Raw genomic sequence first — 144,179 nt, forward strand, 5'->3', positions numbered from 1 at the left:
CAGCAAAGCTGTTTCATCCTACAATTCATTACTAATGGATGAGTTTAACAGCACCATGTAGCAACGTCTGGGTTGTATTTCAGAAGTTCCTAGAGTACAGGAGTTGCCTTTGCCTCAGCAAGGTAGAAATACAGCCAGATAATGAAAGCAAGAACGTGTGTTTCATCACCTTGTTTTCTTCCATTCTTGCCAGTCCAATACAACTGCATTGGGAAGTTTCGCTGCCGATCATCCTTCAAGTGTATCCAGAAATCAGCCAGGTGCAATGGTGTATTCAACTGTAAAGAAGGGGAAGATGAGTATGGATGTGGTAATTCAGATGCGATTATAAATCCCTGCTATCTTCTCCTGCAGCGTCTGGCACATTGTTAAGAGAGATGTGTTGTAAAGAATTTCAGTGAGACAGAGGAATATAGACTAATCTCTGCTCTGTGTGACAGCGACAAGCCTGAGAGAATGGCATGGAGCTGTGTCAGGGGAGGGCAGCTGGGGGTCAGGGAAAGGGGCTGCACCACAAGGCGGTGGGCATGGAATGGGCTGCACGGGGCTGTGGGCACAGCTACCAGTGCCAGAGTTCAAGGAGTGTCTGGACAGTGCTCTCAGACACATGGTCTGATTTTTGGGTGGTCCTATGTACAGCCCAGAGCTGGACTCAGTGATCCTTGTGAGTCCCTTCCAACTTGGGATATTTTATGATTTGTGATTAGCACAGACTTTTTTGTCCTGACTGCTATCGTAAGTGTGCCTCAATACATTACCAAGAGGGACACTTGCATGGAAAAACTCCTCTACTAATTCCTTCCTTAAAGTTAAGAAACAAAAATGCACAGAAAAGTTCTGCTAAAGAATCAAAGCGATCAAAAAGACAAGTAGTAAAAACTTCAAGAGCCAGGAAATGTGGATGCCACAGTGGTGCATTACACAGCTGTGCTCATGTTATTGTCCCAATGGTTCTTTGCATCTCACTCAGGCTTTTCTTCCTCTGAATCTCAAAGTCAGGCTGAGTGGCAAGAGAGCTGTGCTGCAGGTGTACACCTCTGGATCGTGGCGAACAGTCTGTTCTGATGACTGGAGGGCAGAGTATGGAAATACTACCTGTAAACACCTGGGTTTCTCAAGGTATGAATGTAAAACAGAAGGAATTTATTTGACATTCTTAACAAATTCTGACATTTCCAATTTTCTTAATGAAACCCTGCATGAGGCCGTGCTTTAAAATAAAAAAGGACTTAATCCTTACTTGTGAATAATATAATTGAGGATAATGTGGGAAACTGTCATGAATATTTGCACACTGAAAATACAGCTATTGCTCCTGTAAATCCTGGATGATGGCAGGATTTGCAGCAATGCAGCAGCAGTGGTTTTGTTAAGTCTTCCCTATGGGCTGCGGGTATCTGAATCCTGCCTGTCTCCCTAGTAACTGCAACCTGTTTGAGAAGCACTGTGCAACATATGACCATTTTCCATTTATTTTCCACATCAGCAGAAAAATTATATGTGAGGTCTGCTCAGAAAGTAATGCCTCTCCTATTTTATGATGTTGGCCCACAACATCAGAGATGGATGTTGGTGGTATGGCGGCAGAGGTTGAACCTTCCCACCAATATCCCATTACATGCTGTTGCCATGTGACAAATGGCAGAAGAGGGACAGTCTGAATAGCGTCTGACACATGGAAGTGTGTATGAAGCAAAGGTGTGTCACTGAATTCCTCCATGTGGAAAACATGGCACCCACTGACATCCGTTGACACTTGCTGAAGATACTTGCCATCCAGTCACAATGAAGTTCTAGCACAACATTAGAATTAAAATTGACTTTCTCTGCCAGTTAAATACCTCTTGGTGTGTGTGACTTCTGACATGGTACCGGAAGAAGAATGCATGCATTATAAAAAGCACTTCTTGGAGGGAGTGGGATGAGTTCACCAAGTGCCATAATCTGATAATTGTGGCTGCTGCACTTGGTTTCCACTAATAGAGGCACTAAATTATTCAGTCGGTTTACTGGAAGTCTGTCTGATGAAGCTGTATTTATGCTTTATTTGCAGTTATGTGAGTTCAGGTTACCTGCCCGTGGCTGCTGTTGAAAAACAGTTTCAAAGACATTTTGTATCCCTCAGCCATTGGTTACCCATGGATCAAGTGACATCCCTGCACAATGCAACAAACTTGAGGTACAATTTAACTTGTTGGTTGAATGACAGAAAGCCAGGTTGTTCATATTGACGGAAAGAGAGAATTTAATGAGCTATTTGACAAAGTTGTCTGTCCCACAGTCCCTTTACAGAAAATGGATAGACACCAGGCACTTATCTTTCTCTAACATAAAGCAGTTCCTTTGAGTTTAGAGACCGATAGCTGTTTCCCAGTGGGAATATAACCCCTCCATTATGTGCTTCTTTATCTTGACAACAGCTTGCTTTTCTTAGTTGCTTTTCACTGAGAAGCAAGCTATGGATCCAAGGAGACACAGATCATGTGCTAAAAGTAACCTCCCATCACAGAAGAGTGAAACACTCTTCAGCAGGACAGCAGTGGTCTGCAGAATCCTGATGGTGTCTAAGCTCCTTCCTTACATGCTTCAGTTAAATGCCTTAAGTAGATTGGATGAGTGCTTGTCTTCTTGTCTCTCTTAATATATGAATTCTATATTTATGTAAACATACGTACTAGGGAAAAAATAGTATTCCTAAATTGTATCTAATACTTTACTGTCTCTTTATCTTAGGGAAGAATGCACTTCTGGCAATGTAGTCATCTTAAAGTGTTTGGGTAAGCATTAGCAAAAATGAGAATAAGATGAAAACCTGTCCTTCATCCACTTCAGAGCAAGAGCAGGGAGGAATTGGATACTCAGGGGAATACTGTCAGTTTTTCACACACAATGAAAAATTGTACTTCTTATACAAAATTTCAGAGAACTTCAGGAGTCCAGAGTAGACTTGGAGGGCAGATTTGGAGTATCACATAGCAAGAATGATTCAGTGAAAATCATAGCAGGAAGTAGACATGTAAGGATTGTGCATTGAATCAATGATCTGGTGCTACAATTCATAGTCTTTGCCATCTTGGCATGGAAAGGGAAATTCTGTCTTAATTCCTGAACTTCAATGCATACCTGTCCATGCCAGCTTGTTTTCCAATTGGGATATGAAAAGTCAGTGGGCGTTGGAGATGGGCTTGCAGATGATCCTGCCGCAGAGACCACCTGGCCTTGGCAGGATTAGGAGTAGAATTCCTAAGGTCACAGAAACTGTTCCCATGTTTCCCCCATGGACTGTAAACTTTGCTTTCTGACAGCATGCGGGATGCGGGCCAGCTACAGGCCGCGGATTGTGGGAGGCAATGCATCCTTGCCCCAGCAGTGGCCTTGGCAGGTCAGCCTGCAGTTCCATGGGCACCACCTCTGCGGAGGGTCTGTCATCACCCCACGCTGGATCATCACAGCTGCACACTGTGTCTACGAGTAAGTCTCTAACATCTTGGGAGACACTGCAGAAGAAGGCTCAAGCACTGCGCTTTGTCCTTCAAAAACCTGCAGAAGAGATTGACTTCTGGTCCTGATTTCACAGACTTTATCCATAGCATTTAAACTGTCTCTCCTTCTTTCTGTACCGGTGCAAATCCTTATGAAAAAGGATCCTCCACAGAAGTGTTCAAATCACACAGCCCAATTTTCAGAAATTCTGGAAACTCTCAGCTGCCTGGGAAATCAACTTAAACAACTGATAAATGTTAAATCATTTATTTAGAATTCAGATCACTGATTTCTCTACTTTGCATATGATTTAATGGATCAGGAGGAATTTTTTACTTGGCTGCTGAGTACTAAAGTACTCAGAAGCTCCTAAGTAAATGACAAGATGCTTTTCAATTTAATAGGATCAATCAGTTTGTAAGCTTTGGAGACAAATGACAACCTAAGAGTTTTCTTAAAGGTTTCTCACTTTCCCCTACCTCTTCATTTCAGCTTGTACTTACCAAGCTCATGGAGTGTGCAAGTTGGCTTTGTGACTCAGCAAGATACCCAGGTTCACACATATTCAGTGGAAAAGATTATATACCATCGAAATTATAAACCCAAGACCATGGGAAATGATATAGCACTGATGAAACTGGCAGCACCGCTTGCTTTCAATGGTAATTCATTGTGTGAGCTGTCACTTGATTTTCTCACTTCTCTAGCTAAGAGCACGGGCTGGGAAGTTCTTTTGGTCTGACACAGGCCATCTGGGTGCATTCTCACTGCCTCTAAAAACATTGAGAGAAGAGCAGCATAAATGTAGTGAGCCTGCTGCTGTGATGGCAAGGGGTCCCTACCCAAATGGCACTGGCTTATTTCCCCTTCATCACCAGCAGTCATAGCATGAGCCTTAGCTACTGTTCCAAGTGCTGTCTCCACATGGCAGCAGAAAGCCTTCCCAGCCCCAACACCAGGAACACTTGTACTCAGTATTCAGGTACAGAGGTACAGTGTGATCACAGGCACTGCAGGTTTCCAATTCATTCTGGTGTTGGCTTGCTGAAGGCATTTAATAATAGGCAAATATTAACTTCATTCTTTCTAAATAATTTTTCCTTTCTAAAATATACATCCCACCTGATTTTTCTTGGACATCACAGAGATTTTTACTATATCCTTACTTCTGTGAGTATAGAGAGGTCCAGCAGTGCCCAAAGCTGAAAATCAATTTTGAATTTCAAAGAGAAGCCAACACAATACAAATATAACAGTGCTTTTGAATTGAAACCAGTCTTATTTTCTTAGTAGGATGCTGTCTGTGGCTGACACTAATCAGTGAGTTAAAATAATTTGCAATAATACTGTATGAATATAAATTATCACCTACCAGTATTTCCTATTCAGCGTGAGCTCTTTCTGCTATGATGGACTGGCTCCCCGGTGCATCTAGATTGTCCATTCCTAAATCAATACTCTTGAAATTGCCCACAGCAGGAAGAGTGTAACTAGATGACCTTTAAGATTCCTTCCAACTGAAGCCATACAGTGATTCTATGATTCTATTCTATAAAATCTTTCCAACTTCCAGTTTAGACAAAAATTCACCTTGAATTTGTTCTGTTTGAAATTTCTGCCACTGCTGTTTTCTTTTGCTCAGGATCAAGATTGTGAGCCTGCCAAGAACAGGAAAAGCTCTGCATCTGAACTGAGGACAAGGGGCAGCCTGGGGAGCCTTGTAGGCTCGATGCTTTTAGCTGGAATCATTGCATAGTGGAGAAGGGTAGTGCTAGGAATTACCCACTATAACATCATATGTTCCTTCCCTTTGTGCAGTGCTAGGCCACCTTGATAGCTTGTAGTTCATCCCGATGAACATCGAACACTAACTGTATTGCACAGCATTCAGTACCCCAGAGCACAGAGGTACTCTAGGTCTATGAGTACATGGATAGGAAGGAAAGAGTACCCCAGACATCGTGCTGCCCTTTCAGAAGACTGCAGTAATGCATGCTTACAGCTCTTTTCACATGCCACTGCACAGAACACATCACAAGGTCCTATACCAGTCATGTTACAGCTAACCATGGCCCTTTTCTCTGGCAGAGCAGCATGCCATGGGGTCTCAATTCTCTGTATCCATCAGCTGAGTACAAGATGTATTTCTTATTTACTCATTCTTCACTTTATTGACAATCCAACACCTCTTTTATTACTTCCTTCTTGATGAAAACTAAGCCAGCTGTAGGTATTTGGCCATAAGACAAAACTTATAGAAGACAGGATATTAGGAAAAAATTATTCTCTGAAAGAGTGGTGAGGCAGTGGCGAGGGCTGCCCAGGGAGAAGACAGAGTCACTGTCCCCAGAAGTGTTCAAGAACCATGTGAATGTGGCACTAAGGGCCATGGTTAGTGGACATGGTGGAGATGGGCTGGTGGTTGGATTAGGTGGTCTCAGAGGTCTTTTCCAACCATAATGGTTCTAAGATTCTGTGATTTTATGATTCTATGAACTACTGAGTTTCTTTATTTGGTGAGTGGATAGTTTTCTTAGAAATTTCATTGCAAGCCATATCCTGAAAGATTTACTCAAGCTTTGACTTTGTGTCAAATTTTGAAAATGATTCTCCCTTCTCTCTCTTGTTCTCTCTCTCTCTACTTTTTTTTTTTTTGTCTTTTTTAACTAGGTCACATAGAGCCAATTTGCCTGCCTAATTTTGGTGAACAGTTCCCAGAAGGAAAAATGTGTTGGGTATCAGGATGGGGAGCAACTGTTGAAGGAGGTATTTTAAATGTCTGCTGTCAGTTACAGTACATGAAAGTATCTCACACAGAGTATAGGATTTGGCTGGAGCAATTGATCAACATTAAATTGTCTGGGATATCTGAGGGGAAGAAGATGACATATCTCTACATTTTATGGTCACCCTGGAAAGGGAATTCAGTCTTTTGCAATATGGGGGGAATGTGAGACAAAAGTGCTGAACTAACTCTTAACATGAGGAATGAATGGGTACACTCTATGAAAAGGATGAAAACCACATGTAGGTGCAGTACCATCTAGGCAGAGCACCCTCCAACCTCTCATGTTTTTTATAACTTCAAGCACACAAAGCAGAGCAGAAATGCAAGAATCAAGCATTCATTTTTTCAAGAGAGAGCATGTCTATTTTCAGGCGAGTTGGATGATAAAGAAATTAGATTCGTGAATTATGTTACAAACAAAAGGGAATATTTTATTTTTAGCATGACTCGTGGGTTACGTTAGTCAATAATATGTACTGACTCACTTCAGAGTGCTTGAATGTTCATGTCATTGTTCTTTATTCATTCTTCATTTGTCTCATTTAAAATGTTCCCGTTATTCAGGGAACAAAATAATAGATAATAGCAAAAGGCGGGAAAAAAGAAAAAGCAATGTTTACCACATAAAAAGATGAGATCTAAATTGGAAGGATAGTGTGCAAGTGTTCCTGTTTGTGGATATGATTCACTGAGACTCTGATGAATACTTGTAAAATAAAACAGATGTTTGCAGGTGATTTGTTGATGAATAGAACAGAGACTAAATTCAAAACAAATCTGTGCACTAGAATTAGAAGACAGCGCCCAAATAGCTTTTAAGTTCACAATTGAAGTAGAAACATACAGCTCACCAATTTTTATTACACACTATGATAGAGCCCAGCTCTATGCAGTCACTAGTTACCAGATTATGTACGTGATGAGACTTACATTACATTTTCATTATAACTACATTTCTCTCACTCTTGCTTGCCAGTTCATATTGTAAAGCATCTTCTGTGTTTCAGTAGAGATTACTTTCAACGATAGAGATAACTTTCAACGTTTGTTAGTTTTTGGTTTTGTTCTGTTTTTGAACAGGTGATACATCTGAAACCATGAATTACGCAGGTGTTCCCTTGATTTCTAATAGAATTTGCAATCACAGAGATGTCTATGGTGGGATCATAACCTCTTCAATGCTTTGTGCAGGTTTCCTAAAGGGAGGGGTGGACACCTGCCAGGTATGGAAGTTTCCAAACTGCAAGTGTGCTCATTAACAGCAGTGATGGAAAAACATGAGTGATAAGCTATCAGAAGGCACTCCCAGGCTTTTCTTGGACAAATATTTGTTTTCTTGTACCATTTACTCTGTTCACCATGAATACAAGCCAGTGACTGTGCACACATTCATGCACTACAATTCTCTCTTTACCTTTCTTCTGCGGGCCATATCTGCTACTTCTGAAGCCAAATTTACTTAAGACATTTTTAAATTTCTTGTATGTGCTACAGTGTGGTACCATCCTTTCCTTGCCCTGACTATGGCCTCTGCACTGCACTGAATTGCACTGTGAGCAGTTCTGGAGACCTGCAAGGTGCAGAAACCCCATAGTGAAAAGCAGCCAAAGCATACATGAGAAGATAAGAAGTGTGGAACTTTGGAAAATGTAGAGGCAGAGGGATGGAAAAAAGGATTTGAGTATCAGTGGATTGCCAATAATTCAGCCCCACACACAGTAATGCAGGCTCACCTAGCTAGTCATGAATGAGGGGCAAAGTTACCAGAGTTACCCAGATACAATCACACAAGGGACAAGACGAAACCAAAGCATGAAGTGCACAAGTTTTCATTTAAGTGTCTGAGGCAGTGACGTTTGTCTTAATTCTTTGTTCTTCAGGGAGACAGTGGGGGCCCTTTAGCATGTGAAGATATGAGTATCTGGAAGTTGGTGGGAACCACCAGCTTTGGAGTGGGCTGCGCAGAAGCAAACAAGCCTGGTGTCTACAGCCGAACTACCTCCTTCCTGGGCTGGATACATGAGCAGATGGAGGTGTGGTTTTGCCCTGTCTCCATCTCCAGCTGTAGCTTTGCTTCACCTGTTCCACATAGGATTCATCCTATATTTGTCACAGATGACTTTTGCTGTATGGCAGTGTGTGACACAAGAGTGAGTTTGTCCTGTAGAAGCTGAGTGGGGAGAGAAGGTGTTGGGAGTGGGGAGAGAAGGTGTTGGCTGAGAGGAAAGCAGAGGCAAAGAAGTGTGGGGATGCTGCAGCCACCTTCACCTACCTGGGTGAGTCACAGCTCACAGGTAAGCTGGCTCTTACGTGTCATTCTCCTACCAAATAAAACTAGTCCAAGCACCAAAGCAGCACAGAGAGGACAGAGGCACCAGTGCTGCTATTCCAGCACCCAATTTACTGAAATGAATGAATGAGCAAATGAATGAATGAATGAGTGAATAGCAGTGGTGATGTGCCAGCAGCAGCAGCGTGACTTCCAGTCCTAACACCTGCCTGTACTGACACAGTGCAGTGTGATGGAATCACTCCTGCCTCATCTTGCTTATGAAATAGGCTAGACTTGCTCTATAATCTGAAGTACTAATGTCAAGCACTCTCAGATGAGAAAATTCAACAAGATTATGTGTGCAAAAAACGAGATTATGTGTGCAGTCTTCGATCAGCTCAGTCTGTATACTGCATGACATGCTGTTTTCACAGTCTGTATTACATGCAAAAGTTAACACTATCACACTGCCCATCTGCCACTTGACAAAGCTAGAGAAGATAGCATAACATGCCCAAAGCTTTCAGACCTCTGGTATTCTTCCCCTCCTTTCCCTTCAGTATCTTTGGCATTGAGTTTCCTCTACATCTAACCATAGGTTCCAGAAATGGCTGGCATTTTGCATATTCAAGATAAGTGAAGACATTTCAGATGAATGTCATATATGGTGAAGTAATCAAGAGGGAAAAAAGTACAGTTTAATATTTGTTTGGCTAGATGCTAACAAGTCATAATTTTTCACAGGGACATTCTTCAGGTTAGACATTTATTCATCCTCCTCAAAAAGATTGTCAGTTGCAGCACAGAAACACAGACACTTTGTAATGTAATCTGAAAGAAACCAAAAGAAAGTAAAGATAATGTAATGTGAACTTCGAAAACAAGACCACAGTTCTGATCTGCTCTTAGCTGCTATTGCACACCATGGATTGGGGTTCATTTGGTATTTCCAGAAGTTCCTTTATGTTCTTCACACTAACTTAACTATTGTAGTTAAGGCTTACCAAAGAGGCTGGGAGAGGGATCCATTTTGATCTAAGATATGTAAAATAGCAAGATAAGGAGCTTGGTCATCAGCTTGCCCTTTAAATGCTTTCTTTCTGGAAATTGACACTGTGACAGTTCAACTCTCAGGACTGTTCATTTAATGCCAGGCATAATCAAAGAGAAGGTATTTGCATTTTCTGATCTTCCATTTCCCAGTCTAAACCCCGAGGTAAGCGCTTCTGCCTCGCAGATTTTTGGGAGCATGCAAATATTTTGTTGATGACTCTCTCTTGTGAGGGAAATGGAAAGTTTTCTACTGCTTTCCTCTAGGAGTGAAAGTTAGATGATGTTGCTTATCAAAGTGTTCATCCAACATTGTGAGCGTAGTTTCTCTTGCTTCCATTTTGAAGTGCTAGGGGAGGAAGCAAAGTTTGTAGTGCAGAATGGGAGTACCATTGGTCTACATACATTACCATCTGAGATCTACTATGCTTTAGCTAGTGCATCTGAATAGGCATGAAAGATTCCCACCCCAGGAGAAAGAAAAATGAAAAAAAAAAAGAGAAAGAAAGCAGCAATGGAACAACTAAGAAGAAACAAAACAAACCCCTTCAAATCTTACTTAGCTCCTTGTATGCACTATCCCACGCACAGTGTCTGCTGCTGTTGCTAATATATTCCACCATCCCCCATAACCATAATTCTTTTCGAATCTTCTGTTCCTGTCTCAGCCTACACAAAGTTAGCAATCAGTGAACTCAAGTGGTGAGAGAAGCCGATGGCATTTCCTCAGATTCACAGTACGTGTGATGGGAGTTGCACCCCATCAGGAGGAGACGGTGTATTTTTGTGAAGAACAAGCACAACCATTCAGATGGCAGAATTGGCTCCAGCAGACTCGTGGTGCCATTGGTTCAAACGGAAGCAAGCAGAATACATACATTATTGGTTTTGCTTTCTAGAGAGAAGAGTTGCAGACCTGAAGGGCATGTTGACTTGCTGGGCTTTTGGACATCCATGCTCCCCCACAGAAGGAACTACCACACTCTTCTGGACACCTGCTCTGAGCTCTGTATCTTCATGGGCTACTTTTAATAATTTTTTTTTTTTTTTGTACTGGTAACTGTACTTAAGGAAAACTGATGCACATTTAGCCTCTTTTGGATGGATGAGGCAGTTTCATTCCGGGTGATAGGCGTGTGCATTCACTGTCAGCTAGTAATTTCACACATCAAAAAAGTGCTAAAACCGATAATCCAGAAAGCTGCAATAACATTTTGCAGGCACCATGTGTACAAGTCTACAGGAACTTCAGATCAGGTTGCTTCCTACTATTTTGATACTTCTCTTCCAAGGATCAAGCAACAAAAATACTTTTTTTCCTGAAAATATCCACATGTAAAGCTCAAGCTGCTTTGCAGGTACCAGCAGCTTTCATTATAGCCGTAAAGCAAGTAGGAAGCAAGCAGCCGGCAGTTTTGGCACACATTTGGCAAGTATGTTCAACTCTTGTTAGAAAAAAAATCATAGGATTCAAGTCTTACCTCATGTGGATGTGAGCAAAGTCCCTAAAGTGGAATTCTTAAGTATTTTGTTGCTGTAAATGGCTTGGAAATGAGCGATGTACAGACTGTAACTACTGAAAAACTCTGACATCGCTGAACAGTCTTAAAGAAAAGAGGAGCTGAAGTGCTGCTGTGGTTTCCTGTTTTACAAGCCATGTTAATACAACAACGTCTTGTTATGTTGAAAAATGCCTCATCATTTTGTACTTGTTCTTTGTTAAAATCCTGGGATGCAAGTTATTAGAATTGAGTTCTAGGGGCTAGGTAGGCTGAATAACACATAATGTCAGAAATTTTCAGTACCAGCCAAAACTGATCTTATCAGGTGATCACATGCTGCTGATCTGCTTGATATGTGGTTTTGGAGGCAGTTTTGTTTGCCTGTAAATCAGTATCTGTATCACAAATGCCACTCCTCACAGCTGCAAGAAAGCACTGGTGAAATGAGATCTGCTTTCTCACTGCAACACATTGGCTGTAAATTGAGAGCGAACAGTAAACCAGCATGAACTGGCAACCTCCCCACTGCTCTGAGAACACTGAGTTTATACCCAGAGGTCACTGCACCAGTACCCTTCTGTGTGGCTAAAAGACCTGCAGTGCTGTAGGAATAACAGTTCCAGGGACATCACGTTGGAAGCAAGAGGGAAGTGCCATTGCAAATCTGACACAAAACTTGGAATAAAATGGGAAATTTCAACTTGAAAGAACTTTGACAGACTTAAAATGAAATATGCTGAATCCTTGTGTAACTAATAGGTTTTCAGAAGTGTTTTATTGCTCAGTGCTTGTTTTCATAACACTTTCACTGCCACAGTATGGCGCATATATGATATTGTCAGCAGTCTGGAGATGAGGGGATTGCTCTCAGTTCATAGATTAGTTATTTCATTATTTCTGAAAATACCCCTGAAAAATCCTTTTGAATTATTCTATTTCCATAAAAAGACTACATCCACTGTGCTCTGCTTTATATTTTAGAGAAGTCCAATGTAAACCATGGAGAAGTCTTCCAGACAAGAAGGCACATTATCCCCTAAATCAATGATCATCAGTGATGGATGCCCAAGATCTCAGAGCTGCAGATCTTTCTTTGTCATGGCCCTTCCCATGGTGTCTCAGGTAGAGGAAGAATGTAATCACAAAAGAGTCACTCCAAAAAGCTGGATTTTCCTATCCCAACCTACGCCATTAATAAGAATGCCAGAGGTTTAAAAATAACTTTAATCACAGTACTAACATATTTCTTTGTGTTAAGCCAGGTGGAGATACATGGAGGTTTAGAACATTTACTGTGGGAAGAGTTTTGTTACAGAGATGGCCATTTCCATCTCTCTTTTATTTAAAGAGAGGTAGGATCAATGAGGTGGTCTCTAGGGAATGAACTAGCAGACAATAAAGTACCTTTTCAAAGAGATGATACAACCACGTGCCTGTTCTTTTCCTTGAATTTTCTTCTTCCTGACCAATGAAAATAATTAGTTACATCACATGTTTATGTACAGAGGTCTGCCAAAGCAGTTGGAGATGAAGGCAGCTCTCATTAACTACTTTTGATTAGGAGTTTCACGGCAAACACCTTGGAAATATTTAAGATCTTTATTCTAGAGGAGTGTATATCTACTGCATTATTAAAGAGGCTGATGAAACAGCTTCTATCTTGTGAACTCACATCACCAGTCAAAACAGCTGCTAAGGAAGGATTACATTACAGTCATAGTATCCCTTAGAAATACAACCTATTTTGCACCACCCATTTAGCAAACTTGCACCAACAGCAAGCATCTCAGAAAATTCTGTAAAACTTCCAATAAATATCTAGCATATGAAAAACAATATTTTACCATCTATCACCTGTTCTTGTCATCGTGATATTTGTCCTAAAACTCAGACAAAGTTAATAAGTTTGGATGAACTTTTCTTCAATGTGCGCTTTTCCCAGATGCTCCAATAACATCACTTTTCACTTATGATGCATAAATAGAAAGACAGTTTCTGCCATGATACAGAGATTAGCATAAGAACAATTGTGTGAGCAAGCTTGTGTTTCTTATGTTCAAGAAAGCAGAAGTATTTCCTGAGGCTTTACGTGCTTTCATATGGTAACACATCCTGCACCAAGAAGCAATCACTGCACAAGGAGGGGAGTATGAAACAGAGCTGGGCTCATAAAGCCTTTCTCACTGTCGAGATTCATGTAAGGCTCTAAATACAAATATAATAACAGCACATTAAACTTAAAAAAAGAACAGATTTGGCTCATCTAACTTTTGATAGTTTTCAACACCCAGCTTCTATCCTAACTGCTGCACTGTAAATCCAGCTATTGTGATGACAAACCTGGGTCGATCATTGGAAGGGGTATGTTCTCCAGTATCTTTGTGAGTGTACTACTGTTTCAAGGTATGTGGATCAAGTTTCTTTTCTTCAGCAAAAAGCCCTGTGAAAAGCAGTATCACACCTGTGAGCTGCAGAAACCTGCGATTACATAGAGCACAGTAAAAAATGAGCTTACTTCAGGTGTTTAACTTTAGGGAAGGTATAAGGAAGTGTTTCTTATCTAAACTGAAAGAGCACACTTGATCATTGCCTTTCATCTCTGTTTTTATGTGTTTTACAAGATGAAGGTTTCCAAGTTTGTTTTCTTGCCTTTGCCACATGATTTTCTCACTGGTGGAGCTCCACAGCAATGTTGCATCCCCAGCATTGGCACTGGTTAGCCAGGCAGGATTTTGAACTCCTGGCTCCGAAATTTGGCATGCAAGAAATAAAAAAGTTGTTATGGGGATGGCAGAAAACAGAGTAATTTTTGCTAAAGAATACTGAGTCTGTACCTGATTCATTTTTCAAAGAGTTCTTTGATAGCTGCCAGCCTGAGCAGTATGAATATGGAAAGCAATATGAATGTTCCAACAGACAAGAGGAAAAAAATTAATAATCTCCCAACTATTACTGCTGAAGTGTATTTACACAAGGGTACTGCAGGTTCAGGACTTGAAGCTGAGCTGTGAGCCTGGAATCACTACGGGCACCTACGCTGTGTCCATATTGCCAGGGCTGGACACAGCTGTACAGCTGAAAACAAGGTTCACAGAATGAAGCAAAAAATATATATTTTAATCTATTAGCAGAGACTTACATAAATGTAAATTAGCTGCAGCAAGAAGGATCCTATCCTCTGCACCCATCTTTTAAGGTCCCCTGCCAAGCCTGGTGCAGGGCTAGCTGGTGGGACTATGGGAGTTTGGGGCTCTCCTGAGAAAGGATGTCCTTGCATGGGTTTTGCTTGATTAAACTCAAATGACTGCAGAGGGCAATAATGGGGACAAGGCCTTCTTTTCTGAGACATAGTTTTAAAATAGATGTGGTCACCCCAAAGTTTTCGAGTGAGAAAGGAAAAGTAGTCAGAGAGTGAAAAATGAGGAGAGAGGTGTAACTTAAGGCTGTCTTGAAGCTCAGCAGCATAAATTACTTGGGAAGGGAAATCATCTGCACTTAAAATCACCAGTAAACTGTAATTCCTTCCTAGGGGTTTCTCCTGCAGATCTCTCATTTGTTTGAGCATCCCTATCCTCTGCAGCATTGCCTCCATCAGCACCGAATGTGAAAGGCTCTGGATAATATTCATCCCACAGCAGATGGCAGCATACATCACAATTTCGCCTACATCCTCCGCTCAGCAGAATAAATAAACGAACAAACGTTTATTTAAACTTTCAGCGACCTTCCCTTTTACTGACATCAGACTAGGAGAGTATCACAACCTGCAGGCCTCAGGTGAAAAACGTCTGCTACAGAATATATTTTGGTACGGAGGCCCAGTGCTAAGCACTTACAGCTGTGTGTAGACATCCATCAGACAAGTTAATTTTAATAAACCCTTAAAGTTAGTGGGAAAATGGAAATGTAGGCTGGGTGCAGGGAAAGCAGGTGGTCTGTTTACAATTTTTTTTCCTTTATCTCAGCCTCCTTGCTCTCCCAGTGGAAGGCTGAAGACAGGATCTCCATCCCTGCCTTTTGTAGTGCTGTGTCCCCATGTCCACCACACACATACATCCATCTCTGTTTTTTATAGTTCCTCCCTGCAGTGCCCCTGGATCCTGTCTACCTCTCAAGACCTCTTTCTCATCTCACAAGCCCTCTGCATTCTCCACCCACCCATGGTATCCCTGTATAAAACACCTTCCCTCCCCTAAATGCCTCTGATTGTTCTTCATGTCCCCTTCCTATGGCAACCTCATGATTTCCCTGCTCCTTTCTTCACACGTGGTAGATCCCAGTCCCCTGCTCCAGGGCGTGGGGCCATGTGCAGAACCTGCAGAGACCATGACATCCAGAAACCAAGCACCTCTCTTTCTTACAGCCCCCACAACCCCTCTGGCCAATCAGATAAAAAGATTTGGACCAACAGGTTGAAGAACTTTATATTGTTATTCATTTCCAACCCCCCTTCAGGACACTGCTGCTTCCCCCTGTTTCACCACCAGTCTCCAATTGTCTATATTGTTGATAGAGATGTTAAAGAGCACCAGACCTACAGCTGACCCCTCAGGGACCCCTCAGGGACACTGGCCTCCACTTGGACATAGATCTGTTGACCACAGCCCTCTGGGTACCACCATCCAACCAATTCTTTATCCACCTGACAGTCCAGCCTTCAAACCCATATCTCTCCAATAAGGATATGGTGTGGGACCACATCAAAGGCCTTTTACAAGTCTAAGTAGATGACATCAGTTGCTCTTCCTTTGTGCACCTATGCTGTCACTCCATCACAGAATGTCACCAGATTGGTGAGGCATGATCTGCCCTTGGTGAAGCTGCACTGATGATCTCAGATTGCTTTCTCATCTCACATGTGCCTTAAAATATCTTCCAGAAGGATCTGCTCCATGATCTTCCCAGGTACAGAAGTGAAGCTCACTGGCCTGCAATCTTCCTTTCTCCCTTTTCTAAAACTGAGCATACAGACACACACTCTGCCCAAAGACTAAAGGCGGAGAAGAGCAATGCAGGCTGTGATCAGATTCATCTGAAGTCTGGGTGGTCTCTGGTGGATGTGTGGGATGGCACTGCGCATGGTATGGTGCTGGGACAAAGCTGGACAGAAGGGTATTGATGACATTTCTCTGAGGCTGGTGTGACGCAGTGCAGAGACAGCTTCTTACATAGCAGTGAATGACAGTGAACAAGTGTGTTTTGGTAAGGTCAACCTGCACACTTCCCAGTGGGTGAATTGATTACAGAAATGAGTAACCAAAAACTTATTTTTTTCCGAATCTGATTGGGAATTACTGCACATTTTTGTCTTTCTTGGGTTGGTAGCAAGCAGATTTCATTTAACTACTCAGCAGCTCAAAAGGAGCAGCATTACTCTGCAGGCAGAGTGTGAAACAATGAAGCTATTTAGCTGCTTTGAATTGTGTATGTGTTCTTCTCTGCCAGGTACATGGCTTCAGGAAAAGTAGTGTTGGGAACATCTCTAGGGTACTGCATTACAAAAGACCTAATAAATTGTCATTCTCCAAGTTAAATGAACTCAAAAAATAAGCCAATATTCAGAAGGAGATTCTCTAAGAGTGTCATTAATCTACTACTGTGTTTGATTTATTTCAATAAGTTTCTATGGTATCATCCTATATTATCCTTGTTATAGATTGTTGAGAAATGTTCTTAATCCAAGTGCTTGCAGCTTATCCGGCAGAGGAAAGGGGTCACTCAGAGAGTCTTTCACATACCACAGTGCAGTGTGCATGGGCAGTATGATGTGCACAGGCAGTATGACGCAAAGTAAGAAAGAAAGGATTTCCACTGTGTTTTGGCAACCAGGCAGGGTGCAACAATGGATTATGCACAGGAAAGTGAACATTTTTGCCTGGCGAGACTGAAGGAAGATTCCTCACTCAGCAAGCCCACCTTCATAGAGGAGCTGGGATTTTTTGCATGATCCCCATTCCCCTTTCACACAGAACTACTCTGTCACATTCTTCTCAGTTTCAGTGGCCCTGTCTTATGTTTTATTTAACAGTCAAGCCCTGCTTCATGCTTACACCTAGGCAACTTTCAGTACCTGTTGCTCTCAGCTTGCCGCAACTCTCAGCAGTGTGTTTGCATGGCAGTGCAGAAATAGCCCCTCACAGGCTAATCCAGGTGACACTGTAAGGCAATGGTATGGCTGTAAGTACGGATAGGCACTAGGGATAATGCAAAGAGAGTCAGTTTAAACTGTAAGGATTAGCATATTGCACTTCTGAAGGTCCGCCAAGACCACAGCCTTCTTCACTAAGTAGCTCTTTGCTTAAGGCATTGACCTGCACTATTCCTATTTATAGTGCAAAGTGAATGTAAGTCTGAGTTCATGGCTATGTCTGATATGTGACCAGCAGCTTTGTGACCCTGGAGCACCTGCACTGATTAGTTAGTTAAAAAAATATATATATACTTATATATATATACATATATGTATGCGTATATTTGTGACATACATAAATGTATATTGTTTACATTATTTTTGGCTTTGCTTTGTTCTGCTTCTGGAAGGCAGCTAAAGCACGAAGGGGCTGCGGAGAAACCCATGTAGCCACTGCGCAGCATTAAACACACAGCAACATTATGAACATTTCTCAACAGTGTATAACTAGAACATGACTTCACTGTATGATGCAGCACCATGAGAAAAACGTACCTGAAATGTCAGATCACACAACAGCAGCAGAACTATGTGAAGGATGGGCTGTGAGGCTACCAGTGCCACCAGCCATCTTGTAAGAGCAGGTTTTGCTGCCTGGTGCTGCACAGCAATGCAGTTTTCCATACAAGCTATGACCTGCCTGGTGGGCTGGGTTGAGCTGCTGTGTCTCCTGTCCATAGCTTGGCGGATCACAGAACAATAAAATATGCCATGTTGGAAAGGACTTTCAAGGATTGTGAAGTCCAGCTCTGGGCTGCACACAGGACCACCCAAAAATCAGACCATGTGTTTGAGAGCGCTGTCCAGACACTCCTTGAACTCCAGCACTGGTGGCCGTGCCCACAGCCCTGTGCATCCCGTTCCATGCCCACCACCCTGTGGTGCAGCCCCTTTCCCTGACCCCCAGCTGCCATCCCCTGACACAGCTCCATGCCATTCCCTCAGGTTCTATCACTGGCTATCAGAGAGAGCACACCAGCACCTGCCCCTCACTGGCTTGGCTCTGTGCAGGCAACAAAGTGTACTCCAAGGAAGATCTTTGTTCAACTTGAGCAATTTTGGCAGCAACAGGATTGTTCAAATTTTAAAATGTTCTCTCAGACAGGAAAAAATATAATAAACAATGAGTAGAGTGTTTAAGAGCCCACCTTCTTTTAATGACCGAACAAGCAGAAATGACCAGCAAGACTCCTGAATTCCCAGAGTAAATCATTATCAGAGTAAAGGAAGCAAGGAAGGGCTCAGTTACAAGTATTTATTCAACCAGTTCTGCTTTTCTGCTTCAAACAGAATAAATTTTATGTCAAAATGACTCTTGAAATAGTTTGGTGTTTTTTGTTTGTTTGTTTGTTTGTCTGTATTTCTTAATGTCACGCTTCTGTTTGGTATAGTATACACCTTCTGATTCAAAAACTACTTTTGCAGTTTTTCAGTTGGTGTAAGACCTGAAGGGCTTGCAGGGAACATGTGCCCTGGAGCAGCAGCTGAAAGTGGCTTCAGTCATGCACAATGGCACTGGAGAGGCAAGCATAGGCAACTGCATCATATCTCAAACCTCACTGTACATAATAAACATTTGGACTCTCAGCACATGTGGACATCTGTAAGTAGGGGCCTTAGCTGTAAATATGGATACCTTATAGCTGCCTAACATGTGCACTATATACATATTTGTATCATGTACTTCTGGATGAAAGTGCCAGTACAATTGATTTGGGCTGAATCTTACCAGAGCTGCCACATACATCTGAGAACAGTGTCTAGAACTGCCTGTCCAGCAGGACAGTGGTCTTCTGTAGGTCCTACCAGCTCTGTGTAGGTATTTGGGATCTTCCAGGTGAGTGTGGGCAGCACCAGCACCATTTGGCAGGAAGACAAATCTGGTCCCATGTGCCAACAGTGGAGAACTTCTCCATGCTCTCATGAGTAAAGCTGGGGAGCTGAAGGGCCCAAATGTGAAAGCAAGTACCATCAGGGTCATTTCCCCAGCACAAGGTTTTTGCTTTAGTAGACCCTCCCATGGGGGTCTGCACCTCCCAGAGTTCAAACAGGAGGCTCCTGGCACAGACAGATCAAGCAGTTTCTCTTTCAAAAAGGAACCAGAGTCCTTTTGGGTGGGCAGGGATGACTGGAGACAGCTGGGCTGGAAGCAGCAGATCATAGAAGGGCTGAGGGCAGGTAGGGCCCAGCTGCCAGCACCTTTTGGCAGGGTACCATCACCACTGTTCTTCACCCTCCACAGCACCCAGCCCACATGCCAGAAGAGGGAGTGCGAAGTCTACTCACAAAGCTGAGCACAAATCGCTGGAAGATCTCAGTGCTCCCTGGGTTCCAACACGCTTAATTTACAGAGAAAAAAAAAGAAGACCTCCAATAATTATTCCCTTCATATTTCTTGTCTCAACACTGGTAAAGAAGAAAAAGCAGAAGGCAAACACCTGGTTTGCACTTACCAGCCCTGCTCATGCAGCGTGAGGACTGGTGGGTAAGGGTGGCTCTGGGCCAACAGGATGCTCATTCATTGTGCACCAGATTAAAAGCCAAGGAGGAAAGAGCATACAGTATTGGCATAATCCCTTTTGTTGGGCTTTTTTTTCCCAGTGGAAAGGTGTTGGCACATTAAGCCCTCCAAAGCTTGATATGCAGGTCCCACAAGGAGCTTGGGTGACACCCCATCAGAGGGGTAGCTTGCAGTGCAGCTGGAAACTTGAAAACAAGTACCACCGTGGCATGTAGACTTTACATTTTAAAACATCTAAAAAAGAAAAATGATACTAAGAGAAAATTATCTTTAAAACCTTCTCCTTCTTCCAGTTACCAGCTGTGTCAAGGGAGAATATAAAGAGTTCAAAACAGTGTTAGTTGAGCAAAGCGTGGGATCTAAAGTGCTTCTGCTTCATGGAAGTCCATGTATGTTCATGGAAGTTCATGTATGTCCAGAACCTCCTAGATTTAACTAGCTAGGAAAAGAAGGAAAGAAAACAAAGGGAAGATGAAGAAATATACAGTATTTAAGAGTTTATTTTCTTCCTGTCAGGCCTACAGATAAATGGTTCACATTTTTATACCACAAAAAAACATAAGAGATGATGGATGGAGCATATGAATCTTTTTGTCCTCTTCCATCCATTTTGCTCTGACCAGAGCAGAGGAATTTGTCCCTTCAAGAACATGTGTAAACCTGTTTTATTTCTTTCTGTTAAAAAAGGAAGTGATTGAGATCAAACCAACAGCATGAAGTCCTGTCGGGGTAGTGTGACCCACCTAACACAAATGGGAACCAAATGTTCATGCAGAGCTGAGGCTTTGGCCATTGGGGCACTACAGTACTTACTGTCATAAAAGGATTAGCAGAAGCACAGCAACATATACGGGACGTGGGTGTGCTGTGACCCTGTGAACCATAGCTGCCATGTCCGTAGAAGAAAATATTTCATTCTTCTGGCTGATGAAGGCAGAAAATTCACTTAAATTGGCTAAAATGACTTTCCAAGGATAAACTATCAAACATTTTTCAACCTATTAATTTTACTACTTCCTTCTCAAGTTTCCAGACACCATTTCAACTGATGAAAAAATTCTGTCTACATTTTTTTTCCCAGTGACACTCTTCATGATGGAAACGAAGCAAGAATTTTATTATAGAAAACAGAATGCACATGTACTAACAAATACAGGTAAAAGCGTACTACAAAGATCAACTGAAGTACTTGTTATTGTCAGTCATTTGATAGAGGTGCCTCATCACTGCACCAGACAGCACAGTATGCTTTCAGACAGGCAGGTAAGCATCATCTTTACAGGGAAAGATTATGGATGATATATATCTATACGGTCCAGTAAAATATGGGCAAAAGCAAACTAAGCAGCTGAAAGGAGAACCCATAAAATACAGCCGAAAAAGTGTAAGACATCAGAAGGATTGTAATGTGGCCAAGTACCTTGTTTAGCCAACATTATTCAGGCAGCTGCCTTACTTGCTTCTATCAGAGAGGAGAGCGCTGTGGCACTCTGGGCACTGAGAACAGAAACGCCCACAGTTCCCACATTCCGATTTGGTGATGCTGGGACATCGCCTCACAGCAGCCATGACAAGGTGAAGTTCTACCTCTTGGAGGCTGGCCACAAAGCTCATTTAAAGCTGGAGAGGCTCACCTTCACAGAATCACAGCATCACAGAATAGTTTGGATAGGAAGGGAGCTCAAAGCCCACCCACTCCAACCCCAGCCATGAGCAGGGCTGCCCCCCACCAGCTCAGGCTGCCCAGAGCCCCATCCAACCTGACCTTGAGCACCTCCAGGGATGGGGCACCACAGCTTCTCTGGGCAGCTGTGCCAGTGCCTCACCGCCCTCTGGGGAAAGAATTTCCACCTAACAGCCCACCTAAATCACCCCTCATATCTCCTGATGGCACTTCCCATTCAAGTTCTCATTGGAGGTTGTCTTTTAGGGAGCTTTTTTGTTGAGAAAACCATTTCTTCGCACCATTTCCAGGCCTGTTTTTCCCAAGAGCCAACAGTGGAAGGTCTCTGATACTAACACATACCTGAGAATTTACCAATCTTGTCTTTAAAGGTAGCGATCATTTTGTTACAGTTAAAATGGCCACATACAGTTGCAGAACTAAAGAAAACCTCTGAAAATTTCAGACCAGCATGTTGGCTCCTCTAACATGGGCAGGGAACTATCTAATCTACAATTGTATAAAGGAACACTTAGGAATGGCAAACAAAGCATTTACTAAATAACAGTTATTCAGAAAAGATCTCAACGCAATCATCAAAGATTACAGAGACAAGAAATAATTTGAGTTAAACTATTGGCAGAACTTTTTCTGAATACTAATGTAATCTCACTGAAGATAAGTGTTTCAGAAGGGTAAAGGGGCTGAGCCAGGAATTAGAGTACAATCCAGGCTGGACTTTGCAGAGAACAAGGGGAAACCCCAAGGCAGAAATGCTCGTGTTGGGGCACCTGGCCAGTACTCCCAGTTTCTGAGGCCTCCCTCAGACTCACGTAGTTCCTCTCTGTTTCCCCTTTTGCAGGTGGCCTCCCTAGTGCAAATAAATCTGTGTTACGTGAATGTGGCCAGTTTTGCTGCTTAATGAGTACCTTTGGCAGAAAGGTAGGGGCAGCTGGTTTGTTGTTCCGAAACCATTACAGAGGCCTCAGGTTTCCCACATTTCTAAAGTTCTCTTTTGTTATTAAGGAGATGAATAAAGTGGTTATAAGCCTCTCCAAACAAAATCCAGCCAGCCCAAGACTATGATGTAGGAACAGCCTTTGTGGAATGAGGCAATGATGGGTTCTAGCAACACTGAACTTGTCATTCATACATAATTAAATCTTGCTATCCCTCCCATCAGCAGTGAATGCTGCCATCACAATGCCCTTGGCTGCAAAGTGCTGGGGCTGTGGGGCTGGGAGCACAACCAAGCCAGGGTGCAACACAGCAGGGCTCTAGGGATGTGCAAGATATCACATAGCAAAGCTCCAAGAAAGCAATAGACCCTGATCTCCCCAAAAGCCTCCCGTGGTTCTGTAGCTGATCTGGCTTGCTGTGTGTGCTGTGCAGAAATGGCTGCCTGTTGGGTTACTGCTGAAGTGGCCGAATATCACCAGAGACAGCAGAGTGTCCTGGATGGTCTGATGCTATTTCCCTTCATTCTTCTGGAGGGATCCACTGGGGATGTGCTGCCTGGTGCTTTGGGTGTGGGTTTTGGAGGTTTGCATAGGGTAGACAGCCGCCTCTTCTACCAGGTGTACATGCACAAGTCTTTTCTCACCTGGGTGAAAAGCCTCTCTGACCTCTCAGCACTGGCTGACAATCCCAGCGCACTCATTAGTGGCTATTTTTTACTGTTTTGCAGCCAGTATCCATGTAAAACTGCATGTAAGAGTCTATTTTGCTAGCACAGATGCATCCCCTTCCTTGAGAAGGGTAAAAGCCCTCAGGACATCTTTGATTCTCTCACTGAAGCTATCCCAGAGCAGCATTCATTAGCACTGACACCAGCCCTTTCCGTTCCCTGCCCTTCCCACACACCAGCACCCAGCTGGCTGAAACCGAGCCCAGCAAACTGCGTGTTTCCTTTTTATATCTATTCTTAATTGTAGCCCCTTCATCATCAGTTCCCACAGGACCATCAATAGCATATTTGTCTGACACAGGCAGCTTCACTGCTATAAATTCTCCACAGCCCATTGAATAGAGACTTTTTAATTAGGTTTCAGAAATTTTCCATTAGCAGAAAGACACTGAGAATTCAGGTCTTACTTCTGAAAAGCAAAGTATGTTAGAGATGGCAGTGGCTTGATTTATAGAAATATTAATATTTTCAACACTCTATTTATGGGCAAGAATTAAGAGATGTTTTGCTAGTGGATGTCAGTTGTGTTACAAATGAGAGCATATGAAGTATTCTTTCAAGAATTCACTGCATTCTAGCAGGATGCTGAAGCCCAGTTCTAGGGAAATTACCACTAACAAAAGACCCTTCCTCTCCACCAGCTTCTGTCATCATCTGCCTTATACATAGTGAAAAGCTGTTTGCAGCATAACGCTTATGTCAGAGCCTCATTTGCAGGGCTCCTAGAAGGCATCACCCTCAGCAGCCCCACATGCTGACTGTACTGGCCCAACACCAGACAGGCTTTCTGATTTCCCAGCTCAGCTTTGGACCAAACTTTGGCTTGGTCCCCAAAGAGAAGTCTGCATGAGATGATGGAGAGCTATAGGCTGGTCTTTCCCTACAAAGGATTTTCCTTTGCCAAGACACTGGTTTACAGTGCTCTCTGGATCAGTTCATATAATTTTTTGCCACTTAATTAATTAATTAATCATATGATTATCATATTTGATCATATTTGTAAACAGAGCCTGGAACCTAAATATCTCCCGAACTTTAATTTTTTGCCATGATGCCTTTTGATTGCCCCTCTGTATGGAAAGATACCCATTCCTGAGCTAGTTTATGCTACAAATATGTCCTGAAATGAGTAAATTACATTATAATATGTTTCTGATTTTGCCCGTGTGGAAAGAATAAAAACATCTTGGAGAGGGAACAAGAATTGAAAGGGAAATGTTTTACTTCCCCTGCTAAAATGTTAGGAGATTTTGGCTTTGAAGGGAGGAAATTATTCTTTCCCTTTCTGTCTCTTTGCAAATCTTTACAGTTCACTTCACATGCTCAATCTCTTTAAAATCCTTAGAAGGAAAATTTCAAAGAAATTTTATAGCTAGCCTTCTTCTTTCTTTTAAAATTAAAACAAAAAAGTCTACTTATTTCCATCATTATTTTGCTAAAACCTTTGAAGAATTTTACCACATGGTTTTTCCCTGAAAGTTCTTCCACCTATTTTTTGTATTCTCTATATAGCATTAGAGTTTAGCATTTCTCCTATTTTTTGTCTATGTTTAATTGATACCATCGCAGGAGAACCATCCCCTCCTTCATCAGTGGAGTCTTCTTCCAGTGATCACAACTGATATGCAGGACTGGGTTTGCTTTGAGATCAGATGAGTCTGAGAAGCATCTCCATTCATCATGGCATTTTCCATTCTGCAAAGTGGGACATTTTTAACAGATTTAGAATTTAAACCAAGCTGTATTATCTTGATTCTGAGCTTTGCACTTTCAGCATGTGATTAAATGCCAAAATTTAGGAGAGTTTCAAAAGATTTTCCTAAAAATGTAACAAAAAACAAAAGAAGTAATCATAAAATCATAGGATTGGCCAGACTAAGCCAGGCTAGATCCATCTTTATTCCTGATCTGATGTCAGGCATGGCCAGTTACAGATGCTTACAGGAAAGCTTTATGGAGTACAGAGTAATCTTTCCAGTAGGTCATCCCAGACAAACAAGAAGTTTAAAGCCTTCTGAAGACAGAACTTATACCTTAAAACATCATAAATAGCACTACCAGTGGCCCTCTGTGCTGGGTAGTACCATCTGTCTTACAGTCCTTGCACATCCCTGGCCTTCTTTTTCTGGAGAAATGAATTCCAGACCAGTCATACATTATATTCTTCCCACGTGCAGCTGCAGCCTCACTGTTTCAGTGACTGACTTTCTCATTTTTGTATTCTGAGGAGCAGTGAGCAACACGAGCTGAAGGCCAGCCAGCATGCTGTCTTTAATAGCAGGCGTTGATGCCAAGGAAAGAGTTAAAGAGCAAGTCAGATGGGCAGTGACACTTCCCGAATTCTTCCAACATCCAATGATTTTCAGCTTAAGCTTTTCTTGAGATAGACTTACAGCCCAGAACAAATTTTCTTCTACAGATTTTGATCACTCCCCAGTGTGAAGCTTTAGCAAATGCAGGATCCTGCAGGAGGGAATTCCACAGCTTACCTACTTCCTGCCCACATGCCCATCTTCCTTTCTCCACTTAGAATGTGCTTCTTAGATGGTCAGACTTTTATATTAGGTGAGACAATGAGCTAGTGGTATATTCCTCAGCCTTTTGTGACTTTGTAGACGTTGCAGCCTGAATAGACCCAAACTACATGGCAATTCCTGGTGTGGATGCTGTTCTACCCTACCAGCTTTCCTTCATCCTCATGACTGGACTTGTTAGAAGTTGGAGGCTGAAAAAAGGGCATGAGAAAAGCAGATGTACCGTGAGTTTATAAGATGGCACAACAGAGTTTTCCATTCAATGTGCTGTCTCTTTCCGAACCACTGCTGCCATTTGATTTCCTCAGTAGCAAAGCACTGAGCTCTGTTTTCACAAAGCTCTCTCTTCTACTCCATATGCCAACATCACACACTGCACTCATTCACAACCAGGTGATAAGAACCAGCTCAGGGCCATCATTTTGTCTGAAGAGTTAGGGTTGCTCCTTTCCCAAATGAGCAGTGCTTCATGTTTATGGGCAGTATCAACTGCAGTCTTACCCTGCAGTCATTCAGTTCTGCATCTGTCTCATATCTTCACCACCATGGTGTTGCCAACAAATTTTACCCTCTCCCACCGTTTTGAGACAGTTTACAAGTTTGTTATGATGCAAAGGTCCCAGCATGTCTCCTTCTGGCCTTTCCCTTCAACGAAAATCATTCACTTACTCTCACATTTCTACCTTCTTTCTTATCTAGGCAAACACTTCTCCTTCTGGCCTGTGACAACTTAGTTTCTAAGTTTCTATACTCTTCTAAATCTGGGTCCATAGCTGATTGCTTTCCAAGCCTGGAACTTCTCTCGGCATCTCTTCAAATTGCGTTTTCTCCTTTCAATGTGGGGCATCCTCACAAAGGGATCCAGGCACGGGCTCAGTGGGAACTGCAGTGGTGTCAGAATTACTTTTGCCACTTTGCGCTCAGTCCCTTTTCTAATAACAACTAAAACTCAGTTTGCCTTCTTGACACTTTGAATATTCAATTGGTGTAACCAAAGCAAAGCAGAGCTCTGTCTGAGTGACAAGAGCTAATTTACAACCCATCTTTGTGTTTACATATAATTAAGTTATTTTTCCTCCATGCACTTTGCTTTGCAATTACTTACTCTGCCTTTCACTTGACATTTATCACTCTTGTAAGATATTTCTACAACTCTTCAGTTACCTGCACTTTTGGAAAAATATGACAAATAATTCTGAATCATCTGCATATTCATCACTTCATTATTCACCAACATTTTCTTATCATTTCTGAGTTTGTTGAACAACAAAAATCCTCTTTTACTCTTTGTGATAACTAACCTTTGTCTCCTATCTCAAAAGAAGTTATTTGTTTATTTCTTTCTGATTTTACCTCCATGCACTCATTCTTTTTTTCTGTTTTGTTTATTTGGCTTTGAAAGAAAAGGCTCTTTTTTCTTATAGTAGCTTCCTTTATTTTTTGTTTAACTCTTCTGGATCAATGTGCATGCATGAGGACATCTTTTTCTTTTTTCTTTTTTTTTTTTTTTGTGGTAAATATTTATTCTCAGTCCCTCATATTGTGCCTGTAAATACCACTGTGCTGTTTGCAAGCATTTCACCCATTTTACTGACCCTTTAAGTTCCATTTAGTTATAGGATCATAAAATATCCTGAGTTGGAAGGGATCCACAAGGATCATCGAGTCCAATTTTGGGATCCACAGAGGACCATCCAAAATTCAAACCCTATGTCTGAGTGTTTTGGATGTTGAAATTCAGGCCTGACGTTACATATCTGATTAACTTCATTGCTTTTTCCATTTTACCATTTAGGCATGAATGCTGACCACAAAAATGTGTAGAAAGTTCATATTCTTTTTAAAACGTCCTCTGACAGAGTTTGTGCACACCAAGTTAAACTCACGCTAATATATATCTGGTATAGGTATATTTATCTAAGAGATAGGGCTGAATGGCTCTCAACGCTTACTTTGAACCATTCGTTCCCAGAGTTAAGATGTAAGGTTTCCTCTGTTTAGTTTTTGAACCCACAGTGTTATTTGGTAGATAGGCAAATAACAACCTGAACTGAGAGCTTTTGTATGCTCATTCAGCTTGTGGGAGGCTGACGGTCCCATTGGCACCAGTAATGCAAGGGTTTTCTCACAGTGTATGCCTCAAAACAACTCAGAGAACTGTCAGAGACCCTGTTGTATCTCTTATCTTTACTGCATGCTTTTTTGTGTTTCCTATTCTACAGGGGAAGGTTTCTACCTCTTTCTGTAGTTCTTCCCCATACCTACGCAGCTCTGGCTCTGGTCCCATGAGGATGATGCCTTGGCAATGTGGGGAAATGTGAGGTGTGGTGGGACTCAGCCTTCAGAAGGAACATTCATCCAGACTGAGATGAACACAAGGGTTACAGAATTCCTCTGTTTCCAATTGCTCCTGACTCAGTGTCTTAGCTTTTCTTAGTGACAAGTATCTACCTCTGCAACAGAGGCAGATTTCTCTGTGGTGTGTCTTGCAAAGTAAGCTGTGTAAATGGAGAGCTGCAAAGCCTTTGGATGTACTCCAGGAGTTTACATTTATAAACATGTATTTAAATTTTTCCTAAGTCTCACCTGTTCTATTTTTCAGTCTGTATTTAACAGCATGCACACTTCCAAGTGTTATGGTCTCATGTGCTGTCATACTCCACAGTTTGGTTTAGATGTTTTTTTCCAGAAGTATTTCTTAGTTTGTCTATGAGGCCTAGTTTTGCTGTTTGGTTCCAAAAGCAGGGCCCTCTCTAAAAGGGAAAGGGAAAACCCAGCTCCAGCTCATGCCCTGCAAGGATGACCCAAGCGCAGGAATCTCTGATCTGCAGCACCCTTGTAGAATAAGGAAAACAGTCTGACAATAAAGGAGGAGAGTGTTGCTCATTCCTGCAGTTCTCATAAACATTCTCTTAAAACTCAGCATGGCAGTGAACGGCATGAGATGAGCTTTGCCTAGATGGTGCAGATGTACTGTTTCCTCTCACGGGTCCTCCTCCTTACTGGGCATCCCTTGCAGAGCTTAAAGGAGCAGAATTGATGAAGACTCCCGCAAAATCCAGAAATACAAACTGGAGACGTTCACTGTTTCTCTGTGCCTGAGCCCTTAGCTCCATTGCAACCCCCAGGATACCAGAGAGTGGTGGTGAGAGAGGCCAGGAGACTGGAAGGAGGCGAAGAGCCCTTCCAGTCCCTTTGGTGCTCAATGCAGAGTGACACAAAGGTCTGGGTGGATACTGGACTCTGGGAAAGAAACACATTTATGGAGAAACCCCTGATAGTGTCCAAGGCTTTGCTATATAAACATATCAGAGATCTTAAAGTGATCCGCTGGCAGAAAGCGAGGGGCTCATTTCTTTCGAAGTGTTTGCTTTAAGATGCCAATCATGTGCTCTTTCCGTAGCAAGAACTCAGCTGTATATTTGTCATTGTGCATGAGGTAGGATTGGGCCCAAGAGCTGACAGCTGGCAGATAAGGGCTTAACTAATGTTCTGTAAGAGGCAGGAGGGACAGATGTTATCATGGTTGCCTGATTCATGGGCAGGGCCAATAATCAGCTGCAAGCTGCTGCTGTAGCATGAAGGCTGCACAGCTCCTGTGTGAGGCACAACGTTTCAGCCAGGCTTCTGAAGGAAGCTGGTGGAAAACTGATCTGGGCTTCCCCAGGACAAGCATCACCTCTGACCTCTGGAGTGCTGTCAGCATTCCATATAAGGAGAAAAATGGATTTTTGAATTTTAGGTCTGGTGTTTTCCCTCACTGGTGAAAGTAAAAGGTTAGGGCTGGCATGCAGTCCTCCTCCTCCTCTAGCTTGGTATCTTGTGCAGTGAGGGTGCACACAGTATCTGATATCTGAATCATGGCTTTCAATGAGAGAACATAAAAAAAGTCTTTAAGAAGTTCTACAGCAGGATTTGAGACTCTCACTATAAGAAAGAAATTGAGCCTGGAGAATGTCCAGAGAAGGGCAAAGAAGCTGTGAGGGATCTGAAGCACAAGTCATATGGGGAGCAGCTGAGGGAACTAGGATTGTTCAGTCTGGAGAAGAGGAGGCTCAAGGGTGACCTTATCACCCTCCACAACCACCTGAAAGGATGTTGTGATGAGGTGGGGTCGACCTGTTCTCCCAGGCAACAGCAATGGGATGAGAGGAAATGGCCTCAAGTTGCACCAGAGGAGGTTCAGGTTGGATATTAGTGAATATTTCTTAGAAAGGGTGGTGAGGCAGTGACACAGGCTGCCCAGGGAGGTGGTGGAGTCACTGTCCCTGGAGGTGTTCAAGAACCGTGTGGATGAGGGACATGGTTTGGAGTGGTCACAGGCATGGGTTGATGACTGGACTGTATGACCATGGTGGTCTTTCCAACGTTAACGATACTATGATTTTATGAAAATTAATTCTTGTGTTTTGTTTTTTCTTCTTTGTAGACCAAGATCTTTCCTATAGGGTTCAAAATACATCTAAACAATAAATTACCTTCAAAACTGTCTTAGAAGTTCAAAGTTTATCAAGGAAAGAGGAAGAAAATAAACTCATCTATAATAATTAAAGACATAAAGACATAATTTTGTCAAGGAAAAAATAAAACAACTTTGAATTTCACTTCTGATTATGAGCAAGAGGAGTTCCCTGGTGGCTGGGAAGTCATAAGCCCTTGAAATTGATAGCATGCGTATATTCTATCTAGGTTCACTTAGCTAGAACTAGTAAAGAAAAATACAATTAAAATATTCATACATTAAATTCAGTTATTTAAAGAAGCCAGATTTCCATGGGGCAGACACCCTTGCATAGGATGACTACTCCGCAGTATCAGCTGGGAGGTGGGGGACCAGCCCCTGGACAAGCACCATCCCCAATGGGTCAGGCTGACATCACACAAAAACTCTCCTTTTCTTACCCAAATGTCCCATAGCTTGAAGGTGTCACAGCTCCAGCTGCCTTGCCACATAAACTGAAGAGTAAATGTAACTCAGACTGAACTTAAGGACAAGGAATATTTGTTTTTGGCAGAAAGAACGCACTTGGAAAGGAAATATATGTATATGTTTTTCAGTAGAAGCAACCATTTGAAGCTGCTTAGTGCTCTGAAACATTCACGTGGCTATGATGTCAGCTAGGAATGCCAGAGGCATGCAGTAATGTCCAATTAATAGATTACGGGATCACGTAATAGATATGTGATCTAGGGGTATATAATAAATACGCAATGAAAAGTTCACACAAGCTTAGAAATTTATCTCAGAGATATCAAACTATACACGGTAACATTTCCTAATTAAACAACAACAAAAAAAGCAGCCTCTGGGTGAAGCTTTGCAGAGAACAATGTTATCAGATCTCTCCAGGTAAACACGAGGACCATATAAAACAGGCTGCTTGAAGCAAAGCAGCACCTCTTCTCTACCTCCCTTTCCAGCCATTGGCCTGAGGGCTCCCAGAGCAATGGATGTAAAGGGGATCTGCTTGCTCTTTGTCATCCTCGCTGTAGCCCTCATCAGCTCAACAGAAGGAAAACCACCATGTAAGTACATTTACTTCCTGTTGCTTTTGCAGGTATTGTACATCAGCCTGATTACAGTGGTTCTAATAACAGCAAGAGCATGCCTCCAGATCACATACCAGACTGTGACTGTATTGCTCTGGCGCTATTCCCAAATCTGGAGTCTAATTTTTGTTTTCAGAGAAAGCTACAGCAAAACAACAACAAAAAACTGCAGGTCAACTACTGGTGAAATAACCAGAAACCTGCCCCAAAGATGGAAGAACAAAATGCCCAGGAGTTCACTAGAACAGGATTGGGACTGGAGTAGTAGTTAGGTTTGTCTAAAGAGTCTCCTGACATCCATTTCACATTACTTTTCTGCAGGAATGTGTTTTCAGATAAGTCTGTCTGCCTCATCAGTAGAAGACAAGTCATTCAAGTAACTCAGGAACTGGAAAGCAAGTAGCTCAATGGCACATGAAAAGGGACATCTCCAGAATTTTTTGGTTGTAGTTGACTATGTAATAGATATTAGTAACAAAATATTAAAAGTCACCACTCAGAGGGAGGTGACACACTGGAACAGGTTGCCCAAGGAGGTTGTGGATGCCCCATCTCTGGAGGCATTCAAGGCCAGGGCTGGATGTGGCTCTGGGCAGCCTGGTCTAGTGGTTGACAACCCTGCCCATGGTGGGGGGGGGGAGGGGTGAAACTAGGTGATTGTTAGGGTCCTTTTCAACCCAGGCCATTTTATCTATGGTTCTATGAAAAGTGCAGCTACAATTATTTGTATGCAACTATGTTCTTATAGTGACCTAAAAGATAACACTAAGGTTTTTTATCTTTATACTTACTGAAGATCCACAGGACCCTTAACTCATTATTTCCTCAAATGAGATGAGCAAATTAACAAATATTTGCCAATCAGCCAAATCAACCAATATTTACCAGCAAATATTAGCTGAATATACCTGAAGTTACGATTTTTGGCGTTTGATGGGATCTGTTCGAATTTCACTGTCCCACTGTGCTGTGCTGGGCTGGATGCATGTGGGACCACGCCACGCTGGATGAAGTACAGTTCTTACTGAAGTTGATAGGGGAGTTTCACCTCAGCCATTAGGGAGGGGCCCAGCATTTCACTTGCCATCTATTTGCCATGAACAGATCTTAAAACAAACATTTTAAGTTTCGATCTTAACAAGCAAAAGAAAACATACATTTACAAGATGGACAGAGTCCAGGGAAAGCTTATCGTTTCAAGAGAACACTTGATAAATGCACCTCTGCTAAAAAGCAAACTAACACCCAGTAACTTTGGATTTCTGTGCTCAACAGCAAAATGCCAGTGCAAAATAGCTGCCAGAGAGCGGAAGAACTGCGGTCCCCCAGGAATCTCAGCAGCAGCCTGCAGGAAAGCTGGGTGCTGCTTCAATGCGTCAGTGCCTGGCGTCCCCTGGTGCTTCACTGCTAAACCAAAGAAAGGTAACACATCCACCAGAAACACTAACTTGCCTAGTGTTTGCTTATACAGAAACATGTACAGTCAGGGAGCAGCTCGTTCTTACTTTTGAGCCAAAGAAGTGGGTGCAAACCTCTCTCAGAAGACCTTTGGTAGAAAAATGCAAAGTTAAATATTGATTGCCTTGGAACAGGCTTGGAACGCATCCTCTTTGCACAAGATATTTCTTTTTCCTTCAGGCTCCTAGTTATCAGATAGCCCAAGCTGGCTGTTTAAAAACATTTCACTGCCAATTGTGGTCTTGTCTGTCAGTGGAGCATATGATGCTTGGCACTTACCTAAAATTCTATGTGACTGACAAGAACATTAACGCTGCTTTAGCAACATGTGTTAAAGAGATCAGAAAGTCCTCAGCAGATGAATCCATCTGCATTCATTTAAAAACATGGACATGTTGTAACTTACAGGTTTTTCTTCTTTTCTTTTTTTTAAGATTATTTTCATGCTTACCACTTTCTTCATTTTCTGCATGATTCCCAGTATAATTCCAATGTGTAGTTCTTTTTTTCTTTCCTGCTTTTTCTTCCAGTGTTCATTTAATGAAATCTCCAAATTATGTCATGGCAGATCATTTTCTCCATTAAATTCTTCCTTCTGCAGACCCATTGGAAAATCTGAACTCCTTCCATCTTTTACCCTTATGCTGCCATATAGGGTCAGAGGTACTCACCCAAATCCTTCAGTAGCTGAATGCATTTCATGTAACTGTTGAATGTGCAGTGCCAACTGCATGACTCCTTCTCAGGAGAACTTCAATGCAATTTTACCCGTTGTACCACCAGCTCTGGACACATGAAATAAGAGGAAGTGAGGGTATAATGGCAATGTTAACAAATAATTCACTTGGTGTGAATCAAGATTGTTCAACAGGGCTGAGAACTGCTGAAATTTAATTTTGACATTGAACACGGCTTGCTTTTCTTGTAAATCTTGAAAAAGAAATGGCTGTATCTCACAGTGTCATTTTCATGGAGTTGCTTCTCCGAGGAGTAATCTTCCAGGATAGGAATATCTAATTATTCCACCTGGATGGTGAAAGTATTTTAAGAAGGTTTTAATGTTGTGGAAGGCGGCTTAATGTAGATTCCCCACAACTACACTTCCTATCTGTTGGTTGCATTCCCACAAAAGTTCCTTCCTTGCATGTAATTTTAATTTGCTGGATGAGCTGTGATTCCTCACAAGTGACTTAGCTTTCCTCCACAACTGAAGTTGGCATGGAGGTGAATGGATCTTCCTCTCCCCACGTCAGCAGGGCTACTGAAGTGTTGGTCTCTTGCATTGAGCCAGACACAAGGCTGCTGTCCGTGGTGTCATCATGGAAGACAAAGAATCATTGAATATTCTCAGTTGAAGGGAAACCAGAAAGATCACTGAGTCCAAATCCTGGCTCCACACAGGACCACTCGAATTCAAATCCTCTGTCTAAGAGTGTTGTCCAAACACTCCTTGAACTCTGGCAGTTGGGGCTGTGACCATTCTGCAGTCGGCTCTCTGCTCCACTGCTGGATCTGCAAAAGGCAAAACCAGATTGCTGCCTGCCAGGCACTTCTAGGGATGAACTTTGGCCCATCTAGCCCCTAGGGCACAGCAGAAGTTCCTCATCTTTTGGTATGTAGCTTTGCATACTAGGCATAGTAAGCGTTTGAGTGATCTTCCTGTCTGAAATCAGTGTGGAAAAGGTCACCACAGCTGTTGTGCTTGCTCATGCACCCCATCTACCTTTTGTTTGTGAATTTTTCCACCAGATACGTTGGGCATAATGTAACACAGCCTCTATCCTTCCTTCCTTTTTGCTTTACACAGTTAAGAAAGTGTGTCCTGCTGATCCTCGTATCCGAGTGAACTGTGGCTACCCTGGCATCACAGCTAAGGAGTGCTTAAGCAGGAGATGCTGCTTCCGGCCACGTCCTGCTGGTGTCCCCTGGTGCTTCTACCACCGCACGGTTGAAGAAGGTAACATCCAAATGACATATCTCCCCTGTGTCCCCACGGCCACCCCAAAGTTCCAGAACAGGACAGGATCTTCTCTGATTCTCAGATCTCAGTGGGTTCAGAGCCTCCTCACCTGAAGGCGTGAGTGGGTGATAAACCCCTAAAAGACCAGCTTCTTGCATGGAGGGGTGGTGTTGATGTGTCCCAGGGCCAGGGACCTGAGGGCAATTGGGACTCAGGTATGAGTGCAAGCCCTTGGCTAGCATGATGATAGAGGTCTGGCTGTCAAGTCCACATCTGCTTTATCACAAGAGGCAAAGGCTTCTTTTTAGAGACACGGAGTGAACCTGACAAAAATTTCTGATCCCCTCCTCCTGTATTACAGTACAACTGGTGCAGCCCTGGCTGTTTCCAAGCCACCCCATAGTCTATTTTGCCCCTGGGACTCTCATTTGATTTAATGATCTGAATCATATCTATGAAACACATGTAAAGACAGGTAGGACACTAGTTGCTAGAGTCTGCTTGTTGGATGCACACACTCTTTTTAATGTACTGCATCTAGGTAAATACTTCCTTGCATCGTGTCAAATTTGAGGAAAAAACATATCTCTTAACATGCTTCTTCTCTTTTCCTCTCCAGGTTGTTAAAGTAGAAACTTGCTGAAGAACCTGCTCAACTGGGAAATAACAGCCAGATATCCCAGCTCCAACTTTCTGTTTGTAACAACGATTTCTAGGTGATTATTTCTTCATTCTGAAGAAAATATAACCACAACTTTTATTCTCTCAGTAGGGTAGTACGTACAGTTTTTCAACGTAATAAAAGAACCAAGACACAGTCCATGAGTCCTCTGCTATCTTTATTTCAAAGCTGCATATTTCTGCTTCCCATGAAGTCAGACATCTCAGCAATGTTCGCTGCTTACATTTCACAGCTGTATGTATGTGCTACCTGACAGGTGGCTGCATATGGACCCCTCTCTTTTCAGCACTGAAAATACTCAGTGCTCCCCTTCACATCACTACAACAGTAGGGCTGGTTTGCTTTTTCCCCTCAGGACATAAGTGAAGTTCCATTTACTTGGGTGCTCCACAGAAAAGAAGCATAGTATCATTAAGGTTGGAAAAGACCACTAAGTTGACTTAGTCCAACCACCAACCCATCCCCACCATGCTCACTAACCATGTCCCTTTGTGCTGCAAGAAGAGAAAACCTCCTTGAAGATTCCACTATGATGATGATGTCATCCAAATGTGTAAAAATGAGTTATTCATAAAACTCCATTATCTCACACTTAAAGTGGGCTTAATATTGGGATTTGAACGTGGTTGCAATATGAGCAAATAAACTTGGAGAAGTCTTCTGAAGACCTTGGAAGTTCTTTGCTAAGGAAGATTTGGTGTTGTAGCCCAGAGGAATTTGGAAGGCCTAAGTACAGGATTTTATGTACTGCTACAACACACAGGTCCTGCTGGCCTCCCCCATTCCAACTTCCAGGAGGTGAGTTTGGTAGAGATATGAGGTACAGATGGGATTGATCAGTAAGTCCTAAGGGACTTACTATGTGGGGAGTTTACAATATGTGAGTGGCTGAGGCTTGTAAATGGTTTTCAACATTGCCCAAATATACTTGTAGAAAAATGTGAAGAATGTCTAAACAAGTAGGAGAACCAGCTGAACAAGTTCTGAATATTTTTCTGGGGAAACAAAAGAAGGCCAGCTACACAACTGTCATCAGCAGACGTGCTACCATAATAGGAATCAGTTCTGTGACACAAAATCTTTGTGCTGATGAGGCTGTTCTGCAAACAGCGAATGATGTTGAAAATCACCAGTGCCTGGTGGTCCTCAGTAGGCTGTTATCAGGACAGCAGATTGCAAACAATGCTTTGGCTTCTCAAAGACTGAGAAGAAAATGTTTGGCAATGTATATCAATTCCATGTGTGGCTCTTCAGTGAGGAGCAATCTGGCAAAAAGATGTAACTGAAAACACCTCTGCAGATACGCTTTTTAACATGTCTACTTACTCTCTCCCATTCCCAAATACCACTAGAAAGGCCATGCTTCCTGTTCAAGCTCTGGCAAAGCTCCCATTCGGAGGGAAGATTTCAGGCAAGGTGCTGAACCAAACTGAAAAAGAGCACAAAAGCCAAAATTTTCCTGTAGTAAACAGCTAAACCACAGAGTTGTGTCGCAAATATCCATGAGCTACTGGCCAAAAGTTTCAGTTCTGGATTTTATTAATAGGAGACACTCATCCCATGTGTTCAAGTACATTTCAAGATTCTTGGTCACAAAGAAGAACCTGAAAGCTCGAAATGATGCTCTCAAACAGCAGAAGCTAGAACATACGAGCTACTTCTGTTTCCCTGATATAGCATGTGTGGTCCCTGCCCCAATTTACCCCAGGCACACCATGGCAGGAAGAGAATGACAACGTGTGCTCAGTGGTAGAAGACGAATTGGAAAACAGATAGACTTTGCTTTACAATACTTCTGTTGCAATGCACAATGTTTGGCCCACTTACATCAGCACTCACACACATGGGAGTGGACTGGTGTGGTTTGAAGCAGCTATCATCAGTCTGGTGATTTGAGTCTATCGCATTTTGAAAAGCTGAATCTGGGAAGTAAAACCTGATCCATGTGCTCCTTCTTGCTCAAAATGGGATTTCCCCACTTCCTGCCCTTTCTCAGGCTTGGCACTAGACCTTGTCCAAGGGAGCACTTTCATGGCAGCATGCAGCTTTCAACAAACAGAAGCAGAAAAATCCTGAGCTTCATTTAACTTTTGCTTCTTTTATAACGATTTTGAAGCAACTTCCTCATTGTACCTCAGGAGAAAGCAAAAAAAAACAACACGGATAAGACTACAGGTAAAGCTACAAAATATGTTTAACATCCGACTGTAAGGATTTGGGGGGTGAGCGAGGAGGGCTCAGGAGAAGGGGTCACAATTTGATATCTCACTTTCATGTTTTCTTAATATTTTCCATCTGTAGGAGAGATCAAGGACAGGCACGTAACTGCAGTGCCAAGCAGTTAGCAATGCAATTGCACAACATTGCATTAAAAGTTCTCAGATGTTCTCGAAAAAATCTGCAAGGCGACAAAAAAAAAGGGAGAGGAGGGCAGGAAAAAACGAGGCTATGAAATAAAAAAGAAAGATGCAATTAGTACTAATGTCACTAATGCTGCCCTTGACAGCATTTTCTGACATAAATGGAGCTTGCAATATACATTTCCCAACCAAGACCTTTATTATGGTTCTCCTCAGATCAGATTTCGGTGCTGAAAACTGACAGCGCGACAACTGCTCACTGTCAACCTGGACACTTACATCTTTCCAGGCTAATAAAGGGGTCATTCTTACTGTAGCAGCTTTCCTACCTTCCAAACTGCACTATGAAGGAGATTTTAAATTGATAGCTACAAGAAAATACAGCATAAACTGTTGTTTTCAAATGCTCTTTGTTTTATGAATCCATTTGCAGCATAGAGTGGAAGGTAATTGTGTGTGAGGTACATTAATTTTTGCACAGTTGCTAATGAGAAGCTTATGGTTGGCTTATTTCGTAGCATTAATTATAATATAAGACACTAACAGTAATTTAAGTTGCCCCTCCAGCTACAAAGGAGTCCTGTTCTTCTTTTCTGGTCTATGGAAATTTGGCATGCGGAGGCATCTAATTTTGGAGGCTGTAAATCCTTCAGTCCAGCATTTCTTGCACACCATAAAATATGACCTCTATTATCATTAGAAAACTGTCTTGCCTTTAGTATGAAAAATGCAATCCTATTGCATCCTATGGGCTATTTGTCCTTCAAAGCATCACGGCTCACGCTGTCTAGGACTGGACACTTGACCAGCTTGTGAAAGCTGTGGCTGCTGTCCTTGAACTGTGGTGACAAATAAGCTAACCCTGAGGCTGTGGCAGGCAGGATGGGTGGCACAAGGACAACTTAGCATGAAAAGTCACCCTGCCAACAAAGTGTTTGGCAAAGTAACACCTGTACTACAACCTGTCTTATGACACTGCTGTTCTTGGGGTTTGAAACAGGTCTAGTTTCCTGTCCAAGAGTTTTTCTCTCAGCACAACAGGAAGCAGCACTCCCAGTGCCTCGTGGTTTCTACACTGGGACACTGTTTAGAGTGGTAGAGATGGGAAGCATGTCATTTCTTGGCCAAGGCAGATCTACAGAAGAAACTTGAGCAGAAAAATATTGGTTTTCTAAATGAGCTGAAGAGACCTTTCATGATGTACAACTTGACAGAAATGCACAGAAGGCTGCAGAAGAACACTGCATGGGTATTGTGGCAGAACAAGGGAGAGCTGTACGTTGTAAAACAGGGAATAGATAGGTGTGACAAGCAGAATAAAACATTTCTCTTGGAACAAGGGAGGAGGGAATCTATACATTCCAGAGTACTGAGCAGAAAGAAGAAAGGGAATCACAGAATCATTAAGGTTGGAATAAACCTCTGAGACCATCTAGTCCAACCATGAGCCCATCTCTCCATGTACTTCAGTGCCACATCTACACACGATCGTTCACTGCCTCCTGTAATGCAAGAACACGGGGAACCTGTGCTGAAAAAGGTAGCATGATGAATATGAACAAGTGACTCAAATAGGAATTAGACAAGTCCATGGAACTTAAATCCATCAAAGGCAAGAAAATACAAAGAAACTCCCAGAGAATCAGATAGTTCTTGACTTGTCAAGCAAGCACACCTTGATATTTTGCCCTGTTTTTACATTCTTCCCTGCTTACTGCTGTTGCCACTGTCAGATCCTTGGCAGCACAGATCTTTGCCCTAAGCCAAACTTGACTGCATTTCTGTTTTGAAGAATTTTTACTATTTGTATCCATAACCTAACTGCTCTGGGAGTTACGTGAAGCTACCACAATGTACATCCAAACCAGGCAGTTTGTTGCTCTTGCTGACTGCCAGAACCTCATGCAATCAGTGAGAATGTACGTCAACCAACACAGCTGCCACGTGTGCCCCTTTGAGAGAGAACAGGGACAAAAGCAACTGTCTGAAAATAATAACACTTTATTTGATCTTTTTTTTTTTTTTTTTGTTACATTATCATAAATGCTCTCTATTCTCAGAAAACAAAGCCCTAGTTTGGAAAATAATGCACATACAAATCTCTTACAGGTATTAAGTATACAGAAATATACAAAGATTTCTCTATTGTTGTAATATATCATCAGAATGTCCCACATCCCACATTTTTACTCAGGTTCACCGTACCAGTAAGCGTAAACTACAAAGGTAACAAGCAACCTGAAAAAAGACATGGTTGATATAATTACATATATGTATATATATATATCTACAACAGTGCAAATATATCACAGCGTGCAGGCAGCAGTAGTCTCTAGAGAAGCATAATAAAACTGATTCATAGTAATGCAAATGCATTACAGAAACAAGAGACAACAATGACATTCGATATACAGAATATGCACACTTCAGCACGCTGATTTAAAACGATGCTTGCATTGACTCTTGCTTTAAAAACAAAAGAACAAATATTAAATAATTCAATTATAGATTCAAGGGCAGTATCTCACAATAAGGTCAACTGACTCAGATTAAGTAATTAACAAATCTGTACCACTACAGGTAAGAGTTTGGCTACACTGCAGGACTTGTTTTCTTGATAGATATATCACATGTTCTATTTCCTTAAATTTCATTTACTTTTATTGTAAATGAGGAGCATTTGTTCCATATTCTTTTTCAGAGTTGCTCAACAACTTTGAGAAGCAGTAAACCTGCTTCTTAAAGTGAAATAGAGGAGTCTGTATAATAACACTAAACGGGTTACCAAAACAATTTAAACTAGGGTCAAAAAAAAGACATCACAGATGTCACCATCAATGTTAAAGATTCCCATGTCACCTTATGATCTGCATAAAAAGACCCATTGTAGATTTTTCTTTTCTTCTTGAAAGAGAGAAGCACACCCTTAGATCCAGACTGTTTGGCATTCTGTAGCCCAAAGAAATCTAAAAATGACTGCTCCTTCTCAAACTACTTTGCACTATACTCCAGAAGCTCCCTGTAACCACCCATGTGGGCAACAACCATTATCCAGCAAGGAGGACACACGCAACTGGTTCATGTGGCCTGAGCTGTACAGCAGCCTCCAGAAGGAAAATGGATCAACAAAATCTTGGTGAACATTGAAGGCATAAACAATGTCCAGAATGCAGGCTGAGTTATGGGAATTGTTTTTGCAAAAGGATTCATATTTTCCTTGGTCATCCTTTGTTTTACATTTCTTGTAATGACTCTCAATAGAATTCTAAATCTCTGTGAGGAAGCTTCTACAACTGACAAATACATAAAGTTACGGTTTATTGTAGGATTTCAAAGTAATAAAAAACGTAAAGGAAGCTTGTAAACAGGAGAGAAAAACTTTTTTTACATGGGTAGTAGGCCAAAGGGGAACGGTTGTAAACTAAAAGAAGGGAGATTTAGATTAGATGTCAGAAGGAAATTTTTCACTCAGAGGGCAGTGAGGCGCTGGCACAGCTGCCCAGAGAAGCTGTGGTGCCCCATCCCTGGAGGCGCTCAAGGCCAGGTTGGATGGGGCCCTGGGCAGCTGAGCTGGTGGGGGGCAGCCCTGCCCAAGGCAGGAGTTGGGGTGGGTGGGCTTTGAGCTCCCTTCCCACCCAAACCATTCTGTGATTCTAGGACAGGACAGTAGGAACTGATCCCTGAAAATGCTACTGCCCCTGTCCAATCGCAAAGCCCATGATTAATGTCAGTGACACCCAGCACTTAAGCGCTCACTAGTGCTGCGTGGCACAATCAGTAAGACCTGTGTCATGAATTCAGCAACGATCAGCCTGTCATAGACTGTTACAAAGGATGTGACACACTGTCATCTTCTGCCTACTCTTTGTTCCCAACAGCTTTTCAAAAAGCCTTTGTGATTGTTGTATCTTATTAATGGATTTCCATATAGAACTAGAAGAAAGTAACTCCTGAGTAATCGCACCCTTTTGGCCTGTTCGGTAGGAATACAGATACAATAAGAACATTTGGTCTTAAATGAAAAAGAACAACCTTTGGGACAGTATCTCTGCATCTACCACTGAGATGTCCTCTGCAGAAATCCAGATCAATTACCCACCAAGTCACCCTGCTCTAGGGGAGTCTGAAGTCAGATCGTGCTAAAACTAACCCTGAAGTTTTGTAACATTCTTGCTTCTGGCAGGGATTTTGCTGTCCTGCATGAATATTAAAGGTAATTAATTAAGGTATTAATTCTAGCAGAGCGTGAAATCCACTGCATCTGATAAGACATTCTGCAGTGCTGGGGGGGTCTTGCCATTAGGCAGGACAAATACAAACAGCCCTCTTCTCCAAGCCACCAGGTGGGATGGACCTACAGCTCAGTGAGTAAAGGCAATGTGGAAGAAGGCGCAGAGGCTGCAGAAAGGATTCCTAATGTCATTTTCACTCTTCTCACATGCATTTTTTGAGGATCTCTGGAAACATCGCTGCCCACCTTAGGTCCCTCCTTCTGCCCTTTTTGTATTGGTCCTGAATATAAATGTCATGTGGCAGGTGACAAAAGAGGGAAATTGTATTTCAATAAAAGCTAATGCTGAAAAATAATTAAGAATCCTTCCTTCTTAGTTTGGAAAGAACAAATAAACACTGGCAGTTTTAGTATGCAGAGCACTCCTGGATTGGCATTTCTGGTGCAGAAAGAAAAGAATAGAAACATTGTTTTTCCTTATCAAAATTATGCAGATAATAAAAGCTATTATGCAAACCCAAACTAGAAGTACTACAGGAAAACATACACTCCTCTCTATGCTCTATTTTAACTCTCCTTTGCCCCAAATATTTTTTGGTTCAGAAAGATGAATTCAAGATCACTGTAATCACCCAGCAACTTACCTAAAGCAAATTGACTTTTTGCTATAGTCTTTGAGTGTGTTCACACAACCAACATCTCAGTTTCCCTGTGCAATACAGCTCTCAACCAGCAAAGCACTCAAGCCTGGGCTTTATTTTAGAGATATCAGTCGTTACTTTGATTCATGAAACAATACAGATGTGAGGAGTTATTAACACAGATAATTACTTCTTTGGAAAAAGCTTTGGAATAACCTATTAGAGCAGAATGCATCCATCTAAGGCTGAGTACATCGCACAGATAAGATGTCCTTGGGAGAATCACTGCAGTGGTGCTACACATCAGGGTGCACTACCACACTTTGTTTCAAAAATAAATGCTTAACATACCATTAATTTTTTTTTCTTTTGTCAACACAGACACTGGCACAAAAGAGTAGACTGAAATAGCTGTCATCTGATACACCCCGTTTTGAGACTCAAGTAGTCATTATCTCACACATAATTATCTCTGTCTTTAATGTGCATATATGCTCCTTCAATAAGAAAAGAGATCGTTGGGGTTTCAAATGTTAAGAATCGCATAGGAAGTCAGCACCAGATATTTTTTCCACTACTCCCTTTGACCCATAAAGATGACATTTTCTCAATTTCTTATGTGAGTAGAAACCGTTTTCCAAATTGTTTATTTCATCGTAAATGAAAGAAAAAATTACTCCTGAAAACTTCCAGATTATATGCAGGTTTCAGCAAAAAAAAAAAAAAAAAATTTGAAGCATAAAGTCTTAACTGATGCACATAATAACCAAAATAACATAAAAATAAATAAACAAAAATGAAACAAGGAAGCCAACAGAACGCTAAAGACCTCTAGTAATCACAACAGCAATCGTAGGTCTAGTCTACAAGAGACCATTTAAAAACATTTGTGCCTTGTGCAATTTTTAAATGGATTGCATCAGGTCTGAATGGTAATAATAGCATTGATTTCAACATGTTTATGGCTATTTATACATAGTTATAAAAATAGACTTTTTGAAGTGTTTAGTTTCTTGCTGGCCTCATCTTTTTTTCAGCATGAAGCCCCCAGAGGTTGGCAAAGTGTTTGCTCAGTTCACTAACACAGGAATGCATTTTATCCTAGCCTGTTAGAGCTTATTTCTGCAAAACAATAGAAAGGCCAAACAGAATCTGTGTTAAAAGACTACAGCTTAAGAACATACAATTGGGATGCACTTCAAATACTTCTGTCCCACAGTAACATCAAGGGATGTCATTAGTTAATTTTAGCACCAAGGCAGGAAAGAATGATTATCTCATCTGTGGGTAGAGCTGGCTTCAAGAGAATTCATTTATTTCTTTATTGGAATACTACAGCCTGAAAGTGTTGCTCAGAATAGTAACTTTCAGCTAAATTCTGCCAGCAGATGGCTGGGAAGAAGCACAGCTAATAAAAGGAGTGACAGAAATATTCTGGAGCATCTATTTTCTTAGGAACACCCACAGAGGATCAGATTTTTGGCTACCATCATACAATATATCATTACAGTGCAGAAGGATATACTGCAGACTAAAGAGCTAAAATAAAATCTACCAACAGAGGAACAAGCACACACAGACAAGACAGTGTTCAAGGTGCCCATATTACTAAATAAGGTTAGACAGGAGAAGACAGCATCGCCCTCATCCAAGTGTAGAAATATCAGTTTTATCAGCAAGGTTATTTCATTTGATAAACTGCAGGTGATCTTCAGTGTGCTGTTTGGTAAATGGTGTTGGTAAACACAAAACTTAAACCCTGACCTGATTTAATGATGTGGATGTCATTCATTCATACTCAGCTAGCCTACAGCAAGACCATCGGTGTGCAACAAAACAGTCATCTGGTAAACCCTGTTTTTTTATCTGTTTGCCAACAGTAACTGCCTGAAATACTTACAAAAATATTCTGAGAGTCTTAAGATAATCAAAGTAGGCTGTACCAAGGAATTTCAGCTTGTGTCTTGTTTAATAACTGTTCACAGTTCTGAGTATTATTTAGAGCAGCCAAAGTTCTTACTTTCTCGTAGCTAACAGCCAGGTAAACACATACCTTCTTGTTAGCATGCCTGGAAATGCTGTGGAGCTGTACAAAAGCTCTACTAGCTTCAGGGATATTTTAAGAAAAGAAAAAAAAAAACAAAACAAAACCAGCAAAAAAACCATGCAGATTGTACAAGGATTTTTTTTTTCTTATAAAGTAAAGATTAACTTTGCTTTCACAGGCCAACCTTACTTCCAGGGAATGTTCAGCTACCATTCCTAAAATATGTGAAAAGCCTTCAGCCTTCTGGAACACTGGCTTAACTCAAGTATGCTGATTTTAATAGGTATACACAGTCTGTGTCTGCACCAGTAAATTAAAGATAGTCTGGGCATGGGTAAGGAAAACTAATAAACTGTCTTCACTGAGAAATGAATGGTAGAGTTGTCGCCCAGCACAACCCAAGGTTTTTCAGAAAGCATTTGAAGTTAGCATAGGGCAGAGATTGTTCCTAGAAGACCCAGTTGTTTGAGGATTAACAAGACAGCAGATTGTGCAAACTGGCCTAAAGGCCAGAGATCAGATTCTAGCATTATTTAGTTAACTAGTAAAGATGTAGCTGTGAAGTCCTCAAACATAGTCTGTGAACTGTAATTGATGATGAGCAGATGAACAAGGTCTTCATCTACTCTACCATTATGAATTACTGAGCTCCTGAGTGGTTTGCTGTCACTGAGCTGCTTCCAGTCTACAAGACTTCAGCACCCTGTTAGGAATAATGCATTTGTAGAATGTGTATTCTGGCTCAGATATCTACGACTTTTAGGTAAATGGACAATAACTGCAGAAGGTACTGGAATTCACAAAGAATTTCATCAGGGTGTCCAACACGGGCATGAGTGCCATGCTATCATTTTGGGTTGCCAATCTATACCCATGAAAATTAGTAACAAAATTTGTAACAACTTAGTGTCAGAATTCCCCAACACGTTTACAAAGGTGAGATATACAAAACAAATGCATGCCTCTTGCAATAGTTTCATAGGTGTTTAGATCAATTTGCTGTTAATTTTCATTTCACTTACGTAGACTTTTGGATGCAAACAAAACTGTTTGGCCTGCAGTGTTACAAAGCCCTTTGCATAATCTGAACAGACTCCTACAAGTCATTTTTAACTGGCATTTCAAACACTGACATAAAGGCAGTCACAAGTGGTCTAACACAATACTCCAAGCTCTGAACTATAGATAGGTCTTGGACTCCATCAGACGATTTCTTAGACTTTAGGGACAGATTCTGCTTTCATAATTTAAGAAAAAATGAGCCTTGGAGCGCTTTGATCTTTTCATTCACAGGAGGTAGATCAAACAGATAAGGAGCAGTATCAGTATTTTCAAGATAACAAATCTTTAGGATTTAAAAGACACTGCAAAAGAATGTATTTTCAATCATTCAGCAGTAGCTTGAACATGTCTGTGCTATCTATTGCTGCTTCCAAATATGGATCACAGACTCAGCGCAGACTCAGAATCTGCCCTGTCCTCCTATCATGACAATTTTCAGATATGAGACCAGCTCGACAAGTAAAGCACCAGAATTCTACATTTAAACAGAAACAAAAATAATGACTTGAATCATTTTAGACTTTTCTTTTTCTGTTTTTAAAAAGTACTCATATCAAAAAGATGCCTTTTCCTTATTATTACAGTTACAGACTTTTGGCCAGTAGGGGTAATGCCATGGAAAACAACTGCAAAATAAAACATAGAAAACCACGACAATGAAACTCTAGAATTTAAAAAGATGAGATAATCCTATTTTCTTTGCATTTCTCATTTTGCATTTCATTATCTTGTCACCTACAGATGACATTATACTATTCTGGCTACCAGGACTTGAATTACCTTATCGCATAATTGGTTTTCAGAAAGAAATTTCCTGCAACCAGTTGTTTTTTTTTTTTTTTTTTTTTTAAATTACAGTTACACTGTCTCAGTATTGAAATTCTGTGTTGTAAAATTCCCTTCTATTTCTTCTTCCTGGTTAAAGCTAGAAAGTGTAATGAAAACATGACCCAACCCAACTGGACTGATTGACGTAACACTATATGTCTTCTATCCCAGTGTGGTTCTCTAGGTCATAACAGCATCTAGCTGGGCACTGGAGACGGGCCTGCCACAGTGAGACAATGTCAACTGCCCTCTACTGCATGTCTAAAGATCTTCCTACTGCATCATTTTGGTTGTTTTTCCTCTACCTCTCTGCCCGGATTTTGTATCTGAGAACAAAATAGGCAATTAGACGCAGAGAGAAGAAGAAAATTCCAAGAACAATGAAGTCCAGGTAGAGTTTGGCATTTTCTACATCCAGTTCTCTCAGAATGGCCTCTGATTTTTGAAAATGGCAAGTATCATCTTTATCACAATGCAGATCTTCTCGATCCAGTCCATAGATTGAGAGAATAACTCCTTCGAACCCGTATCTGGAAAGAAGAAGAGTGGATCATAATGTAAAATGTTGATGATCTGTTTAGAAGTGCTCCCATTGAAATATACTCTCTGTAAGAGCTTGGATGGAAACACTGATGAGTTTGTTACTGTTCTGATGTTTGTCCCAAGGTAAATTCTATCCTTATTGCAATAAAGCAAATGACATGCCACTGGTAATTTATATGCGACTTCTCAAATAGGAGAATGTTAAAATAGAAAGCAGGTAAACTTCAGCTCATATTCAGACTCTCCTTTTAAGAGTGATATAATTAATTCAATTTTTAAACTAAGCAACGGAGATACAAGTATGGTCTGAAGTCAGAAATATATTAAAACTAATATCAATCTAGAATGTTTCTTCTTTTTCCTTACAAGTACCACAGTTTCGCTAATTAATATTGCACAGTTCCCGTTTCCCCTGAAACCAGGCGCACTTAAGATTTTACTCTATGAGCAGATAAGTTATCACAGTTCCCATGCATATGACAGCTACCTTCAGCTCCAGGAAACCCTAGGCAGGCTGGACAATGACTTAAGGCCTCATTCTGAATTCTAGCTTAACTAATTCAGGGGGTGCAGTCTCTTCATCAATGATGGGTCTTTGTGTAAGACATCATTAGACAAATGAAAGCATATTCAGTTTGAGTTTTCTTAGTAATACTGCAGTATGGGCAGGGTGAGGAGAAGGGAGTGAGCAAAGGGGTACCACCTAGAAACCTATTTCCTCATACTAAAGGGGCCTACACATACACAAGCCATACACAAAATGATAGTCAAAACATCTCTTATTAAGATGCACTTTAGCTCCTTCTGCAACATCTACTTCCTAATCACTTCATCTGATTTCGAAGAAAACCTTTTCATAATCATCATGGGAATTCACCATTTAATTTTAGCCATTAATATTTAGGCGTCCAGTCCAGACTAGTTTGCTGCCTCCAGAGGTTTCCTGATGACAATCAGACCATAAGATAACTGTCTCAAGTAGAGCGTGACTGACATAGATAGGATGTAACATGCCTATGCCTATAAACTCTTGAGCAAAGAATTCAGATAACCTATGCCTCTTTGCTACTGCAAAATTTAAAGAAAACAATGCTTTGTCCAACAAGGCTACTTAGGATACAGCAGTGACTTATACATAATTTTCTTCTGAAATGTGGTGCTGACAATAGTTTCTCAACAATTTTGGGTATACCGCCTTTATATCAACAAAGGAGATTTGATATCAACATGGAGATTTGAATGCTGTGCAATCCAGAGTACTTTCACAAGTACTTAACAGACTTGCGGCCAAGGATCCATACCAAATATTCCTGTTTACTTCACAGTAAAAACAAAATAAAATGAAGTGAGGTAATGTGGCATCCATTTACATTATATATATGTCTACACTTCAAAAGAATGTCTTTTGAACATAGCCTTCTTGGTGTCCAAAACAACCAAACAATCATATAAGTAGCTTTTCTAACAGGAAATTAATGGACTCCCTAGCAGTACCTGACATAGGAAATGTAGGACATCCACTGGAGGTATGTAGGGATGGTATCAAAGCTGACAAAAAACCCAGAAAACAGAAGCACTGGAATGGCAGTAACTGGACCCACAAAAGTGGCTACCTGGGAAGAGAAGGAATAGGAAGATTCTTGTCAGACAGAGAAAAAACTAAGAATTAATTTGCTCTTTCATCTGATGTCCAGATTTTAAGTTAGGAAACCAAATAGCACTTCTCTTACAAAAATCCTGGCTTTTGTGCCAAACTAAACAGACAGTGAAATTCTACTCTCTGAGGCAGTGAAGAGTTCTACCATTCGACTTGAATGCTACTTCATTAAATAGTTAGAGTTTCAAATGCCAATTACTGAATTTTTTGGACAAATTTCCTTAGAGGCAAGTTAACATTTAGTAGAGGAAAATGGGTCTTCTCATCTTCCTAAAACTTGTTCCTACATTGCTGCTTCAGGATCCCTCCTGTGAAGCACTTAAACCCACCACGAAATTTACAGAGCAAGATGTACACTAGGATTCCTTTGATACTCAGTGTAAGTGACCCCTCTTCCTCACTGTTTGACACATCAGCAGATACACAACCCTCCTTCTCATCAATCCCACACGCAAAGCAGTTTCAACTGGTTCTAAAATTTGATGAAGGTGGTAAAAATGATTTCCAATTGAATGGCTTTGTTGAGGAAGACAGGTATTGGCCTATTTACAGCCTCTCCTCTCTACATCTCCTCTAGGGCAAATGGTCATACAGGTACCTCTGGTGAAAGCAGAAGAACAGAGGTAGAAAAGGGTTTTGCTCATTTCCACAGGATGGTACAGAGTAAACCAAGATTTCAACTTCAGAAAACTTCACACTATCACTGCATATTAGTATCAATGTAACATGTTGAAACAGGCACCACAGAACATTTCTGTTGTGAACTATCGCTTCATCAATCTCTGTGCCAGGAAGCAAAATGGAGTTACATAGCTAGCTTCCAGCCTAGCAGTCACACCAACAGCTGCTTCTCGCCCTCCTTCTGCAGAAGTTTAATGTCTGGTCAATCTTTTCCTACCCTTCCACCTGCAACCTTGCATGCATGTGGAAGAACCCCATCCTGAGCTGCTGATCTCCATGATCAACCTGCATTCTGTATATGCATCAGTCCTCCTCAGCCAGGGATAAATACCAAAAGACAATCCGTTCAAGCAGGCACAGCCCATTCAGATCTGGTAGCAAGAAGCATCAAGTAGCTATATCAGGCAAAGAGAACTTTTTGCTTATCTTCTTTTAACAAATATCTTGGGACACAACAACATTCATAGTAAGCAATCAGTTCTAGGAGATATCTAGGAGACTGTGAAATCACCAAATGCCATCTGTACCTGGAGAGATGTAGAGGCTGCTCCTATGAGAAGACCGAGTGACTGTGCCACCAGGGATGTCATGGTTCCCAAGGCTGCAAAGAGGACAAATCGGAGTGCATCAGATGGCTGTGAAGTCATCCAGTACACGATGCTGCAATAAGCTACAGGAAACATGATCTGCAAGGAGATATACTTGTAGTTAGTCTGTTGAAGCCTAACATTCACTTTTACTCTGAATAAGATAAAAACATAGGGAGACCTAGTTAATCCATAGCTCTCAGTCTTTACATGTTACATGACACACATGGTGTTCAGCTGAGAAAAATGAATTAATCTGCCACAAGCTGTAATATCTATCATGCTACTGTGTATCCCGCACACTTACATCCCATTTCAATTTCTCTTTACATAACATCAAAAATGGTAATTTTTTAATTAAAACAATATTACGTCAGATGAGGGCATACTATTATCAAGATGCTTTTTATCTGAACCTGAGGCTAAGGCACACATGATAAGTTTCTTCATCACTCAGATAAAATACTGTTACTGATCTTCTCAGCAAGTGCACTTGCCATGAGTTTAAGATGGTTCTTATTTCACTGAAGAGTAGCACATATACCTGAAAAGGAACATCAGCCATTGTTTTGGCAAGATAGTAGGCTTTCAGGCTGTACCAGTAGTTCAGGTGCTCTCTAAGAAACACTCCCATCTCAAGAGGAACTATAGAAAATACAAATAAAGGTAGGCAGGTTGTCAGTGTATAATATTCTTCCACAGAGTAACAAATCTAATAATATTACATAATAACAACATAATCCTTAACTGCTGTAGTCCGACAGGGGGACTGGAACTCAAATACCTTTGACAGACCAGCAATAGTTTCAAGATTTATAATGAAATGTGAGAAGTCTACCCTGAGAATTGCTAACTGTCGAGAATATATACTGGGTTACTCAAATGATTTGAACTCTCCTCTAAGAGGCTTTTTAAAATAAAAAGAATTTCAAAGCCTAAAGGACCTGGTTATTCCTTTTGGTACAAAGGCAAATCCGAAGTAACAGTGCTCCCAGAAGAAGTACGGAACAGTTTGTTTCAGATATCACATGACTACACTGATTTCACGCAGCAGTCATGACTTAGAAGTCCTAGGGAAATTAGCATAGTTTTTCTAAGATTAAAAAAATTTATATCTTAACAAAGCAGAGATACACTGGCACGTTAGGAAAAGGAGTAATTCCAGTCCAAGATTGTAATAATAGACTGAGAGAGTTGAGAACTACTTGCAGAACTGTGGAGAGAGTCTGTCCCTGTTAGCTTCTACACAGCAGTTAGTGAGAACAAGCTTTACCCTAAAGCCTGTCTTAGAATTGGAAGCACAATCAAATGTCATGGTACATGAAATAGATACACTGCCCTTCCAACTTGTTGCAATCTCCTTGTTCTTTAATTTAAGAATATGACTGGTACTCACATGTAAGGACGGTTGGCATGAGTGCAGCAAACATAAGAAACAACATGGAAAAAAAGAGGAAGCCAGAATTGCTGAGAACCTTCTTAGCTTCATTGCCAATGCCTAAGTAGAGCAAGCCAATAAGCAGACCAATTCCAATGTGAGAGGTGATACGCAAATGTGTTAGGACCTATAAGCAAGGAAACAGAAGTATTTCTGATCAGAAAGTCTGAGTTCAAAAACAACAGAAATATGACTGACATCAGATATACAGCATGCAGAAAAATAATAATTATGTCCAGAAGAACAAATATAGGAATGTTCACTTTCTACTAGGAAACTGGGTCTCAGCTAAGGAAAACTTACATTAATGAACTTTCTAGTGTGAATCAGATCCCAGGCTATTAGTCCAGATAATTTCTTCCAATAAACAAAAGCAGAAATTGTAAATGTTGCAACCTGAAATCCTATTGTCAGACAGTGTCATGTAGCAATTTTCCCTCATGCACCAGGAGACTTTCTCACTATAAGACAAACGTCCCTGAGCAGATAAAAGTGGTAAGACAAGGGAGGAAGAAAAGAGTTTTGTTTGTTTGTTTGCTTTGTATAGACCAAATGAACTTAATCAGGCATACATAAGCCTTTTGTGGCTTCTCGGCAAGACAGTAGTTCTACAAGTGATATGGATGAATAAAGAAAAGTATGGAAAACCTGCAATAATTGTTAAAAACAACACTGTTTCTCTATCTAAGTATTCTAAAATAAGCCACAGTTTCCCCTAGATAGAGACGAGGAGAAGTTTCTATGATCAATGGTTAGGGTTTGTACACCTTGGAGATACGCTCTCCACAGAGACATTCCACTGACTAGCTGACATGAAGCTGCATGTATGCTTTGTTTTTTAACACATCTCCCATGTGAACACGTCAGTGTATTTTGGATTGAGTATTTGGTGATGTGCAAACTAGCACACATTACAGAAAGACAACATTCAACAACCTCATTGACCTTTTAATGATAAATGCACTATAACATAAAACAACAGCAAGGGACAATAATGAGAGATGACAAATAAACGCACTGGTAACGCAACCAACGGGCACAGAATCACAGAATCAGAGTGGCTTGGGTTGGAATGGATCCCAGTGATCATCAAGTTCCAACCCCTGTCTGTGGTAGTGTCACCAACCTCCAGATCTGATAGTAGGTCAGACTGCCCAGGGCCCCATCCAACCTTGTCTTGAATATCTGCAGGGCCAGAGCATCCACAGCCTCTCTGGGAATCCTGTGTCAGCACCTCACCACTCTCAACATAACATATATGGTCTGGAAATAAGACGCTTCCTAACCACTGTGACAGTATGGTTCTGCCATATCTTCCCAACTACCATATTACAGAAAACAGCTGCTTGCTTTTACTATAACAGTCAATATAGTGTTTCTCTTTCTAAAAAAGATGTAACACTTGTTATCTGACAGTGGAGGCCTGGACACAGAGTCCCAGCAGATTTCTTCCTAGCCTTTAGTTCTGTGTACATGTCTATACTGTAAACTATTGTGTCCTAAACAGCTACTTCCCTAAGTGTGGGGCAAGTGCAGCACAGTCACAGCATCTGGAGCTCAGTGAAACTCAGCTTACTCTGTTGCAAGAGTAATTTACTCATGCTGAGCTCCATCTGGCTCAAGTGCTTTTGGGTTTCTAACTACCTCATGCATAATACATTTTATGGCTTTCCCCGTTCTTAAAGACAGGTATATCTAATTAATGTGTGCATTAGTGTCTATGCTGTCTTTTCTCCTCTCATGTGAAGCACTGAAAACCCTCCAAAACAGAAAAAGCAGCAAACAAACCTTCCTCAGATTTATCAGATTGCAAATCTGTCACTGAGAAAACCACTTGGACAAGGATACTTCACACTGAGGAGTCCCTTGGACAAGTTTTTACATAAAGTCTATTTTTGAGGAAGCTCATCTCCTTAACTTGTGCCTGTTAGTGGAGGGACACTCATATCTAGAGGACCTTTCAAAGCAGGAACATTGATCACAAGTGTAAATACTCCTATCTCTCAAATTCACAAACAATTCAGCTACTTCAAAATAAGAAAGACTTTTATGAGTTTAACAAAATGTCCCTTCATATTTTGCTAATGCAAACTATCTCTGCAAAACATTTAATAAACTTACAAGAAAACTGCAGGCCTGGGAACTTTGAAGGAATTTATTTTCAGAAAAAGGTGAAAAATAGTTTTTTTTTCCCCTGTGAACGAAGAGTTTCATTTTGATACTTACTCCATTGTAAGTGTATGGAAACAAGTATTTCCTTTTCACATAAGCAAGTTTTGATTTATTGGTTTTATGTTTCAGGAGCAAAAAGAAAGATTTTAAGCATTAACTTTACATTACACTGAAATTGTATCTCTGCCACCTTGAATAGTCTGAAGAGACAATAATTTTCTGGCATACCAGTACACCATCATTATCACTTTTTAAAAAGATAAATATTTGCATAAGTAACTTGCCAGCACAGAGAAAATTTCAGCTTTAGGTTTGTAGCCCAAATGCGTTTGAATTCTACTGAAGAAAACTGCTGTTCACAATTAAGGTTTAATTAATAGCAATATTGAAAGAGAAGCGTCTTTACTTCAAAATTCATTGTCAATCTTCATGCATGGGCTGTGGACAAGACTCTTAAAGCATATTTATAATGTCTTACAACTAACTGAATAAACCTTTAGGCTCCAAAGGTACTATCAAAGCAGACTTACTGAATCCCTCATGATGGTGAGAAAAGTTCTTTTGAAGAGGATACAAAATTGGGTTAGGCAGCTGGCGGAGAAGCTGTGGCAGCCTTCTGTGGAGGAGGAATCCTGCGGAAACACATGAAAGAATAAACTCCTTTCTTTGCAGTGTCTTGCTTAGTTTTCTTTCACAAAACCCCATTATCGTCAGCTGAATGTGCCCCAAAACTCCTCAATTGACTGAGGATTTTAAATTCTCTTCCTCCCTCTCCAACCTCAAGCCATACCCATTACTTGTGATATATGAAATACCTCTTCAGAGGGCCGGTGCCAGAGAAAGGGATTCAACTCATTCTCACCACCAACATCTCTCTTGTAGTCTGTGTCACAAATCCTCTCCCGTACTGCCCTTACCAGTCGGCTGTTCTGGTCTCCATATTCACCAGATGCTACTTCCATAACTATGTAAATCAGAAGATGAGTTACTGGTTTATACTATGGGTTAGTTACAGGCCTTATTACTAGGTTCCCTTGATTCCGTAGCATTAATAGTTGTAGGAGTTTGTTTTTAAAAGGGCTCTAATCTAAATTCATGTGTATATATACATAATTTAAGTGTATTTCTCTATACATCTTCAGAAAATTCACTTGATCTTCATAGTTAAATGAACCGTTTTAGATGAGAAGTAGTAAATATGAAACAGTACTGGTAATCAAAAGTGACAAATGCCTATTTTGTGGTCTTTAGTTCATCTTTATAATTAAGAACAAAAGAAAAATCTCAATTCTATCAGCTGTATGGTATATGGTATTGTTCAAGAAAAAAAACAACAAAACAAACAAAACATAAAAACAAATCCAAAATACTACAATATTGGAGTCACTTTGAAAAATCATTGTGATTAAATTACTATGAAATACAAAATGATATGTTTAACCTTTTATTTCATGAACCTGCACTTCTATCAGAGAGAAACAGTCACTAAATTCGACCACCAGATGGCATTCAAATTGCTTAGAAATAATCCAATTGATTTTAATTCCAGTTTTGGTACATATATGTACACAGAAACGTATGTATACATGTACAAAAGTATAAACTGCACCATGATTCCCCTTATTCTGAAGGTGCTAACCAAACACAAAACAAATTATTCAAACTTTCCTTACCAAAATCTGCAGGATTGTGATAGGTTGGACAATTCAAACCCAAATCTCTTAAGTAAGGGACAAGGTTTAATACTTTTCCCCGGTAAATACATTGACCTTGACTTAAAACATAGAGCTGAAATACAAGGCAAAGAAAAGAGAATCACAATATGAAATCATATAATAATATTTGAACATCCTAACTGTATGACAGCAAACCATGAACACAACATACTCTTGTAGGCCCAGTCAGAGAAATATATCTGGAAGATTTGTCACCATTTGGAACTATCTTTGTATGTAATAACAACTAATGAAAGATGAAATGCTTGAGATGTGAATTCTGCAAACATTCCCTCCAGGACTTAAAGCACATTAACTCAGAAACAGACTAATTCAAGCCTCAGACACATTTGAAATCAGATAAGAAACTGCATAACCAAGCTATCTAATTTCCATATATTATGGATCTTTTTGTTGGGAGACAAGGCTGGTGAATGTAGGAACAGAAGAAGCAGAACAGCACAGCAACAGGAAACAGCTTGATTATCCTCACTTTTTGCTGTACTGCTGGCATTAAATAACCCCCAGCTTGCCAGACTGGTAATTTCTTGCAAGAGTTTGTTCACCCATGGTGTAGTAAGTTTTCTCTTGTCTCTGATTTAGATATCCTAAAAAGATTCAGGTAAATTTAAATCTAAAATCTAATCTAAAAGCACATGGTTCACATCTTGTTGCTAGGTTGGAGAAAAGATCTCCAGTTGACTTCATTTCAATTCTTACCATCAATAAACACTTCTGAATTTACACCTGTGTAACTAAGATAAGAATGTGTACTAGTAATAACACCACAGATATCTGCAATAAAGCTCTCCTGCTCTTAAAAATTACTTCTCATTTACTTTACTGACAGCACTGTGCCCAGGAACAGTAGTAGGTGAAGGTATACAATTCTTAACCGTGATAATCACAATTTTACAAACATACCAGCCAGATTCTTTAAAAATATTGCACTTAAACAGGAATGGAAAATGGAAACAGGCAGAGAAAAAAAAAAAAAGAAAAAGAAAAAGAAAACATAATAAAACATATTTTTTACTCCAATTTATATATGTATTTGATTTGGAACCATAGAGTTCATCTTTTTACTTAGAGAATGTAGCTTGGAAAGTATAGCCTTCCTAAACCATGTAAAAAGAGTGAGAATTATACCTGATCAAACAACTCAAAGAGTTTAGCACTGGGCTGATGAATTGTGCAGATGATGGACCGGCCACCCTGGGCTAAAGCTTTCATCAGAGAGACAACTTGAAAACATGATGCGCTATCCAAGCCGCTGAGTGAGAGGAAAGAAGTCTGTTATCCATAGATCCATACACATCCCTCAGAACTAGCACATGTATTTGATACTTTGGTATCTGGCTATTATCTTCCTAGAAATTTTCTCTTTAACAGTTTAATTTTATCATATGCCAACCTTACGCTTGTATTTCTCCTTCAGTCTTTTAATTAAGTTGGAAACATGCCCAAGAATGAAAAATAGCAGTATTCTGAAAACTGCCTTAAGGGATTTCTGCATTTCAGAACTACAGATTTAAATGTGCCTAACTTTAATGAATAGATACATATTCATGGCCCTCCCAGCTTCCTCCTAAATTGATCACAGAATTTGATCCAAAATATGCTACACTTGTTATAAAAAGTTAATCTTCAAAATACTTATATTCAAGCTTATATTTTTGCTTGAAGAAGAAAGCTCGCGTGATACAATCTGAAAACAATATCCTCTCTTTTCTTATTTCAGCTCATGTCTTCATTAAATATTACTTATAGACCCATGGTCTCATGTTTGTAGAAGTGAGCCAAGGCACAAGTACTCAAATGAAAGTATTGAGACATTATTCAGCACTTTAATGCAATACAACATGAGCCTTTTCCAATTACTTAGATGTGAATAGCTGTTCTGCAGCACTGTGCTATCATGTGAGCAACCTTAATTTTTGCCCCTGAAGTACCTGGTTGGTTCATCAAAAAACATAACAGGAGGATTGTTCACCAGCTCCAAAGCAATGGCAAGACGCTTTCTCTGGCCTCCAGATAGACTCCCAGTCCTTGTATTGGCACAGGTTAGCAAACCAAGGGCTGTCAATATTTCCTTCACCTACAGGAAACACAACAATGCAAATCGTTTAAATATCTTAGCAGAAAAGAAGAGCTTCTTTACTATAGTACCAATTTTCATGGAGAAAGTAAGTTAAAGTACGACTTTGTTTCACTACCTCTATATCAAAGACTATTTCCATATAATGTAGAAAAGATCAAACATTTATTAGATTCAGTGGGGCTTAACCTAGCACCAAACATTTTGACCAAAATTCTACTTGTCTGTAATGCATTATTTGTCTCAGTAGAAAGCCATTCTTGTGATAACCAGACCTTCCATAGTGTTCCTTGGATATGGTGCATATATCACAGAATTACAGAATTGTAGGGGTTGGAAGGGACCTCCAGAGATCATCGAGTCCAACCCCCCTGCCAAAGCAGGTTCCCTACAGCAGGTTGCACAGGTAGGCATCCAGGCAGGTCTTGAACATCTCCAGAGAAGGAGACTCCACCACCTCCCTGGGCAGCCTGTTCCAGCGCTCTGTCACCCTCAAAATATCAAAAGATCTTGGCAGTATGTGAACACTTACTACACAGCAAAACCAACAAGCTTCTTTTATAAGAACTTCTAGGCTTACAAGAGTATGGAGAACTGTATAACACAAATGAGTAGTTTCTAAAGAGGCTTGAGCTATTCTCGTATCTGTTCTTTCAAGTCCACTCTTTAAAGGGTGGCCACTGATTCTAAGTGTTTTCATTCCCTCAGAGCCAACTGAGCTATCATGTATTCTCAGATGTTTGGGAGTTCCTCAAGACACTGCCTCAGGAAAAGCAGTTTGTCCCAGAGTCTTTAGAACAAAGGAGAACAATCCCAGCTGCTGTGAATTTTTCTGTCTCAGTGATTGCAGATCCAGACTTGTAGCTCTATATAAGGAAAGCAACACTTTGGCATCAGTAAAAACATAGACATTAAAATGTCTGAACTCAAGAAATATGACTCCAATAAACCAACTACCAACCAGCTCCCATTCTGAGAGAAGAGCCCAACTACCTCTATCCTTAATTCTTAGGGAAGGTACTATGGAACATGGGCAACATGTGCTAAACCAACCAGAAATTTCAGAAACAAACCAGAAACTTCACTGGAGATCTTTCACTTGTCCCTGGCTGTTTTAAACAGGCATCTGTAATCTTGTTAACACAAGTGCATAAATTCATACAATTTAACTCTGACCAACATTTACCAATTTATAATAATAAAATCAATGATTTATTCCAGCACAGGCTAGTAATACTAAAATGAGTGCCCTTTTAACAAGAGTTGTGCAAATGCATACAACACAGTCTTTTCCTCAAATTTCTGTTCATAATTACAGAAGAACTTGCTTGGCCTAACTTAGCAAAGGGCAAACAAATTAAGACTTTCAAAGTACAAGCGAAATAACAGTTGTTTCTGAACAAATACATTTTTCCAATTAAAAATGTGCATTTATCATATTAAGAAAAATATATTTGAGTCAACCAAAGCAATTCTAACCAATATGCTGATTAACCTACCTGTCTGGAGTTTTTTCTGAATTTCACAGATTCTCTGAGATTGAAGAGCTTTAGAATGTTCCAATTAATTAGGAAATAAATATGGATAGCAGGCAGCAATGGAAATTGCTTCTGTATCTCTGAAGACACCATTTTCATATTGTAGGCAAAGGATTTACTTTTCCCCAGATGGATCAGAAGTAGTTTCCCGTTCTCCTTCTGCATGTGGATCTTACGATCCACATGCCAGCTAAGGCCAGAGGCATCTTTTACTAGAATAAGATACTCCTCTGGAGTAGGTAAGTCCAAAAAGTCAAGTTCGGGTCTCAATCAGATGTGCAAGAATAAATCGAATAAGAAAGGTTGAGGGAACTGGGCTTGTTTAGCTTGGAGAAGGTTCCAGGGAGACCTCACTGTGATCTTCTAGCACATGAAGGGAGTGTATAAACAGGAGGAGATATGACTGTTTATGAGGGTGGACAGTGGTAGGACAAGGGGAAATGGTTTTAAAATAAGACAGGGGAGGTTTAGGTTAGATATTAGGAGGAAGTTTTTAACTCAGAGAGTGGTGACGCACTGGAACAGGTTGCCTAAGCAGGCTGTGGATGCCCCATCCCTGGAGACATTCAAGACCAAGCTGGATGTGGCTCTGGGCAGCCTGGTGTCGTGGCTGGTGACCCTGCCTATGGCAGGGGGAAGTGAAACTAGATGTTCATTGTGGTACTTTTCAACACAGGTCATTCTATGACTCTAAAACAGACTGGAATGTGAGGAAGAGTAGGAAGCATCTAATGTTCCTGAAACATCAGGCCACACCTTTCCAATGTGCATGCTCATCGCCTTCTTCGTTCTTCAGACTTTTGTTTCAGTTGAGTTCTGTTACATGGCTTTTTCCAGCTGCCTAAACTATTCCTAAATTCACCTGTTAAGAGTACGGTTTTGGGAGCACAAAATATACCAGAATGAAAACATGATCTTTTCTATTTATGGGGAAAAAAAAAAAAAAAACAAACAAAAAAAAATAACCAACTCTGAAAAGCCAAGGAAAGATTAGAACGTGAATTTTACAGGAAATACTTATCCAGAGTAACATACACAGATAAAAGGAGCTGCCAGTCTTCTTGGAAAGTAGATTTTAAGTTTAGCAGTAGGACCGTGTTATCACATAATCCCCATTAGCACTCACACCAACTCCCAAATAGCAAAGGTTTTTACCTTGAAAAGGCAGTGTATGAGACAGCGATTATGCAACATCTCCTTGCTTGGTGTTGTTTTACACTGGACTGAAACATAGCTTGAGGCCAGTAAAAACATTTCCAAATGCTCACTGAGCTACAGTTTCACTTTTAATGAGTCTCTCAGCAATGCAAACCACCTTTATTTTCAACAGCGCCATTATTTTTTCTTTTATTTTTAGCTGCAGGCGTAATCCTCCCCAGGTATGTACTGTTTTGAAACACACTGTGCAGCACAGAAGTGTTCCTCCCATATGCTTCAGCATGCTCTGGTAACGCCACTCAAACAGAGACAGACACCTGAGCTCTGAGTATTCTTGGGTACGTAGAGGCCCAGATTTTTAAAGTGCAGAACAAATGGGGAGACGGGGTACATTTCCAGCTCTTTGAAGTATAACTGAGGTAACCAAAGTCAGGTGAGAACGCTGCCTCATAAGCTAACATGCCAGCAGCCCTTATGACTAGTCGAACACCTCCAAAACATTTTCTTTAAAAACACAGTGCTGTGTAAGATCAAATAATCAGGAGGAACTGTCATAGTCAGATAAGTGAGAGGAGCACACAGTGCAGGTTCAGGTAGGTTATAGGTCTTCACAGGCAAAAATATACCATGGCTTTTCTCTCAGACAGCAACAGCCAGAAGCAAGACAGCACACCAAACATGCAAGTGTAAACCGTGCAACTAATTCCTGGTGTTTTCAAAAAGACACATGCATGTTTTAGCCTAGCTTCCTACTTATCCAAACTTTGGACACTTAAAAAAGCTTCAAATACCTTCAAATAAGCCTCTACCTTAACTGCAACTGCACGATCTTGCTTATCTGAGCAACATGATTTCAAAACCCATCCTTTCTGCTCGCCAGCACAGCTACAATGATCAAAACTTTCAAACATGGGCACAGAAATTTCTGCAGTAGTTGCAAGAACTCTTGAATTTTTCATTAACCTTTGGAAAAATGAACACTTTCTTGTTGAACACTTCAACTCACTTGAAGCATTCAAGTGAACAAAGGCCTTCACTCACTGTTGCCAGACATGACTGACTTATGTCACCACACACAAAATCACGGAGAATCATAGAATCACCAAGGTTGGAAAAGACCTCTAAGATTGACCAGTCCAACCATCCACTTACCACCAATATTTCCCACTAAACCATAACCTTCAGTACAACATCTAAACATTTCCTGAACACCTCCAGGGTTGGTGACTCCACCACCTCCCCAGGCAGCCCATTCCTGCACCTGACCACTCTCTCAGAGAAGTATTTCCTAACACCCAACCTGAATCTCCCCTGGTGCAACCTGAGGCCATTCCTTCTAGTCCTATTGCTAGTTACTTGGGAGAAGAGGCTGATTTTCTGCTTGTTACAACCCCCTCTCAGGTGGTTGTAGAGAGAGACACAGTCTTCCCTGGGCCTCCTCTTCTGCAGACTGAACAATCCAAGTTCCCTCAGCTGCTCCTCAGAAAACTTGTGCTCCAGACCTCTCAGCTCCATTGCCCTTCTCTGGACACACTTCAGGGCCTCCATGTCTTCCTTGTAGTGAGGTTCACAAAACTGAACACAGCACTTGAGGTGCCGCCGCACCAGGGCTGAGTACTGAAGGATGATCACCTCCCTGCTCCTGCTGGCACCACCATTCCTGTTACAAGCTAGGATGCCATTGGCCTTCTTGGCCACCTGGGCACACTGTTGGCTCACACTGAGCTAAGTGTTGACCAGTACCCCCAGGTCATGAGAATGCCTGAGCCGTCAGATATGCATATGAAAAAATCTACATGTTAAGTAACATCAAAAGGAATCCTACAAAACCTATGAATTCATTTTGATAGATTTTTTTGCAATTATCTACTCATTATCAGAATCAGGCATACTGAAAACAACTTTTATGCAATCTGTACTATGTCTTCACACATAATGATACCTGTCAACTTTGAGGTTCTGATTTATTCCATTATTTTAAGTCCAACGCAATTCAGTTTTAGATTAAGGGTATCAGTTTAGGAGTGCTCACTTCACAGACTACTTTACCATCCCCCAAAATTCTCAGTTTGATAGTGAGTACACATACCATTTCTTTCCTGCCTTCATCTTTCTCTTGAAGTTTCAGATGAGCAGATACCTGGAGTACAAAATACAAAGGAATCTGGTTATGAACTGGTCTGATGCTTGACCATAAATTACAGTGGATGTCTTAAGCAAAACATCCCAATGTACAATTACAATGACCTCTTTATTCAATTTAGACTGAACTATAATGTCCAAATCGCAAGTGTCACGTATGCCTGTGCATGAGAATAACCTGACTTAAGTACTCCAGCATCCAACAAAAATCACCTTAGAAAGAAAGTCAGTTTTGCAAGTTAAAGGAAGATCAGAAGAAGATTGAAGAATCGTGTTTTTGCATAGCTGCTAACTTCACAGGCAGTGCTCAAAGCACAGATTATCTGTGCTTCACCTATATCATGAGGATAACAAAAAAATGGTTGTTCTTCAGGAGATAAACAAATGAGTACAGAAATAAATAATCTTATGAGAGATGTCACAGCTGTCCTAAGAGGTAGCTGCACAAAACTTTCTGATTAGCCTTTATGAGAAGAAATTAAACTGTTAAGAAATTATTTTTGTCAGAGCTTTGATTGATTAATTTAGACAGAAAGTATCACCTGGGTCCATTTCTACAAAAGTGATCCTATGGGATTCTAACTACAACATTCAAACAAACAAAAGAGGAAAAATTCTTCACAGAGGAGTGTCTCTACAGAAAATCAGCCACATAAAGCACAGTCAAGACTATAGTTATTTCTTTGACCTTGAAATTTGTGAACTGATGCTGATATACAGCATGAGCAACCTTAGACTTACTTTGATAACAATCTGAGAAAAATCACCCTGTTTCTCAAGCTGAGCAACAGGCCCTTCTAGACTGATTAGTCTATGTGGCAATTAGTAAACCTCTTGATGCTATGATAAGCATCAAGAAGATTAATGCCGCCTGTAATCGTAGGATTATTCTATTTCTGCTGTTTTCCTTTGAAGAACTCAAAAAGATTTTATACAATTCATTTACTGAAGTCAAGTAAGAGTTAACTAGCAGAGAGACCGTGTTTAAAGTCAAAATAGAAACTTTACAGTCAGAACATGGAAGATGGAGAGAAAAGGAAAGCAAATACTTGACCACCACCCAAGAAATGCAATGGTTCCTATAAAGACTCATTCTGTATGGAATTGCAGGCTTCATTCTTTGGGAAGACTATTTAGTACAGCCTTAGATTTTCTTCTAAATCATAATGCTCATCACAAAATCACAGCAATAAAGCAGAAGAAGAATTCAAGTCATTATCAAAGTCCACATACTCTCACTGAGCAGGATCAAATAGAGCTAATAGTAAATGGCATTGCTAGAAGTAAGAATACATGCAATACACAAATAAAGATTTTCCACTTTCTCCCACACAAATAAATTACAGCTAAAAACAAAGTTCACCATCATAGCTTCTTGGACAGTCAGATGAGGAAGGAGCATGTCATCTTGCATGATGTAGCAGGAGACTTTGCGAAAGGAGCGTAGGTCACGAGGCTGCCCATTGATGAGAATTTCTCCTTTCATTCCTGTCTCTCTGTAATGAATAAACAAAACAACCATGCATGAATCTTGCTTTCCTCTGTTATGTCATGGTCCTCATTACATGGCAGTCCTAGGAAATTATTGTCCAGTATGGAATAAAACTGACACAGTGGATAGAAATGAAATTATTTTGTAATTATGTTCTCTTTCATAAGAGGCTTCATGCAATTTTGCTGATGATTTTAATTCAATACAAAATGCATAGTGTCTTACACAAATGTCTGAAAAAATATGCAGCTGTTGGTTAGGTTTCTCTATCTTGTTCCTTATGCACTACTGACAACAACACAGAGAAAACCTGTATTTAGCCATACAATAGGAGATTGAGGATGATGAACTACAGTCCTTAGCCCATTGCAGTTTGGTCTAGAAGACATCAACACTGTGGACGCATTCATTAAAAAGGGTTTTCTTTTTTCAGACATTTGTAAGATTTGAATTTAAAATATGACAAACATAAGACACTGAATCAGATTCTCTACAAAGCTGGAGTGAGAATTTTTTTGGTGTTCTAGACTTCAAACTGTTTCCTATTTCTTGATCCAACTTGTTAACAGATAAATCATACGTGACCACAACAGGAAAAATAGAAAAAATAATATAAGCAATAAGAACCTAATAGAGAATCTGTGGAATATTTATTTTCTATAAACACTGGGTAAGATTTCTTCTGTTCTTTACTCCAAGGAGTCATCAATCTTGATCCTTATTTTACTTGAGGCTTTCATGTTACTGACCTGTATCCTGCCAGAATGTTCATGAGTGTTGACTTCCCAGCTCCTGAGGGGCCCATAATTGCAACAAGTTCTCCACTGCTGAACTTCCCTGAAATTCCTTTTAAAAGGGTCTTATAGCCTGAAAAAAAGAAAAGTTTACTTAATCCTTCAAAATCATGTCTAGTGGGCAATATAAATTTATTTCCACTAAACAGTGATGACAATTAGACATCACCAGTTCCTTACTGAGAGGCTGATGTTAAGATCAGTACTTTGCAATAACTACTGAAGGCCAAACTGAGAGTGGCAGACCTCTCATACTACTCAAATGGAAACCCACTCATAAGCACACACACTCTTGATTCACTGTATGAAAAATTTCAGAAATTTTTAAAGTTTTAAGCCTTGCTGCCATTTTCTAAGTGTCTTTTCAGGGTACTTCATGATTCTGATGGCTCAGTTATCATATTTAATACTCCTCAGTTAATGTAACTCCACAGACGTGCAGCAGATTGTTGTCCTCCAATCACTACAGCTTCAATAATTCTGCTCTCTCATCAGAGTAACTACTTGGATGGTAACAGCCAGTCCATCAAAAGTAAAGCCCTATGATTTTGTCCCTTCCCCACCAAAAGAGGTATGACATGAAACACAGCATAAACAAATGTACAGCAAAAGAGAATCCTTAAATTGCAGATTCAGACTTAGTTACATCCATTTTGTCTGGCATGATGCACATTTTAAAGCATACTACAGTCTAACATGTCAGCACTCTGGTGTGGGAAGTCAAGATTTCTAGTACACAGTTTCTCAGTGCTGTGCAGAGGCATTTTACAGAAAGAGGGAATCTGTATGAATAAAGCTTACTACATTTACTGGCAAGCAAAACAAGAAGCTGACATTTAGCTAGCTGACATCTAAAAAACTGTGCAGTAATAATGAGATTGTTGCTTGCAAAACATCACTGGTTAATTTGATTTTCATTACGATCTGTAATAATGACTCACAAATTCACCTTTTCCACTTATGATTTAGAGGAGGTCTCTTTCCTTTAGTGATCTCTAGAGGAGGAATGGGATAATGACTGGGTGAGGAGTGTGGAGAGAGCGCTGACCAACATTTAAACTTTTCAGAACCATTTTCCCTTTTATTTATTTGCTTGCTTTACTTAAAATGACCACTGGCCCTCATTAAAACATTAACAATAAAAAAATGTCGAGTAAGGTGTCAAAAAACAATCCTACTCTATGTTGAAAATGTTTTTATAATAAAATAAAGACAAAAATGGAAGAAGATCCTTTTACATACAGTACTGAGATTCAGTAATTAACCCATTTTGCCATATTAGTGCATACCCAGGCAGCATTTGTATTCAACAGGTAAACAACCCCAGTGCTGTGATCATCATTAGCCTAAGCTGTAGCTGGAACACTGAAATGATGTAAAGAATCATCTTGTACACAAACTCCTAAAAAATGAATGGTTGATTGTCTTCTTCTGATTTCTCTTTCTTCCTAACTCCACCACTTCTTGTTTTTCTCCGGTCCCCAATTAGCATTCTTTTTAAATTTTCTTTTTTCTACTCTCAATTCACACTCTTCCAATACCAGCGAGCAAACATGAATTCCAGGAGAGAACATGAATGCTGTGTTGCCAGAAGACTTCCCAAGTACACAGCCAATACTTTCAGAATTCCCCACTGCAGGAGGAAAGCAGCAGCCACAGAAAATCTCTCTAGGTATACCTGAGCCTTCTTTTTTCACAGCAGATATTCTAGAAAATCTAATTGATCAAAAGTATCGAAACAATGTTCGGGGTTTTTTTTTTCAGTCTAAAATCTTGTTCTGGACCTGAATGAAACAATTTCCTGGGAAGATACCAAGATAACACAGGTATGAAAAGAACAGTATGAACAGGTATGAAAGAGGTATGAAAACAGCAGTGTATTCACACTACATCTTTTGGGGACAGGTCCCATAACAAATACAAACAGAACCTCACAAAAGGAACAGCCACTCAGAAGAAAGAAATCCGTGGTTCCCCAACAAGGTCTAACAACCTTGTTCCTCATGCCTATCATAGAATCATCAGGGCATGTCACAGTCTTTTGGAAATCAGAATTTGAAAGAAAAACACAAGGAAGAGATCAGATCTTTCAAACAAGGCAGTATGTACTAAACAGAATCTAGACATACAAAGTTCCTCAATATACAAACACTCCTCAAGTCCAATGAGAATCATCTACTTTCCAAACCTGTTAAATTTAAAAGGGATTCAAGCACTTGACGTTAACAGCACTGACTTGTATTACGCCCACACCCACCACATGCACAAATTATAACAGCTGGGAAACTCTTTCTCACACTGGTTAAAAGCTTGCCAAGTTGGTCTGTTATTAACTTTCACTGGGATAGGATTTATTTCACTGGATCCCAGAGATCCAGAGTGTACAGGGTAAAGTACCCATTATGTCTTTCTCTATACTCTGTCCATTATTTTGAAGCAGTTCAAAATGATGAAAAATCACATGCTAAAATAATGAAAAATCACATGCTAACTCTATTACAAAAAATTTCTATTGTATGGCTTTATTCTGACCTAGATTTTCAGGGTAAAGCATTCTTGTAAGAGGTCTGTAATAGTCAGCACATCATGCGTGCCAAGATCAAGACAGTAAATATTTCACAAACATAAAGAAAAGCAGAAAGTATATGTATGTACAGTCATGAATATTAAAGGAGGTACTATTTAAAACATTTATCATCTGAAAATATCTATCAACATACACACCATTACCTAAAATGGAAGTCTTTCTGAAAAACTATGACTTGAAGCTTTAAAATTACATTTATTAAAGTCACTTTTCCAAACACTTCACAAATGGCAATTAGTTTACCTGTAATTACATTATTTTTCTCCTCTTAACACTTGTTTCTGCCCCTCTATTGGAGATTTCTATGTTAAGTGCCTTGCATGCAATGTTTAAATCAGAGTGGGTCACATCTCTACAATGCATCTGCAAAACTGTATGGGAACATAATCCAGGAAGAGTAAGAAAAATGTATTATTTTAGATGAAGATTTCAATCACTGGCAATCTAAGCTGCTACAAACTCAAAGCTGTCTCTTCTTCTGACTAGAAGCACATAAGAAGCCTTTCTGTGACAAAGGCTAATTTAGCAAACCCACAAAAACATTTTACATTGTAGGAATAGCGTATCAACCAGTATAATCCTTTAGCAGGAATTAAAGACCATAAGTAACTACAGTCTTCTCTTTCAGAACATTGAGGCTAATCTGTAACCGAATCAGTTGACCTAAAACTTCTATACTGGGCCACATGTCTTGCACGAGAAACAGATTACACGTTTGGAGATTGTGTCCTTAAAGTACAGGGACTGCTTTATTTCCCTCTGTTGTGTACTAAGAGTTTCTGACCACCCTCAGTCTCAGTTTACTTGGTCAGCTCCATTTCCTTAGGTCACCAGCTCATGATGAGTGCAACGAGTTTCATTACCAGAGAGCTGTACCTCAAAGAAAACTCTCCACAATTAATGCACGTTATCAGCCGTTCTGTAATAGTACCACTGAGGTCATCTTCTCTTGGCCTGAACTTACATCAAGACAGAGTTAAGTATCAAGAAGTACCTTCAGATACTTCTTTCAAAAATTATTTCGATTGCGAATGGAAAATTGTTTGGATCTTTTCAGTTTTCCAGTGTCCCCTCCCAGTGTTACTGTGACAAAACCCTTAAAAATATGTTCAGGGTCTTAAGCCAGTGAAAATTTAAATATCAGTTTTCAAGAACTCCTCCTCAACAGTAAATTAATAAACCATCACCAACTGAAACAACCACTTAGCAACTTTCCCAGTCCAACCTCACTAAATAAAGGACATGAAAAGTAAGAAATCAAAATTGAAAATGTAGGTAAAGCAGAAGGTTTTGGTCTTAATTTCACCTCATTAAATTCCTGAGTTCTCCTGAAACATGAAATTATTTATGTCCGTGCAAAGATTTCCCATGGAAAGCAAACTCCAAGCTCTGTGATTTTAGATCTCACTCATAGTCAGAACCACATCACTGGCTGTAACAGACCCCTATTCAAGAGGTGAATTTCCCTCACTGTACGTATGAGAACAGCACAAAGCCCATAGCAGCCCCTCCTTTAATTAACTGATCCAGCATGGCCTTTTTATTTGATTAAGATAACAGAGAAGCTCTTGTTGCTTAACTCACCTAAATGTTGCTTATTCATTCAACTGAGGAGACATACGGGGATGGCTTTATCTGCTTCCTTGCAGATTTTACAAGGGTTTCTGGGTTTTATCATTTAGTTTTATCATTTTCCAAAAATTATGATTAATCTCGAGAAGAGGAAAGCTACTACCTCCCCATATCTTGGACAGGAGCACATGCTTAAACATGTGTTTGATCAGCACCAAAAAATTCTAACTAGAACTCCTACCCTTACAGCAAATTTCCTCTAAGTATTGCCTCTAGATTTCTGATTCAGAAGTTTCATTCATTTGCATTTCATTGCCAGTAATATAGTTATCTGGTATTTGGAGAAATATCACACACTCCTAGAAGTTTCTAGGCATTTTGACCTAGTTTTGTATCCATCAATAGGCATACAGAGCTCGCCCCTGATCCCAAGTGGGCCCAGCAGGCTTTCCCTGCTTGGTGCAATTAGAGCTGAATTTGCCCTTCCAAATACGTCTGAACTGGTTCTCTTTCATAAGCACTTCTGAAGGTAGGAAATAGCTGTTGATGCCCTAGCAACTACTACTGAAATTGCTCAAAGGTTTCACAGAAAATTCACTGCAGCAAATAAGTAACATTGAAAATTACAATTCAAATAGCTCAAATTTTGCAAAACGAGAAACTACTGAAAACAAAGCTATAAAATAAGAACTGGGCACTTGAATGTCAAAGCCAGAGTCATCATAGCCTGCACAGTCCACATGATGGAAATAAGCTTGTTTTGTTAGAATAATTTATACAAGGGCTATATTTCTATGTCTTGTACATTTTTTTCAGATAAGATGTGATTTTCTACTGCTCAGAAATATCCAGCTGGAAATATAGAAGACGCTTCTGACAAGTACCATATTAGTATCTAGTGATGCTGTCCAGGGGTCAGTACTGCTCTTCAACATCTTCATCAATCACATCAATAGTGGGATCAAGTGCAACCTCCACAAGTTTGTGGATGACAACAAGCTGTGGGGGGTGAAGTCAACGTGGATGGGATGCCATTCAGAGAGACCTAGACAGGCCTGAGCAGCAGGCCCAAGAGAACCTCATGAGGTTCAACAAATCTAAGTGCATGATCTTGCACCTGGGTCATGGCAACCCCCACTATTAATACAAGCTAGGGAATGAAATAATGGAGCACAGCCCTGCTGAAAAGAACTTGGAGATACTGATGGATGGCAAGCTGGACATGAGCCAGCAGTGTGCCTTTGCAGCCCAGAAGGCCAGCCATGTCCTGGGCTGCATCCAAAGAAGCGTGGCCAGCAGGGTGAGGGAGGTGATGCTGCCCCTCTGCTCTGCACTGATGAGACCTCAGCTGGAGCACTGCGTCCAGATGGGGAGTCTTCAGTACAGGAGAGACATGGAGCTGTTGGGAGCGTGTCCAGAGGAGGGCAACGAAAATAAACCAGGGGATGGAACACCTCACCTACAAGGACAGGCCAAAAGAGCTAAGGCTGTTCAGCCTGGTGAAGAACAGGCTCCAGGAAGACCTGAGAGTGGCCTTTCAGAATCTTAAGGTGATAGACTTCTTAGCAGGGCCTGTTGTGATAGAATAAGATATGATTTCACATTAAGAGGGAAGATTTAGATTGGACAGAAGGAGGACATTTTTTACAATCAGGGTGATGAGGCACTGGCACAGGTTGCTCAGAGAGGTAGTGGATGATCCATCCCTGGAGACATTCAAGGTCAGGCCAGACAGGGCTCTGAGCAACCTGATGTAGCTGTAGGTGAACTTGTTCATTGCAGGGAAGTTGGACTAGATGACTTTTAAGGTACCCTTCCTACTCAAACAATTCTATGATTCTGTGATTAGAGAAACTCCACTGCATTTTCCTATTCTAAAATTCATAAGTTTAATTCTCATCTTGTTGCCTCAATAATAGTACATAAGTTAAAAAACAAAAACTGTGTTGAAGCCCAGAGGATTCTCCAACACAGGAACTGGATAAGAGAAAGCCGAATCCAGACTCCACATCTTTCCCTTTGACAGAGCAGCAGACAATACTCCTATTACGAAAAATGCTCCTAGCAAAACCATGACTTTGCTGCTGTCTCTGAGACCTATTATACCCGAACAACAACAGTGAAAGACCACTCACTCCCTGGATTACCTACCATAGAATAGCACAAGCAACAGGCAAAATAGGTCACTTATCATCTTAAAGAACAAATTACTGACATGCATGGAAGAAGAACCTTGCAGAAGTCTATCTGGAAGATCTGGAAAACATCCTCGTGATACCTTGTAAGCATTTCATTTGCAGACTCTTTAGACTCGTAGCAAAAAAACTGAACATCTTTGCAATGCTAGCACAAACTCTACAGTGAAGCAAGTTGAGGCAAGCACACACGCAACAGCCTCACACCAGATTAACATTAGAGACATTTGTAGATGTAAATATGCCAACAAAACCTCCTCTTACCCACTCCTTCACAAACCTATTAGTCACGTTCTTCAGCCCTTGTTCTCACACCAGACCCAGGTTCTGGCTGTGGGCTAATTGGGCACACAGATTCAGAAGCAGCATACAGCAACAGAAGATGATGCTGTAATAGAAGGGGGGTGTTGTCTTTCTGCTCATTCCACAGGACACTTTGGTATCTTTCCCTGATCTGCCTTTCAAGTGTGACTACACAATGACTGAGTCACCTCGAAGACTGGAAAGCAAAACCAAAGAGAGCATGTCTTCAGCTGCACAGACTTTCACAAAGAAGGCACCATCAGCAAGCAGGGCAGGGAGGTGAGACAGTCCTTGCAGCATCTGGGTACACTGCAGGCAGTTTGTGCCACCATCCAATCCATATCTTGAGACTTCGTTTTGAAACAAAAATTGAACTTACAGTCAAATGAAGCTAATCCCCATGCACAATTCATGCTAGGCCATTCAAATGATTCCATTCCAAATTGAGCCGCTTGTTTGCTTTGTTGAAATACAGGATAATTACATTACTGCTCAGTGATAAGATTAAGATACATGGGGCTTTTCACAGAAATCAAAGTTAGTTTAAAGCCAAGGTGTTTTCATGAACAGACACACTCTCCAAGAGAAGTTTTCTGTATATTTCTAATTTCTAACCAGCCAGGGCATCACATTCCTTGCTCACAATACAGAATGCTTTCTTCTCAGTGGTAAGGAAAGGGTTTGTTAATGTTTATGTTCTCAGATGAGAATTACTATCTGTGTCAGTTGATATTATTTTAGTAGTTCGAACTTGAAAAACCTTTCAATGGGGATTATTTTAATAGGTATTTCTTTCCCAAGCTCCCCACTGAGCTCAAATGGACTTAAGTCACACTCAATTACAGACACCAATATGTGGAAAGAAAACCACGTATCTTTTAACTTCCAGAAAACACAAGGGACAGAAAAAGCTTTGCTGAGAAACAGAGTAAAAAATATAGAGCTGTTATAATCTGAATTTTCCTAAATTCCTAAATTGGCCCAAACTGTACCTCTATAAATTCTAAGGGGAAAAGTCACACTACACTACACATAATAAATATGTTTATTTTATATGTCTATTGAATGAAACTTAGCTATACATTCACAGGTCAGTGGTTCATGACCTTAAGCATCATTTGTGGATTACAAGTGAGTAAACCTTTTTATGAATCATTTTTGTACTTTGGCTTATGAATCTATACATCCATATATTTACATTTCAACCACTCATCTCTCAGGGACATAGAACAGTAGGATTTGCCATTGTCTAAGCTTTGAGACCTGCTTTATGACAATTAGTGGAATTTACAATTGTAATGCATCCTTATATCCCACCTCAGAGAAACGACCTTCATTATGTAAATATCTGTCAAACAGCAAGCCAAGCACCAAAATGTCAGGACAGAGAGGGCAGAGAAGCTAAGTAAGTGCTTGAAGCAGACAGATCAAATGCTTTTGTCTCAAAGTCCTTTCTGATTCAAAAATGAGGAATCTGTTCCATTCTACATAAAAATATTACACCCTTCATATTTTACCAAAAAAGAAAGAAAAAAACCCACTGTGTAGTAAATCTTTTTGCAGGGGACTAAACTGCATTTCTTAATGTAGCTGACAACCAAGCTTTCTGGAAGATATTACTCTTGATTCACAGCTCATTTCCCACTTAATGATCACATGAGTGATTACTCACAAATCAAATAGAGAGCTTAACCCATGCTTATCACAGAATCATAGAATATCCAGAGTTGGAAGGGACATGTAGAGTTCCTTTTACCTTATGCTGTATATCTAAAAATTTGACATGTAAGTTAAATTAATTGTCTAGAATCTATTTATCACCAATGAAGAGAGGCAGTCATCCTTAGTAGGTAATTAATTCCACTTGTTTTGCTTTCCTGCACAGGGAAAGGTTTATAAGAAAACATCTTTCGCTGAACTCCAGTGAGAGCTCAGAACACTGAGCTCGTACACTGGGCACCTCATATCTAGATGCTCTGACAAATCTCATCTTTCATCAACACAATAATGGCTGATTTCAGTATCAGTCACAAACAAAACAGGTATCAAGAGTTTTTCTATATTTCTGAAGTGTCATTTTGAATGTGATCCCTCATACGCTTGCCCTCTTGCAGCAATTAAGCGCACAAATCACATATGCAAAAACTTTTAGTTGGACTGGCACTCCATGTTTGTGAGAAGCATCTCGAATACATCAAGGATAGCATTCTGCCTATCTTTATGACATACAAATGTAACAGGAATGGTGTTTTCACCTCATCATTAGTATTTAGCATTTATTTCTCACTTCTGTAACTGGACAGTTCAGACCTCCATGAATTTTTGCTTCAAGAGATACAGTACCTCAAGAACCCATCACTGTGCTGGTAGCACTTAGTTCACAGTTAACCAGAACATCTCAAAGGCCAAAAAAATGCATTTAAGCTTTGGAAGTTTATGCAAAAGCTACAAGTGTGAGAACAAACTTCTAAAGCAGCTTTTAAATTGTTTGTGTGGGAGCCTGTTTTGAATTCTATCAGCGTACTTCTCTTGCACTCATCTATCTGCTAACTTCTTTCTGTGGAAAGTCAGTAAAGAATACAGTAGATTGCAGCCTCTGAGATTATGAGTCCCAAAACCAAGATTTATAACGAGGAATTCCCACCTACCTTAGCCAATGGTGTATAATAAGAGGGAATATGTTGATGAGAAAATGGGAATCTAGGTAAGAAAAAGAGTTCTAGCAGAAGGAGAATCTTAAACTAAACTATCGACTTTAAAGAATCAGAAAAGACTCTTTAATTTCATTGCTCTTTCATATCCCAGGACTAGATATGGCGCTTATGCAAGGCACTGGATCTGACAGTTCATATGGTCAAATTAAATAAAAAAGCCCTGACTAAACAAAGATTTCTCCCTCCTGAAATTTCAGAATAAGGGTTGTGTGTACCATACTCTTTACCTGTCTGCAGGCTGCTCATAGCATTGTTCTAATATCTGAAAATTGTTTTTCTTTAGTGTAACTGATTAGATATGAGTCTGTTAGGCTGCAAGCTTTGCAACCCCATAACTTTGAGTCTGAAGGTTTAATAAACAGTACAACCTCACTCACCTTGTCTGGCTCTATCACAATTTCTGTCCAGGCAATATTTCTCTAGGAACACAAGGAGTTTTCTGCACACAGAACCCATGCCACCAATTAACATAAGACTGAAGCACTTGCAAATGAACATAGAATTTATAGACTTCCTTGAAACATCACTCTCCCAGTAGTGCAGAGAAATAGAATTGGAAGCAGTAGCATCACGGGAACACTTTTCTGCTCCTGCAACTATAAATTACACCTCTCTATCATGCTGAAATATTTTTGTGCCAGCTCTCATTAAGTCTACATTCTCTACAGCTATGACGAGGAAGCCCGAGGTGGTAACAGTGCAAGGTAACTGTTTGACATCTTACTTGTTAAAGAAATACCTCACATGCAGTGACATTAATCCCCCTGGAACAGTTGTTGAGAGCCATTGGTTGTATTCACCAAACATCAATTCATCCACTTCTGTGACCAGAATGAGACAAACAAGATTCTCCTTATTTCTCTTCCAACACGGTAATTCCAAGGTTATGATAACATTGTCTAGGTCCACTCACAAAGACCAAGAGAGGCCAGAAAGAGCAGAAGTTTAGTGAGGAATACAGTGCAGTCAATCTCTGCAGATACCCAGAGAATTCAGAGAAGTTCCCTCTATCCTGCTCTACACAGAGATTAGATACAGCTTCCAACTGAAGATGATTTCAGTGATGCACTGGTATTCATTTTATTCAGATACATTCACGGCAAGATTTGGGTCTTGTCTGTTTTCTTGAGAGACTTAAAACTGCTTGTCTTTCATATGTGTGCGCATGAAGCCATATAACTGCAACTGAGGATAAGGAATGACAATTAAATGGGTCAATGAACGAAAGTAACCTTCAACCACAAATGCAAATGAATGTGTACTTGCAATGAGACCTGATGGCTTCAGAACCAGTATTTACATGTTGAAGCATTTGGAGATCTAGGACATAGTCTGTGATTTGCCTGTGCAGAAAATTGCTACCCTAATTTATCTTCAACCCTTAGGAAACATGAAAGAGGCAAAAAAAAAAACCACAAAAACCATGTATGAATGACGCACAGCTTTGTCCTTCTGCAACTACTGGAAATGTATTTTCAAAGCAATATCCATAGCCCAATCCTTGTTCAATAATTGCTTTTAGCTGCCTTTTTTTTTTTTTTTTTTTCAATTAATTGCCTTTGTTTCTGTTACTTAAATGCGCAAGAAAGGTCTTCCCTGACAAAAGAAGAGCCAACACAATTTGAAATGAAAGGCTGACACATTCTCTCAAATGACAAACTGAAGTCACGAGCCTGATGCATACATTTGGAGATGAAAGCTGTTTACGTATGCCAGTCAGGCAAAAAGCAATTTCCTCATAATTGCAGTACCTTTATACCTCAAGTACAAATAGTATTATTCATAGTCTTACAAACAGATAAAACCAAAACTCTCTCCAACATCCTTTCCCTTAAAAAGAAATCTTCAAGCAGGAGATATCCAGCAGCTGTTAAGAACTGCCTCATCTGCCTTCATTTTAAAGTGCAGATGTTGCTGGATCACTCTGTAAGGGGAGACAGAAACCCTTCCTCTCTCAGAGAAGACTACATTGGGACTTCTAATGTCTACATTCACAGTAGCCACATTCTTTGCTTCTGCTCTCTCCCTTTTTCCCAACCTCTCCCCACTCGCATGTACAAAGCAAGAAAGTAGAGAGGGAAAAAAGAGAAAAGAAAAACTTTGGGTCCCTCCTCCCACCTATCTTTGCATAAGTGCTAGAGAGAAAAGCCTTGGAGCTTTTTAGAACTACAACAGAAACAGCAGAAGTTACATAGCACTCTTTCCTTCAGACTAAGCCTTCTAACTAGTTTGAAGAACTTCTTTGTGTAAGGAAAAGCTTGTTGTAATACTTCATCACAAACAGCTTTATTAGAAATTTTAGGTTAAGATTGCATAGGAAGAAATATCTACTATGAACTACATAGGGAAAAAGTAGAACTTTTTCCTAGATTACTTGAAGCAACTGTGGTTTTTAAAAACAGAGTTCTCAGATGACTTATGCTCACAAGATAACATTTTGTCCTTAGCCATTACAGCCACTGGAAGACGCATTTCCTGGATGTTGAGAAACATTTTCAGTTCTGGTTACTGCAATTTAAAAGATGTCACAGTGCTTGACCTTTTAGAAGAAACTGTAGTTCACAAGTCAGCTTCAATAATTCAAAATATTACATTTAACTCCAGAAAAAAGCAGTGTTTCACAGTGGTCTTATCTAAGTACGGTAGTCATGGCAGCTTATTTCAGGAACTTTATCCAATGAACAGCCAACCACCAAGCACCTTGACCCTCCAAACTTCTGAACAACTCCTGACATTCTCCTGACTATTCCCCCTTCTCTCAACCATGTAAAAATGTTCTGTACTGCAAATGGCAGTAATTTCATCTCTTCACATTTCTACTGCCACCATTTCCATTCTCTGTTCCACAAGGAGACTTAAGAACGCTTGTTGCCAAAAGTAGCCTTTGGAACACACTTGGGGTAAACATCAGAGGTGTTTTAAAAGAAAACTTTAAACGTGGGTATTAAAACTTTCATTATAATACACACACACACTCAGGAGCAGAGACACAGATCGTAACATCAAAAGTTGGCCTCAAAATGGAGAAGCTCAGTGAACAAGAACAGGAGTCACATTGAGAATAACCTTCAGCTGAGGCTGAAGAAGCTGCTGTGGCAGTGGGATATCCTTATGGCCAGCCATATGGCAGGATGGAGCAATTATTTTGGGAGACCCTGGTTTTTAGAAACAGCCATGCTGATTCTGCCTATTTCTCCTCAACATTTTTACGAACTAGAAAAATGGGATAATATATTTACTTCATTCTAGCACTAACCTAATGACAGATTTAAACTATGATCCTGAATGTTGAAATAAAGGGAAACCTGAAGTGTGTGCAGAAATAAACTCTGGATTAGCTCCAATTCTTGAATTTTACTTAGAAGAATTGTGTTTTTCTCTCTCTTCTGGAATATTTACCCTAATGAGGTTGCCCAAATTAAAATACTTTTCGTTGTCAGCAAACTAAATATAAAATCCTCTAAACACCACTGAACTAATTATCGTCTTCTGTAGCATGTCAGAGCTGAATGTGTTACAAAGAGAATCCAACTGCACATGGCATCACTGCTTCTGGAATGAAAATGAGTTGGAATAAGCGGCTTTTAGGAGGCTGATTTCTGCTTTTTCTGCAATTTGGAACTGAAGAAGTTGGCAGCCTTGTGGGGACAGGCATCCATTGAGCTACCATAAACTCCTAAACTTCCATCTGTTTTAAAAAGCTCCAGTTGACCTACATTTTATGTTATGGATTAGCTGAAGCTGATAGAGTAACACAGACAAAGCCTGACTCTTGCTGCTAACCATATATCCTTAGCAATTAAATATTTTATCAGTCATATGTTTCACGTAAAGATGAAAGTTTCAAAGAGGAAAACTTCTAGTGTTTCGAACATACAAACCAGAAATAATCACTTGACAGATGCACTTAAGACTGCAATGTAAATATCAAATTGATTAACTTTTCTTTTGCCTACTAAGACCTAATTCAAACGTACACACTAAAATTATTTGAAGTTAAAAAAAAAAAAAAAAAAGGCTAATTAATTCACAATTTCAGGTCACGCTGAAATGAGGCACAAGAACCATTTGGCATTTTGGAAACTGTGTTTTTCTAAGTTATCTACAAAAACGCTTGGTAAAGTAAGCCAGAAAGCAAAAATTTGTCTCAAAAAAGCATCTTTCTGCCTCGAATTTCCACGTTGTTCTTATTCTGAGGTAGAAAGAAAACTCAACCTTGAGTTGGTTGCTGTTTGTTTTTTGTTTTTTGGTTTTTCTTACCAACCAGTAACATGTCACTCTACAGGCCAGATGGGCACACTGAGATGAGGTGCATCAAGTCTAAGTCCCTGAGTCAGATCAGGAATTCAAATTTGAATCTCTTCCATTTTCAAGTGTTCTGATCATCAGATAGATTGGATTTTCTCTCTTCCTCTTCTTAACCAGAAAATCAGAAAAATATAGTGAATCTAACATATACTAATATAAACAACATATTTCTACTCCGATGCACTACCATTTACAAAACAAAGAGGGTATGGAAAAATTCCTGATGAATTATCTTTACAGGCTCATCAGGAGCCTGTTAATAGTTGTTTTATTTAGACTCATCTCCACATTGGCTCACTTCCCTATAATACCTGTAACTAATTTTGATGCATTTTGTCCTTCTCTACAATGAGATTATTCAACTTTTTTTTTTGTTGTTTAATTAGAAGTTAAGAGGTAAGCTATAGACACATCTAAGCTGGATGTTGGATCATCCAACTGGTCTATCAAGACAGGGAAAATTTCATAGCCAAAGCAATTGCTTCATCCACAGATTGGAAGTCCATCAAAAGAAATCAGTTATGTTAATGTCCTGAAGACTTGTATGCATCACTAGTTAGAAAGTGCTGGTCTTCTCACATCCTTCTAATTAGAACTTCCTGCAAACCACATTCTAAAACATACCTGTTTTCCAAAGTCAAGATATGCTTTCATTTTTCCCTGCCCACCAACTAAACCGACTACCTTTTCAGAAAAATGCCAGTTTGATACATTATCAGAAAATGAAAATCGAATTGTTTCTTCAGCTTTCTTCATTCTCCTACTGTATGATTTTATGTGACTATCTATCCACGCTTAATATGCTTCTGTCAGTCAGTTATGTGTGCTATCAACATCCGCAAGCCAATTGGAAGTAGTGAATAAACTCCTTATTTTGTTTTGCTTGCATGTGTAGCTGTGTAGCTTTGCTTCGCTTTTTAAACTGTCCTTATGTTAGCCCATAACTTTTCAGTTTTTCCTTTTCTGTTTTCTTCCCCGTGCCTCTGCAGGGTAATGAGAGAAAAGCTGCAAAGGGCTAAACAGCTGAATGGGGTCAACTCATCACAGCTGTTCTTCCTAGCAAGTGTGGAGGAAGATTCGCTTTTAGGTTCATTTAGGATGAAATGAACAGTAACCTACTCTCCACTGATTGTCAGTGACATCTCTGTGGTCTATAACAAGCCAAGGCTGTTATCTAACTTGGACACAGACTCATATATGGTAGAAACCTACACTTACTCAGATGAATCTGTTGTATGTCTGCCACTGCTGTGATATGCCTAAGGTAAGATGTGGTCCAATGTCTCATAGGTATAACTGCAATTTCTGTTTTTAAAAATAGCTATATATCTGAGCATAATTCCAAATCTCACTGTGAGATGAGCAGCTTCATTAAACATAGTGATAGAACAAGCTGCAGTTTACCTGGCTACAGACATTCCCTCTCACAGGTAATACACTCAGCGCCAAAATGGGGATACACAAATTCAAATTCTTCTGGGTAATATTTTCTAAATATATATGAAAGAACAAGAGAAAATAATGACAGCTGTAGCCTGTGTGCCAATGGAAAAAGTAAGTACATTTCTAATATTTTTGGTCTTCATTTTAGTGCTGGATAAATGCTCCTGATTGCTACATGCAAGCGGTGTATGCACTATGTCTTTCTGACAACAGGTGAGATTCCATGATGCTCACAAGTGTTTTAACAATCTAGGTAATAGCATAAGAGCAGTACAAGTGTTCTGCCATCAGATCACAACATTTTGAAAACGTTACTACTTCCTTAAATTTCTGTATGCATGTGTTAAAACTGAGTCACCACTCCGCTTCCAGCAAAGACCTGAATAAAACAAAGCAATGTACTTTTAAGTTCTGCTACCTGCCCCTAACAGATGAGTTTCCACTCATACATTTGTAAACATTTCACGAGTTCTTCCGTATTTCACAGTTGTTGCAGTTATTACAGTAGCCCCTACACATTCCATGTTCATTATGAACTGACATCAAATATTAAGATCAGGAGGGACAGAGTATGTTTTACTCTGTTCTTCTCTTTCACATTCTCTATTTGTTTGCTCATGGTAAACTGTCCTGATCCAATGAAAAGATTCACTGCAGCATGTTTTCCTGCATGGGATCCATGGGATACATGGGATGTGTCTTGCATGGGATACATTTGGCCTTACTGCCTTAAGACCCTTACTGGTCAAGAAAGTGAAGCTCACAAAAGGGTTAAATTCCCACAGGGTGGTAAAAGTGAAATTTAATCAAACCCACAGTTTGGCATTGCCCACAAAAATCCCACCATCTGTTATAGTTGAAGAATTCTTGGGGAAACTGCACAAGATACGCTCTTGCAGAATTGTTTGCTGATCCATGGAATCAGAATCATTTCAGAAGTGAACCAAAACCAAAATCACAGCCATGAGTTCCAACACATATAAACCCCAAGACTGCAACCTAAATCATGTAGCAAGAGCCTCAGCTGGAGTTTCTCTCTATATGGAACTATCTGGCACTTGGCCATTTTCTGCAGTTAGGTACGACAACTCCTGGATGATAGAGTCCTTGTTCAGGCACAGGACCTTTTCGGGGAACTAGCAAGAATTATCTGCTCCCTTCTATTCTGTCTCCATACACCTTACCTATATTATAGCTCCAGGTTCCTGCCAAAGGCTATCTGTGCTGTCATAAAGTAGCATATGTTATTAAAAACCAGCTGGCTATATTCTCTGATCCAGTGAACTTTAATGGACCCGTTCTGTCTCTGGACCAGAAACTTATGAACAGCATAGAGAAAGGTCCCCTGCAAGGATTGTTCAAGTGCCAGTGATTCAGGGAGAAAGAAGTCTCTTTAAAGGCAATGCATAAGGAGAAGATGTAATTGCCTTTGGGGAGGTTTGCATCTGTCACTTTTTCCATCTTGCAAATCCACAGCGAAAATGGTGTAGGTGGACGGCTGAAGATTGTTCTTCTCAAAGGCTTCCTCCTGAAATGGGTGCCTACGCTCTAATACTGACTAAGCCACAGGGTTTTGCTTCTGATCTAATTAGATAATGATACTGCAATACAAAAGGAGAGGTTAATCTTGACTCCATCTTAATCTTCTTTCCTTGTATCCAATTGTAAACACCCTGGAAGCACTTAGAATCACCTCTCCCTATGTGTTTTAACATCAGCACACGCACAGAACAGCTACAAATATGCATTATTAGGGGACCTGGAAAAGGGGAGAAAGGAAAGCCAATCTTAAAATAAACTGTGCCAGTGTGGATAGGAAAAGATAAGAACAGCAACAGACTCTGACCACAAGCAGACAGTATTCTCATTAGCCCATCATATGCATAGACCTGTTTCTGGAAAGTGCTCTCCTCTCGCAGACCTCAACTGCTCACTCTGGCACTATCAACTCTGGATTTTGCCTTAGCGCAGGCGAAGGGATATTTCTGGCCCCTAAGAAAATCAGCCACACAAACATCCCTACTATGTCCCTGTTCTCTGCACTATTCTATCTGTGCCTTTTGCAAACTAAACAGTCACATTCCCATTAGTTTGCATAAAACCCTACACTTTCCTTCTGTACTTCAAAACATAGTCTCCTTCCCATTTTCTGTCAACAGCAAATCACTATTCAAACAAATAAAAGTACCCATTTATCTAACACATAAGCGTAGTCTGCCTTATACCTAGGAGGAAAGTGAGTTGAACTAATGCTCAGTTTAATAAAAGGGGAAATTCAAATAATGACATTAGTAGCTGTAGAAAGACAGGAAAAGTTGTCTAAACATGTATTAATTGAATCACCATTGATACACGAAGGCTTCAAACTCTTCTTCCTTATAACTTCTAAAGAAAACAAGAAATAAAGCTAAAGCAACCTGATTACAACAGAAATTACTGAGAACAGAAAATTACTCAACTTATGTAATGTAATAAGCTCCTATTGAAAAGTATCAGTAAAGTGCTGTCTTTTCTTTATACCATTCTTTACACTAGTGGCATTCACCCACCATTTTACAGTCATTTCTCCTGCTATTTTACCTTATTATGCCATTAATCCAGCAGCAGCAGACTTGAATCTTTATTAAGCAACTGAAATTATTTTGCTTTTCATCAAAAAAATCAGGTTGTTACTGCATTTTTATAATTACATCACCTTGTCACTGCAAAGGAAGAGGAATACATACCTCAATAGAAGATTTTACCTTCAAAATACTTGCAGTAGTGACATACACCCAGATCTTGTACATAAATATTAATACTTATACCTGAGTGAATGGGCTTATGTGTGTGTGTATATATGTACATATAAACAGAGGCAATATGTATGTATACATGTGTACACATTTACACATATCAATATGATGCCTGCTGTCACATTTCCTCTTCTATACAAACATGGCTTGCTCTGCCTCATTTGTAATGTTGGTTATTTGGACAAGAGTTGGACTACAAGTCAGGACAAGTTTTCTCAGATTAAAACTGGGGATTATCAGAGTGTGCAGAAAAAGAGACACTCTTTGCTTTGTTATGCTGGTACTCCAAAGTCCAGATTGCTTGACATTCATCGCTGGCATTTAATATGAACTGGATTAGCTTCTGCCTTTTTTAGAACACAATTTTAGCATTGAACCATATTAATAAGTGAAAGTCCCTTTTCAGTAGTAGGTCATACACTTCCTTCAGCAAGCTTTATTAATTTCAGTCAATTTATATCAGGGATGAATTTGGTCCAAAATGTTTCACTGTAAGACAACACTCCTGGCACACTAGCCATAACTATTCTTCTAAGGTCTATCCAATATGCTGTTGCTGTGATTTCAAGATTCATTTGGCCATACGGTTTTCAAGTTGTACATTACAAGTGTCTCAGCCAATGCCTAGGTTTGCTTCAAAGTTAGATTTATTTATTGCAGGATGTATGTGGCTTTTTGTTCCTAGCTTGGCTTGAAGAGGTTTATCTTCCCTGCTTAACTCCTGTCAACGAGAATCAGTGTTAAAACACCACAGTTGGGCTTTATATGAGGAAGCTTACTTTGTCTTTATACTTGGTATACAGGGTATTTAGAGTATGTGGGATTCAGGAGGTTGAGATAATGAAGAGTAAATTCGATAAGTGGTATCATGCACGTTACAGAATTTCATCCTGTAGTAGTATCCCTAGGTGTCTTACTGTTATCGAGAAGACACAATCATTGTTAATGAACACCCAGTTTTAAAGTAATCCCAGAGGCTATGGATTTGTGTCTACTTCAGGCTATTTTTCCTGGAGGTTTACATTATCAAATTCCACACAGGAAATCAAATAGCCTTATTCATGAATATCTGTCAAGGTCCTCTGACTATTTTTAGTAAAGCAACTTGCACACATAGCCATAACTCAGCCTCAAAGACAGCAGAAACTGATGTATTATAATCAAAAATGGCAGCATCTCTATTCCCTGTCTGCAGTTACAATTTTCCTGATCCTTTCACACCTGAGGGTAAAAACACGCAGTTGTGAGTTACAACGCAATGATGATTTGAATTACAAATTAATTTCCCATGGACTTAAAACAAGCTACTGGCCAGGCACCATATGTCATTTACTTTTCAATAAAAGGCTTAGCAAAGTCAAATCAGCCAAGCAGATCTAAAAATTATCACATTGAACATAAAATCCAAGACTCAGATGACCAACAGGTGCACCAGCCATACCAATAGCCAACAGAATCAACCACTTTTAAGACTCCTGAAGGAAAAGGACTAGAGCACTGGCCTACTATGATGTGCCAATGGGGTGACTTTTCCTGGAGGGGAATAGGACTTGCCCTGCCATGCAGAGGGAAGAGAAATGTGGATTAGTACAAAACGACCTATAGGACAGTTATGGGAGAATTACAAAGGAAAGTAAGCAAAATTTATCACAGGATGTTTGGGGGGAATCAATCACCAAAGGCAAGGAAAGGAAGGGATCAAGCACAGAGATGGTCTAAAATCAAGAAAATGGGAGGGTAAACGGATTTATGAGGCCAGATCCATGTGAATATGCATCTGCTCATCATGTTTGTCTGACTGAGCCCTGCGCCTAACCACTGCAGTCTAACCTGTATCATTATTAAATCCCATTCCCAATTATCCCCCATGTGGATGCACTCTCTGTTATGAGCCAGCATGTCTGAACCCTACCAAAAACCACGAAGAGCTTATTGGTGAGTAGAAGAGGTTTGTATGCCAACCATTGGAACAAGAAGTTGCAAAATTGAGGGCTTGTAAGTCCAGGTAGTATCAACTAGAAGAGTATGGACCAGCTGTTGCACTAACAGTGTCCAAAATCAGTCGGGAGATCTGCTTTGTGTGTATGTAACCCACAAGCAGACTTTATTCCTGATCAGCTAGTGGGGACGAAATGCAGCAAGCCATCTATGTTTTGTATATTTGCATGTGCTACCCGCATCTATGTATCTTCTGTGTTTGTGCAGGTCCATATGACTGGCTGTGTGCAGTGCATATATGGACGTGTTTGTGTGCCCAATGGAATTCATGTCCTGCCTCCTTACTAAGCAGATCTGTAAATATAGGACCAAGGCTGTCATGTAGCCATTGGACTGGGGCAGGAATAATAAATCCCCTTCCCCAGGAATAATAAATTCCCAAAGCTCCACCAGACTTGGCTACGACTAATAGCCTTGTTTTGCAATCATCACAATAAGAAATTCTTGCAGATTTCTTATAAATAACTTGCATTTCTGACTGAAAAAAAAAAAAATCAATCTGACCCACCTGGTTTTCAGTAAGGCCATAGAATCATATCACAGAATAACAGAATGTCTTAGGTTGGAGGGTACCTTAAAGATCATCTAGCTCCAACCCCTCTGCCATGGGTGGGGTTGCCAATCACTATCAAGCTGGACAAGGCCCATCCAACCTGCCCTTGAATACCTTCAGAAATGGATTGCCCACAAACTCTCCACATGGTTTGTTCCAGTGCTTCACAATCCTGTGAGTAAAAAATTTCTTCCTAACGTCTAAGTTAAATCTATCCTCTTTTAGTTTAAAGCCATTTCCCCTTCACCTGTCTCTGTAAAACCAGGTAAGAATTTGGTCCCTCTCCTTGTAAGCTTCCATCAAGTACTGGAAGGCCACTGTGAGGTCTCCCTGGAGCCTTCTTTTCTACAAGATGAACAAGCATGGCTCTCGAAGTTTTCTTCATAGGGCAGGTGCTCCAGCTCTCTGATGATCTTTGTGATCTGCCTCTGAACCTGTTCCAATGGTTCTGCATCCCTCTCATACTGAAGATGCCATGCTTGGGCACAGTACTCCAGATAGGGCCTTACAAGGGCAGAGTAGAAGGGGACAATCAACCCTCAGGATCCAGCTCAGGATACGGTTGGCTTTCTGGGATGCAAGCACACACTGCTGGCTAATGTCTAGTTTTTCATCCATCAGGATTCCAAAGTTCTTCTCTGCAGGGCTGCTCTCAATGAGCTCTTCTCCCAGTCTCTGATCCAGAATCTGTATGCTTAGCATTTACTTATTGTTAATTTCTTCCCCTGGGGCAAATTCTCCTTCAAGTAATTCTGCAAGATTCAGGGTCAAAAACAAAACCCAACGAGCAACTTACCATGGAGTGCATTTTTTCTTATTTTACGAGATCTCAGATTTCTCTCCTGCTGGTCTACAACATTCATCTCTCTGAATGGAAAAGGAGGTAGAGCTCACTCACAGATGGACACCCACAGATGGTTTTATGGGCCTCAAATAGTATTTTAGGCAGTCGGGCCTTGACAGTCATATTTAGTAAGTTGGCTGAAATTACTATTTTTCTGACCCAGGTAAAATAACTTTTCTTACTCTATGAACAAAGCATTTAACTTCAGTCCCCATCCTTTTAAATGCACTCATTTACCAATTCTAGCCCTGTTATGCCTGTTCAATTTGAGCATTTAATTTCTGAAGCACTCAAGATAAAAACTGGATCATGATTAAAAAAATTATATTAGCCATGCTCTGCTAGTGTAGCCTCAACCACTTCAGCACCTCCTTAAGCACAAAAGAGATGCAAAAGCGCAGAATTTAATTCTATTGCATAATGAGAGTAATAAAACCCTCAAGTTTTTTGTTTTTGTTTTTGTTTTTTGGTATTAACTAGCTGCACTGTTTCCTTTCTTTTCCTGACCAGTGTGAAAACCCACTCTCTTAAGATCAGCACAAGAAAGAGATAAGGTCTCATTCTCATCTACCTCAGAACCTAACCATGGCATGCTCCATCTTCTCCTTGCTGCTGTAGCAGATGTATTGCAACTATAAACAACATTTGTTATTATTCTAAACATGCAAAGCAGGAAGAAATATTATTCTTACACAGAAGATGTAGATTGTAGATGCTAGATGAGAGGCAGATGGTAAATTATTTGTAAAGCCAAGGTCTCTCTCCTTCATTTTTCTTTGGAACAGATACATAAGGAATGATGAACAAAGAAGTGGTTAACTCAGTTTAACTATTATGTAATTCCACTGACTTCTTTCTGTTAACAATTTGGACTATTTCATCCCTATACTTCCTAAAGAGAATTAAGTCTTCAAATTGCATCTGTTTCTCTCATCAAAACCAACAACCTAAACGAACTGTAGATGAGAATACAAGCCTAGCAGTAACAATAAAGTCCAATCAGGAAACACAGCTGAAAAGGTTTCCACAGCATGACTAAAGTCATAATGCAGTGTAAGTCTATAGCCATACCACTTCCTAGGAGGAATTATTTTGTCCTTGTTCTACAGATACTAGCACAGCACAAGTGTTTCTCTCTTACATTCTTTATCAAATATTCATTCTAAAATGTTATTTTCTAAAAAGAGGAAGTAACCAAAGGTCAAATAACCTCAAATGTCTGCACTAAAGCATATAGTTCACAAGGGAGTAATTGTCAATTTACTTGCATTTTTTTATTACCACTGGTGGGATATTTCAGTAGGCCTTCTAATAATAAGTTAAGGAATAAATGAAATATATACGAACACTTGTAGGAAGCTACTGAGATTCAAATAGTTACTGAAAACAACTGTAATTTCTTGCACTTCTATCTAAGTTCCATGACCCACTTCCATCAGATTAAAATACTGTTTTGGAGATGAACACTTTAAAGAATTGATTGAAAAGGAACACCAATTCTTCAACACATATTTTATTAAACTTTAACTTCTTTTCATGCTGTTGAGAGTTGGCAAAAAAGCAATTAACATTTGGAAGAATTTGAAGACCCTAGTCTTTCTTCTTCCTAGTGAATGCAGACTTTGCTATCCAGAAGATGACGATGTTACTAAGAGAACTCAATTTTCCACACGGTACAATCTAAGCAAGGGCTTCTTGTTTTGCTGTGTTCTATGCTGATGGAGTTAAGCAGAAACTGGTAGCTTCTTGGTTCAAAGCCTAGCTGGCACAGTAGGCAGGCAATCTAAACCTAACATCTCAGCTTGTTACTGTCCCAGTACTTCTGATAAAAAGGCAGAACTCAAGCAGAAGTCTCTGATACAAAAATTGGTTATATAAATTGCATGACTGCACGTGATGCCTTTTGGAAGTAATACCTCAAAAAAAAAAAAAAAAAAAAAAAGGGCATTTTGTCATACTATATGAATATCACAGGAAAGTTTCAACAAGGTTTTTTATTAAAGTTATTAAATAATGAACGTGACAAAAAGGTAGATGGATGGCTCTCAAATAAATGAAACAGCAGATAAAGCAATAGGAAACAAGAGGAGTCAGTAGTCAATCAATGGTGAAAGTCTACTCCTGAGTTTCAGGGGATCTGTATTGAGATATGGGCAGTTCACCTCACTCCTAAATGATCTGAAAAAGGAGGCAAGCAGCACAGTGACAGCATGAACAGAAGTCTGTGTAGGTTCTGAATGCACACAAATAAAGGAAAAATCCACAAAGGGCTGTCAGTTGCAAGAACCCAGGGAATATTCTCACGTTCTTCCCAAAATACTTACCTTTGCCTACTGTCAAACAATGGACATGGGATCAGTTGGACCTTCTCTGACTTTGTGCAACAGTAAACTGACTTAAATTCCCAAGCTGTCTTTTCGCCAGAATGTTAGACTTCTGTCCTTACATGCAGTGAGAGTATACAAGCCACATTGAGGCATAAGACCATCCAGACTAATGCCACGTTTTGAGTAGTATCATGTTTACTGAACTCTATCTTCCCAAAGCCAGTGAGTTTATGTAGAAGAATGCTACAGGGAAGCTTGAGGGAATTAATTTCTTAGAGAATACAGAGCTGAACTCTGAGATCTTAAATCCTCTGAGAATAAAAGATCTGTCTTAAGTCCAAGTGTAAGTTTAGACGCTGTGGGCTTACAGAAGGGCACTTTCCAAAACAACATGTGATCACAGAAGTAAAAACAGACTCAAAAACATTTTTACACTTGCACTAGCTTCTGTTCTTGGTTGGTGTGATTTTTTTTTATTTTTTTTCTTTAATTTATCTTCTCTCTTACTGAGGCCATATGAACTCTGATCAAACATCTAATGACCAAAGTCTTCAATTGCAAACCAATCTTTACCTGATCTTTGGATACATCCTCAGACTATGACCAAACTCTACTTTGAAATATCATTGTGCAAAAAAAAATTATATCCATATTCCAGTCTATGGTTTGTTATGCCATTATCAACGTGGTGCAGCTACACACCTTCAGATGGTGCATGCTTTCTCCTCATTACCTCGAGCAAGAGATCTGAATATGGGCAGGGGACAGCAAAGCACTTCATCAGACCCTACTAAATATAAAAAGGGTTGCAGTGGAGAACTGTCGGGGTGAGTTACAGCGAGCCCCCAACACATGCTCCCTGTGAGATGGAAACAGTGGAGACTGCAGCTAAAACTCCTAGCAGCCCATCACCACTGCAATCACCGCTTTGTTTGCATATAAACTCTGAAATGTCTTAACAAGTCTCTCTCTAAAACTTCCTTTCTTGGCCACAAGTCTTCAAAACAGCAATTAAAAAAATGCATCACAGTAAAACATTAGGTAGTATGAAAAACACTGAGGTCACAGTAATGTTTGGTTCTAATAAACAACACGTCAAAGTGAAAAAAGGAAAACACGTTTTACTCATGCAGTAACTCAGCGATCAAGACTCACTGAATCAAGCTCAGACACGTACAGAAGGAAATCCTACAGCAATAACCATGGGCTTCATATGGAGGAAAAGAAGTAATCCTAATATTTCCGTGGAACCACTGCTGAAGGAATATCATTCTTGTCTGGGAAGCAGTAAAACAATCGGACAAACAGGCTGACCAAGATTTGTCCCTAGTAACCCCTATTTCATACAACGTGCAAGATGATGCTAAGAATTATTATAAATCTATTAATAAAATGCAGTGAATTATTCCAGTAACAATGAGTTGTCAATGTATTTTTAACATACTGAGACAGCTTAAGTGATACAAGAGAAACTGCACAATTTTATCGAGGCTGAAATGTGAATTTAGAAATCCTGTTAGCAGTCATGTTTTGTTTTCATTAATTTCACTAATATTTTAAGTAACTGAAAAAGAATCCACAAAACATTTTGTTGAAGAGCTTTTACTAGCATCACAGCTCATTTCAACCAGTTTAACTTGTTTATTTGTTCTAACATATGGATCCTAATTTGCACACATTCAGCTCCCTGAGATGAAACCACGCTCTCAGACAAAACAGGCAAAACCAGAGAAAACAATGCAACCCATCTGTTGGAGAAAGCCGAGAAACAAAAAATCCCCCTCCTGCAAACGGTTTTTTTTTGTTGTTGGTTTTGGTGGTTTTTTTTTTTTGTTGTTTTTTTTTGTTTTGTTTTGCTCTTTACCGCTCATCTCTTCCTCTCCTCTTAGCAACAGCACATGGAACAGCCAACCAGGACCCGCTCCCGGCGCTGGAGCATCACAGCCGGGGTTACTGCCGTGCACTGACCGCCAGTAACCGCGAGCCTGGCAGCCCGGGCATGCGGCACCTCTACTGCAGTGCACCTGCTGGGGATGAGGACAGGCTTTTTCTGACTCCTCTGGCAAGGATTAGCAAATAATTTAGGGCAAATCCCACCCCCCCCCTCGCTCCCCCTTCTCTTTATCTTTTGGGTCCTTGGATATCTCCGAGAGGGGGGGGGAGAATCTTTAAAATGAAGTCACTGCAAAGATGCAGCAAAAAGAAAAGCCTAGCTTAATAAAAAGAAACAGGTCAGCCCGAGTGCACAAAAGTACACATAGCAGAACAAATTCATAGCAGAGCACCAGAGCAAATCAGAAAAAGCCAGTCTGTGCTGAGGATTTGACAGTGGGTCACGTTTCCATCTTACTCAGAGATCAATATTAACATAACACACAGACCTCTCAGCTAAAATATCAGTATCAGCTGTTCTGATGACACCATCTCAGACTACGGTGGACACATTCAGTGCCTTTCACAAATGCCAAGCAACCTGCCAAACATTCCATATTACCCCACTGGACACTATGGAGCCATTCAGAATAAACACCGTCCACCTCCCTCCTCTCACGGCCAACCTCCTCTGCATGTTTCATGTGCTCCATCTCAAAGTTATGAAGTTGTAATCTTTTAAGAAAATACAGGACCTCTCAAGCTGTTTTCCCATGATCTGAGCTATTCCAACAACCCCAGAAGAGCAGAACAATGGCTTTTTCTGCTGAGCATGAATTTCTGTTGCTGTTAATCCACTCGGTAAGTAGACCAGGTTGCAGCTTGACTGGCTGGAACCCCTACCCTGAAAGGTTACTAGAGATCAAACCCTACCAGCACCTCCATCCCGAGGCAGTACAAATGAGTCACTACCTTTCTCAAAATAACAATGGAGAAATTTCCAACTACACCATTGCCTAATTAACCATGAATAGTGACAAGTACTAGAAAAAATGAATTCCCAAGTTCCCATGGAGTTTTAACAGCCAATTTATTACTATTTTCTTCCCAGATGCACTCAAATTATGTAGAAATGATAGATTCCTACATTGTGGCAAAAACACCTAGAAACAAAAGGATAAATGTCTTTTTTTGCATGTGCATATATAATCAAAATAACACTGAAAGAATTACAGCAAGACAGAAGACTGCAAGCTATTTATTGTGCCTTCCTCGTATTTATTTGGCACTATCCATAATTCTATAGTGAAATCACTCATCCTATTCAGATTACTTTATGGTACTCACAACAACAGCAGTAGAAAGCTATGGCACTGACTTTTCTATAAAATCCTCTTGCAAACAGTCTTCAGGCAGTCCTCCATTTTAAAACCTACGCCTCAATACATATTTCTGTAGTTTGTATTTTAAGCTGCATTTTCAATCTGAAACAGTTTAAGCAGGTAGTTCAGAAGCCAAGGTAAGAGGCACAGTCTCAACTCTTTTTCAACCTGGTAAGACAGTGAAATTTTGAGCATGGTTTGCTCTGAAGCTCTGTGACATTGCATTTCCTCATTTAAGAAGCCCACATGTGATCTCATAGAGTGCTCTCCCCCTCTGAATCAGCTGGCTCCCTCATCCTAAAAGAGAAGAGAAGGCATTCTAGGACTAAGCAGTTCTATTCTTTCTTTGAACGCTGAATTTTCCTTTCTCTTGCTTTGCTGGTTCATCTTAAACTTACAAAACAAAGAATCTGCTCCAGCAGTCCTGGAGGTATCTTATGGAAATCTTGAATCCTGGTGGCCTGCAGGAGACTTTTGCAACATGCTAGAACAAAGATAGGAATCAAAGAGGGAGTCATTTTTGGTTCTGGAAGAGAGCGGTTAGGCTATGATCCTTAACCTCAAATGATCTGGATCAAGTCATTTATCAGCCTCTTTTCTCTTTCATTCAAAATGAATTCATCCTACCAGTTGAGTAATTCCTATGTGAGGAATTCCTAAGCTATGTGAGACCTTCTGAAAATTTTATCTTTGCAGCATTTTCCAAATTCCCATATTGATAAGTCTTACTGAACTGAATGGGGCAAATAGAGCTTCTTTGACCAAGAGCTCACTTTCCAGATTCATTCCTGTTAACACCACTGACTTAAAGTAGAATTATACCATAAGTCAATCAGGCTTAGCGACAACCAAATCTTTACTATGAGTTTAATGAAAATTTATTAAAGCAAGTGGAACAAGCTTTTTTTGTAGCAAGATGCACTTATCAGATAATTCTGTGAATGAAAATGCACTTTCTTGTTTTTAAAGAGAAAATGAGATTTAGTAGATAAATTAAGCATGTTAAGGCCGAGACACAAATCAATGCAGAATTCTAATTTAAGACTAATATGTCATAATTAGTTGCTTTTTTTTTTCCACTGTTGACAAGCAACTCAAATTCAACTTCTCTGTGGTTTTAATAAAAAGTAAATGATATTACAAATAATTAGTTCAACTGTCTGAATGATACAGCAAAGTACAGAACACAATGGCAGAATTACTCACACGTTCTCCTTTTGTTAATTTATAGTCTAACCTTGACATTACTTTACAATACCATTCTTGCTGAGGGGAGTATATTTTTCTTTATTGTTGCTTTTTATTTGAATTCCTCTCCAACATATTAACATAAATTGTCTTTCAGAGCAAACTATACTTCTCCCTTTATGATCCAACACTTGCTGAAAGGTTTTCACTAATTCATCACAGTTTTGGAAAAAAAAGTGTAGAAATAGCAGATTTTTTTGTCAAGCTTGATCTTAGAATAGAAACACCACTAGTTTAAAAGGCCATTTTTAGAATGGCATCCCTTGCCCCTTACTGCTATGAACAGCACCAAAGAACAGTATGAACTGAGATACATCTTCCATTTTTTCTTTTTTTTCTTTTTTTAAGCTTGTACATACAAGCTTACTGTTGTTTGGTTTTTCTGGTTGGTTTGTTTTTTTGGTTTTTTTTAATCAGATGGATTTCCAACATTGGACTTTCTACTTTTTGCCTAGTGGAGAAATATTGGCAGTATGTGGACAGTTGTACTAGATGGCATTGGTCAATTTAAACATCTCACTTCATGGCAACAAGAAATCCTTTTCACACAGAGAATCCCAGTTGAGTGCAGATCTAAGAGAGTCACCAGCATCTGAGGATAAAACATTACCCATCTCCTGCACCTAACACTTTGATGCCTACCTTCATTTAAGAATATTTAGCCAATTCCTTTTTCCATCTTCTATTTTGCTTTTGGAAAACCTTCTCTACTAAAATCAATGCACTTGGATCAATTCTTGGAGTAGGAAGAAAGTTTCTTTCTAGGTTTCCATAGTTTGGTTAGTAACTCGGTGAATCACAGAAGTGTTGCTTGGAAGGGACCTCTGGAGATCTAAACTAGCCTTCTGTCCAAAACATGATGCTCACCAACACCAGATCATGCCAGCTGTGGCTCTGCCTAGCCCAGTCTTCCAAACCCCCCAGCATGGAGACACTACACCATCTGAGTGGATTGTCCCAGAACTGCATTCCTCTACGGCTAAAAACATATTTCCTAACACTGTAAGCCATCCAAAATGCAGTATGTCAGCTGGCAATACCTACAGGAATTTGGCTCCAGTGTCTTTAGAGCTGCCCTTCGAGTAGTTTTAAATCACTACAAGATGATCCCCCAGCTTTCCCTTCACTAGACCAAACAAGAGCAGCTTCCTCAGTCTCTCTTCATACATCCCCAACCAATTTTTCATTTCTCTGATAGACACTTCCTAACCTCACAGAATCACAGAATTGTAGGGGTTGGAAGGGACCTCCAGAGATCATCGAGTCCAACCCCCCTGCCAAAGCAGGTTCCCTACAGCAGGTCGCACAGGTAGGCATCCAGGCAGGTCTTGAACATCTCCAGAGAAGGAGACTCCACCACCTCCCTTGGCAGCCTGTTCCAGCGCTCCGTCACCTCACTGTAAAGAAGATCTTGCGCATGTTTGTGCGGAACTTCCTATGCTGCAGTTTCCAGCCGTTTCCCCTTGTCCTGTCTCCACTCACCACTGAAAACAGTCTGGCCTCACCATTCTGCCCCCCACACCTTAGATATTTATAGACCTGGCTCAGGTCCCCTCTCAGTCTCCTTTTCTCAAGGCTGAACAGACCCAGATCACTCAGCCTTTCCTCATAGGAGAGATAACCTCCCACTACCTCTGTTGAACTGGAGGCAAACCAGATGCAATGTTTCTGTTGTGCTCTCTCCAATGTTAACTGGAGAACCTCCTGGCCAAATCCTTCAAAAGGTAGCTCATTACATTGTTTGCCTGACTTGCAGTGAAAGTACTCTTTGGCTTGTATCCAGATTGGCTGAATAAACTCCTCCCAGATCTTCTAGATCCCTGGTCAGCAGAAGAGTGCCAAGACCTGCTGACAGACAGCATTCCTCACAACCACTCAGCAGCTGACCTTAGTGATCCAAGGAAAGACATACAAGGCCTAAGCCAAGTGAGGAGTAGAGAATAAGAACTCCTGCTCATATACCCAGGTAACCAGAAGCTGGAGAATCCATGTTTAACAGTCATTCACGCCCACAGCCAAATGCCACAACTGGTCCTTTTTAGCAGCAGGACATTTCGTTGGGATGTGCTCTTTGGCTCAAGCCCAGTCAGCCTCAAACATGTCAACAAATGTGGACAGTGGTTTTTGGTTTGGAACTTCTTGACCATTTTTGGCTAGTAGATAAAGAGGACCAGGTAAAATCCTCCAGTTTTTACATCCTATGAAACTGTGTCGAACTATATTGCATTTCTTGGAGGAAAAAGGACTTCAAAATTTGAGTTTATTCTAATAAGATGAAAAATAGTTTTAAATGCATGAAAGTTGTTGTCCAGCCAAGTTCTACATGCAGCCTTACTACATAATTATAGAATACGTATGCAAACATACAGTTTTGATGTTGAAAAAGAAAAAAAAAAAAAAAAAAAAAAAAAAAGATTAAAGCCACAAGTTTGCACTTCCTTCAACAAATACATAACCGTATGCTTAGGCTATCCAGATATGGAACCACTTCCTTGGCCATAGCACAGTGTTTTTCATATCACACATTTCTCTACAATTAAAGTCTCGGTGTTGTGATAATGTCAAAATTTCCAGTCAGCAGCAATGTACTTTGTGAAATAATTTCAAGTGGAACCTCTAAACTAGTGGACTTACATATTCAAAGCAAGTGCAGGTACCTAATATGGCTCTGTCAAGCACCACACTGGCAGGGTCTTATCATTTAAAAATAACTAAAGCACACAACCGTGCCAGTTTATATTACTAAGAGAGAATTTCTTAAGGAAGAGCAATTATGTCACTTAACACACAAAACTTTCCTTAATATTTCAGTAATTTCTTTTGGGCTTCCTTCTTTTCACTTGGAGGAATTTACTTCACGACCTAGTTTTCCTGTCAGAAAGATGACTAGTCACATGCTTACACACACACACACACACACACACACACACACACACACAAAACTGCCCTGAAAACACATGGCTTACAACAAAGCAGATGAAAGTATAAAAAGAATGAATGCAAAGCAGATGAAAAAGGACAGAACCACTTCACACCCACCTTTCAAAACTGTAAGAGACCAAAAGTATATAAAGAACAGAGTTGAATATGCCCTCCCAACTCCCATCAATATTTCAGCACTGGAAGCAATGTCTGAGAAATATAAAGGAAAATGTATTGTGAAAAGAAAGTGGTAATGCTTCAATTTCTTGACACGCATCCAATGTCCATACTGTTTTGATGTGCCTTGTGTTGCAGGCTGAGAACTCTGTGCCACGTATTGGCAAATTAGGTAGCAAAATAGCATCCCCGTACTTGGCTAAAGCTCAGGAGTTAGTCCTAGCAATAGCCAGCAATTTCATCAGTTAAAAGAAATCATAAACTTAAAAGATCCCTATCTGAGAAAAACCAGAGTCTTGGAAGAGCTAACAATCCTACAGCCCATGGCACTGATTTCCAAACACAATGTTTTAAGAGAATAATCATCTTGGTTTCAAATGCCTTCTGAAATTCTTAGATGCTTACTGTTCTTAAAGGATACTTTTAAAATATTTGACAAAACCTTGTTGTAGAAGTAAAAACTAACAAACAAAAAAAACCACTCCTCTCCCACAACCTCTGCCTTTAAGCTGCATGCTCTAATCACCCCCAACAATAAACAAGCAAAATCACAGGACAGATGACTGGCAGCACAGAAGTACAGAACATACTTCAGATACTTTAGAACTGGGAAGCAAACAGTTAAATAAGCTGCAGAATTTCCTGTTTCTCAGAGCACAGAAAAGTTCCCTGTGGCCTCCATATTCCTCAAAACAAAGTGATGTCTGCTTCCAGAGCTGGGTCAAATGCTGCACCTGGGCTTCTAATCAGTCCTGCAGCAGCTTCTTTATGCTCTCTCTTCAGCCATAACACATTTTCTAGTCTTTGTTCTTTGTTTTGTTTGTTGTTGTTTTCTAATTTAGAAGGAACTTTTTATCTCCATACTCTTAGGAGTTTGATATGTTAAGACCCCAAGTAAAAAGCACTGTGAAAACACGCTTCCCTTACTTGCTTTGCTTCACTAACCTACAACAGACTCATTTCAGCTACCATGACTATCCACACAGGCAATAACATTTGTATAGTTGCTAAAATATGACTTTTCCTCACCTTTCTTCCTCCACCACGGCCCTTCTTGGACAGAGTAGGACAGTTCTTTAAACTCAATATTTACAGCTGGTCTGCGTGGTAGGTAGGAGAAACGGTGAGCTTCTGTCAGAGTATTGTCCACTTTTTTCAAGTGTCCATTCATCAGTCGAATGTCTTGGTTATCTGTGCCATTTGAGACCACTTCATCCACTGAAACACACACTGACTTTGGTTCGACCATAGTACAAGCGGAATTGCTGGCGTTCTAGAGAGAAAGTTGAAGAAAAAGCAAAGTTCACGTGCTTTTGTTTGGGAACACATTTCAAAACCTTCTGCATAAGAATTATTATTATTTAAAAGTAAAATCCAAGCACATAATTCAAAAAAGTATGCTGAAAGGTGAAAAAAACAAAACAAAACAAAAAAAGCCACCTTTTATTTGTTCCACCAGTGTCTTCATAGAAGAGGCATAAAAGAGCCTGCGCACTTATGGCACACAAAAGGTGGTACCTTTGGCACTAGTTTCCTCTCAAAAGCTACAGACAGCACATCAGTATCTACCTTCAGAAGTGAACAATTCTTGGACCAGATTAATACTGCAGAAGAATGCAATTTCTAAGTACAGTCACACTGTACTCCTTCCAAGAATTGAGTTCTAGATGCTCTAATCCTGGGGCTTATACTGGGACAGAGTAAAAGGATGAAGAAAGTTAGCTGAACAGTTTTTTGTGCAGGAATGTCAAAAGACAGCCACTCAAAAAGTCCAAGATTTATCCCTTCAGATCAGAACACACATCTGTAAATGTGAAATTGTACAAGTTATATTTCTGAAAATTTTGAAATGTGCTGTTTTCTGTCTTATCTGCTTATGTAGAGATAGTTCTGGAGACTCTGCAACCTACAGCAGTACAAGAGGAAAGCACAAAGATTTCCATCCAAAATCTTTCCTTATTTGACAGCAACCCCTAATGGAAATCTTATCAGCTACATAAACATACTAAACCCTGTTCCAGTACTAGCACTGCTGACACTGCAAGGTCAATGCTCTCAGCTCACAGCCTCTTGCCATGCTTTGCCCAGCACAGCACTCAGTGCAATTCCACTTGTCATTCTTTGGACTGAGGCTCTTTCCTTTCCTCTGCTGATCATACCAGGGCCTGCAGCCTGCCCTTCTCTTCTAATTTACACACACAAAATCTGAACTTTTTCCATTTCTTTTACCCAAATGAGCACCTTGCATCAATATCAACAGGGTACATCCAAAGCCTAAAGGAAAACAGCCAGGAATCTTCTTCAGCTAAACAGAATTTTGAACAGTTCGGAGGATGTCCTTTACTGTCAGTATGTAACATCATATGTCATGTAACATCTGTGTAACATATGTGTAGTTGTCTACTATAACATGCTTTTAATGCAGATCTGTATCAGAAAATAATTCCATAGTTGGCTTATGGCCTAGGCTTTCCATCCTGTCACCGCTATCCAACAGCCTACATCACTCCAAAGATACCTGCTGAAAAGCAGATGTCCTACGCTTCTTTCAAAGGTGCGAGTCTTGAACACTCTCAACAAGGAGCTGTAGCTCATGCCACTGCCAGCTTCTGTTCGCCCTCCAGAGCAACTATGTCACACTGTCACTTCAGAAGTCGATACATTTCCGCTGTGCCACTGTCATCCTCTCTGTTAGGGAGAATGGTCTCCCCATTTATATGGGGAAAGTAGTGCTTTCCAGATCGGGCACTTACCATGAATGCTGATGAAAAACCCTAAAGCACAGTCCTACAAAACCAGTAGAGTCCGGAGTCCTACAAAACCAGAAGACCGCAGTCTTCCAGTTCCTCTTGGTTCTAGATGTAAAAATCCAATCTGCTCACCACACTGTCTTAAGTGAACGACTTTAATTATGCTCTCAAGTGACTGAGAGGTCAGGTATCCAGTAACACTTACTCCTGATTTCTTAAAGAATTGATTGTAATGGCACGGAATTTGAACAAAACAAGTGTAATGTGAAACATCTTAGGCTTGAGTCATTAAAGCAAGGGGACCTCCCTCTTCCTTTAAAAAATAATGAGATGGTGTGTTAATAATATTCTTTACTGAATGTTTTCAAGGCTTAACTTTGAAACTCTCAGATTGCTTAGTTCACAGAACCTTCGGAATGTTTTCACCTGTCAGAGAGAATATCCAAAAAGTAGCCCTCAACGAGCAGGTCACCTTGAGCACTCAAGGGACAGTGAGGGCTCCTCCAGCTTATTTCAATCCAGAAAGAAACATGCTTGCCAGACAACTTTAACCAGCTGTGAGTAGGAAGCCAGAGACTTGTATTCCTGGGATACTGAGCAAACCGTTCTGGTCTTCGCACGGATTGAAGCATCTGCTTACAGCAGACCATGACACAACCTGTCCAGCCCTTAGGTCACACGCCAGCCTCTTTGGGGGACACTGCCCCAGAGGGCTGGGGCAAATGAATCCCGCTGGCCAGCAGGTGGGCGCTGCCAGTTCACAGAGCCGCAGCCCTGCACAGTGATTCTTTAGGCACACTTCCGTACAAACACAAACAAGATGCTCTCTGCTCATTGACGCAGCGATGTGTGCAGACATCAAACCGTTGTCCGTCTCAAACAGACAGAAATAGCCTATGTACTGAAAGACAGCGTTACATCGCAGCTGAACTCACGCCGTTGTATTCCTCAGCTTCCCGTACAGCGCTCAACCGCTTGCTGCTGTTTACCAGACACGGCAGCAGACACGGCAGTGAAACGGTCCCCCACGCTCTGCAAACAACTTCCCTCTCTCATCAAACCGAGGCCGTTACGCACCAAGCCGATGCTATTATGCAAAGACCCGGAGAGGTTACGGTCCTCCCGCAAATCTGTTTTGAGAACCATCGGAGAACGCCCGCAGAAGCCCCTAATCCCCTTCAGCAGCTCAAGCCTAGAGGTAACTGCCGGTCAAACTCCGCCGTCCTTACAGCTGCCGCTGCCGGGCTGCCCCACCAACCCCCACCCCACAGCCGCCCCGCGCCGACGGTCACCCCCCGCCCTCCGCCCGCTGCCCCTCACGCCCCCTCGTTCCCCGCTGACCCGTGAGGAAGCAACACGCAAGCAGGTCACCCCTTACCAGAGCGGTGCCCAGGGAGAAAGCCGCCATCAGGCATGCCATGTGCCCAGCTGCCCAGCCGCTTGCTCCTGCCGCTCCTGCTGCTCCTGCTACCAGCGGCTACCGCTCCGCCGGCGCCGCGCGAAGCCCTCGAGAGTCGCCCGGATTGGTGGCGGAGGGAGGGGAGGAGGGAGCGGCCTCCTGCCGCGCCCAGCTGGCCCCGCCCGGCCCCGCCGCGGGCTGAGCAGCGCGGTCCGTAGCCACTCACTTCCCTTGGGGTACGGGGGTTGTCCCCGCTCTGGGCAGGGCGTGGGGATCCTGCTGGATGGCGAGCTGGACGTGAGCCAACAAGATGCCCTTGTAGCCCAGAAAGCTTACCATGTCCTGGGCTGCATTCAAAGAAATGTGGCCAGCAGGATGAGGGAGGTGATGCTGCCCCTCTGCTCTGTGCTGGTGAGACCTCAGCTGGAGCACTGCGTCCAGATGGAGAGTCCTCAGTACAGGAGAGATGTGATTCTATTGGAGTGTGTCCAAAGGAAAGCCACAAAAATGATCTAAGGGATGGAACACCTCCCTACAAGGACAGGTTGAGAGAGCTGGGGCTGTTCAGCCTGGAAAAGAGAAGACTCCAGGGAGACATGAGAGTGGCCTTTCTGTATCTAAAGGGTGACTATATGAAAGAAAGAGAAAGACTCTTCAGCAGGGTCTGCTGTGATAGTACAAGGGGAAGTGGTTTCAAACTAAAAGAGGAGATACTTAGATTGGATATAAAGAAGAAGTTTTTTATAGTAAGGATGGTGAGACACTGGCACAGGTTGCCCAGAGAGGTGGTGGATGCCCCATCCCTGGAGACATTCAAAGTCAGGTTGGACAGAACTCTGAGCAATCTGATCTAGCTATAGGTGTCCCTATTCATTGCAGGGGAGTTGAACTAGATGGCCATTAAGGGACCCTTCCAACACAAACAATTCTATGAGTCTATTTAAGTAGGAGCCCAAACCACATCCTTGCCCATTAAGTGCACTGGATGGTGTTTGTGTGCTGTTAGCGTTGTGCTGGCACTTCCAACATGAATACAGATCCACATCTAGATTTCAAGTCAGAGTAGTCAGCCTCCCTACCTAATGGTAGAGAGCTTGGCCCAGCCAGGAGCCTTCCCTTGTGCATCTGAAGTTACGTGCCCTCTGGGCCCATTTTCCATAAGCCCTGGTGCTCCCTTCCCTCAGCTACTATCAGAAAGAGTGTAAGGTAGATAAATCATAACAGGGATCTGAGAACTGGATTCAAAAATGTTTTATACGTATCTCCCACAAGACCTGAGAAGGGCTGTAAAATACGGCTATGGATGTTAGGCATTTAAAGATGTCATATATTTTGACTGCTGGGCAGAAGGAGATACAGAGAAAGTGCATGAGATATCCTCATTTTAGTGCCCATGTGATACAGCCACAGCACAATGCTTAGTTCTCCTGCCTTTCAACTTCTTGAGAAGAAGCAAGATAAAACTACTGTAGCACAGCACAAGTGGAGAGTACCGAAATCTGCTGCACAAACAAAAGTTTTAGTTCAGGTTCTAAGCAGCTTTTGGCACTAAGGTTGAATAGTGCAGTTCACAGGGCAGTTCTGCAGAGAAAGGCATGCACAGTTTGTCTGCTTTGGGAGGACCTATGCTGCCCGCCAGAACCAGCCCAGCATGAAGGGAGGTCATGTTATTTGGGATGAAGTGACATGGAGATACAAACCCTCCTCACGTGGGGCACAATATGAAGACAAAGGAGGGCTCCATCACTCATATTACTGTCCATGGGAATTCTGCATGAATATGAGTGCATGATCACATCCCAGGGATTTATTTTTTCACAGTGGCTGCAGTATCAGTGCTTACCAGAGCTTCCTGTAAAACACTGAGACATAGAAACAGGTTTCACAGAAACTGAATTCTATTTGGTATCTATTTTGATATCACACAGGGAAAAAAAAAAATGATTACATAAGAAGCCTGCTAAAAATAGCAGTCTCCTGCATTCCTACATTCCCTCATTAACTCTTCCATTAGCTTTAAGGGTGATCCCCTGGTCCCTGCAGACAAAAATATTAAGAACGCAACTCTGAGAAGAAAGAAAAGAGAAGAGAAAACCATGTTAAAAAAATCCAGGGCAAAAAAAAAAAAAAAAAGAAAAGAAAAAAGAAAAAAGGAAGCTACAAATGAAGGTGAGGACAAGCAGGCAGGAACAAAACTCTCACTCCTAAAATAGATGAGGAAACAGTAGTAGCTTCCAGGCTTTACAGCAGGGTAAGCATTGCAGGCAGTGGGTTGGTGCAGCCCACGGGAAAGAAAAAGGACAGCACAAGAAGAAATGAGCTGGAGAGGGCAGGGCAAAGTGGGAGCATGTCAGCAGTAGGAGGGGACAGATTTACAGCAGGAGTAATTGTGGTGTCTTATTGATAGCTGTGGTGTCTCTGTACAAGATCTAGTTCACATGGAGAAGCAGTATAGCCTGGGGGAAAACAGCAGCCAGCATGGATGTAGTTGATAAGGTACAACATGTAGGAAAAGTTTAATTCAGAAGAGTGAAATAGGTGGATGAGGAAAAGAAAGTATAAAATACAACATACTCTAGATGGGGTTTTCATAAAAAAATATATATATATATATATACACACACATATATACACGCCTTGGCTGTAACTATTTGCAGCTTGTTGATTTTAAGTGGTTTAGGCTGAGTTCAAGGAATTTTGGAGAAAAGATTTAGAGAGTTTTCAAAACATTTTCAGTGTTTTTAATATTTGCCAGAGAAAAGCATTTGGAGTTTTCTTGCCAGAACTGTTCCTATATCTACCTAAAAAGCCAAAAGATCTGTGAGCAGAAAGAAGCTTATTCCAATGAGTAAAATGCTCACATGCAGTTATTGACCCACATTAAAACCCAGTAACAACAGTTCATCCCAGACAGTTTGTCACCTTGCTGTTTCAAAATATCCATTGCTTTGGATGGTTTCTGAATTATGTTTTTTCTCTTCCTGTGCTCTGCCCCAATTATCCTGTAGAACTAATACAGTAAGGGTGAAAAGAACATCAGTAGGTTTGTACAGCCAAAAGGTGAGATTGAGAAAAGCTCTTATGATCTGATTCTAAGTAAAGCTGAAAGCCTTCATTTCTGGCAGCTAAGAGCTGCAAGTCTTCATGATGCCATGAAGCTGAAAAACAAACAGTGATGATGATGATGATGATGATGATGATGATGATGATGATGATGATGATGATGGTGATGATGGTGATGATGCAGTCTTACTGGAAGACAGTTGTTTGAAATAAAGAGATAATTTTCTATTTAAGTACCCATACATGGCTTTCGTATGATAACGTCAGAAAAAACACCAGTGACATTTCAGATTTTCCTGTGCTACTAAGAAATTCTTACAAGCTCTGAGCTCAGTACCCAACTAAAAAGTTACAGCACTTTTTGGGAGTGGGCTGGAAATTTGAAGAAAGATCTCAGCAAAACACAATAAACCCCTGAATTAGACCAGATTATTCTTTTCCCTTTCTGCTGTTTACCTACCCTGTTTTAGTGGAACAACATTATAAACCCTCTCATTTTTTCTCATGTCTTTTTGTACATGACATTAATACTTCCCTTTCTATACTGGAAAAATTCGTAGTGCTATTTGAGAAGAATGCAGTCAGTCGGTTTAAACAGATCTGCCTTGAGATCTATTTAATATTGAAGAATATAATCAGTCATTCCTTTCATGTTACCCTCTGTTTAATGGGTGGGATTCATCTCTAATTTTAGCTGCCGGGAAAATTGTTATCTAAGCTAGTCATGCAGAGCCTTTCAGTCATTAAAATGAAATGGGTCTCCACAAAAGAAAATTCAATCTTCTTAAATATTTACCTTGATTTAGGATGAGTAGGCTTCTAGACCCACCTTGGCTTCCCAATCAACTAGGAATCTGAGAAACCTAGCTGGGATTAGCCATGGCCACTGCTACAGAGATGGGTACCATCTAAGTTGTGTTCTTAGTCCGCTTTTGTCTTCAACTTACATTTTCAGGAATGACACAAAAGGTGTCACCTGTTTATTTTACATGAGATATCATGTCTGTTTTTATAGCTGAGTGCTCCAATATCCAGAGATTCAAGGGCAAGAAATTCAAGAGCTAAGGACCAATTTATTTCTTACCAGTTTTAGTTGCAATTCATTTGTATGGCTACTGTCTATTATACTGATGGGAAATACTGGGGCTTACAGCACTCACTTTGATACAAGCAGGTTATTTGTCTGTGTTTTTTAACTCAAGCATACAGAGGTGAAATGGAAAAAAACTAGCAGTAGGTGCACCGGATTAGCTCAATTCTGCAGAAGTTGATTGTCCATTACTTTATATTTAAGTAACCCTCACTTACCATAGCCAGCTGATCCCAAGACGTGCTAGTAGAGAAAAAGAAAGCACATCATCCTTCTTCCTGCTCAAACAAATAGAGTTATTTTCTCTGAGATGGAGCATAATTTATATGAACTCACTGCTTTCAGTTGATACCAACATAGTACACTCAGAGTAAATTTACTTTCCTTAGTTATAGTGAGATGAGAAATAGTAAAATGTCATCCTCACGTCACACTGGAGGCAGATAGGGACTGAGTATCTCTAGGGAAACGGTCCCCAATAAAGAGGCTGTTTCAGACAGCCCTACAGTGTTGCCCTATCTGGCAGCCTCCCAAAAGGAGAAATGAGACAAAATGGGGAATTGCCCAAGCAATCAATGTGCTCTGGGACTGGGCATAAACTACACAACCAAATCAGAGGTTTGCACTATGCAGGCACTATGACTGGAAGTCACAGCTAATAGCTGCTGGATTTGGGGGCATCACATCTCCCTAGACTGCACGCTAACAGGCAGGCAGCTCAGAGTGTAGCCTCAGGGTCTGAGTGCTGAGGAGCAGGTGATAGAGCTCACAGTGATAGCCAATGGGAGGAGCTTCAGCAACCCTGTTGAGAGCAAATCAGGAGAAGAACATATTCTTGTGGCCTGAAGAAAAGGCTTCAATCTCAATTCACAGGGCAACTTGACATTCAGATGTGGCACAAGGCTTCTGAAACTCTTTTTACCACGTTAAGCTCCCTACACAATGCCTAAAGAGAGCATCAGCCACCTGGGAAAAGAATACAAAGAAGCCAGCAGGAAAAGTTAGGCCAAAGAAAATGCCAAGGAAAGACTAGTGCCTGGAGGACTTGGACTCAGTCTTTAAAATCTGTTTCCAAAGGGAAATCTTAGCCATGACACTGTTTCATGTTTTGCTGAAGGAAAGCTGCAAACAGCACCAATCCCACTACACCCAATAATCCTGCAACTGAGCATTCATCCTGGTGCTGAAAAACAGATTCTAATTTTGCCTCTGCTCAGTTTTAGGAAAAGTCATGGACAGGCCTGTTGAGATGGGACAGGGTCCTTAGAATAAGTCAGGGAAACTTAAGTATTCTCTAGGGAAAATATTTGGTGTCTCTCCCATTACAGTTCTTTGAAAATGTATCTGAACGCTAACTGGGGAAGGGACCTGAATGCCATCCTCCCCTTTGCTTTCTGTGTGAAGCAAAACAACTTCAAGAAGTCTGGAGTTTCACCCCAGAGTATGCAGCTCTACTACAAAGGATATAAAGCTCAGGTTCAAGCTCCCTGCTCCATCTTACATAGAACAGTTATGGTGCCAGCTAGAAAAATGATCCAGTGTTGCACTGCAGCACTGAAATCTTTGGAATATAATAAGTATGATTAGTAGGCAACAAAACCAGGTTGTTGGAATCTCAGCTTCATAGAGAAGTTGCATGTCCTTCTTTAGCTCAGGGGTTAAAAAAAAAGCTGCTAAAGCACTCCAAATCAGTGGGAAATTCATCCCACTCACTACCAGTAGCCCATGAGTCTGACAGGGGAACAGAGATCCAGCACACTTATATCATCCATCTACCAAGATGGTTACCAAAAAAGGAGCATAGGAGAGGCTGGAAAGCTTATTACAAGCGTACTGCTTGTTACATGCACTTGGTAATGCTTTTGTCTAAGATTACGTTTGAGAACAAGAAATATGTGATGCACACTGAAGGGGATGCTTGATCTCTGGGAAGCCTTCCAAGAGAGCAGAGCTGCCATTACCTGTAGGGCAGCCAAACTGCACAGTCTGGTATGTCATGGTTATCAGAATGAGAAAGTGCCACTTTGGATCAATAAGCTCCTTGGAGCCCCTGACACGGCTAACTGAAGCTTGCAGATAGTGAACTTGGAGACCCAAAAAAAATTTGTCACCATCACAAACCTCATGGCCACAACATTCAGTACTTGTTTTCCTTGGTCAGCCCACAGGCCTGGTGTGAACGCTTTCACAATGAGCCTTTCCCAATTAACTGGTAGACTGATACATGTCAAACTAAGTGGCCTACCTGCTAGTCTGATCCCTAATATATCACTCATCCTTCAGTCATGTGTGGTGACCCTGTATGGGAAACAGCAATATTCAACTCTCTTCTGAACAGATGTTCTGGTTTGATTTTAAGGTATGAAATCAAAGAAGGGGAAGATCCTCTTTTGCAGTTTATACCACTGGTTTGCTATTTACTGTAAAACAATCTGTAGAGTATTTACATGTCTATCACAGCTCCTGACTATATGTATAAGTAACCAGGTTAAAAAGCCTTTTACAGTTTGGTATTTTTCTATCCCCTGGTCTCAAGAATGTAGATACTTAGACATAACAAGCTGTACCCAATCTTCTACTTGATAAGCTAAACAAACTGAATTCTTTAGGGCTTTCTACAAGTCAATTTCACCAGCTATTTTATCATTTGTGGCACTTTTTCATGCCTTTTCAGCCTCACTTTAGGAACAGTTTATGTCAAAATGGGATGCAGTATTGCAGTGTCAGTACCACCAGTGCCATATCCAGAGAATATTACCTTACTTATGCCCCATTCATGCACTGTTAGTCCAAGATACCATTAACCTTTTTTGACAACAGCATAACTGTGGGAGCTCATGCTGGCTTGCTTATCCTTTGATTGCTAAATCCTTTTCTGGGTCCATTCCTGCTGGGATGCTGCATCCTATTCTGTAGGCATGACCTTCTTTCCTTGCTTCTAAAAGTGTGTCTGTGCAGTTAGCTACTTAAATACATTTCACTTAAATAGGTCAAGCTTATCAAAAAGTCAAGATTGTTGCATGCAACATTTCTAGTCTCTTTGTTTACCGTTCCGCATAAGTCATACACCTTAATCAACAGAGGAGATATATTTACTTCTGAATCACTGATGCAAATATTTAATCACTTCAGGCTTAACATTATCACCAGTGGAATCTTAATCAAAACATGCCCATTAGAAGTTTCCCCTATGATGATTGCCTTGAGATGTGTTAGTTTACCACTTTGCTAAACTACTTAGCTTATTTTGTATTACTGTATAGTATTGGACAGGTTCTCACAGGATACCAATTCAAACCTCTCAAGAGTGTAGCTATATGACATGTGAGTGTGCATGTATATTCATAAGTCAGGGCTGTATCTGCTCATGAAGAAGGGAGCCATGATCTGGCTGGGGCAGGCTCAGAAAAAGGCAGTCTTCTTGGCAGATGGCATTGAAAGCACAGGTCATTATTACTTTGTCTCAAGCTGGTTTCATGCCCCCAAACCCAATCCAGCCCAGCTTTTTCTGAATTATGGTGCAACACTATTAAGGATAATGGAATTTCCCCAGGATTCCAAGTTTAATTCAACTTGATTAAGTTTCTCTGATATTTTTATAGTCACATAAAAGAATTGAAACTATCCAGGCTACTGTTTTAAAAGTTTGTAAAATTAAGTGCTATGTAGCATCCATCTCCATCCTAAAAACCTTCTTACTTCTTAGTACTTTGTACTTCCTTGAATTCATCAGCTTACTCACACCATGCAGCTATTTTCTGAATACTAAACAGAAATATTTATTAAATTACTATTTTCTGCATTCATCAGGCATCTCAGGTTCATGGCAGGTCTGTCTGAGACTCTTTGCATGTTGTCTTGCTTGTGTACAGACAGACTGGCATGAGCGGTCCCTCAGCAACTGGTGGTTTCCAGTCCAGTAGAGACAGTAAGCACCCAGCTACCTTGCTTCAGATGTGGTGTTTTTAAGCATTACCAATCTGCTATTTTTAAAAACTCTGGCAATGGCTCACTACTGACGCACCCATGTTAAAGTCTGCTTGTATTTCCACCAAGGTGCTTTCTGCATAGTGCATGAACTACTGGTTGTATCCAGTAGTTCTTTATTTTCCTTTTCTTTCTATTTTAAGCCATTCAGATCTACTTTCTATTTATCCGTGCACACATTGTGGACATCTGGACTCTTGGTGAAAAGTTCCTCGCAACCACATGTGAATATTGCTCTGGTTAACCTATGCTCAGTGGCAGCAGGTTGTATCACTGAGGGAAGACAGACCACTCACATGGACATCCCAAACTAATGCCATTAATTTTAGCTTAGCTCAGATAATGTTTCTGAGTAGAAGAGGATATGCAGGAGGGACATAACAAAGTAACCCCACTTTGGATGGAAATGTCTCAGTGTCATTTTATTGAGAAGACGTCAACAGGTTTGTAACAGCTTACCAGATTTTGATTGTGAAAGGAAGGTGAAGAGGAGAAGGAGCCATCAAACAGGTCTTGGATAGAATATTAGCTTCCCAGCTCCGGCCAGCCCAGTTGGTGCAGTGGATTGAAAGCCATCACCAGCATCCTCCCCGGCCAGAGGCTGAGCAGATTGACAGGATAACAAGCAGGTTCCTGCAGAGCCATTTCACTCTGGCAGTTTTCCAGCATAAAGCTTTTGGGCTGAAAAAATGACAAGCAATTTTGTGCGTTGAGTCTGTGTCAGAGGTAGTTCCAAAATTGAATGGCCATTCCATTCTTTTATAAGCCCCTTAACTCCTCCAGCTCTCTTGTCAAGAAATCGAGTCAAGCAAAAAAGAAATCACTAAATATTGTGCTTGTAACCTTAGTGAAAGAATGACTAATTAAAGTCATCATGAAATAATTACATACTGCATTGTACAAATGAAAAGGGAAACTGTTCCCAGCTACCCATGGAAACATCATTTAATAAAAGGGAAGGAGACAATTGCAATACAAGCTGTAGGATGAAGAAAGAAACCCTATTTTCTCATATTTTGGATACCAATCAGTTCTGATGTAGCACAAGTGAAATAAAACCAGATTATCCTTTACAGTGACCCACAGGCTTTCTTTGCAGGACTTTTTTTTGGCAGTGGCAGATCAGTCCACATTTTCCTGCAAGTTAAATATAAATGTGACTTACACACTTTTGCACCATCGTGTTGCAAAATGACAACACAGCAAGTGCCAAGTTACTATAGCAAAACAGCTAGCACTTATTAACATGAGAATGAACAACTCAAGGTGAATGGAGTATTCAAGTATGAAATAGGCTGGAAATTCTCCCTCTGATCTGAATAAGACTTTCAGCACTTTTTGCTGAATTAAGGAAATTGTTCACAGAGCAGTACGACCCCCACTCATTATTAATATCAGGGCCATACTCAACCTTCCATGCACATAAAAATTCAAAAGAAGGGACAGAGGAGTTCATCTATCTATCTAGTTCATCCGTCTATTGGATGAGACATCTGCTAGCTTCCTTGTCTGAAGCAGACAGGTTGCTGGCAGTGAGAATCATAGCAGGTGCTTCCCATCAGGCTTGCAGAGCATTAACACATCCCTGATTCTTCGCTACTCTCAGAACCCTATGTGGTAGGCATGATGAATTTGCAATGATGGATAATGATCTCTCATGAAGGAGTGAAGCAATCATTGTTCTCCTTAATAGTTTTCCCTAGTTGTCGAAGTACTCACTCACAAGTCCTGAATTTAGCAGTAAAAGAGTTTTCAGCTTTTCCATGCTTTAATCCTTTTATTTCTTCCCTCCTCCCTCATCCTGCATAATCTGCACATGCTTATACTTTCTTTAGGGCCTGTATTGCACATTCTTTGATGATACACATGAGCTGGCTGCAGCTCTGCATGCAAGCTGCATAGGCTGGGAGGCACAGTGATGTAGACAAGGGTGTGTGCAGTAATGCCCTGTTGTGTCTGAGCATCTTGTCCAATGCAGGTATGTTGGGGACAGGATGTCCCCTCATGAGCGAGGTGAGAGGAGTGTGCTGGTGGCATGTTGGACAAGGATGGCACCTTCTTCCAAGGCATGAAAGCTGGGGAGGGGTTTTCTTTTAAGATCTGCAGCTTTCTTATTACGTAGACATCCATGATACCATGTTGCTCCAAGTTCCCTTAAGAATCATGTAATCATACAACCATTAAGGTTGGAAAAGGCCACTAAGACCATCTAGTCCCACTGTTAGCCCATCTCCACCATGCCCACTAACCATGCCACTCAATGCCACATCTTCACAGATCTTGAATACTTCCAGGGATGGTGACTCCACCACCTCCCCGGGCAGTTTATGCCACTGCCTCACCACTCTTTCTGAGATGTTTTTCCTAATACTGAACTTGAATCTCCCCTGGTGTAACCTGAGTCCGTTCCCTTTCATCCTATTGCTGTTACTAGAGAAAAGAGGCCAGCCCCCACCTTGCAACAGTTTTCTTTCAGGTGGTTGTAGAGAGCAGTAAGGTCTCCCGAGCCTCCTTTTCTCCAGACTGAGCAAACCCAGTTCCCTCCACCGCTCCCCATCAAACTTGTGCTCCAGAACATTCACAGCTTTGTTGTCCTTCTCTGAACACACTCCAGGGCTTAAATGTGTTTCCTGTAGCGAGGAGCCCAAAAGTGAACACAGCACTCAAGGTATGTTCTCACCAGAGCTGAGTACAGGGAGATGGTCGCTTCCCTGCTCCTGCTAGCTGCACTATTTCTGATACAAGCCAGGACACTGTTGCCCTTCTTGGCCACGTGGGCACACTGGTGGCTCGTGTCCAGCTAAGCATTGACGAACACCCCAAAGTCCTTTTCCTCTGTGCAGCTTTCCAGCTATTCTGCCCCAAGCCTGTAGCATCACAATGGATTGTTGTGACCAAAGTGGCATTTGGCACTGGCATTTGGACATGCTGAAGCTCATACAATTGGCCCCAGCCTATCTAGATCCCTCTGCAGAGCCTTCCTATCTGCAGGCAGATCAACACTTCCTCCCAACAAATGAAAGTATTTCTTGTTGGCTTCACCTCATCTAAAATAGACATGTAAAACAAAGGCAGATGAATCCTGTTTCAGGGATCTCATTTTCCTCTCCTAACTACAAATGCCCTCATACCTGTCATACTGAGCAGCAAATACAGCTGCATCTTCAGGAACAGACAGACAGAGCTGTGGTCTCACAGGGAGGGCTCTGTCCTTTGGGACAGCCTCACCAGGTGGCAGGAGCTGTACCCCGCAGATTTAGGCACCATGCAGCAGAAGAGAAGGAAAAGGATATTTTCCTTGTACACTAATTAGGATTTGAAAACTAAAGCAACAGCCTCCCCAGGGCAGTAGTCATAGCACCAAGCCTGTCAGTATTAAATAAGTGTTTGAATAATGCTAATGCTCTCAGGCATAACGTCTGATTTTTGAATGGTCCTATGTGGACCCAGCAGTTGGACTAGATGTCCTTGTGGTTCCCTTCTAAATCGAGATATTCCGTGATTCTATAATTCAGGTTCTTGTGTGCAATGCTCAGTGCCAAGTGAATCCTCTGATAGCTGACACTCTGCAGCCATCCATTTCCCCAGACTAGAGAAATGATTAGACAAGTGAAATGACCTTAGTAATAACTAAGGAAAATGACACTTGGAATATCAGACTTTTTAATTAGCTGAGAGCTAATATTTAATTACATTTTTGATTTATAGGGTGTTTTTTACTCAGATAATTTGGCCATGCTCATAAAATTATATCTTTTTTATAGTGATTTACTTTAGATGCCAACTCAGTAAAAATCTCCATAAGAAGTATCAATAAAAACTAAGAATCCATGCTACTGTATGCTGCTTCTGAATGTAAGAATAGAAAACAAATTCACATTTTGAACATACTTGATGTACAATTACCCTTTTAATCAGCAGAAAAGGATGCGTGGTGGTGCAGTGAGACAAATTAAAGTTTAGGAGCTTGTGTCAATACCATACCGCAGTGACAACACCACAGCAGTAGTGTCTAAGTCCAACAAATGCATCAGTCCCCTGACTCAAGCTGCAAGCAATTCCTTAATCTGCTGCCAACGTGCCACTCTGAATCAATCCAGAACATACAAAAGAAAGAGGGGTGAATGGGGAAAACAAATCAAAACCTTTTTATTTCAATGTTTTCATGGGTTTCATGGTTTCAGGGCCGTGCTTTATATTGGTATTTAGGCACTCGAAGAGACAGGCAGGATCACACTGAGATTCCCACAGACACTTTCTTCCCTGGCTTCTGTGACTGTAATCCTGCTATGAGTAACACGCGCTGGAAAAGAAAACACTTTGGGTGGCTTTGAGACAGGACTAAAGTGCATTACCAAGGCCACTAAAAGGAGAGTCAGCTTTCAGGTTGCCCTGCTGCTTAGACTGAACCAATAATCTAGGAATTTTTGAAGTTTTGAGTGCAAACGGTTCCTGGAGCAGCTGGTATGGGTACAGGGAGCACCATCTGCTGGGTACTGCTGCACAGTGCAGCACCTCGATTTGGTAATTTCACGAATAGTTTTCTGTTCATGTCTAATCAATGCATTAATAAGATTTTTAGAAGCTCAGAGATAGTCTTAAGTGCATCCAATCTCAAACAGACAAACAAACAAAAAGCAACCGATGGACCAACAAAAACCTTCTTTATGAAGCTAGAAGAAAGGGAAGAATTGCCACTGAAGTAGCTTTGAAGTTGGTTCCTCCTCTCTTTTTTAAATTAACCCCAGAGATTCTTTTTTGTTTGTTTGTTTTTGAAATTTTTTGCTTGACTGTGCACATCTGCCACAGGATCACATGCCTGCGCTGATTCACTGGAACAACTAGAAGTGAACCACAGTAAACTAGACTGGACTTGGCTTAAGTGACCTCAGTGGTCACAAAGGCAACATGCTGATCCCATGAAAGAACAAAGTCTTCCTAAAGGTATTCTGACTCTTCTAAAGTCCCATCTAACCTGCACTCACGTTGATGCTAGAGCAGGATTGTGAGGAGCTTAGAAAAGGACATTTTCAAGCAAGCAGTGAAAGCTTTCATTTCTCTGGGCTCAAGCATCTATTATTGCTTTATGTTCTAGCATAATTTCATGTCTCCACAGACAGCAAGAATGACTGAAAAGAGATGGGAGAGGGCAAAGAACAGCTTTAGCAGCTCAAGGCAAACTTTTAGCTGGGGGCATGAGACAGCTGACTGGATGTGAGCTGGCCACATTCCAGCCTCTCACTGCAAGCTTTCTAACCACAAGCTGAGCACAGCCTATTATTTCTTAAATGTTTGAAAGCTGAGTCCTTCAAGAACCAATTAACACTTGGAAATAATCAACAAACAGACATGTTTAGACAGTAAAAATGTTTAAGCACAACCTCTGTTTAGCAGCAGCACTGTTTATTTAGTATTTAGTTTATTTAGTAGAAATCATGTTTCCAGAAGGCAGAAGCACCCGTTTGATCCAGTCAGTAGTTGCTGAACAGATACATTATCAGTTTGAGTCTCCAGAATGTGATGATCTGGGATTACTAAATTCTTACAGAGTAAGAATCACAGAATGGTTTGGGCTGGAAGGGACCTCACAGCCCACCCACCCCAACCCCTGCCATGAGCAGGGCTGCCCCCTCCAGCTCAGGCTGCCCAGGGCCCCATCCAACCTGGTTTTGAGTGCCTCCAGGGATGGGGCACCACAGCTTCTCTGGGCAGCTGTGCCAGCACCTCACCACCCTCTGGGGAAAGAATTTCCCCCTGACATTTAACATAAATCTCCCCTATTTAGTTTACAGCCATTTCCCTTTGTCCTATCACTATCGTACCCTCCTACTTATAAGCTCCTTTCAAGATCTTGAAGGCCTGTCTGGATCCTTCTCCAAGCTAAACAAACCCAGCTCCCTGAGCCTATTTTTACAAAGGAGTGCTCCAGCCCTCTGATCATCTTGATGGCCTTTCTCTGAACCCACTCCAACAGCTTCACATCCTTCTTTTGCTGAGGGTCCTAGGCCTGGACACAAGCAATGGGAATTTGGATTATCAATTGGAATATTTCTTTTTGCTAGGTTATTTTCACATTTTAACATTTTAAAAGAAATGTCAGCAAGTTCTTCAAGTTCTTATTACAACATCAATCATAAGTATTAGACACAATCCTAAAAGCTTTGGCTTTAATCACAACATACGAAATGGAAATGGCAGATTAGCACTTAGAAGGTAGCTAAAATTTGAACAGTGGAGGCTAATATCACCCAACATAGAATAAGGCTCACAAAATAGGTAGCTTGTCTTTTATCTTCAAGCTGTTGGAGTTGGAATGCTGGGTTAGGTGGGCCTTGTCTTCTAAGCCAACATAGCAAATCTTAAACAGCGGGCTGAAATGTTTCTCGATTCTTACTCTGCTGGCACTCATGAGAGTAATGTCAAGTCATGAGGCTTTTTAGAGGCCAGAAGGCAAATGCTGCCAGAAAAAGAAACATCCAGACCTTGTAATTGTTGGAAAATAATGTAAAATCTCAACATTTGTGGTGAACCTTCTGTGATACTCTCATTTGAATACCGCTCTAAAAACTTCAAAGGATATACCTTGCAGAGATTCACCTGAGTAAAATATGCATTATCTACACTTTCTGTATTTCCACACACAGACACAAAAAAGGTTTGAAACATTAAGATATGGTTGGTGTGTGTTGGGTCAGTGTTCTACTTTCAGACTAACACATGCGTCGTGCTGTCTTACAGAAGTCTCACTTATTGCTTAGTTTATTACCTTCCATATTTAGGAATTTCAATATCGTACCTCTATTTTTTACTGTTTTATAGAGAACATCCTTTGACTGGAAATGCTGTTAGTACCACAGATGAGATGGCCCAGAGCCTTCTGCAGAGTTTCTTTGTTTGAAAGCATTCTTCTCTCCTCCTGTGTGATAGACCTTACAGCAGGTTAGACAAGAGTCTCACCCTGGAGATATAAACAAAAGCCAGCTATCTAGGTAACTTTGGATATCTTATCCTCAGCCATCTCTGTCCCACATTCTGGCCCCACATTTCAGAGCAGAAAATGTACACAAGCCAGTCTGACTGCCACTTGAAAATGAGGAAGAAATACCCTGGGAAAGGGAGTGCTCTGACTCTTATTTTCAGAGACTTCTCAGTGTCTAGATGCCACAACATGGTAGTATAGGGTATTTTTGGAATATGAAAAAAATGCTGGATGCAGTAGATCTAGCTTTTCATGTTTAATCTAGTTCAAACAAATTGTGCTGCTCTTAAATCACATACTGGACCAAGGTAGCTTTGTTGTTTATGGAGGGGGCCATCTTCCCCTTGCGCACCTTGGAGAGAGTCCACTTTACACAGAAGAAACAACAGATGCCTTCAGAACACAAAATTGTAAAAATACAAATTTTATTTGTAAAACTTTTGGGGAAAAGGACATTTAAAATACCATATTTCTTCAGAGATAAAGGCATTTTACAAGGACTATTCCTAGAATTCCATAGTACAACCCTGCTGTACATGGTCTTTAGTTCAACGTTGTTTGCAAAGATATCAGAAAGCTTTATTAACAATAAGATTGCTGTTCACAGTAGACCCCTCAAAAAGAATGAAAAAGTACTAAAATAAGCAAAAGAGCTCATTGGTATTTTCAGCACAGCTCACCAGAGAACTTATAGATAGAATGCATCGTTAAATGTTATTTTCCCATTCAAGGAAAAATAACAGCAAAAATCAGCTGTATTTGAAACTTGCAAGAAATAATTTTTAATAAATATTAATCACATCGAGGTGGTCATGCAACCAGCACAGACCATTGGCATCACACCAACACTGCCTCTAAGCCCAGGGCAGAGATCATTGCTGGTTGTGATTTCCACTGGGACAATATCACAACCTGAACTAAAGCAGCCTACATGTGTTGAGGCCAGCACCTAGACAGCTCCACCTTTCTGCTTACCCAGGTCCTTGGCAAGATTCATCCAGGAGCTGTAGGAAAGGATACATAAAATCTGACTGCACACAGAGGCTCTTTTCAGTGCTGATGTCTTGTAACATGCTACAGTTCTGGACACTTCACTACTCTAACTCTTGCTAACTAACCATAATGCAATCAGCACAAAGGGCGTGAACTGCTCAGAGGACTGGAGCCAGGGTCTCAGAACATCACAAGGTATTCAGTGCTTCAGTACTTCAGTGCTGAGCATTGGCATACAGGCAAAATACACAGACACAGGGAGAACTGCTTTGAGATTAAATAAATAACTCCTACTGAACATGTCTACAGAAATATACTGCCTTTTATTATTTGTTCAGCACTTTCCAAGGAGAAAAACACACCACAGGAGAAGCAGACAGTAACCTCATTGGGACTGCAGCTGAGAGTGGTAAAAACAAATGAAGGCTGTTTCTTTCCATTTCCCTGGAACACAGGGTATTTTGCAGAGCCACAGGATCTACTGGGCTGCTTTCAGCAGACTCTGCTTTGGGATTATCATGGGCAAGGCAAAACAGCATTATATGACACACTCTTGCCCAGTTTTCTTTGACAGGCATAAATTAAAATGACAATTTACTTCAGTCCAGATGAAGCTTTTTATCCCTTCTCCCATCTTCTAGTAAGAAGTCAAGCTACTCAATTACTGATTTCCTATTAAATGACATTTCTATCTCTCATGCTATCCATTTCTCACATGAAGGCATATGTTTCTTCATAGCCCAAGAGTTAAGGAACCAAGTCTTGAATTCAGAAGCCTTCAGATGATTTTCCTGTTCCACCAGAGACATCTGTGACAAGTCCATACTGCCCAGATTTATCTCACTTTCCTCCAGGCTCTAAATCAAGCTGTATATGCTAAAACATGAACTGTCCTGGGCCCATTTTACAGTCACTGGAGAGAAAAAGGCATCTTCATATGGTGATAAAAATCTCATGTTAGATGAATCACCTGGGGCTCAGATTTGTGGTCAAGTGTCCTGCTATTGGTACAAAGATCAGTCAGTTTGCTGTGTCATCTAAACACAAAAGAATATTGAACAGTTCTAATTTTGTCTCTTTATGTCCAATCCAATGGCTAGGAGTCATTGCAATGCTTATAGGGGTAGTATGAACAGGAGTTTCTCAGTACCTTAGTCTTCCCCACTTCCTATGAGGAAAATACGAAGTTCCTTATCCAAGAGTAATGTTGAAAGGATAATTCATTAGAAAGTAATTCATGAGCTCAGCAAAAGACATTGGGAAGGAGAAGGTTGGGTTATCTTAGTTTAACATAAATGATTAACAAAGACGAAAGTATTTTAAGACAAATATATTAATTTTCCCCTGTATCCAAAATATATAAGTCAAAACGATGGCTTACATTACAAGTGCTTGTAGACAAAATTTCCCAGGAGTCCTGTAGGTTCAACCAGGTATTTACCTGATCTTTTCTTCTTCCAAATATAAACCAATATTAGAAGAAAAATTAGCACTAGTGCAACTCCAAATAAAACTCCAAGGACAATCACTGCCACTTTCCAGGAAGAACTTCTTTCAGTTGATGGAAGAAGTTGTCCAGTAGACAGAGCTGGAATTTAAAACACATTTTAGAGATATTAGTTAGAAATTATTGAAAAGGAGGAGTAGGAAAGCTTGGAGCCCAAAGTGACATCTACATTTTATTTCTGGACAGCTCTGAAACCTCTGAATAATGTAAAAATGTTTTTGTTTGAAGCAGAGCTTTTTTAAGTGGGAAATCTTATGGATCCATCTCCTTCTGAAGGGTGAGATCTTGAGATCTCTTGGTGGCACCTGTCATCAACAGATTTGAGGTTTTGTTTGGTGGAAAATGTCTGGATGGCTCTGGGAGAAGACAACTCCAGTTTGCACCTCAGAAAAAGTTACTCCAAGGTGTGAAAAACTGGTGTAAAAAGGTAAAATGTACATAATTTAACCCTCAGTCCTTATACTTGCACAAGCAACTTTATAAAATTATTTGAGATCTAAACTGCTAGTCCATGGATTGCTCTATATGAAGACAGTGAGAGGGCTGTAAGGTGTGTAAACATATCTCATCTCTGTAATAAAGATGCACTTGGTGGAAGGGCACATAGACTAAAGGATAGTGCTAGCCAGCCTTTTATAAAAAACATTAACTAGGTCTGAGAGTGCACCTGTGTTGCATGAAACCACCTCAGCTCACAGCAGCTCAATGCAAAAAGTGCTTTGCCAATAGAGTGAGCACGACAGATACCATATTTTGAATGAATATCCCTTTGCACAATTTCTGTTTTCCCCTCTGCCTCTCAGCAGCTCTGCAATACTTCGTGTTACTAAATCCACACTGCATCTAACCAGGAAAGCAGGTGTCAAAGGGTTTTGAGAGTTGTCCATTAGACAAGAGGAACCCTTCCAGCACATCTGTACCAAGGGAAGAGTGTTATAGGTGCCACTACAGAAGAAATAGGGATTCTCCTTCCCTTCTTCACAAATGGCACATCTCTTTCAGGATCTGTGTGGAGCATGTAAAAATGGCTACACACTACCTAACCCTCCTTCTGTGTAAAGATAATCCATTCTTATGGAAATGGCTAAGCTATTTAAAGTAGATCTGTAATCTACATGATAGTTGGAATATGCTTTTTCTTTAAATAGATACGCAAATCTCTTAAAAAGAAGTTAATTTATCTGCTTTTTTACATAGAAGAAGATCTGATCCCCTAATCCCCAAACCACTACAGAAAAGATGTTTTTAGCATCACTTACATTGTACTGTTACTTCAGTTTGATCACCAAACTTGCTCTTTAATATTTGGCTTAGGTATTCCTGCACAATATCCACATCAACAGGCTCTTGTTTTTGCAGTACAGAAAGAAAATCAACAATCACACTCCCGGGTCTGAATCCAAGCACCATAATATCAAAATGATCATCTTTCAATTTGATGCGCATTTCTGAAACGATCTGTAGAAACAGGAATTTATGTTTGTCTCATTGTGTCGGTCAACTGAGATAAAGCAGGAATTATTGCATCAGGATATTTACTTTCTGAATTTCTCCTCCTTTCAGTGTTGTCTCATTGGAATAACGAACAGAATAATGACAGTCATTTTTTGTCAAGACCAGTAAAATACTTATGGAGGGATTATTGTGGAGCAGAATGCAGTCTGCATTGAAAATGTGAAATCAGACTTTGACTTTCAAAGCAGTACTGTTTAGTTAATCAGTATTGCATTGGAATTAGTTGTCCTTCTCCATAAGCTATAAACCCAACTGCCAAGAAAAAAAAAATGTACTTAAAACTATGCATAAGGTTTCTAAAATTATTGTTAGTTGCCCTTGTTGTATTTTTTTTTAAACAGCTCAACCTTGAGCATGATTGTCATGCACACGGTATCAGGGCAGAACTTGCTGTTAGAAATTTTGCCCTATTGTAAATTACTACCCAACTAGAATAGTCTACCTCTATTCTTCTCCTTGGAATAACCCCCATCTCAGACTACACATCCCTACAAACTACACTAAGATTATGTTTTTCTTTTGCCCACTGTGAAGAAAGATTTAGAAAGGAAACCTGGACTGTGCAGATGAGTGTTAAAAAAAATCAGAACTATAATTATAGTGTAGCATCATTGTGGAATTTAAAATAAGTAATTCAATATTCTAATTGTATTTAAAAAAAAAAAAAAAAGCAGGCAACATTGAAACTGACAACATGTTCAGTCACGATTGTACATTTTCTTTGGTTTTATCAAATTTTAAAGAAAAGTGTAGAAATAATAAGAAAAGTGCAATATGCCAGGATAAGTGAAAGTTTATTAAAAGACAACAAAGAGATTTTTCTTCCATTCAGTCAGGTTAGCAGAAGCCTGTTAAACTGACTGAAGTCAATTCTCTACCCATGAGTTCGAGACACCAAAATTAATAAGACAATCACTTCTGAGATGGTGTTGTGAGAACAAAGTAATTACTGCTTATGAAATCCATAGGGATTTTTAGGTAAAAAGTAAAAATCACACTAAAAATATTTTTCTCTGTTGGTTACACAAAAGCAGTCTTTTGTGTTTCCATTCTTACAACAGTGTTTGTAAGACAATTTCAGTCTTACAACAGTGGTACCTTTCTAGTGGATTCACATGTATCAGGATTCCCGGGTGCTGTGTAAATTGTCTAGTCCTTTTCTTTAACATTCCCTTAAAGATGGCTAAGTCTGCTGCTTCTACATGTCAGCTTTACTAGAGTCATCGCCATCTCTAAACTTCCACTGTCTCTCTTCAGTTTCTCCTTGATATAGTCTCCTCATTCCCTCCTCCAATCCACCAGCCACTACTCTGAAGAAAATTCACGATGATCTGGGCTAACAGTACCCACTGGTAAAGGTCCCATATTTCCCAGTGTGTTTAACTACTTTTTTCCCCCCTTCTCCACAGGCACATTTAGTATAGTAGAGGAAAATTAAGGAAAGTTGCTTGTGTTGTAAAAAAAGAATTTTAAATCATCTTTCACTAAATACTGCACACTTGAAGACCAGGTAGGCAATGTACCCCTCCTCTCTAGGTGGCATGATTTGTCTCCTTTGGCCAATACAGTTGTTGTTGAGCAAGTGATTCATATGCTAGTTTATTGAGGAGGGATTATCTTTTTCTCCTATTGCAAATCTTGATTTAACAAAGAATGCAAGTGATCAGCATTGCTAATTTCAAAACATTTTCTCAGCTTACTTGCGGTGACAAACAAGATTACAGCAACTTACTTCTGTTTTGATACTTTCAGACATTGCTTTGTAGCCTCCACTATCAACGTCATAAAGGGAATTGTTAAATGTCTGGTTTTTTAACAAAGCTCTGCAGGCAAAGGATTGGTAGCCTGAAAAAGAAAGAAAAAGAAAACAGTAGGTGAGTCCTGGGACACCACTTTACGGACTTTGTTTTCTCATGTTATCAGTATGTAACACTAATTGATAGAAACAGGATCTAATCAAATAGTAAGAAAGACGTCTATCACACAAGTGTTTACTGGCTTCTGAACCTTCAGAGTTGTCTCCTCTTCAAATTTGCCTGCCATCACAATCCTCACATTGTTAATCATTCCTATATTATTCAGGGCATATCCCACTCCCTCATTCAAGAGTCATTTTCCAATTGATCTCAGCAGAAGTAAGATCAGCATGTTAGAGTCTGCAAAACACTAAGTATGCTTCAATCCTCATGAGTAGGTGGATGAGCTCTAAGCTAAAAGAAGTACACTTTACACAGAAAAGTCCTGTCTGAAAATAGAGATTCAGGCTGACATTAAGTCAGTTTCTTTACCAAAGAAATGTGAACTTCAGATGCTATGTGAATTGGCATAAGAAAGCAGGTGACAAAACACTCATGAAAGATACTATATTGTGAAATGATACTCTACAGTCATGAACAAATAAAGAATAAAATTATATAAAACCTACTTGAGCATATAATATATTTTAAGTCTGGACAACCATGATTCTGTAATAGGCAAAAATCAGTTCTGTTGAAACAGGAAACAGTATCTGCAAAATAAATAACAAAATCAAGAGAATTGCCTTTGTGCACGGATGATTACTGCTGAGAATGTGGAACTGCAGATAATGACAACTGAGTGTATCAAAAAGGAGGCAAGTGGTAGGTAAGTAGGGGAAGTGCATAAAAGGGAACTCCACAGTTAACTTCTAGAATAATAGTCCTAGAAGGGTTTTGAAAGTAGTCATACAGTCTCCTAGAGAATGGAAAAGACAGTTGCAACAAAGAGAGTTATATAGAGCGGGCAAGAAATGATGGTAGAAAGTAAGAATTGCATAAAGAAAAATTAGATATTTCAAAGGATATTAAAAGTGATAATGAGAATTTTCTCAGGGACTGGGAAAACATGATAAAGTGCAATATAATTTTATCAAAAGTAAATTGGGCTAACATAATCTAATCCTTTGACAACTTGATTAAGATCTTTTCCAATCTTTTCCAATAAAGTGCTAAATAATATTTTTAGAGGAAAAAAAATATGTGTAAAGGAATAGGCTAATGGGAAGATGGAAACAAGTAGCTTCAAAAGATGAAACCTTGCACTGAAGGGGTATAACTAGTGATGTTTCTTGAGAACCACTGAGAATTTGATTGGCATTTCCATTATAAATCCTGCTGGAAAATACAGGAGTTTTCTCACAAAATTTTCTAATGTCATAAAGTTAGCAAGTGTCATTAGCAGATGGGAGTACTGAGGTACTGTACAGAAAGAATTTGATAAAGCTAAGACCAAAGTAAGAGCAGTAGGATGGCATTTCCTGAAAGCTGGAAAATATTCGTTGAAGGTTGGGCATTTGAGGATTAATAACAGAAAAATCTTCTCTAACCCAGGGTTACAGACACTGAAAAGTGGCTCATTGCCTAAGTGGATCAAGGCTGCTATGTAGCTATGAAAAAAGCATGTGTATCTAATGCATTGCTCAATACATTTCCAGCAGAGATGAGAATATTAATGATATTGTAAGCACAGTGGTACAACCTTGCCTGGATTATTGTGTGTAATCCTAGTTGTCCACCTTCAAGCTTCTATTTTGAAGAAATTAAGAGTGATCGAGACTTTCAAGGGAAAGAAGAATTATCTGGTTAATCAGAAATTTTACAGAATAAGCAATTACTCTTGCAAACTCCTGTTTAATCCACGCAGTCCCATCTAAGCAGATGAGTCAGATAAATAAAGAAAACTTATAAGATTAGTAGTATTTGAAATCAAATTGAAATCACATTGCAAAAAGACATTCGAAGAGTATATCCATTAAAAATAAATGACAGCATGATCAAGGAAATACCTGTTCGGACACTCACTGAAGTCCTGCTATTCTCAGCACAAGATAATACTTCCACAGATATCGTGTATACGTGACCAGGAAGCAGATATTTAAATATTATTGTTGCCTCATTTGTAGTGGTTTTATTTATTTCTTGGATTCCATCCATGAGGAAGACTGTGTAGAAACTGTCTCTCTTGCCATCCTCTGAGTTCCAGCTAAGTTGTATTGCCTCCCCAGTCACATTCTCAACTTTAATGAATACTGGCACTGCAAAGTAAAAACGATTCATGCAGTTGAGGGGGATTCTGTTCATTTATGCAAGTCTAAACATTTAGTATTTAACCAAATAGCGTGAAATAAACCAACAGTCATGTTGTCAGACTGCCCCTCTGCTGCCATCTGTCACATAGCAGATGTGAGATGGAAATGGAACAGAATGTTGGCAGGAAAATTCAACCTCCACTGCCGTATCACCAACATCCACCTCTGATGTTGTGGGCCAACATAGTAAAATGGAGGTGTTACTTTTGGAGCAGTCCAAAGAAATGTACATTATTTGGTGACTCAAAAACATAAATGGGTATAATTTCACTTGTTTCTAGTCTCTCCCTTCACAGGCAAGGCAGCTGCTCTGATCAATGAGTGTACTGAATTGGGCTGCTATCTGACTGATTCTGACATTTGATATCATCAGGAGGATTGGTTACTAAAAATTTGGCAGGACACCTGAAGTTCAGAGCAGTAAGCAGGCACTAAATAAATGTGATTCACAGCAACATTACAAAAATGGTCTATCATAGTAGTTTATCCTTGGAGGTAGGCATTTTCGTCCATGACGAACATCATGGTGTTCAGGATGGTTTTACCAAGACGTAGAAACTTCCTTGACTGATATTTCTATATCAGCTTCCAATGGTTCTCTCAGGCTATTCTTTAAGAAGCTGTGTCTTGAAATTTTACTTCATAGCCAATATGACTGATGAACAAAACTATTGTAACTAATTTCAATAACTAATTTCAGAAAAAAAAAAAAATCTATTGTTCAATATTAAATATTTACTCACTGCAAGATCCTGATGTGAATGTGGTAGCAAAAACAGAACTAGCTGTGGTTCCTGTAGATCTACCCATAGCACTTTCTGGAGGGACTGTAGTTATCTCTTCTGTAAAATAGAAATTTGGAGGCTGTATGCAAATTTTTAAAGCTGACAGACAAAAAACAATTTAAAGACATAAAACAGTTACGTGAAGGTGGATTCTGCTTTAGTTGGCAAACTCTCCCTGGAACTCGGGGACTGTTATCTGTGAATCCTTCATTGCATTGACAGGAATAAGTTGCTCCTTCAGCAGTGCAGGTAGCATTTTGTGAGCAGTCATTTAATCCTGGCTGACAACTATTCCTTGCTGCAGTGTGTGGTTAAACAAAATGGAAAAAGGAGAATATTTTAAATGAGCACTGAAAAAAAAGAAATGAACAGAATACTATTTGCAATTGCTTTGTGCCACTTAAATCCCATTTCACTGAATTCTGCCATCAGTGAAAGGTACACTACTAAGTTGATGAATTCATACCTTCTATGACAGTCTCTTTAAGATCAGCTTTCAGTACTGTACTCATGTTAAGGGCCTCTATAAAAGCATCTGAAATCTCTGTCTTTGTTAAATTTTCTCCTTCATCCAACACAATGCTGAAGAATGCAATCACACTGCCATTCCTGAGGCTATTAATTACAATACGCATTTTTTCTTCCTCTATTAATTTCAGGATCGTTGGTGGCAGATGTTTTTTAATCTGAAAGTAAAAAGTTTAAATTATTATCTTTTTTCTCCTTTAACACCAAGAATTGTTATTGCAATAAGCTGCTCTAATTCATTTTGAGGCATGTATTATAGAAGGGGAGTACATATATCAGCTAGTTAGAATTACTTTTAATTATGGCTTCAGAGGACCACAACATAAATGAGAATTAAGGCCTAAATAAGTGTTGCTTTGTTTATAACCATCATATTCTTTTTATAACCACACTAAAGATTATTCATTCCTGGATCCTCATGCTTACTGACATTAAAAAGAGTGCAAGAGAAAATGAATCTTGGGTTAGAATTCCTAAGCAAAATACCTCCTCAGTGAACTTAGCTTCAAATTGCTTAAATTCTGTACTTGATTTGTTCAGGTATTCAGGTACGAAGTCTTCATTGGTAATCCTAGTCATTCCATTGAAGACTTTAGCAGCTGTGGAGATATAAAAGACAGAATAACCAGCAAAAGCAAAGTTGCTCTTTAAAAATAGCTCTTCAGCTAAAATCCTCTAAGGGCAAGAGTAAACCAGAGGTAAATGTAGACAAGTGAACTCCCTGCACCCCAGATGGCCATAGCATAACGTGTAAGTACTTTGTGCCACTCACTGCCCAGTGTATCCCTCACCTTTTATTTGAATGTGTCATTGAGAGAAGAGGACAAGGTGTTACACGAGAAAGGATATCACTGGGCTATGTGCCTCACATCAAGGCAACTTGAACACCATGAAGAGACTTGCCCTTAACCTCGACTGCATTGACTGCTCCTTCCAATATGTTGCTCCACGTACCAGACACAGTTACTCCTAAAATCACAAATCATGCTATGCAATGGGAAGACAGAGGAAGACTCCAGGTATTTCAATAGTTCAGGTAACTACACTGGTAGATTTTACTGCCATCGTTTGTAAGCATAGGGCAGCTGCTTGCTGGAGAAGAAGCTGGGATTTGCAAAGGGAATAGTAGGAGCTGCAAGACTCCAGGATTTCCTTAGGTTACAGGAAGATTATGGCTTTAAATCTGCTGTCTGCCATGTAACTGGGAACTCAAAAGAGAACACAAGTTGCATGTGAATAGAAGGGCAGGTTTGGGAACTGAGGAGTGTGGAGTTGTGAGAGATGGGCATGTTGAACATTGGTTGTAGTTCAGAAAATCTTGAATTTGTCAGTTTGGTAAGGGGAGGCTTTGGACCTTAGTTGCATGAAAAATGTGAAGGTTAGCTTTTAGTGTCTGGAGTTTTGGCCTCAGTTTTCTTGTACGTTTCAATTTATAGTTTATTCATGTCCAGGACAGTGCCCAATGAAATGGCCTTCACTGTCAGGCCACGTGTATGTTAGTGTGCTAATGAAAAAATGGAAAGATTTCGAAAGAAATACCTGTCCGAACGGTCATCGACGTGCTGACGTTCTTAGAGCAAGTTAAAACATTCACAGATATTTGGTATTCATGATCAGAGACCAGACCATCAAATGCAGTACTAGTTTCATTTAAGTTTCTATTCTCCATTTCTCTAGATCCGTCCCAGAGATGCACAAGATAAGGACTGTCTCTTCTGCCACCTTGAGGTTTCCAGCTGAACTGTATTGTTGTACTGGTCACATTCTCCAGCTGTATAGAGAGAGTAACCGGAGCTAAAAAAGAAAAGCAAATCCCTGTAAGACATGTTGTTGTTGTAGGTGTGCTGAAAAAAAAAAACAATAATGAAAAACTCCTTGCGTTAAAAAAAAAAAAAAGTCTCTGCAATGTTTTTGTAAACATGTGAAATTCCACGTACCACAACAATGCACATGGCTATCGCCTATTGAATCCTATGACAGCAATAGAACAACAAATAAGGGTAGCATGAAACTATTTGTTTTAAAACAGGAAGCTTGTTACTTCCCTCAAAAAATGAAAATCATAAAAACAGAAGCATAATTTATTATAAATTTGTGAAAGAAAAAAAGAGCAGTAATATTTTATTTCATTCTTTATATTTACCTGAAAAAATGAAGAACATAAATTAAAGCAACATAAGCAACATACATGAATCACAGAGAGAAAAAAGGGGTAAAAATATTTAAAAAATGGGAAAATAGAAAAAAAAAACAAAAAGAAGAACAAAATATAAACAATAAAAGCAAAAAAATATTTCTGTACATTACTCCAAATTAAAAAATCATACTAAAGAAAAAAAAAAGTAAATATTAGCAATAATTTCAGATACCGATTAAAAAAAAAAAACAAACGCAGACTTCCCTGTGTTGAAAAGAACCATAATGATCATCTAGTAAGTATCACCCTGTAAGGTGCACAGTCACAAATAAATAGACCAGGCTGTCAAGAGATACATAAAGCCTGACTTTCAAGAAATAAAATGGGATATAAGAAAGACAAATATAAAAAATGACAGAAAACCACTATGAAAAAACTCATACTAAAAGAAAATAAAAAAAATAAAAAAGATAAAGACAAATAAAAAAATTAAATTCTGATTGAAATATGGAAACAAAATGAGAATCAAACAAGATATACACTGAAATGAAAAAAAAAAAGAAAAAAAAAAGAAAGAAAAAAAAAGGACAACTACATACATTAAAAAAAAAAACAATTAAAAACAATTAAAAAATACAAAAAGAAAAATATCACTCACAGCAAAATTCAGGTGAAGCTGATTTGATTGAAGTGGACGGAAAAAAATTTGAGAGAGAAGAGGGATGCAAAGACGTGGTAGAGAAAGATAACGATGAGATATGCGTTGGGGAAATAGAGCCAACAGTGCCACTCGCCGTGGCAATGCCTGTGGAGCTGGTGCCAGGCTCCAGTGTTGTGGAAGCGGCACTGGCTGCCTGGCTACCGCCAGATAGCCCCGGTGAGCTCCCGGTCCCAGACAGCATCGTGGGGTTGTGCTCCGTCTGCGCTCCTCTGCCGTCCGTCGTGGCCAGGGACGCAGCCGTCGAAGATGTTGTCAAGAGGAAACTGGATGTCTGGTCCTGCAGGTCAGCCGTCGTGCCACTCAGGTGGGCTGCCGTTGGAATTGCACCTGTGCTAGCACGAGTGGTGGCTTTGCTCAGAGCTGACGTCGGAGCTGGGGTAGGCAACGGGCTGCCTGTGAACTGTGATGTGGATGCAATCTGAGCCGTGGCCTGCCCCTGCGCTGTTGTGGGCTGCACAGTTCCAGCCCCAGCAATAGCAGCGGTGGACGCTGGACGTGGGGATGTTTCCGCTGTAGAAGGCTGCGATGTCCTGGTGTGCCCAGCTTCAGTGTTTTCACGGCTGCTGCTTGGCGTGCTGCTGGATGGCAGAGGTGGGGAGCCCGCCAGCGAAGAAGAGTCACTGGCAGCTGCCGAGCTGGGCACTGGAGACCCAGAGCCAACAGTGCCACTCGCCGTGGCAATGCCTGTGGAGCTGGTGCCAGGCTCCAGTGTTGTGGAAGCGGCACTGGCGGCCTGGCTACCGCCAGATAGCCCCGGTGAGCTCCCGGTCCCAGACAGCATCGTGGGGTTGTGCTCCGTCTGCGCTCCTCTGCCGTCCGTCGTGGCCAGGGACGCAGCCGTCGAAGATGTTGTCAAGAGGAAACTGGATGTCTGGTCCTGCAGGTCAGCCGTCGTGCCGCTCAGGTGGGCTGCCGTTGGAATTGCACCTGTGCTAGCACGAGTGGTGGCTTTGCTCAGAGCTGACGTCGGAGCTGGGGTAGGCAACGGGCTGCCTGTGAACTGTGATGTGGATGCAATCTGAGCCGTGGCCTGCCCCTGCGCTGTTGTGGGCTGCACAGTTCCAGCCCCAGCAATAGCAGCGGTGGACGCTGGACGTGGGGATGTTTCCGCTGTAGAAGGCTGCGATGTCCTGGTGTGCCCAGCTTCAGTGTTTTCACGGCTGCTGCTTGGCGTGCTGCTGGATGGCAGAGGTGGGGAGCCCGCCAGCGAAGAAGAGTCACTGGCAGCTGCCGAGCTGGGCACTGGAGACCCAGAGCCAACAGTGCCACTCGCCGTGGCAATGCCTGTGGAGCTGGTGCCAGGCTCCAGTGTTGTGGAAGCGGCACTGGCGGCCTGGCTACCGCCAGATACCCCCGGTGAGTTCCCGGTCCCAGACAGCATCGTGGGGTTGTGCTCCGTCTGCGCTCCTCTGCCGTCCGTCGTGGCCAGGGACGCAGCCGTCGAAGATGTTGTCAAGAGGAAACTGGATGTCTGGTCCTGCAGGTCAGCCGTCGTGCCGCTCAGGTGGGCTGCCGTTGGAATTGCACCTGTGCTAGCACGAGTGGTGGCTTTGCTCAGAGCTGACGTCGGAGCTGGGGTAGGCAACGGGCTGCCTGTGAACTGTGATGTGGATGCAATCTGAGCCGTGGCCTGCCCCTGCGCTGTTGTGGGCTGCACAGTTCCAGCCCCAGCAATAGCAGCGGTGGACGCTGGACGTGGGGATGTTTCCGCTGTAGAAGGCTGCGATGTCCTGGTGTGCCCAGCTTCAGTGTTTTCACGGCTGCTGCTTGGCGTGCTGCTGGATGGCAGAGGTGGGGAGCCCGCCAGCGAAGAAGAGTCACTGGCAGCTGCCGAGCTGGGCACTGGAGACCCAGAGCCAACAGTGCCACTCGCCGTGGCAATGCCTGTGGAGCTGGTGCCAGGCTCCAGTGTTGTGGAAGCGGCACTGGCGGCCTGGCTACCGCCAGATAGCCCCGGTGAGCTCCCGGTCCCAGACAGCATCGTGGGGTTGTGCTCCGTCTGCGCTCCTCTGCCGTCCGTCGTGGCCAGGGACGCAGCCGTCGAAGATGTTGTCAAGAGGAAACTGGATGTCTGGTCCTGCAGGTCAGCCGTCGTGCCGCTCAGGTGGGCTGCCGTTGGAATTGCACCTGTGCTAGCACGAGTGGTGGCTTTGCTCAGAGCTGACGTCGGAGCTGGGGTAGGCAACGGGCTGCCTGTGAACTGTGATGTGGATGCAATCTGAGCCGTGGCCTGCCCCTGCGCTGTTGTGGGCTGCACAGTTCCAGCCCCAGCAATAGCAGCGGTGGACGCTGGACGTGGGGATGTTTCCGCTGTAGAAGGCTGCGATGTCCTGGTGTGCCCAGCTTCAGTGTTTTCACGGCTGCTGCTTGGCGTGCTGCTGGATGGCAGAGGTGGGGAGCCCGCCAGCGAAGAAGAGTCACTGGCAGCTGCCGAGCTGGGCACTGGAGACCCAGAGCCAACAGTGCCACTCGCCGTGGCAATGCCTGTGGAGCTGGTGCCAGGCTCCAGTGTTGTGGAAGCGGCACTGGCGGCCTGGCTACCGCCAGATAGCCCCGGTGAGCTCCCGGTCCCAGACAGCATCGTGGGGTTGTGCTCCGTCTGCGCTCCTCTGCCGTCCGTCGTGGCCAGGGACGCAGCCGTCGAAGATGTTGTCAAGAGGAAACTGGATGTCTGGTCCTGCAGGTCAGCCGTCGTGCCGCTCAGGTGGGCTGCCGTTGGAATTGCACCTGTGCTAGCACGAGTGGTGGCTTTGCTCAGAGCTGACGTCGGAGCTGGGGTAGGCAACGGGCTGCCTGTGAACTGTGATGTGGATGCAATCTGAGCCGTGGCCTGCCCCTGCGCTGTTGTGGGCTGCACAGTTCCAGCCCCAGCAATAGCAGCGGTGGACGCTGGACGTGGGGATGTTTCCGCTGTAGAAGGCTGCGATGTCCTGGTGTGCCCAGCTTCAGTGTTTTCACGGCTGCTGCTTGGCGTGCTGCTGGATGGCAGAGGTGGGGAGCCCGCCAGCGAAGAAGAGTCACTGGCAGCTGCCGAGCTGGGCACTGGAGACCCAGAGCCAACAGTGCCACTCGCCGTGGCAATGCCTGTGGAGCTGGTGCCAGGCTCCAGTGTTGTGGAAGCGGCACTGGCGGCCTGGCTACCGCCAGATAGCCCCGGTGAGCTCCCGGTCCCAGACAGCATCGTGGGGTTGTGCTCCGTCTGCGCTCCTCTGCCGTCCGTCGTGGCCAGGGACGCAGCCGTCGAAGATGTTGTCAAGAGGAAACTGGATGTCTGGTCCTGCAGGTCAGCCGTCGTGCCGCTCAGGTGGGCTGCCGTTGGAATTGCACCTGTGCTAGCACGAGTGGTGGCTTTGCTCAGAGCTGACGTCGGAGCTGGGGTAGGCAACGGGCTGCCTGTGAACTGTGATGTGGATGCAATCTGAGCCGTGGCCTGCCCCTGCGCTGTTGTGGGCTGCACAGTTCCAGCCCCAGCAATAGCAGCGGTGGACGCTGGACGTGGGGATGTTTCCGCTGTAGAAGGCTGCGATGTCCTGGTGTGCCCAGCTTCAGTGTTTTCACGGCTGCTGCTTGGCGTGCTGCTGGATGGCAGAGGTGGGGAGCCCGCCAGCGAAGAAGAGTCACTGGCAGCTGCCGAGCTGGGCACTGGAGACCCAGAGCCAACAGTGCCACTCGCCGTGGCAATGCCTGTGGAGCTGGTGCCAGGCTCCAGTGTTGTGGAAGCGGCACTGGCGGCCTGGCTACCGCCAGATACCCCCGGTGAGTTCCCGGTCCCAGACAGCATCGTGGGGTTGTGCTCCGTCTGCGCTCCTCTGCCGTCCGTCGTGGCCAGGGACGCAGCCGTCGAAGATGTTGTCAAGAGGAAACTGGATGTCTGGTCCTGCAGGTCAGCCGTCGTGCCGCTCAGGTGGGCTGCCGTTGGAATTGCACCTGTGCTAGCACGAGTGGTGGCTTTGCTCAGAGCTGACGTCGGAGCTGGGGTAGGCAACGGGCTGCCTGTGAACTGTGATGTGGATGCAATCTGAGCCGTGGCCTGCCCCTGCGCTGTTGTGGGCTGCACAGTTCCAGCCCCAGCAATAGCAGCGGTGGACGCTGGACGTGGGGATGTTTCCGCTGTAGAAGGCTGCGATGTCCTGGTGTGCCCAGCTTCAGTGTTTTCACGGCTGCTGCTTGGCGTGCTGCTGGATGGCAGAGGTGGGGAGCCCGCCAGCGAAGAAGAGTCACTGGCAGCTGCCGAGCTGGGCACTGGAGACCCAGAGCCAACAGTGCCACTCGCCGTGGCAATGCCTGTGGAGCTGGTGCCAGGCTCCAGTGTTGTGGAAGCGGCACTGGCGGCCTGGCTACCGCCAGATAGCCCCGGTGAGCTCCCGGTCCCAGACAGCATCGTGGGGTTGTGCTCCGTCTGCGCTCCTCTGCCGTCCGTCGTGGCCAGGGACGCAGCCGTCGAAGATGTTGTCAAGAGGAAACTGGATGTCTGGTCCTGCAGGTCAGCCGTCGTGCCGCTCAGGTGGGCTGCCGTTGGAATTGCACCTGTGCTAGCACGAGTGGTGGCTTTGCTCAGAGCTGACGTCGGAGCTGGGGTAGGCAACGGGCTGCCTGTGAACTGTGATGTGGATGCAATCTGAGCCGTGGCCTGCCCCTGCGCTGTTGTGGGCTGCACAGTTCCAGCCCCAGCAATAGCAGCGGTGGACGCTGGACGTGGGGATGTTTCCGCTGTAGAAGGCTGCGATGTCCTGGTGTGCCCAGCTTCAGTGTTTTCACGGCTGCTGCTTGGCGTGCTGCTGGATGGCAGAGGTGGGGAGCCCGCCAGCGAAGAAGAGTCACTGGCAGCTGCCGAGCTGGGCACTGGAGACCCAGAGCCAACAGTGCCACTCGCCGTGGCAATGCCTGTGGAGCTGGTGCCAGGCTCCAGTGTTGTGGAAGCGGCACTGGCGGCCTGGCTACCGCCAGATAGCCCCGGTGAGCTCCCGGTCCCAGACAGCATCGTGGGGTTGTGCTCCGTCTGCGCTCCTCTGCCGTCCGTCGTGGCCAGGGACGCAGCCGTCGAAGATGTTGTCAAGAGGAAACTGGATGTCTGGTCCTGCAGGTCAGCCGTCGTGCCGCTCAGGTGGGCTGCCGTTGGAATTGCACCTGTGCTAGCACGAGTGGTGGCTTTGCTCAGAGCTGACGTCGGAGCTGGGGTAGGCAACGGGCTGCCTGTGAACTGTGATGTGGATGCAATCTGAGCCGTGGCCTGCCCCTGCGCTGTTGTGGGCTGCACAGTTCCAGCCCCAGCAATAGCAGCGGTGGACGCTGGACGTGGGGATGTTTCCGCTGTAGAAGGCTGCGATGTCCTGGTGTGCCCAGCTTCAGTGTTTTCACGGCTGCTGCTTGGCGTGCTGCTGGATGGCAGAGGTGGGGAGCCCGCCAGCGAAGAAGAGTCACTGGCAGCTGCCGAGCTGGGCACTGGAGACCCAGAGCCAACAGTGCCACTCGCCGTGGCAATGCCTGTGGAGCTGGTGCCAGGCTCCAGTGTTGTGGAAGCGGCACTGGCGGCCTGGCTACCGCCAGATAGCCCCGGTGAGCTCCCGGTCCCAGACAGCATCGTGGGGTTGTGCTCCGTCTGCGCTCCTCTGCCGTCCGTCGTGGCCAGGGACGCAGCCGTCGAAGATGTTGTCAAGAGGAAACTGGATGTCTGGTCCTGCAGGTCAGCCGTCGTGCCGCTCAGGTGGGCTGCCGTTGGAATTGCACCTGTGCTAGCACGAGTGGTGGCTTTGCTCAGAGCTGACGTCGGAGCTGGGGTAGGCAACGGGCTGCCTGTGAACTGTGATGTGGATGCAATCTGAGCCGTGGCCTGCCCCTGCGCTGTTGTGGGCTGCACAGTTCCAGCCCCAGCAATAGCAGCGGTGGACGCTGGACGTGGGGATGTTTCCGCTGTAGAAGGCTGCGATGTCCTGGTGTGCCCAGCTTCAGTGTTTTCACGGCTGCTGCTTGGCGTGCTGCTGGATGGCAGAGGTGGGGAGCCCGCCAGCGAAGAAGAGTCACTGGCAGCTGCCGAGCTGGGCACTGGAGACCCAGAGCCAACAGTGCCACTCGCCGTGGCAATGCCTGTGGAGCTGGTGCCAGGCTCCAGTGTTGTGGAAGCGGCACTGGCGGCCTGGCTACCGCCAGATAGCCCCGGTGAGCTCCCGGTCCCAGACAGCATCGTGGGGTTGTGCTCCGTCTGCGCTCCTCTGCCGTCCGTCGTGGCCAGGGACGCAGCCGTCGAAGATGTTGTCAAGAGGAAACTGGATGTCTGGTCCTGCAGGTCAGCCGTCGTGCCGCTCAGGTGGGCTGCCGTTGGAATTGCACCTGTGCTAGCACGAGTGGTGGCTTTGCTCAGAGCTGACGTCGGAGCTGGGGTAGGCAACGGGCTGCCTGTGAACTGTGATGTGGATGCAATCTGAGCCGTGGCCTGCCCCTGCGCTGTTGTGGGCTGCACAGTTCCAGCCCCAGCAATAGCAGCGGTGGACGCTGGACGTGGGGATGTTTCCGCTGTAGAAGGCTGCGATGTCCTGGTGTGCCCAGCTTCAGTGTTTTCACGGCTGCTGCTTGGCGTGCTGCTGGATGGCAGAGGTGGGGAGCCCGCCGGCGAAGAAGAGTCACTGGCAGCTGCCGAGCTGGGCACTGGAGACCCAGAGCCAACAGTGCCACTCGCCGTGGCAATGCCTGTGGAGCTGGTGCCAGGCTCCAGTGTTGTGGAAGCGGCACTGGCGGCCTGGCTACCGCCAGATAGCCCCGGTGAGCTCCCGGTCCCAGACAGCATCGTGGGGTTGTGCTCCGTCTGCGCTCCTCTGCCGTCCGTCGTGGCCAGGGACGCAGCCGTCGAAGATGTTGTCAAGAGGAAACTGGATGTCTGGTCCTGCAGGTCAGCCGTCGTGCCGCTCAGGTGGGCTGCCGTTGGAATTGCACCTGTGCTAGCACGAGTGGTGGCTTTGCTCAGAGCTGACGTCGGAGCTGGGGTAGGCAACGGGCTGCCTGTGAACTGTGATGTGGATGCAATCTGAGCCGTGGCCTGCCCCTGCGCTGTTGTGGGCTGCACAGTTCCAGCCCCAGCAATAGCAGCGGTGGACGCTGGACGTGGGGATGTTTCCGCTGTAGAAGGCTGCGATGTCCTGGTGTGCCCAGCTTCAGTGTTTTCACGGCTGCTGCTTGGCGTGCTGCTGGATGGCAGAGGTGGGGAGCCCGCCAGCGAAGAAGAGTCACTGGCAGCTGCCGAGCTGGGCACTGGAGACCCAGAGCCAACAGTGCCACTCGCCGTGGCAATGCCTGTGGAGCTGGTGCCAGGCTCCAGTGTTGTGGAAGCGGCACTGGCGGCCTGGCTACCGCCAGATAGCCCCGGTGAGCTCCCGGTCCCAGACAGCATCGTGGGGTTGTGCTCCGTCTGCGCTCCTCTGCCGTCCGTCGTGGCCAGGGACGCAGCCGTCGAAGATGTTGTCAAGAGGAAACTGGATGTCTGGTCCTGCAGGTCAGCCGTCGTGCCGCTCAGGTGGGCTGCCGTTGGAATTGCACCTGTGCTAGCACGAGTGGTGGCTTTGCTCAGAGCTGACGTCGGAGCTGGGGTAGGCAACGGGCTGCCTGTGAACTGTGATGTGGATGCAATCTGAGCCGTGGCCTGCCCCTGCGCTGTTGTGGGCTGCACAGTTCCAGCCCCAGCAATAGCAGCGGTGGACGCTGGACGTGGGGATGTTTCCGCTGTAGAAGGCTGCGATGTCCTGGTGTGCCCAGCTTCAGTGTTTTCACGGCTGCTGCTTGGCGTGCTGCTGGATGGCAGAGGTGGGGAGCCCGCCAGCGAAGAAGAGTCACTGGCAGCTGCCGAGCTGGGCACTGGAGACCCAGAGCCAACAGTGCCACTCGCCGTGGCAATGCCTGTGGAGCTGGTGCCAGGCTCCAGTGTTGTGGAAGCGGCACTGGCGGCCTGGCTACCGCCAGATAGCCCCGGTGAGCTCCCGGTCCCAGACAGCATCGTGGGGTTGTGCTCCGTCTGCGCTCCTCTGCCGTCCGTCGTGGCCAGGGACGCAGCCGTCGAAGATGTTGTCAAGAGGAAACTGGATGTCTGGTCCTGCAGGTCAGCCGTCGTGCCGCTCAGGTGGGCTGCCGTTGGAATTGCACCTGTGCTAGCACGAGTGGTGGCTTTGCTCAGAGCTGACGTCGGAGCTGGGGTAGGCAACGGGCTGCCTGTGAACTGTGATGTGGATGCAATCTGAGCCGTGGCCTGCCCCTGCGCTGTTGTGGGCTGCACAGTTCCAGCCCCAGCAATAGCAGCGGTGGACGCTGGACGTGGGGATGTTTCCGCTGTAGAAGGCTGCGATGTCCTGGTGTGCCCAGCTTCAGTGTTTTCACGGCTGCTGCTTGGCGTGCTGCTGGATGGCAGAGGTGGGGAGCCCGCCGGCGAAGAAGAGTCACTGGCAGCTGCCGAGCTGGGCACTGGAGACCCAGAGCCAACAGTGCCACTCGCCGTGGCAATGCCTGTGGAGCTGGTGCCAGGCTCCAGTGTTGTGGAAGCGGCACTGGCGGCCTGGCTACCGCCAGATAGCCCCGGTGAGCTCCCGGTCCCAGACAGCATCGTGGGGTTGTGCTCCGTCTGCGCTCCTCTGCCGTCCGTCGTGGCCAGGGACGCAGCCGTCGAAGATGTTGTCAAGAGGAAACTGGATGTCTGGTCCTGCAGGTCAGCCGTCGTGCCGCTCAGGTGGGCTGCCGTTGGAATTGCACCTGTGCTAGCACGAGTGGTGGCTTTGCTCAGAGCTGACGTCGGAGCTGGGGTAGGCAACGGGCTGCCTGTGAACTGTGATGTGGATGCAATCTGAGCCGTGGCCTGCCCCTGCGCTGTTGTGGGCTGCACAGTTCCAGCCCCAGCAATAGCAGCGGTGGACGCTGGACGTGGGGATGTTTCCGCTGTAGAAGGCTGCGATGTCCTGGTGTGCCCAGCTTCAGTGTTTTCACGGCTGCTGCTTGGCGTGCTGCTGGATGGCAGAGGTGGGGAGCCCGCCGGCGAAGAAGAGTCACTGGCAGCTGCCGAGCTGGGCACTGGAGACCCAGAGCCAACAGTGCCACTCGCCGTGGCAATGCCTGTGGAGCTGGTGCCAGGCTCCAGTGTTGTGGAAGCGGCACTGGCGGCCTGGCTACCGCCAGATAGCCCCGGTGAGCTCCCGGTCCCAGACAGCATCGTGGGGTTGTGCTCCGTCTGCGCTCCTCCGCCGTCCGTCGTGGCCAGGGACGCAGCCGTCGAAGATGTTGTCAAGAGGAAACTGGATGTCATTGTTGACCCTCGGTCATCGTCACTCGCTTTGTTTGCTCTTTTCGTTCTGTGTTCTGTTACATTTTCTGTTTTAGCTACTGATACTGCTGACAAGAATTTTAAAATTAGAAAAATAGTTTCCTGGTTTTATTATTTTTTTTTTTCATTTCTTTTATATCATTTCTACGTTGTTCGTTTTATATTTCTATAAATCACTTTATTCTCTTTGTTTTTCTTCTTAGATTACAATTTTTTTCTATTTTTTTTCTGTACTTTGTTTTACTTCTTAAATATTCTGAGTAAGCTCCCTTTTTTATTTTTCTTTTGTGGTTCATGTGTCCCACCAAATTCTTGCAGGCTTCGTGAGTTCTAACACAGCCCACTGTTGAGCCATCTCATGTCTCATGGCACTATGTCAATGGCTCTTTGACACTGTGTCTCTCAGACTCTCGCACTTGCTTATCACTTAGCAGCAATCAACAACTGTTTTTTTTTTCAACACTCTCTGAGCTGAAATCCATAAAAGATCCTGTCATAATGCCATTCTAACTCAACTTTTGGCAAATAATTTTTTTATTTTGGCATTTTGGCTAAAAGCTTTCCTGTGAACATTGAAAATTATTACGTTTTTCTGTCCATTTTGATAAAGAATTTTGAGAATATATTTCAATATTTTCAAAAATGTCTTCCATTTTATGGTACATCAGTGATTCCATTTTCAATCAACATTCAGTATACATCAGCCTTGAATTTTCGATTTGAATGCACAGAATATCAATTGGATATTCAACTCAAAAGTTTTCTCATGCTTTCATACTGGACTTCTGTAAGCCCTAGCTTACCAGCTTACCTAGCTTACCTTTCTTCACAATCATGCCTTATTCAAATAATATATTTTTCACTGTACTTACATTTGTTAACAATTATTTTCATGCATTAAGTATCTTACGTGTAAAATTTCATCAAAAATCTCTGAGAAGCACCTGAGGAATTCGCCTAGAATCACAACCGCTTCTATCAAACCCATCTCATGCTCTACTTTCACAAACAAATGTCAAATACCCCACAAGTTTCCAATTCTGGTTGCTTCCTTTTTTTTTGTTGTTCCCCCCCCCCCCCCCCCCCACCCCCATGTTTTAATACTTTTTTATGTTAAAAATAAAAGATACATCAATTTAGATACTTAGATACATCAACTATTTTATATATTTTATATGCAGCCCAGCTCCTCTTCACTCAATGCAGTGCTGTCAAACCAAAAGTTTGGACACTCATGTTTTAGGATATTTTTTTCTTTAGTTTTGTTCTATTTTTCTGCTTCATTTTCTTTTTTTTTTTTTTTAAACTCTATTAATTCCTCTCCAGTGACCTGGATTTCTCTTTTATTTCCCTTTGTATGTATCTAGTTTTGTTGTCCTTTTAGCCTTCTACATTTTTTTTTTTTTTTTTTAACATTTATACTGACACTTTATATTGATCTGCTTCCTGTTTATGTTGTTTTTTTGTTTCAATTTCTTTAATCTCTCTAACTACAATTTTTGCATATGTTTTTATACTGCAATTTTATAGTGTTTTTATAGCTGTTTTCCAAAGACTGCAATTATATTTGCAAAATTTTCTCTTCTTTAGTCCTTTGTAGTCATTATTTAAAATTCCCTGCTTTGTGAGATATGTACATCTTCATTGCACACTTCGTTTCAGGCAGGGGAGATGAGTGTTTTTTAAAAACCTAAATCATTGATTATCTTGAAAGAAAATTCATTTATTTCCTGTGTTTTCTTTTGTCTCTAATTATGAAACAATAATGACTACTACTGTTTGCAATCTGAAAAATATAATATTTTTATATATATACCCCTTAAAAGAAAAAACAAGTCCTGTTTCAGTTCTGATTGTATACACACTAATTCAAATCCCTTTCATTTACGTGCCCCTCTAATTTTATTTTGATTTCAAGTGTTGTTTGTGTTCCTCCTAGAAACACATGATCTGCTGTCTTGTTTTAATACTGTTCCCTAACAACACTTTGTTGTTTTCCTAGCTCTTTATTTTCAGCTGTGTAAAGCTTCGAGTATCCTCACACAGGTGTACTGGAATAGCTCTACTAAAAATTTAAGTTGTTTTGGCTCTATGTATCTCTAAAATCAAGGTTGCATTAATCATATAATTTGGCATAGGCATAACAGCATATAATGTTTACAAATTCTGCAAAATTCCTCCTGCAGATCAGTAATTTTTCTGCATCCCAACACAGCTCAAATTGTATGATTCTCTATATGTATCCTTTGGACTCTTAAGAGAAAATAGGGGAAAAAAATGGAAGAAATGTACTGTCATCTGCACTGATTGTCACAGAACTAGACAGTAAGAATAAATAAGAGAACCCTTTGAATTTCTAGATATTATTTCAAGCTTCTCTTGCAGTACATTGGGAAAACAGCGTATTATAACCCAGCCCATATTTTCTTATCTTTCTCTTTCTACAGAGTCTCTCAGGAGAGAATAATTAGCAAAATAGATCATTCATTGATCTCATAACTGTAGAATTTAAGATTCAAGGCCAAGAAACATCACAAAATCTGCTCATACACCACACATTCCATTTTTAGATCCACATATTTTTCTCTCACTCATTTATTCATTTGCAGTTTTATATGCTACTAAAATGCCTACAGAAATATACATTTAAGATAAATACATTTTAACTATAAACAGTGTATATTTATTTTATATTGATTTTTAGCCAACTCTCTCCCAAATTATTGTTTCAAATCTATCTCCAGGACATCCTCTAAAATATATTGCAAATGCAAATAGTGAAATAGATTTTAACTTACACAGAAAAAGAGAGAAAATGAAATGCCAGAGGTAATTCCAAATCTCCATGATGAGTTTTCACCTCCTTACAGTACTCTCCCCATTTGTGAAACTGACATTTTGGATTGAAGGCGTCAGTAATTCAAAGAGGGTGAGGCTTCATTGTTACGTCTCAGCCACAGTTAATCCTTCACGCAGGCGGGATCACAGCCAATGTAATGAAATTCTCACACCTGACTTCTAGTATCGTAAATTCCAAAGTTTTCAGTTGAAGTATGCTTGTGTTTCTATAGTAGAACACAGTCGGAATGTGATTCAAAGTCCAGCGCATCTAAAGGAAAGACTTAAGGAATTCATGGGCATCACGCCCAAACACTGTTTGATATTTGATTAGCACGGCACTTTAACAACCTTGAGCATGGGTTATGAATGACTAAGATACAGTCCTGTGTTGCCTTGAGCCCAAAAGCCTAACTCTAATCAGGAGACACAACTTCACTCTACAAATATTTTCCATATTTTGGAATATTGTAGCAGTAGTTATTGAGGTAATAACTTGGATTTTTATTGGATACCAAATTACTACAAATGCACCAGCCTTTTGTTCTTCAACACTCTAGACAGGCCGGACCAGATGTGCATCTCTGCCAGTTCACCTCTTTGAGCTAGGTGGAAAATACCAAATAACCTACCCACTCATTCTTAGCTGTTTGTCCAAGTTTTCCTCCTAATGATAAACAGGTGATATTGCTGGTCACCTGCCCTGAGCTCCATCTTCATCCTGATGAGACTATACCCATCTCCCTTCACTTCAGTGACTATTAGTGATAGAAATCCCCCACTTTTCCATGCCTAGAGACTCACCAAAGACTCAAACATTTACGTTATCTAGTATTTTTAACACCTTTTCCTGGATCATGTTTGTTTTCAGCCTCAAAGTACTTAGAGGAATGCTGCTAAACACTCAGAGCACTTGTGGTTCTTCGCAGTGTGGAAGGGTTCCCTCTTACTCTGCAGCTCAGAGAGAGTTAATACCTGTGTCTCTGGGGGATGCTGCCACTGCTGGTACAGCCAGAGCTGTGAAACTGAAGTTCTGCACTATCTGCCTAATACATGTATTACATGTATTCACATTAGCTGGCCTTTAATCTGCCATCTCCTCTGCCTCCACTGTAAACAGTATTATTCTGTGTCTTCCTTTTCTCCTACATCTCCCTGGGTGATTTTCATTCTGTTTCTTTCTTTTGCTTCCTTAAAACTAAATGGGTCCTGTTTTCCTAGTCACACAAGTTAGGACACTAATTCTCCAATATATTCACCTATTTATATATATACAATGTATATATACGTATATAAATTTTTTTTTTTTTAAGGAAAGAATGAGGAAATCAATGATATAATTGACAGAAGAATCTGTTTCACTGTTATCGGGACGGTCACTCTAGCTTTCCATCAAGAATACCCGATGTTATATAGTTTGTGTCACAGAACTGATGAAATGGGACCATTACCTATTTGAAGTCTTCTCAAGTTTTCAAGTTCTAGCACATCTGTGACAATACAAGTCTTAGATTTTTAGATTTTGCTAAGCCTGTGTGTTTTGGTTTTCCTTTGACAAGGAAGTGAGACCAAGGCAAACAGTCCTTGAAATGAACCAAGTAAATGGTGCTGTTGTTCTTTCATGTGAGGTAGAGTAGCAGATTTCTGCTTCAAGCTTTGTTTGTTGTAGGAACTCCTGACACAATCAGATGTTTTCTAAGCAATCACTAATCTTCTCCCACGGCATTTGCAGGTCCTACTCATCTACTAACAATGTTTGAGCTTCAGTTCCCTTGCCAACTAGAGTCCTCTGTCCCTATTGAAGGAAGAGCAAAATATACCCCTCATTAACTTGCCCAGAATCTTTTGTGATATGAAACATATTTTCTAGTGCTTACAAAAGCTATTTATGAGTTCTCAGGTCTGATTACGTCAAACTATGCTACCATTTCTGAAATGCTTGGAAGACGGAAACACAGTGGGCCTTATGCAAAAGCATGTTTCTGGCTCCTGACTGTAAAATCACAACAAAAACCCAGAAGATCTACGTCAGAGAAACAGTTCCCAGGAGTCCTGAACTCTTTTGACTTCCATTTTTCCATACCCAGCTATCCGAAATGCAGCACCATCAGGCTAAGAAAAATCACAGTCTTGGCTTGAAAAAAAAAATCGAGATAGGAACAAAAAGGTAACAAACAAAGGCATGATATGTATTTTATTTGCCTCCTGGATTTGCAAAACTGATGTTTTTGTGTCAAGATAATTTTTACTGTCATTCTAGTGATCAGAAATTTAAAATTGGAGAAATATGAATACTGAAGATTTTTGTTTCTGTGGGATTTTGAGGCTTTAAAAAACAGAACACTTGATCATAGCTATATCAAAGGATATAACGTAGCTGTAACATGGTACTGCATAATGCTGTGCAGAAAAATTGTGTCTTTCAGTTTGACCAGGAAAAGGAAGAAAAGAAAATGACTCTAAACAAGAAAGTCCAGTTCTTCACCACGCAGCATCACTCACACAGCATCTGCTTCAGAAATACATCCAATAGCCTACTGTGAGAGAACAAATATCCGTGTTAATCATAAACCACAGATGAGAATTAAGAAATTAGCTGTGGTTTCCAGGGTTGAATTCAAAAGACGTTGCTCAGCCAGGGATTATTGCCAACAAAAACAATGTAAGTTCATTACATAGAGCTGGCATGCAAAACTAAAACAGCAACTTTCCAAGGAAGATCATACTGCCTTTGAGGCTCTCTGCAGGATATCTAGTTCTGTTCTCAGAAACTAACAGGATTATGTTAGAGAGAGAGAGAGAGAGAGCAGGCTGCTGTCAACAGGACTACTAATACTCAACATTTTGATGTCTGTTTCCCTCTACATATTTCAGGATTAGGAGAATGAGACATTTTCTTTTCTTTTCTTTTCTTTTCTTTTCTTTTCTTTTCTTTTCTTTTCTTTTCTTTTCTTTTCTTTTCTTTTCTTTTCTTTTCTTTTCTTTTCTTTTCTTTTCTTTTCTTTTCTTTTCTTTTCTTTTCTTTTCTTTTCTTTTCTTTTCTTTTCTTTTCCCTTCCCTTCCCTTCCCTTCCCTTCCCTTCCCTTCCCTTCCCTTCCCTTCCCTTCCCTTCCCTTCCCTTCCCTTCCCTTCCCTTCCCTTCCCTTCCCTTCCCTTCCCTTCCCTTCCCTTCCCTTCCCTTCCCTTCCCTTCCCTTCCTTTTCCTTTTCCTTTTCCTTTTCCTTTTCCTTTTCCTTTTCCTTTTCCTTTTCCTTTTCCTTTTCCTTTTCCTTTTCCTTTTCCTTTTCCTTTTCCTTTTCCTTTTCCTTTTCCTTTTTTTCTAAAGAGAACATCCTAGGAACACCAAGAAGTTCCCTATGTGTAGGAAATGTACATTCTGTAGTATATAACACATATGATTTTATAGAGTATGTTAAACCTCCTTTATATGCAGATATATAGCTGATGCCAGGGAGAACTGAAGGAGAACCTGACTGAAGCTCTGTGCAATTAATTCATTTCCCAGCTCCATCACAATCATCCATTCACTGCAAAATCAAAATTCACTTTCATAATGTGAGCTATTCATATTGCTATTCTTAGAAGAAAATACTGCTGCACTTCCATGTAGGAGCACATAGACGTCCTAAGCTTACAGGTGTCCACTCACTGAGGGGCAGTTGTTTTATACTGCTAACATTAGCATATAGGAGATTTCTTATGTTCAACATATGGTTTGTTATTATAGCTGAGCTGCTGAACTGCTGCTGAAAAGTGCTGTCCTGCTCCTTTGCTGTCTGGTTTTGCACCGTTTGAAGAATACAGCCATAAAAGGGAGTTGGCTGAGTTGGTTGATGTATCAGAAAGTTCTTTTCAAAACTTTCTATCTTTTTTTAAGGATTCATTTTAACAGGACCTGCGCACGAGCTGACTCTACATGAGGCCAGAGAATCACGGGATTTGAAACAAGAGATGGGCACAGTGTAAGACACAGTGGATCAAGAGAGTGTGACCACCCTTCTTGGCAGCTCCCAGGTACTAAATTGACATGACTGCACTGCCGTATCACCGCTTCAGCATCTTCTGCGAAACAGTTCCTGGTGCAAAACTGGCAATATATGTCCAAAAACTTTTGAGCTCATTATGATTGTTCCATCTGGCCCCAAACCAGCACTGCAATACTCTTCATCTACATAAGTGATCAATACTTTTATCTCACCTACTGCATATTGGAACCAAGAACTCATTTGATAAGCATCTTTTTGCTACAGATAACATTTCATGAATTTTAAGAGAAAAGTATTTTATAACTCAATTTCTCCTCTTACCAGCCTTAGTACTCAGAAATCAGCCACACAATTTTTTTAACTTCTTTGGGCTCAGGCTTTGAACTTTTACTTCATATTGACTCAGAACAGAAACGTCACTATTCCCCAGAGAATTTGTGAAAATATTTTCAGTCTTAATTAAACTTTCAATTGCAGTAAGACTGAATGGCCTTGTTTCTACTCTTGTCTGAATTTAAACACTCTGATTTTCCAACTGTATTAAATTGCAACGTGACCTAAAATGCGACGTGGTGAAGGCTAAATAAAACCTGCTTAACATTATTTTCAAGAGAAGTGTTGTGATAACTTCTCCCAGGTAATCCCACAGAAACTATTTTTTTCTCAAAAGTTCTATTCTCAAGTCAGCAAAAGACGTTGAAGACTTTTCAGTGACGTAGCACTTTTTGCCAGGCACA

General features: G+C 41.5%; 4 protein-coding genes and 1 long non-coding RNA gene across 5 annotated transcripts in view; 2 read left to right on the forward strand and 3 right to left on the reverse strand.

Annotated features, from left to right (window-relative positions):
* TMPRSS3 (transmembrane serine protease 3) overlaps positions 1-11,376 on the forward strand; it is a 14,782-nt gene extending 3,406 nt beyond the window's left edge. Inside the window, 11 exon segments of the mRNA XM_052674017.1 lie at positions 194-310; positions 996-1,119; positions 2,054-2,179; positions 2,734-2,777; positions 3,306-3,471; positions 3,976-4,145; positions 6,154-6,249; positions 7,352-7,494; positions 8,152-8,304; positions 9,104-9,195; positions 9,197-11,376. Of these exon segments, the coding sequence (XP_052529977.1) occupies positions 194-310; positions 996-1,119; positions 2,054-2,179; positions 2,734-2,777; positions 3,306-3,471; positions 3,976-4,145; positions 6,154-6,249; positions 7,352-7,494; positions 8,152-8,304; positions 9,104-9,195; positions 9,197-9,245 (1,280 nt within the window). The 3' untranslated portion in view covers positions 9,246-11,376.
* Positions 11,377-31,104: 19,728 nt separating this feature from the next.
* Positions 31,105-35,460, forward strand: LOC128076454 (trefoil factor 2-like). The gene is made up of 4 exons (XM_052674125.1): positions 31,105-31,216; positions 32,516-32,662; positions 34,506-34,655; positions 35,278-35,460. The coding sequence occupies exons 1-4, from the start codon at positions 31,138-31,140 to the stop codon at positions 35,283-35,285; spliced, it is 384 nt and encodes a 127-aa protein (XP_052530085.1). The 5' UTR covers positions 31,105-31,137; the 3' UTR covers positions 35,286-35,460.
* Positions 35,461-39,685: 4,225 nt separating this feature from the next.
* Positions 39,686-100,028, reverse strand: ABCG1 (ATP binding cassette subfamily G member 1). The gene is made up of 15 exons (XM_052674299.1): positions 99,893-100,028; positions 96,794-97,037; positions 64,480-64,597; positions 63,602-63,734; positions 62,186-62,236; positions 57,255-57,400; positions 56,452-56,575; positions 55,261-55,375; positions 54,403-54,551; positions 54,118-54,219; positions 51,374-51,542; positions 50,522-50,622; positions 49,918-50,076; positions 48,547-48,665; positions 39,686-47,039 (listed from the first exon to the last, which is right to left on the reverse strand). The coding sequence occupies exons 1-15, from the start codon at positions 99,932-99,934 to the stop codon at positions 46,811-46,813; spliced, it is 2,001 nt and encodes a 666-aa protein (XP_052530259.1). The 5' UTR covers positions 99,935-100,028; the 3' UTR covers positions 39,686-46,810.
* LOC128076518 (uncharacterized) lies at positions 93,035-94,632 on the reverse strand. The gene is made up of 2 exons (XR_008204416.1): positions 94,288-94,632; positions 93,035-93,875 (listed from the first exon to the last, which is right to left on the reverse strand). It is a non-coding gene; the product is annotated as an uncharacterized LOC128076518 (long non-coding RNA).
* A 15,288-nt stretch (positions 100,029-115,316) lies between the features above and the next one.
* On the reverse strand, positions 115,317-137,454 carry LOC128076575 (mucin-19-like). The gene is made up of 12 exons (XM_052674370.1): positions 137,439-137,454; positions 127,264-136,683; positions 126,008-126,262; positions 124,955-125,067; positions 124,407-124,626; positions 124,080-124,238; positions 123,899-123,997; positions 122,853-123,101; positions 121,473-121,556; positions 120,780-120,892; positions 118,792-118,990; positions 115,317-117,613 (listed from the first exon to the last, which is right to left on the reverse strand). Exons 1-12 carry the CDS (start codon positions 137,452-137,454, stop codon positions 117,408-117,410), a joined length of 11,133 nt encoding a protein of 3,710 aa, XP_052530330.1. The 3' UTR covers positions 115,317-117,407.
* Positions 137,455-144,179: the final 6,725 nt, after the last annotated feature.

The sequence above is a fragment of the Tympanuchus pallidicinctus genome, unplaced genomic scaffold (assembly GCF_026119805.1).
Source record: "Tympanuchus pallidicinctus isolate F22 unplaced genomic scaffold, pur_lepc_1.0 scaffold14, whole genome shotgun sequence".
Taxonomy (NCBI): domain Eukaryota; kingdom Metazoa; phylum Chordata; class Aves; order Galliformes; family Phasianidae; genus Tympanuchus; species Tympanuchus pallidicinctus.

What these genes read in the sequence shown, in the direction of transcription:
- LOC128076575 (XM_052674370.1), bottom strand. An exon ending in AAGCTAAGTTCACTGAGGAG is followed by an intron (nt 124,627 to 124,954) that starts GTATTTTGCTTA and finishes TTTTACTTTCAG; the next exon opens with ATTAAAAAACATCTGCCACC. An exon ending in ATTCACATCAGGATCTTGCA is followed by an intron (nt 123,102 to 123,898) that starts GTGAGTAAATAT and finishes TTTACTTTGCAG; the next exon opens with TGCCAGTATTCATTAAAGTT.
- ABCG1 (XM_052674299.1), bottom strand. Translation starts at nt 99,934, where the DNA reads ATGGCATGCCTGATGGCGGCTTTCTCCCTGGGCACCGCTCTG. An exon ending in TCACCATCATGAGGGATTCA is followed by an intron (nt 51,543 to 54,117) that starts GTAAGTCTGCTT and finishes CCTTGCTTATAG; the next exon opens with GTCCTAACACATTTGCGTAT. An exon ending in TCCTACATTTCCTATGTCAG is followed by an intron (nt 47,040 to 48,546) that starts GTACTGCTAGGG and finishes TCTTCTTTCCAG; the next exon opens with ATACGGGTTCGAAGGAGTTA.
- LOC128076454 (XM_052674125.1), top strand. Translation starts at nt 31,138, where the DNA reads ATGGATGTAAAGGGGATCTGCTTGCTCTTTGTCATCCTCGCTGTAGCC. An exon ending in AACAGAAGGAAAACCACCAT is followed by an intron (nt 31,217 to 32,515) that starts GTAAGTACATTT and finishes TGTGCTCAACAG; the next exon opens with CAAAATGCCAGTGCAAAATA. An exon ending in CACTGCTAAACCAAAGAAAG is followed by an intron (nt 32,663 to 34,505) that starts GTAACACATCCA and finishes TGCTTTACACAG; the next exon opens with TTAAGAAAGTGTGTCCTGCT.